Source organism: Megalobrama amblycephala, linkage group LG7, assembly GCF_018812025.1.
Source record: "Megalobrama amblycephala isolate DHTTF-2021 linkage group LG7, ASM1881202v1, whole genome shotgun sequence".
NCBI lineage: Eukaryota > Metazoa > Chordata > Actinopteri > Cypriniformes > Xenocyprididae > Megalobrama > Megalobrama amblycephala.
The window spans coordinates 36683005-36790715 of NC_063050.1; the positions used below are offsets into that span (position 1 = coordinate 36683005).

Here is a 107711-nt window from a genome sequence, read left to right on the forward strand (position 1 = left end):
AATCCTAAACTAAATTCTCTCGCTTATCTTTGTACGAGTCAAAAAAATTTGAAGATCACCATTTCCGCTCTCTAATATGAGAAGAATATTGTGTGATATAGTTTCAAGAGAATAATATTGTGGTTTACTGTTTATCATTTCCGCTCTCTTATGAGATACAGCAAGAATATTGTGTGATATAGTTTACAGAGAATAATATTGTGGCTTGCTGCTCTAGTGACGCACACCAACCGTCTTCAACAATGAGCAAATCTTACACCCTTAAACTCGTGAGACTTCACTGCAGGAGCTGTGATCATGATGGCAGACACATCCAGATAAAGTTTACACCCTGAGGAGACAAAGCTGGCTGATGTGACCTCATCTTAAAAGGGCCAGCTGACAGAAATGGCAGGATCGCCTCCTGTGACTGGCTCGGTGCTTCCTCTTCAAGGTTTTGAAATGGCATGACTTTCTTTACAGAGCACGATAAAGCAAGACACAGTGCTAAATGCAGGTTACAGGTTGTCCTCCTACATCAACAGACCTGATGATGAAGTAACCGTAGGGATGTGCCTGAAGCCGAATACTATGTGTAGAAAGGAAATGACACATTCTTCGGAGCCCCTAAAGGGACATGGTGATGGAAAAAATATAACATTACCAGTAAATTACCAGCATGGTGTGTATGAGCAGGTCTAACCTCATATGAGCACATATGAGTTTAGAGCGCGCTGATGTAAGAAGTCTTTGGGCCATTCATAATTGTAACAATTGTAACATTCCCCTTTACAATTGTTTTAGCACAGCAGGGTGACTACATGAAATTATCCAGCCATTCTTTTTTCACAGGAGTATAAATATGAGGAATCATAAAGGCCAAATTCCCTTAATCATCCATTATAATGAGTAAACCAAAAAATATAGTTCTGATGTGCAGCAAAAGCTTCACAAAATAAAAATATGGCTGAAAAAAAGCAGCTAAAGCATTGGAAAAGTCCCATTTCCACAATCAGGGCAATAATTAAGAAGTTCCAATCAACAGGAAATGTTTCAAATCTGCATGTAAGAGGATGTGTGTCTGTCTTAATGTACCGTGAGGAGGATAGATTGAGTGGCCAAAGACTCTCCAAGGATCAATGAATGAATGCTGAAATGGAGAATCAAACAACGCCTACATGTTGTTTGGGAGGGTTTCAAGAAATATCATCTGTTGTCATCCAAAAGCCAACCAGTATATTCAGTTGTCAGACATGACTCAAACATTAAACGGGACTGGGTTTATGGTCAGGTGAAACTAAAAAAAGAGCTTTTTGGTATGGGATGGGTTTGGTGCACACAGGGATAAAAAAAGAACCCCATGATAGTAAACCTGTTTTTCTGCGGGACCATCTGTGTGATCTGGAGAATCACAGAACGGCCGGTACTCCAGGACGGACGGCGGGCCGGCCCACAACCCGCCACGCACGCAGTCATCACCTGTTTTTTTCCCCCCACTAATCTGTTTCACACTCCAGTACTGTAGGTGGCAGCAATGCACCTTTAAGTTGGATGTCAGCTGCACTGGCCGTGGCCACCAAGTAAGGAGAAGAAGAAGTGGAAGAGTAGGAAGAAACCAACAGCAAAGACGTTAGATAGAAGAAGCATACAAACAAACAAACAAACAATATGCATAACGCGGCCGTGGGTAAAAAACGGAAAGAAAAGGGTGGGGCTGAGAAGGCGAGAGAAAAAAAATGCGGAATTTAGATACTGAAGCCGCTAAATGTTGCAAAATAACTGACCACATGCTGTAGCTAATATTAAGAAATATTGAAGATTTTGAATACAGAAGCTACATTTGTAATGGTGTATTTTCATTTAGATGTGGTATTATTATTTGTACAGTAAGATTAATTACTGCATAAGTTAATTAAGATTATTAAGTAATAAATTCATTTTAAGACAGCATGGAATAGATTGTATAATATGCTGTTATAACAGCATATTATATAATCTATTCCATGCTATCTTGGAATAAAAATTCCCCCAAAAAAATTTAAAATCCATTCCATCATTTGTTTATTCAGGTTGAGCTTCTGTGCGCTGATTGCTTTGGGCCGGGCCTAGTCAAAGTCCAGGGCCGTTTTTTAGTCCCAGTCCGTCCCTGGATACATGGCATCATGGATTCTATCAAATAAACTTGACAGCCTCTGCTAGAAATCTTATAATTGGCCATGGGTGGATGTGGATCCTCCATCATGACAATGATCCAAAACAAACATCAAAATCAACAGAAAAAATGGGTCACCGAGCACAAAATGAAGCTTCTGCCATGGCCGTCCCAGTCCCCTGACCTGAACCCTAAAACTGAAGAGAGTGTATCAACATGTGATGAGATCTGGAGAGATTCTGTATGGAGGAACGGTCTTCAAACTCATCAGGCATTATAGGAGAAGACTTGAGAGTTCTCTTGAGGTTGCAAAAAGTATTGAATAAAAGGGTGCCATTTATTGTGGCCAATGTGTATTAGAAAAAAACATTTATTTCATACACTGAAAAAAAAGGTACAGTGCTTGTCACTGGGGCAGTACCCTAAGGTACAAAAGTGAAAAGGTAATAATATGTACTTTTAAAGTACTAATATGTACCTTTAAGGTAATAATATGTACCATTTAGGGGTAAGAAGGTACAAAGATGTAACTTTTCACTTTTGTGCCCAGTGACAGAGCCATACCTTTTTTCTGAGAACAAATGAAAATCATTAATGAGATTTTCCCCCTATTTTCAATTGTTTTACTTCAATGAAAGGTTAGATTTTTGTGATTCTTTAAATAAAAGGTGAAAAGGAACTATCCCTTTAACAAATAAAAGTTTTTGTCATTTAATACGTCACTTAAATTGACTATATATTTAGATTCACTTTATAATTTTACTGATTATTTATGAAATAATGACATTTTTATGTTTGTAACATTTTTAGAGGTCCTGTGGACACTTTTTGCCCATGGAAGATCTCCAAGTACTCAAAACATTTCACATACTTTCAGCACCTCCATACATGATCCAAATCAAAAGATCAGTAATTATCTAAAAATAGATGAAAAGTTTTTTTTTTCACCTAATCAAAACACTGCTGGATGCCAATTTGATAATTTTTCATCAGATTTTTAAAAAGTGAGAAATGCTGAGATCACACAGCATGCCCCGAGGAATTTTAAAAACTTTAATTAAGAGTTCAGTAATTTTGCTCTAACTTGCAAGCTTTTAATGGTCCCTCAGCTCTTTGTTTTTGTGATAATATTGTCATGTCTTTGAATTATCTTCATTTGTGAGCTTTTCTAAACACACTCATTTAGTTTGAGGTAGCTAAGATTTCTTAATGTTTCTGGAAAACATTCTTATACTTACCAAGGCTGCATGTATTCCATCAAAAATAAAGTAATATTGTGAAATATTACTACAATTTAAAATATTTTCGATTTTAATGTTTTAAAATGTAATGTATTCCTGTGATGGCAAAGCTGAATTTTCAGCATCATTACTCCAGTCTTCAGTGTCAGAAATCATTTTAATATGCTGATTTGCATGCAGCTCAAGAAACTTTTCTTAATGTGTATATATATATATATATATATATATATATATATATATTAGTATGTAATTATCTCATTAGAGTGCAATTATCTCAATGACAGCTTCACAAGATAGAACAGTTTAATCAGTCCAAAGGTAAAATACACTTCAAGAGCTCCTTGAGGCAAAATATTGAGTCGCCACAGCCACAGATCAATATAGAGAACAGTGGAGACACTTCAGCACTCACATCACCATCATCATCAATCATCATCATCATTTGGCTGAGTAAATTGATTGGCTGGATTTACAGATGCAGTCAGACTGCATCATGTGTGCATCGTTTTCAGATACAGCGCTGATGTATAGTGAGATTGGCAGCCTTACAATTAGTTGTGACAGACTTCACAGCTCTGTGGTGTTTATGGTGAGGGATATGGACTCATGGATCACACTTTCTCTCATGCTCTTTCATGGTCTAGACCAGGGATGGGCAACTCCAGTCCTGGAGGGCCAGTGTCCTGCAGAGTTTAGCTCTATCCCTGATCAACTTACTTGCCTATAGACCACTTTGGAGCAGACGTCACAATTACGTCACTTGCAGCTGCGCGCGCATACTGGTTGCAGAAAAATAGCGGTAGCAATTGAAGGAAAATGTGCAAAATCCACAGAATAAGAGAAAAATGTTTTGTTGTGCCTCTGGATGTTGGAATCGGAATGCAAAAAATATAGTCTACATTTTTAAAGAAAATCATCATTTAAAACGTCCTTTGAAGATAAACAGAGACGTTTCAAAGACTGGACTGATGACACCTGCAAGGATTAGTCTACTATTAAAGCAGGAATTTGATGTAAACAGTAAGTCTACATAATTCACATATGCAGCTCAGAGGACATAGATAGCAGTTACACGGCATGAAATAATTATAATTAAAATAATTTAAACCTATAATATTTTACATAGATAACTTTTAAACATAATTTTTATTTCACAATTCTACTTTTTTTTTCTTGCATTTGCGTGTTTATTACTCCCAGTTCGGACTTTATAACTCGCAATTGTGAGTTTATTTCACAATTCTGAGGGGGGAAAAGTCAGAATTGCGGGATAAATTGCAATTCAGAAAAGACAGAATAACGAATATATCTCACAATTCTGTTTTTCTTTGTAAGAAATGTGAGATGTAAACTCAGATTTGCGAGAAATAAAAGTCAGAATTGTGAGATATAAACTCGAAATTAACTTTTTTTATTCTTTTATTTCGTGGCTTCCATAGACTTTTACTGCTCAACTGTCATTTTCTGCAACCAGCTAGGCTCCGCCCACAAAAAACGTCATGCTTGAACTCTCTGATGCTCATGTGTACAAATGGGAACAAATCTCTTCATCCAACATTTTTAGCATCAAACCTTCCCAGAAGAATGGAAGCTGTTAAAGCAGCAAAGGGAGGTCCAATTATGTATTCCACAAAAAACGTCATCGCTGTTTGCAAACACCAAATTGGTCTATAGCTTTCTACTAATCCTAAAGACCTTGATTAGCTGGTTCAGGTGTGTTTGATTAGGGCTGGAGCTAAACTCTGCTGGGCAGTGGCCCTCCAGGACTGAAGTTGTCCATCCCTGGTCTAGACAGACTGACAGAATACAGTACAAGAAGCCTCAAGAGTCTTGAGAATACTTGTTAAAGTAACGAGTGACGTTTGTAACTTGACTTGATTGGAAGCATTATAAACTACCCAATCAAACTTTCTGCTCTTTGGGTATACTGCTGATTTTAATTTGGCTGATTTACATAATATAATCACTGTCTATCTGATACCAGCCTGTGTCTGAAAGTTCAGAGGCAATTTACAACTTTCATTCTCACTCAAGCCTCATGACACCTAAACCTTTAAACCACTGCAGCTTTTTCTCTTGCTGTGAATAAGTCTTCAGAATCTCTATGTTGTGTATTCTCTAACAAATGTGTCTCAGCATATTCAAATGTTTTCTTTTATGTTCATGTATAAACTTAAATACCCATAATAATGTTAAATTAAATATCCACAATATATATCTATAATAAACTCCAACCCAGAACAAACCACCTCTGATTCTGCTAAACATCGTTAAATGTTTAAAATTGTCTAACAATGTATGGACGCTACAATGATTTCTGGACATTTCAAGCCAGCCTATATTATGTTTTTTACCTACATTTAAGTTAACATAATTTAATAATATTATTTAATACTTAGTTTAATTGTATTATAATTTTAAAAGTCTGGAACTAAACAATTTAGAACTACCTAAACACAAATATATTTTTTTAATCAGTTACATTTTTATATGATCTATTTGATCTGTTTCTCATGTTAAATGATTCACTGTTAAGCTGCTTATTTGATAAATAATTGATTTGATTGTTCTAAACAGCTGTGTTTAATTAATATTTAATCTGTTGCCATAATTCTGTTGAGAAGATATTCTGTAACTTGTGCCATATAAACAATGATTTGATTGCACTGGTGAAAAATACATTTTACTCTATGTTGAGCCAATGTAGTTAATTTTTGTTTGAGCTTGTATAGTTAACTACTTCTTTAAAGGTCCCGTTCTTCCTGATCCCATGTTTCAAACTTTAGTTAGTGTGTTTAAATAAAATCTGTAAAATTTTAAAGCTTAAAGTTCAATGCCAAGCGAGATATTTTATTTAACAGAAATAGCCTACAACGAACGGCCTGTTTGGACTACATCCCTCTACTTCCTTCTTTAATGACGTCACTAAAACAGTTTTTTGACTAAAGCTGCGTTCACGTCACCTCGTATTTACTGGTATCTTGAAATGACAACACGTGACGTTATATTCGGAGCTGTTCACGTCCTTTGACTGGGAATTAAGCGTTTCCATGGCACCACTATCAACGCCTAAATGAATCTACAGCGGTCAGGTGGTACAGCGGCAGAAAACTCCCAGCTTACAAGCTGTAATTACGATCTCTACAAGGACGTGAACGCTTTTTACAAGTTAGAATCTCGTAACTACAGGAATTACGAGGCCGCGTGAACTCACCTTAACCTCCGCCCACAGGAATACACAAAAAAGGGGGCGTGGTCTTGTTGCGCTCCCACGGAGAAGAGCAAGAGTTGTGTTTGTAGAGTGTGTTTGTCGCCATGTCGTCGAAACGCTGTTATTTTCATCCCGCAGTCCAATCACCTTTGTTTGGCCTTCCCAGGGACGCTGTACTTAGAGATCAATGGTTACAATTTATGTTTAACTCGGTTCACGAAAATTATAATTGTGGTATCCTTACTGCAATAGTTAATGTTGGACTGCAGTGCACATAATGGCCACAAGAGGGGACTATGTTTATGTATATGGCTGTTTTCCGTATGAGGTACTCTTCTGAGTGAGTGCTAACGTTGTACATTTTCTGTCGCTGCTTGTGGAGATTAAAGAGTTCAGTCTCTCGGGAATTATTGTCTTTTGTGTTCATTCGGCACAACACCACAATAATCCACATGTAAAACTATGTGCAGCACAGGTTATGGTAAGAGGCGTGACCTTTCCGAGCAAGGTGCGCTCTCTATGGCTCTGGGTGCTCTCAGAGCTGTCGAATCACAACACAGGAACCGCTGGCACAATCAGAACTCGTTACGTATTTCTGAAGGAGGGACTTCATAGAACAAGGAAGTCATCAGCCCGTTTTTATGACAGTGGAAACAGCGGTATACAGATAAGTAAATTATGTGAAAAATACTGTGTTTTTTTACACGCGAAACATGAACACATGTTATATTGCACACTATAAACACAATCAAAGCTTCAAAAAAACACGAAAAACGGGACCTTTAAAAGGATAACTTGTATACCTTAATTTATCAGTAGCCTGCGTAGCTTCCCCGACACTGCTGCTCAAACCTCACAGTTACACAACACTGGCAGTTTGATGCTGAGACTGGAAGGCAGAATTAGGACCACAGCAGGTACACTACATATACACACCAACACACACACACAGACCTTGGTAAGTTACATCACATGTGATTTGTCAGAATTAGAGTATGTGCACATATTTGCATACAGTATACATTCCAAAAAATGCATTTATAATAATGCATACTGCCAAATAACTTTGTTAGACAAGAACAAAATCATGTCTGGCCTGCGTAAAGTTCAGATCAGAACCCCACTGAAGACCTTTGGAATGAAATACAAACTGCGAGTCAGTACCAATCACCCAACATCAGTGCTTGAACTCTCTGATGCTCATGTGTACAAATGGGAACAAATCTCTTCATCCAACATTTTTAGCATCAAACCTTCCCAGAAGAATGGAAGCTGTTAAAGCAGCAAAGGGAGGTCCAATTATGTATTAACACAAGTGTTAGTTCACCCCAAAATCAAAATTCTGTCATTAATTACTCACCCTCATGTCTTTCTAAACATGTAAGACTTTCGTTCATCTTCGGAACACAAATGAAGATCTTTTTGATGAACTCTGAGAGGTTGTTGCTCCATTGACTGATTTTGCAACTACCACTTTGACACTTCAAAAAGTTCATAAAGAGATCGGAAAACTAATCCACATGAATTGAGTGGTTTAGTCCAAATTTTCTGAAGAGACTCAATTGCTTTTTATGATGAACAGATTTAATTTAGGCTTTTTTTCACATGTAAACAATGATCAGCGAACATAAGAAGCTCAACTGAACCTGAATGACGCACAAGAACAAACTTCTTCCGGAAGCTCAAACCTGAGAATGAACCTCACTGGTTACGCAGCACATCTGAGCTTTCGGAACAACAAATTTAAGACCTCCTAAAATGAAAATTAAGACTTTAAAGCAGAAATAGAAGACAGTGACTGGTAGAGTTGTCAAAAGTACCTACTATGACAAAAATGTGATGATTTCAGCACTGTTGAGCAGATTCGTAAACACCTCTGATTGGCCACTGTGTTGACGCCTCATCGGATTGGCTTCAATGATCGACGCATGGCAGCATTTGAAAGCACACGGAAGTGTTTGAATTTGAAAGCGGGAGCGTTTGAAAGTAGGAGTCTATCAGCAGACTGGTCCGCAATAGACACCTGCTTTTAACGCTCCCGTGTGTAAGCGCCTTGGTGACGAGCTTCATTGATGATTATTTACAATGTTTTTACAGCATTGATCATTGAAGACAATCACAGACATTTCCGATGAGCCGTGAACACAATGGCCAATCAGAGGTGGCTGCTCAACAGAGCTCAAAGCATCACATTTTTAAAATTTCAGTACCGACTAGGAACCGAAGTCAGTACTTTTGACAACTCTAGAGTATAAAACTTTCAGATGGCACGATCCATGCCTTTGTAAATTACTGAATTTCCCATTCAGCGCAAAGCGGCTCTCTCGCACTGTATGACGTTACAGAAACTAGCTCTCCAGTCCAGGCTTTGCCGAAAATACAATTGTGAGTCCTGAAAATTTACAGGTGTGTTAGTTTGCTTATAGAATGCAGCTGTCACTACTGTAAACTCCCATGTATAAAAATAATTATTTGAAAATTATTGTTTTCGTGCAGCTAGTAGGCCCCTGCGCTTCAGTGCATTAATGCACCCCTGATTAACACCCATGGATTTTAAATTTAAATGGGGATGTAATGCTATTTCATGCATTCTGACTTATTTACACTGTTGAAGAGTTGGATTTCCATGCTAAACATGGCCAAAGCTTCAAAACACGAGTTGGACGTATGATGGAGTATTTCTGTGCCAAATGACTACTTCGGGTTTCGGAGAGTTTTTTTCAAGTATGGCCTGTATGACGTCAAAAGAGAGCAGAATTCCTTGTATAGGCATTCTCCCTGATAAGTGTGCACACACACATCACCCAGAGCAAGAGCAAGAACACGCCCATCAACGTGTTTCGTTCGGGATACGAGAGCCAAGAAATTTTTCAACAATGGCTGTGTCCCAATTCAGAGGCTGCACTCTTTGAAGGCTGCATACATCATCGGTCTCATTTAAGAAAAACACAGTTAGATTGCAACGTAAGAAAGAAATTACAGTATTTTACACCTCACAATGAATATCAGTCAATTTTATTACTGTTACTTTCCTTAAATATGACATCCTTGATGTAGTATTCAGCCTTCACATGCGACCTCAGAAGGACTAAGGCCTCCGAAATGAGAAGCAGCTCCTGTCAACAAAGGAGTGTGTTTTTGGTTGTGAGGGAAAGATTACCTTTTTTCAGTTTCCCAAAAAACCCAGCATTAAGGGAACAGTGGATGAAGTTTGTTTTTCCGGGGCAGCAACGGAGTTGTGCACGTATGTTTGTTTGTTCCCGGGATCTAGGTGATGAATACTTTGTAAACAAGTCCCAGTTCGGCGCTGGATTTGCAGATCGCAGTTGGTGAGTAAAAACTGAATCAGATGTCTGTGTTTTGTTGGCAATCGGCACACAAGTGCATATAACGTAAATAACACAAAAGCTTTTGTTCCCTTTGTATTTATATGATGTTGCAGCTAGCAGCCATCGCAGAAGATGTGCGCGCTTTTTAGCTCTGCCCACGGCACTGACAGCAGATACGCCTCCAGGATCTCGGCTTTTTCCGGAAAGACTCGGTTTAGCGTATCTATCTTTTATAAATATGACAAAACTAAAGACTTTTCGGAGATATGAAGGATGCATTGTTACTCTATATGTACTCAAGATTAACATGAGATTGGCAGAAACTGTGTGATACGCCCCCTTTAAATGTTCTCAAGCACATATGGGTGTAGTGTTTGAGTGTACTGTACAAATACTTTTTGTCATGCAGTGCATTTAGTTATAAATACACACACAACTACTAAAATTACCCACATTTATATCCCTTGGGCAAAATGTCACTATCCATCTACACGGAGACTGTGCTGATGAAGATGAACTCATTAATAATGTATGAGAGAGCCAGGACTGCAGAATTCACACGCAGTCATTATTTTTAAGATGCAATATGTATGTGCATGCTTTATCAAGAAATTTGGGGAAAAAGAAAACTCACTTTACAACTCGTGTTTCACACTTATAGTTCAGTACCCTTTGTTCTTTTGGTCAGGACCAAAAAAAGAAAATGATACATTTAGTCCTATTAGCTTAGCGTTCCCACTGTCGTTATTAACAATGAACTTAAAGACAAAACAGCTTTTATGATGTATTGTGACAAAACTAATCAAACATCCTAATCAATGCTGTCCTGGGCAAAATGCGCAGCTGTATGTCTGTACATATGATGGGATTTTTTTACCAGCTCAGATTTCAAAAAAGAGCTTACAAAATGTGTAAAGGAGTCAAAACAGCGGAAGGAAATCATGTTACACATAAATGAAGATCTGCAGCAGGGAGAGGCGGTTCAGATGCCTGTACCTGTAATGGGCAATGCAGCTCCTGATGAGAAAAAATAGGTATTTTTCATTCTGTCCTTTTTAGGGTTGCATCTTATGACATCATGTCCTGCTTTTGGTTTGTTTGATGTTGCATTCATATTTTAATCAAACCGCACCAGAGTTCATTTGGAAGTGGACCAAGACCCACCTTTCCAGAGTTCGTTTTAATCGAACCAAACCTGCCAAGTGTGAACACACCCTTAGTGCTCTTAGTACTTTAAAATTATATACTTCCTTAGTACTGAGTTAAAACATTTGAAGCTCTGAAAACATTATAATAGGGGTGTCCAAACTTGGTCCTCAAGAGCCACTGGCATACTGTCAACTGTACACCACTTTAGCAGCGGAGATGCAGTTATTTATAGGTTCTTGTAATTACAAAATGTAAGTGTGACAAAAACAGATGCAGAAAAAATCCCTACTGCATTTTCATGGCTGAATGTAGGCTTAAAGCGATGGTCACCAAGTCAATTCCTGGAGGGCCACAGCTCTGCAGAGTTTTGCTCCAACCCTAATCAAACACACCTGATCCAGCTAATCAAGGTCTTCAGGATTACTAGAAACTTCCAAGCAGGTTTGAGTTGGAGCTGGTTGGAGCTAAACTGTGCAGAGCTGTGGCCCTCCAGGAACTGAGTTTGAGACCAGTGGCTTAAAGGGTTAGTTCACACAAAAATTAAAATTCTGTCATTAATTTCTCACCCTCATGTCATTCCAAACCCTGAATAAAGTTATTTTTGTTAGTTTTTTGTGCACAAAAAGTATTCTTGGCCCTTTTATAATATTAAAGTTGAACCACTGTAGTCACATGGTCTATTTGAACAATGTCTTTACTACCTTTCTGATCCTTGAAAGTGATAATAATTTTATCGGAGGCCAGAAAACTCATGGATTTCATCAAAAATATCTTAATTGTGTTCCAAAGATGAACAAAGGTCTTACAGGTTTTGAACGAAATGAGAGTGAGTACTTAAAGGTGCCATCGAACGTTTTTTTACAAGATGTAATATAAGTCTAAGGTGTCCCCTGAATGTGTCTGTGAAGTTTCAGCTCAAAATACCCCATTGATTTTTTTTTTATTAATTTTTTTAACTGCCTATTTTGGGGCATAATTAGAAATGCGCCGATTCAGGGCTGCGGCCCCTTTAAATGCTCACGCTCCCCGCCCACGGAGCTCGCGCTTGCCTTAAACAGTGCATAAACAAAGTTTACACAGCTAATAACCCTCAAAATGGATCTTTACAAAGTGTTTGTCATGCATGCTGCATGCATACATCGGATCATGTGAGTATAGTATTTATTTGGATGTTTACATTTGATTCTGAATGAATTTGAGGCTGTGATCCGTGGCTAACGGCTAATGCTACACTGTTGGAAAGATTTATAAAGACTGAAGTTGTGTTTATGAATTATACAGACTGCAAGTGTTTAATAATGAAAATAACGACGGCTCTTGTCTCCGTGAATACAATAAGAAACAATGGTAACTTTAACCACATTTAACAGTACATTAGCAACATGCTAATGAAACATTTAGAAAGACAGTTTACAAATATCACTAAAAATATCATGTTATCATGGATCATGTCAGTTATTATTGCTCCATCTGCCATTTTTTGCTATTGTTCTTGCTTGCTTACCTAGTCTGTTGATCCAGCTGTGCACAGATCCAGACGTTAATACTGGCTGCCCTTGTGTAATGCCTTGAACATGAGCTGGCATATGCAAATATTGGGGTCACACATATTAATGATCGCGACTGTTACGTCGGTGTCATGTTGAGATTCGCCTGTTCTTCGGAGGTCTTTTAAACAAACCAGATTTATATAAGGAGGAAACAATGGTGTTTGAGACTCACTGTATGTCATTTCCATGTACTGAACTCTTGTTATTTAACTATGCGAAGATACATTCAATTTTTAATTCTAGGGCACGTTTAATTACAGAATTTTCATTTTTGGGTGAACTAACCCTTTAATATCTGGGCCTAAGAAAAAGATTTTTTTCAAAATGATCTAGTCTGTGGGTTACCTGAACTGTTAAGATGTACATTTTAAGGCATGTACATCTCAAGAAGTTGACACAACTTCTTATAAATGCAGTGCTTAAGATGCAAGACGTTCCTCCAGCTAGATACATCTATATGTGTACAGAAGTACAACACAACAGTTTGGTCTCTATGTGATCATGTTATACCCACATTCAATCTTTCAGAATCAATTGTGCACAGGAGCCACTACAAGTCACTTGAAAGCTTCTGGCTGATTAGACGAGAGCATATGAGAAGGTGGCTACAAAGAGCAAGAGCAGTGGGTACTAAATTAAATGTAGCTGTTTATATATATTATATTGACAAATCTGAGGTCATGTCCTCTCTGAGACATAATGCTTTTATGCTATTGATTGCTGAATCATTTAACATATAGACTGCAATGCCAAGATAGTGGAATACACAACACACCTGTCATGTCTATGTTGCAGAAAATATTCACATTTACAGAACTCATGGAAATGTATGTACCTATAAAACAAAATAGGACAGGGAAGTATGATATATAACAGCATACACTATAATCCCATATATATATATATATATATATATATATATATATATATATATATATATATATATATATATATATATATTTAAATCTGTACATATTATGTTTTTTTGTTGTTGTTTTTTTACTAATAGGTCTCTCTTCATCATACCTGTCAAATTTTTTTTCAGTTACTGTAGCTTCTTATGCAACTGCTGATATAATATTTCCAAGTCAATAAAACATTTAGCATTTTCACCAGAGGGCATTCCTGCTCACAGAATATTTTTAAGTATAGTGACAGGCATTAGTGTTGTGCAGGAACATTTAGAGACTCTGATTTTTTTTTTGTATTAATTAGGTTTAAATAAGTCACTGTAATTTCTACATACACTACCTGTAATATATATTTCTAATATATTTTAAAATGTATTTTATTCCTGTGATGGCAAAGCTGAATTTTCAGCATTGTAACTCCAATCTTCAGTATCACATGATCCTTCAGAAATCATTCTAATATGCTGATTTGCTGCTCAAGAAACATTTCTTCTTCTTATTAATGTTGAATACAGTTGTGCTGCTTACCCTCTTTTTAGGATTATTTGATGAATAGATAGTTCAAAAGAAGTAGAAATCTTTTGTGACAGTATAAATGTCTTTTGTCACTTTTGATCAATTTAAGTATTAATTTTTTTTCTACTGACACCAAACTTTTGAATGGTGCAATGTAGTTTAATTTCTGCTCTGAATTCAGTAAGATAACACTAAGAAGAGGGTGATGACTTGAGATGCAGATGGTTTCCACATTTAGTAGTGAAGGCGAGAAGCCGTGAATGTGTTCACAGAAAGACGTTTCCATGTGTTTCTTCACCAGAGATTGTAGGTGTGAAGGCGTATGTATGTCTCAGTTTTACTCAGATGATCATTTTAATTAAGCTGCCCTGCTAGACGTATAGGAGCAGCATTTAATGACGTTTGGTTTATTTTAAGACACTGCTCTAGGCAACACTTAGCAGCATGACTTTATGCATTGAACCACTTTATTCGTTTATGATATGGATTTCTTACATTGACCCTAATAAGTTTCAATGGCAAAATATTTATTACATATTATTAGTATGTTTACAGCAGATCTAAACATGACTAAGAAAGTTACATCTATACAATTAATGTTTGGAGTTTAAAAAGACGCCCAATGCTGACACATGAACTGTCCCATTCCCACTTGAGAATATTCAATGAATGTTTCATCTGAAATTGAAAACTTAGTCATAATTTACTCACCCTCATGTTGTTGACATCGCCAAACCAGTATAACTTTGTTTTTTAATGTGGAACGCAAAATAAGATATTCTGAAAAGTGATTTTTTTTGTCCTTATAATGAAAGTCAATAGGGTCCAATTTTGTATGGACCCCATAGACAAAAACAGTTCAAAATTTCATCTTTGGTGTTCCACAAAAGAAAGAAAGTCAAACCAGTTTGGAACAAAGGGTTTATAAAAGCACAAAACACAAAGCACAACACATCTGAGAGCAAATGTCCATTGCGGTGCACCAGGTCTGTTATGTATCCAGTGCAATCGCTTCAGTCATTCCTAAGTGGTAAGGTAAGCTCATTGACTCACACGTGTGAGATTGAGTCCACCACACTGACAGTTTGAGATTCCCAGCATCCTCCCCGCAAGAGTTGGTTGAGTTGTCAGCGGTGCTCCCTGGAGATTTGTCTTGATTCTGCAGGTTGAATATTTTTGGGAGGGAGGCCAGAGCCAGCGCTGAGGCTGGGGATGGGCCACAGAGGCGCAAACGCAAAGCCTTGGCTGAGCGATGGAGATCCCCAATGAAGCAGTAGCAAAAGGGGTTGAGAGAAGAGTTGGTGAGGCCTAACCATTGTGCAAAGGGCCTGGTCTGAAGGAGCCAGCCTGGTGGATGGCGCAGCTCACGGTCCAGCCAAATATCAGTCACATACATAGGTAACCATGACAGAGCAAAGAGCAGCACCAATGCTGCCACCATACGTGCGATCTGCCTGCGCCCTTGCAACCTTGTTTCATGAAGCGCCTGAGAACGGGGGTCCAGCTCTGTGAATCGACCCTCGGAGCCAGTGCTGCGCAGCCGGCGACACGTGAGGAAGGCTAGGGTGAGGTTAAACGCAACGGGTAGGCAGTAGAGTGCGCTGAACAGCAGGACGTTGTAGGCCTGTCGTAAGCGTGGCTGAGGCCACACCTCTCCACAGACTGGCAGCACGATGGCTAGCCCTTCAATCAAAGCTACTTCATCACGCCTGGTAACTATTGCAACCGGCATGCAGATCACTGAGGAGATCAACCACACGATCGCAACAGAGGCGAGGATGCGTCGACGAGTGAAGTAGGCTCGGGATTGTAGCGGCGAGTGAACAGCATAGTACCGGCTGATGCTGATGACAGTGATGCTCAGGACGCTGGCGGAAACAGAAACCGCTTGCGTGAATGGCACCGCGCGGCACAGGAAGTTCCCGTACACCCATGGCGTGTAGATGCGGTGGCCCAGGGTGACGGGCATGCACACGCAAACCACTGCCAGGTCGCACACCGCTAAGTTTATCAGCAGGCAGCGGGTGGCGCTCGCACCCGACAGACGCGCGCTTCCGCGCTGGCCGAGTAGGACTTTGAGGGACATGACATTTCCAAAGAATCCCACAAGGAAGGAAACAGAGTAAAGGACAGATAATATAATGGTGCCAGGCTCTCGGATGGTGAGGAACAGCTGCCATTCTAAAGCAGCATTATCCTGAAAGAAGAAGGAGCTGTTGAAGAAGCTGGCTGGAGTCGACCTGCTCTTGTTTTGAGGTTCACGTTGAAGGTCCAATGCCCTGGGAAGGTCATAGAACTGGGTTGGGGTCAGATTCATAGTGGTTTTCCCGTGATGTTGAGTGGGTAAACTACGACATAGCTACATCATAACTAAACTACATGGTAACAGTTTTCATTTTTTACTGTACATTTCAGGTACCAAAGTTTCCATTCATGCACATAAAGGCTTGAAAGCCCTGAGGGAAAAAAGCAGATGATCTCAAATCCATTCTTTTCTTTGTCGTTTCAATAACTCAAAGCCAATGCATCTCTTCTTCCATACAGTATTAAATACACATTTCACTTTTACCTCCACAGACAATATGGATGACAACAAAAGCAAATAAAGATCCTCTTCTTTATCTAATAGCCTATGTATACCTCGTCTTTATTCATTTGTTTTCTTCCTTCACATCTTGAGGTCATCTGTATCTTCATGTATGACCTGAAAAAGGACAGAGAGACAGTTACACACATAGATTTACACGGACATACACATTTATTCACTGAAAAGAATGTAGAAAAGCCGCAAACATTAACAAGTAAAAGCTTTTTAAATCCTTTTATTAATTCATACTTTCAGTCTCACGCTGCATTGTGTGCATGTGTGTGTGTGTATAAGAGGAGCTGAGATTCCCACATTAAATTGTGCTCAATTTAAAGGGCTAACAGTACTAAATAAGACAGAAAGGTTTTTACTTTGTATAAATCAATAGCTTTATTTTCACCAATTCACCTGACAAACTGATATGCAGACATGCTGATGTATAGTCATGAATGGTGCTGCAAATGTTGCAATACATTCACAAAAACTCTTGTACCTATTGGTCCCCATTTTAGTTTATGAATATAAAATAACATAAAACAAAATATTTTATAATAATATAGCCCTATGCTGAATTCCAGTGATAAAGATTTACTTCAAAGCAGAAATACAGGAATTCACAAGTAGCTTATAAAAACACTATGCTCACGATTTAAATGTTACTCCTATCAATAATAATTAGCAGACAAAATGAAATTAAGCATATTCAGCTAATTTCATGCACAGTTGAATTTGAAATGGATACTTACTCAAACGATCAAACGCTCTGAGGTATCTTCCAGTAGGTCAAAAGTTAAGATATGTCCTCCAGGTAAAGATCAACGTACATTTTCAAGCAGACTTCCATTAAATCCAGCTCGGCGATGCGTCAGTTACCTGTTCACGACCTCTGGTAAAGGAGATGAGTTATCGGTTGAGGTTCAAGCTTTGTCTTTAACTGTGTTCGATCGGTGCGCGCATGCGCCCCCTCGCGGCAGCATGAAGATACAACCGTCGGTCACCAGCTGTGCTTTCCTCCTCCTGAGTAACCTGTGGCAAGAAGCACGTCCAGATGCTTAAGTTAGCAGAATCATTTAAATATTTAAGTTGTACAGTGATTAAATGTAAATAGAATAAAAATAATAATAGCAGCCCATCCCAGTTCTTTTCTTCTGTACTGTAAAAACCTCACTCCCATTAGCCTATACTGAAATACATACATAAACATATTTAAATATGTTTCTTTTCCTAATTACTCATTTAATAAACTAATATTGTAATGAAAATTATGGCACTTTGCAAAATGTTAAGGGGCCAAAAAATGTATAATTTCTTTATGCGATAATATCATTGAGAGAGAAACCTAGCTCACACTAGACCTGCACCCGTTCATCCGTTAATTAACTCCCACTCTGTTCTGGACGACATGTTACTTTCACCTGTCAGCACATTTCGTTTGAAGTTTCTCCTTTTTCTGAATTCATTAAACTGAAGTGTTTCCATTTTCTGGCACACCATCTGTGCAGAATTTCTGTGCTCCGTCTGTGCCTACTGCAGTTTCTCTGGGGCATTATTCGTCTAACCCCCCCAGTGAAATAGATGCAATTATACACAGCGTTGTTGGACCATATCTTAATTTAAACAACAAGACTTATAAAGTCCTCGGAGCCTACAAACAGACTAACAAAAGTTTAAAACGAGGTCTCCTAACCCTTTTTATATATCAAAATTATAAACATCAAGATATCGATAAATTGTTCAATATTGCAACCCTGTATCACATGAAATACGTTCTGAGGAAACTATTTTGCAAATCGCAATTACGTTACATGCCAACATATAAGCAGTGCTATTACGTTGGTCCTTAACCTAATAAAGCCAATTTATTGCAGTGCTATTACGTTTGTCCTGAACATAATACATCCAAAGCAGGTTTCTTTTCACACGTAGCAGCTAATGCTGTTCATTTTGTTTTAATTATTTACTCCCTTTTTTCTGATCGGGCTACAAAATATTATTTATGCCAGGGGGAGTCAAATGGCGGCACCCAGATAATTTTTATCTGGCCCTCCAACTGGTTTTTGATGTTTAAAACCGCTCGCAATCTGATATCAAAGTCCCCGCAAAGGTTTAGCGTTTTCAGCGGTGAGTTTAACGTTGTTGCAAAGATTTTTCTGATCTCGCCAGAATAATGTGAAACTGCTACGTTTTGGTTGCTATGAACAATATTTTATTTTCTGCATCAAAATAAGGTTTGATTACATTTTAAGCAAAAAATATATATTTTATTTTCATAATATTCATTCAGTGAATGTACATAATCACTCGCTTGCGCGTTGTTGCAAAGATTTATCGGATCTCGCCAGAATAATGTGAAACTGCTACGTTTTGGTTGCTATGAACAATATTTTGAGTTAGTTTCTGCATAAAAATACGGTTTGATTACATTTTTAGCGAGAAATATATATTCTATTTTCATAATATTCACTCAGTGAATGTCAACCCGTTCTCACGCTGAAGAAGTCTCCTTCAGAACACATCGCGATATTTGGCATCAGTTCGCGTGTGCTGGATGTTGGTAAGTAGTCGTAAATACGCTGTTCTAATGTTTGATATAATGTCTTTTCTGTTTGCAGATATTAATCAGATTAACGTTAGCTCCCTCATGTTCAGTCACTGCATTATATCTGTCACCTCCGCTAAGGTTTTGCTTTTCATTGTTTTCTATATTAAATAGTACTAAACTAGGGTGATTAAACACTGTCACGTGACGTGCAATATATTGCACAATATATATAACATATTCATATCAGGTTCAAAGTAGTACAAGTGTAGTTTCAAAATGGTATTTGTTGTAGAAGCACGGTAAAAAAACAACACTTACCATGCTTTTTACCACAGTATTGGTAGTTTTAATTAGATTTTTGTTGTAAATACAGAGTAACCACAACACTTATCATGCTTTTAATGCCTAATAATGTTAAATCCAAAAACTGTAAGGTCAATAAGAACTTCTTTCCTATATATATTTATATATAAACCTATATATTATAAATAATGATATTTTCTTTTCTCTTGTTTTAGCTGAAAAGACAAAAAGGGCCTTTTGGAAATGGATGAAGGAGACAGAAAGCTGCAAAGGCAAATAATTGCAATGGTATGTATGTGTTGCTTTTAACCCTTTATCAAACATTTTATGAAGCATTTGTTAAATAGTCTCACAGTAAATTAAAATTAAAGTCAAATCCTGTACATATTTATCACCTTATTTGTAAATCAGTTGTGCCCCTTCTTGGACAGTTGGACGTCCCACACATAAAAGTTTATATTAATTCCATTGAATTCTTTAAAATGATTACAGATTGGGCCCAAAATGTTCCAATGATACATGATGTCTCTCCGCACCTCATAACTACCTCTGTTTGCAAGAGTGGAAATTATCATTTGACTTGTCACATGACATCAGATATTCAATTATTTTGTCATGATCATTTACACTGCTGATAATGTCCTGCTTGCATGTGAAACATGTTATTTATTTATTTTTATTTTTTATTTTTTAAAATATGAATATAGCTTGCTATACTTTTAATCATGGAAATGCCCACACATCAGTGAACTTATTACATAAATGCATTTAACATTTAATTGTGCAACACTCTTTACAGAAGGAAATCCTACAGTTATGTATGAACTCACAACATCATCATCAAGTGCTGTGCTGGGCACATTGGGTAACAAGTGTCCTCCAACGTATCCAATCTGTGACCACATTCTCCACATCTTCCCATGGGACACCGACATTCTTCAGGCCTTCGTTTCCATGTCTTCCCCTGCATTCTCCTGGTGGTGTCCACTTCATATCTGTCTTTGGGTGTTGTTGTTTGGTCATGCTTAGGGTGTGTCCGGGGAGGTGCACCCTTCACTCTGTCACAGTTTTTAAAAGTCTTCACGTGGACTCCTCCTTATGATCTCCTTGAAACGTGCAGAACCAATATTGAAAATAGTAATTTATCTTTTTCCATATTCTTGCCTTTATCAAAGAAGCACCAGTGCTCATCCGGAGTTTTGGTAAAAGTTCTAGTAATGCTGCGACTATAGTCAAATATGTATTTCTGCATGTGTGTATAGCAGGTGTTTGTCCGAACAATTGAAGTTAGTGAGAGTGTTCAGGAAAACCCTCTGAGAACAATCAATATTTATTTAATTCTGTTTGGTGCTGATATAGAGTATTACAGAAATGACACATTGACATTCTGGACATTATTCTGTGAGTTTGTTACCTCTTCATTTAGATGGACTTGAAAATGTCTTGCATTTTTTTTCATTAAACCGTTTTATTCACAGTGTCACTATAGTAAATGTCCACCTTAACTACATCTATGGTATCATTATATCAGTACCTGGATAATGTAAATGTAACATACCCATGAATGTATTTTATAGAAGCATTTTATTGCTGAAAATATTTAACATTTATAAAATGCATTAACTATTTGAATTTGCCTTTCATTTAGTTACAGTAAAAGTGAACAATAAACACAATATTGTATTGTATTAAAGTTGAGAATGTAAAATGTTATTTTTTTCCCCCTATTCTTTAAAGAAACATATTTTCACATGGAATTTTATCTCATCTCTTGGTTTGTAAAAATAATACTTCATCATATCGATTTGTGTAGTTATATTTCACTATAATAGATTGCCTCTGTAACTGGATATATTTTTTTCTCACAATTAACTGATTTTTATACTGTTGTGCAGTAGTTTGGGGACTACATTTGTCTTTGACACTAAATATTGGAATATGATTACAAAATCGAGTACATTCATTATGCTTTTATTTATATTTATTTTAATTCCAAGAGTTCAAATGGTGAAGAATGGTATAAATAAGTGATTAAATGTATACCTTTAATATACTACATATCTACTGTAAATGTTAGAAGCACTTTAGTAGATGCAATTATATCTCTTTCAAATATATTTATGCATCAGTTTAAAACACAAAGGAGTCTTTCGTTGTAAAATGTGATTTTTATTATATTTAATTAGATTAATTATTAAGGAATCTTTCTCGTCAGCCGGAACCGAAGGAGATCTGTCGTCATTTACCATAAATGGACAAGTAAGCGTGACGCATCTGTTCAGCTGTGTTGTGATTGGCTGTGACTCTATCGCAGAACTCGCTGTGATTGGACTACCTTTCAACCCATATAAAACGGCGCTTTATCTTACAAAGTTTGTTTTAGTGTGAATATTACGTTACTCATACATTAAGTTAACTATAAAGTGTTTCCATGTTGTGAGAAATTACTCCTTTACCGAGATCCCAACCCTAACCCTAGCTTCTCAATGAACTACAGCGCCATGTTTCCCGTTCATTGATAGAATGACAGAGACATATGGGTAATGTAGTTTAAAACGTTTAGTAAAGAAATGATAAATGTTAAAATAATAAGATCTTTAATGGACAACTCGATATCTAAATATGTTTATTGTGCAAACATTTATTACATATATGAGGGACAGGCTGAAATTTAATATTTTACTGTAATCACTATTAAAAAACCTTTATGCCAGCTTTCCATGTATGTCTGAAAACTGTGCCCAACATTATTTAGTAATCATAGCATAAGCAGTTGTCCTGTTGATTTTCTCTTTGATACGCTAACCGGACTTTGAGTTACAACCATTTGAAATGTGCATTTCTTTGCTCTTCCAGGGGCCGGTACTGGCCCCTTGGGGGTGGAAGGGCATTAAAATCTACACAGGTGTGTACTCCTCATCATGGATAACAAACTTTGTTGAATCACATTTAAATATTGCAGTATTTTATCATTTCCTCATTTTCCATTCTAACATCATGCTTGTATAGGTTTTTGATGGGTATTGTGAGACCATCTGATGAAATATGGAAATATTATAACAAAATGTTGTAATACAATAATAATAATAATAATAATAGATTAATTGAATAGTAGTTGATTATTTCTTTGCTTTTTTTTTTGTATGAACACCAATAAATATAATGGATGAACCCACAACAACTTGCCATTATCCAGCTGCCAGTGTTGGCAGTAAACTAAAAACTATTTATATTTACACTTCACTATTACTGTTACACAAGGATAATGCACTATTCAGTAAAATAAGAAACTGTGCCAAAATGTCATTATCACCCCCTCTTCTTGCTCCTCACATGCCTGACATCAGTAATGTCCAGCTGTCATTTTGAATGCAGTAGTAGATGTACCAGAATGATCAACATCGATCTTCTTCAGTTCTGCTTGAAGTGTTTGTATCAGTATAACCCACTGCAGCCTCTCTTTATTCACATTCCCTTTATTTATCTGGAAACTGCCATCCTTGTCACAACATGAAAGTATATGCAACTTTTGGTGCATTGTTGTCCCAAATATCATGAATTAGATCGAAAATATTTATGTAATATATATTTATGTATTAATAAGTAAAACAATCATGGAAATTATATGTCATTTTTTTAAATTATGAAATAAACTTTACTCTACCAAACACCACGTTCACCATAATTTATTACACAACACTTTATTGGAGGATACAGCATAAGGTTGAAATTTGCATAAAGACAAATGAGATTCAAGATAAATAAAAACGTGTCTTCAAAAATACGTTAATGTCATAATAATCCATTCACAGACTTTACTCCTATTGCACAAATGAGCGCCACAGAATCCCATCCAGTCAACTATGATCCAGAAAACAGATTTGATATTGAGTTTAAAATAAAGATTCATTATCACAGCTGAACTGGGTTCTTGCTCTTCCCTGTACACGTCTCTATCATGTTCATGTTCTTCTTCTTCTAAACAGTTTGTTCAGTTGTACTCTACAGTACAACTGATGACCAGAAGATGTGATCACTGATGTGCTGTAGCTTTTTCTCAACCAGAGGAAGAAGTCTTAACATCCCATTGTCAGGCGTTCTTCAGTCCTGGTCTAAAAGTAAAACAAAAAAACACAGACAATTCAAGTTAAGTAGTTTAATGGACAGCCAGGTCAGCTTATGTTCTGCATGATTTAAACAGTGGTGGGCTACTCTGGCCCTCAGCGTCCACGGTCCTGCAGATTTAGCTCCAACCTCAAACCCAACTGCCTATAACTGTCTATAAGTACACCTGAAGACTTTGGTTAAAATTTTCAGGTGTGCTCAATTATGGTTGGAGGTAAACTCTCCACCTCAAAAAGGAGACAGCAAAAGGGCTAGAGTTGCCTGTTCCTGATTTAACTTTACAAAACAGCAGTACATAATATATATATTATAATAAAAATGCAGCACAGACTGTAAGCTAAGTACTGAACAAAAACTGTTTTACCCATATTAACAGCAACCTGTTTTAAAAGATCTTTTAGAAAGGCATGCTCTCTTTTGAGCCTTGATTTCTTTCAGGACAACATACTCTTCTGTTTCTTGTTTCAAGAGCATAATTTGGTCAAAAACCAAGTGATAACCTGTACAATGTAAAATTGTTAAAATACTGCAATAAAAACTTTAAGGCAAGAATTAAGAATAGGCACAGGACTTACCGTACTCATGAAGAAGCCATGGCCATGCATATTTCTGCCTCTTGTGTTCCTCCGTAGCTGCACATCAGTCGTTTTTCCTCTAGGATCTTCTGTTAGTGACTTCACTTGCTATATGTTTTAAAACACAAATACAATGTTTTAGGTCTGTGCAGTATAAGGCCTTATTTCAAGCCAAAAAAAACTAGGTATTACACATAATTTAAAGAACATTTACTATTTAATTCCTATTATACTATATTATATTATATTAACTCATTATCTTCCAAAGCTTCCCTGTCTGCTTTTATCTAAAAACAAACAAACAAACAAACAAACAAACAAAAAAAACAGAAGGAACCGTTTTTAAGAACTTTTTAAGAACTTAATAGTCCTTTGAGAGAACAACATTAAATTCTGTACTACATATTACAGCATTGCCTCAACACAAGACATACCAATGGACTTCTGTCTTCTTTGGGCATGAGATGGTCATGAGATGGTCATGTTCCTTCCTCACCCTAAACAAAGGACTTCGATGAGCTTGTTTTGATATAAGGACTGGTCTTCCTTCTCTGCACAGAAAAACAAGAAAGTCTCTACTTACTCTGTGTGCAATTACTCTTGTTCTTAAAACATACAAATTGAGACAGTTATAAATCAGTTAATTTACCATACCATCCAGGAGAGCATTTGATGAGTAAATACTGATTTAAATATCTAGAAACTTTACCTGGAAAGGGCTGATCACGGCAGGTTTGCAGCGACTCACTAGTAGCTCTTGTGAGGGTCGGCTCTTAAAAGAGCTGTTGAGTTTGATGTTGTAGAGATCCTAAAAAGAAGGACTAAGTAATCTGCAAGTAATCCTGCAAGACAGAAAGGAAGGTAAATTTATTACATCACATTCAAGTTGTCAATTTACACATAACTGTAGGATTTCCTTCTGTAAAGAGTGTTGCATAATTAAATGTTAAATGCATTTATGTAATAAGTTCACTGATATGTGGGCATTTCCATGATTAAACATATGTCTTTAATAGCAAGCTATATTTATATTTAAAAGAATAAATAAAAAAATAACATGTTTCACATGCAAGCAGGACATTATCAGCAGTGTAACTGATTAGATATTGAATAGACATCAGATATTCAATTATTTTGATTATGACAAAATAATTGAATATCTGATGTCATGTGACAAGTCAAATGATAATTTCCACTCTTGCAAACAGAGGTAGTTATGAGGTGCGGAGAGACATCATGTATCATTGGAACATTTTGGGCCCAATCTGTAATCATTTTAAAGAATTCAATGGAATTAATATAAACTTTTATGTGTGGGACGTCCAACTGTCCAAGAAGGGGCACAACTGATTTACAAATAAGGTGATAAATATGTACAGGATTTGACTTTAATTTTAATTTACTGTGAGACTATTTAACAAATGCTTCATAAAATGTTTGATAAAGGGTTAAAAGCAACACATACATACCATTGCAATTATTTGCCTTTGCAGCTTTCTGTCTCCTTCATCCATTTCCAAAAGGCCCTTTTTGTCTTTTCAGCTAAAACAAGAGAAAAGAAAATATCATTATTTATAATATATAGGTTTATATATAAATATATATAGGAAAGAAGTTCTTATTGACCTTACAGTTTTTGGATTTAACATTATTAGGCATTAAAAGCATGATAAGTGTTGTGGTTACTCTGTATTTACAACAAAAATCTAATTAAAACTACCAATACTGTGGTAAAAAGCATGGTAAGTGTTGTTTTTTTACCGTGCTTCTACAACAAATACCATTTTGAAACTACACTTGTACTACTTTGAACCTGATATGAATATGTTATATATATTGTGCAATATATTGCACGTCACGTGACAGTGTTTAATCACCCTAGTTTAGTACTATTTAATATAGAAAACAATGAAAAGCAAAACCTTAGCGGAGGTGACAGATATAATGCAGTGACTGAACATGAGGGAGCTAACGTTAATCTGATTAATATCTGCAAACAGAAAAGACATTATATCAAACATTAGAACAGCGTATTTACGACTACTTACCAACATCCAGCACACGCGAACTGATGCCAAATATCGCGATGTGTTCTGAAGGAGACTTCTTCAGCGTGAGAACGGGTTGACATTCACTGAGTGAATATTATGAAAATAGAATATATATTTCTCGCTAAAAATGTAATCAAACCGTATTTTTATGCAGAAACTAACTCAAAATATTGTTCATAGCAACCAAAACGTAGCAGTTTCACATTATTCTGGCGAGATCCGATAAATCTTTGCAACAACGCGCAAGCGAGTGATTATGTACATTCACTGAATGAATATTATGAAAATAAAATATATATTTTTTGCTTAAAATGTAATCAAACCTTATTTTGATGCAGAAAATAAAATATTGTTCATAGCAACCAAAACGTAGCAGTTTCACATTATTCTGGCGAGATCAGAAAAATCTTTGCAACAACGTTAAACTCACCGCTGAAAACGCTAAACCTTTGCGGGGACTTTGATATCAGATTGCGAGCGGTTTTAAACATCAAAAACCAGTTGGAGGGCCAGATAAAAATTATCTGGGTGCCGCCATTTGACTCCCCCTGGCATAAATAATATTTTGTAGCCCGATCAGAAAAAAGGGAGTAAATAATTAAAACAAAATGAACAGCATTAGCTGCTACGTGTGAAAAGAAACCTGCTTTGGATGTATTATGTTCAGGACAAACGTAATAGCACTGCAATAAATTGGCTTTATTAGGTTAAGGACCAACGTAATAGCACTGCTTATATTAGGTTAAGGACCAACGTAATAGCACTGCTTATATGTTGGCATGTAACGTAATTGCGATTTGCAAAATAGTTTCCTCAGAACGTATTTCATGTGATACAGGGTTGCAACCTTCACTAATGTCAACGAAGGCTGAGGAGTTGTGATACAGACAAACTGCAGTTAAACTGCAGCCAAAGTGCATTATATTTATAATATAAAGGTTATTAATCCAAAGAATTTACTTTTTCTCATTTTCAACGCCACAACTTTGCAAGCACAGAGGACGATAATTATAACGATAACGATAAAGATAGGCCCTAGCTCTAAAAAATCGTTCTAAATAAAGGAATAGCAGAGTCCACACCACAACTATAAAGATAACGGCACAGAACTATATCGTTGTAATCAAGGTGCGTTTGTGCCATGTTGTAACCGCAATTACGTGATTTCATCTTGTAAAAAGAGTTCATGTCCTCCTTGTACAGCTTCTAATTGTACCACGTGACTGCCAGTGTTGCCGAGTCGTGTTTTTCCAGCGGAATTGGGCTACTTTTACACTGTTGCCACAGGTTGTTTTTCATGTCTGCATGTCCGCTTTTGGTAACTTAAAACGAAAGAGATATGAGCTGTGCGTCATCTTAAGGTGTTAGATCCAATCTCCGGCTATTGCGTGTTTAACATGCTGTTGTTGGTTAATGATGTTTGAATGGATACCCTTGTGGTTCAATTGGTCTCTTGTCATGTCAAAAGTGACACTTTTCAGTTTTATGGACGTCGCCATCTTTAATATTATGTTGGTCACTGTCGTTATGGTTACTAGTAAGAGAATACGGGCTTGACTTTCGTTGCACATTCATACAGACGCAAATTGCTGTGTGAACGAGACATTAGGAGACTCACACCTGTAAGTAAATGCGGTTGTCAATCCCAAAAACTGACAGAGTGAACATGGCCTAAGTTAGCCGTTACGTTTTCTCCAATGGTAAGAGATACCCTCTTATCTCCCTATAATAATACGATCACTGTGACAACTTCGAAACTCCTGAAGTGTTTCCAGTTAAGTGTGCCATATCAAAGTCCATTTAAGACAAATCATTTCACTCGGCGGCCATCTTTGAAACGCCTCTCGGGCATCCTGGGCATCCATGCAGCTCCTATCTCTTTGAATGGGGAAACATCAAATTCTCCAAAGCTGTTTGCCAAGCTTTCGATTAAATTTCATATTTGAAATCACCAATGAATTCTGTCTCATAAGTTTTTTTTATCCAAACGCTCGAATCATGACAAAAAAAAACTATTTTTTAAGCTGGATCAAGCTAATGCCCATGCGCAGACCTAAATGCGCGTCTCTTGTGCCTCATTTTGGAGTGCTTGCCCGCTGCAGTGACTTTACCAGTCGGCGATTGGCTCTTATTTTGAAGGCGGGACTTATTCCGCCATATTGCGCTTTACACTTTCTCCTATTCAAAACAATACGAGTGACATGTCTTGTGTTATTCTTTATCTTTGGCCATATGCATCAGACGTTCAGCCAACGGTCCGTGGGTGTGACGTCTGAGGCTGAGACTACCAAGACCAAGTACTATTTATTTGCAAAAACTGCTTGGCCAACTCCCAAATAAATTACATATTTCAAATCAGCAACAAAATCTGACATTAACCGTCCCATAAATGTTGTTTCTTATGCTAAAATAGCATTTAAAAAGCTTATTTTTCAGGCTAGACAAGCTAATGCGCATGTGCACGAGTCTCAGGAACCGGAGCCTCTAACAGCAGCTACAGTGACGCAATGACTTTATCAATCTGCGATTGGCTCTTTTACTTAGAAAGCGGGACAAATTCCGCCATTTTGTGCGTTGCAGTTTCTCCCGTTCATATCTAAATCGTCTTTCAACAGTCTTCGACCCAATTCTCCATTGCGCTAAATGAAAAAGAGCAGCCTGAGCCCTGGAAATTCTGCTATATACATTCTTCAAAAGACATGTGGGTGAATATGAAAAAAGAATTTTAAGTTTTGCTTGAACCATCCCTTTAATACCAAATCAACGTAGCTACATCAATGTTCTTTGTATGTAAAATAATGGCTTTGTATGGATAGCATCCCAGGAACATCACACAAGTTTAGACTACTTTTCTCTACAGCATTTAAACATATAGCAATTTATTAACAGCCCAAATGCATTTTTTTGTTGTTGTACTACATTATGATCTATTTTTAAATGTACACCTGCTCACAGACGTCATGCAGTTTTCAAACAAACAAGTGTACAAATTCTCTTCAAGAACTTTGGCATACGTTCATAGCTTATTTCTTTCCATTTTAAGCATCAAGATTCCAGGGCCAACTTTTTCTTCTTCTTTTTTTTTTTATAGAGCATACCTTGATAAAGTGATTTTCTTTTTCTGTCTTCAGGCACTGATGCTCAACACCCTGGACCAGGTAAGTTCATTTTAATATATTATTAAAACATTGAATCCAGGCTCAGAAAATCAATTTTTCCTGACATGTACAACATCTTAAATCACAAATGAAAAAAACATAAAAAACATGAAAAATCCATAAGAATTGTTATCAAAACATCAATTTATGACGAATCATTATTCACATTTAGAAAGGAGTGAGTAGGCTCATTTGTTATGGTCTATACAATAGAAAGCTAACAATATGCTAGGAAAAAAAAAATGTGTACATTTACAGAAAGAAAGGTTACTCTATGAAAATGTTAAGAAAGGCAGAATATTTCTTCCTCATATTCCTTCAGTCATGCAACTGCATCATATGGTACAGATTGAATCATAGATCCGAACATTTGGATTGTCTCTATATAATGGTTAGTGGTTGAATACATGTAAATACTGTAAAAAGACTTAAGAGCAATTTTACATTTGTGTCTATTGAGTGGTAAGGTGCCTTTTTATCCACTACGTTGCGTGTAAAAACAATGACTTTTTCTGTAATATTCTGTTTAGTGAAACGTCTAGTGTTGCATTGTTGTTTTTTGTGCGTGAGTGTTTTTCTTCGTGGTTGCCTGACACTACATGGTCAAAGCACATCTGTGCATGAGTTTTAAGGTTTGGGATACAAGCCCTTTCCTGTTTGCATCCAAACACAGCATCCACTTTTGTTACACAAAAAGATTATTCAAACAACACTCAACCCCAATCGAATGAGGGTGTCACAAAGTCAGAAAAGATACAGCATTATAGCATTTTCCAGTTCAAAACGACATTTCTACCTGCTAATGTAATTTATGACATTTATTAAAATCAAAAGAATCCATAAACACCTACGTTCAAGAATCGCGATGTCTCGAGAGTGGCATTAGATGCCACATTTTACGCATGATAACATTAGCGGTTGATTGGCGTCATGACAACGTCTAAACACTGTTATGTCAGCGTTATGACACTGGATGCAAGTAAATGAAACCAACAATACTGCACTTGGTAAAGACAGCTAGGTTATCTTACACTACATCCACACAAGTCTTACTTAGTGACTGCATGGTAAGGAGGAACTTTCCTCAGTTTCATTGTCCCATCAGTTTTTTTTTTCCCCCTTTCCAAATTTTTTTGATCTTTATCCTGTGGTGGAAAGGAGGCTAAACCACAAAAGTCCTGTTGGTGGCACACGTCCATTGTCCATATTGCAGATTCATCAACACCACAGAGAAGTGTTTCCCCATTGATGTAAAACAAAAATAAAGAAAAAGGCTGACCATGGTGAAAATCAAATCTGATTCACTACAAAACAAAACACAAAGAAAAATCTCCTGCTAAAGAATGTGAAGCCTGGACAACATGCCTGAACATAAAATAAAAAAGATTTACATGTGGGGCAGTGGGGAGGCATTTCTCTTTTAGTCCAGGTATCCCTTCTTCTCCTATTCCACTCCGAGCAAAATTTCCTCCGTTAGAAATATTCACATTTAAAGTGTGCACATACACACGAGCACCCACAAGTGTATTCACAAATTCAAGTGATATGTCTACAAAACATGTACTATTATTTCATCGACATTTTTTTTTTTACAGATATTCTTCACTGCAGCTTTAAGCCACGGCAAATGTTGCACTGCACTGTTACACAGAAGATTAGTGCACCAAGTTTGTAGTGTTGATCATTTAGACATTTTTTTAAAGTACAAAAACACTTACTATTTACAAAGAGCAAAGCTCGTGAGTTGTGCCGTTTTAAAACACACTCACAAATGCACAAGGCAAACACGCCACGCACGCACACAAACACACCGTTAGTGTGCTGTGCAATTGTTTCCCTTCTAGAATAAGATACTGAATGTGCATAATGGCTCAAAGGCTTGATGGCTGTCAATTCACACTGTGGTACACCATAGATTACACTGTACTGTTAATACAAAGAATGGCCTTCGATGACAGGAACATTTGTTAATCCACAGAGTCACAAGTATGCAGTGAACTTATGAACATTTGTAAACGAGTAAACATCTCCGTTTACGTTAAATTGCTATGATGGATACCTTGGATTGTGGCTGTACTAGTAGAACACTGCCATATTGTCAGGAACTGCAGAGAAAGCGCAAAAGCCGCAACCTTGTTAAACTATATCGACAACAGTGTAATTTTGCAAAATACTTAAAAATAGAACTTTATCATAAAATCAAATGTCATAGTGACATTTCTTGCACAGCACGGCAAGATTATCAAAAATGACAGTGGTATAAACCATCCTGCTGTGGTAATGTGGTCCTGCAGTCCTTGCCAATATGGCTGCCCTGAGAGACTCTCTGTGAGGGTAGTATGGGAGTTACTGTGCAGACAACTGAGAGGAGTCCTCCAGAAGAGGGCAGTGTAGTTGCTGTGATGCATTGTGTGCGATTAGAGGAGTAAAAAATGGCAGTTTCAACAAAAGTTTGGCAGAATGGAGTCTTTAAAAAGCCAGAGTAGATAAGCATGGATGGCTGATTCCAATCGGATAAAGATGTTAGGGTGAATTTCTTTACTGGCAAAGGGCTGAACATCGAGGTGGAGACAAACTTTGTACTGGTGGACTTGACAGGTAGATGACTATTGGTTACGCATTCGTGGATGGTTAATGGATGGCGGAGTGGGGTCGGTGGATGGCTGAATTTGGTCGGCTATTGGGAGCTGAGCGGCTGGTCAGGTCTGGTCGCATGTTGGGCTCCAGACCGTTCTGGGTTTCTGATGGCCTGGACTGGTCTGGACGGCTGGTTGCCAGATATTTGGCTCTCATGCTTAAGGTGTACTGCAAAACAGGGTGAGAAAAACAAGGAAAAGGGGAGGGAAAACACCATCACATCATTCTGAAGACCTTTTTTTTTTTTTTACAATACAATACAAAACAACTTTTTATCAGAATATGGTTCATAAAATTATTTAGTAAAAATAAGGAAAAGTTACATTGTTTACATGGCCACTAGGACAGAGTATAGCCATAGCGTCTTACAAACATGAAGCACATATAAATATGAACCTCATTCTGTCGCTCTCACTAACTCACTCACATGTGTTACAGACAAACTGACAGTCATTTGGACAGCCTGATGGTTTTTTAAAGCCAAAAGTTATTGTGATTATGCACATTAACATTATGCGATAAGATACTTTTCTCCTCAAGATCGGCTTTTGAGTGCAAATTCCATTAAAAAGAGTGCAATTAATGTGAAAAACAATAGAAAAGAAGAAAATCGGACACTTTAACAAATAGGAAAAGAAAACAGCAGTGGATGAGAATGATACATATAGATACAGAAAATGCAGCTATATGTGGGGGAATATTAACAAATGTTTAGGGTTGGGGTTATAATGTGAGACAGTTTACAGACATGCATGAGGTATGTTTTTCAGATGGGTGAGAAAGAGACAAAATTCATGCATATTTTGAATCATAAAATCCAGAGAAGGAGAGACTATTCCTTAATATATCGACTATTCCAATTCCAGCATGAACAGTCACCAAAAAGCAGCATCCTGGACCATGACATTATTGAGTATCAGATCCTTTCAAAGAAACATGGTTTCTTGGGTGGTCTCTCCAGTCTGGAGTTTGAATACGCATGCGTCACGTCCAGGGCCCATGAACACAGAATCAAAAGGAAAAAACACACACCTAGAAAGTAAGACGGAGTGAGAGCGGCGCTTAGAAGTCAGAGTGTTCTAGTTTTCAGAACTCAAACTAATAGGAGGATGAAGGATGCCCTCGCATGCCAAGTCTGGTTAAAAGAGCTGCGCTGTTCCTTCAAAAAGAGTACCATGCTCCCCTATTCAGTGCGCTTGAACCAGGAGAAGCATTCTCTGGTCTCGTCATTGACTATACATGCAATCATGCAAAATCCAGGATTCTGTAGCAAAACCCACTTCCACTCAATGAGGGGCCTTGACTTAAAAATAAGAAGAAAATGAATGCCATCTCAGAATATGCTTTAAAGGAATAGTTTACCCCCCAAAAATGCATAATCTATCACCATTTATTCCAAACCCATACAATGTTCTTCCATAGAACACAAAAGGAGAAATTTCTAAAAAGGTTCATGCAGCCCTTTTTTCATACAATGCATGTGAATGGAAATGGACCACCAAAATGACAAAAAATGCACCATAAAAATACCCTAAAAGTAGACTATAGAAACCATGCATTATATTCCAAGTTTCTGAAATCATACAAAAGCTTTGTGTGAGGAACAGACAGAATCTTCCCTTTTTACATCTAACTAGTGTTATCAAAAATAAAGATTTTTCATTAAAAATGGATTCTGAATATTTGAAATTTTCATTTTTTTCGCAGCACTGATATCTCGCACTGGTACTCGCTCTCTCTTCTCTCAGATTTTTGTAGACATGATTATGGCATTTGATACTTTCACACAGATTTGCAATGAGAAGCATTTGTAAACCATTTACATTTGTGAAGTAAAATAAAGTGTTAGTTCATCCAAAAATGAAATTTCTGTCATTAAGTACTCACCCTCATGTCGTTCCAAACCTGCAAGACCTTCGTTCATCTTCGGAAGACAAATTAAGGTATTTTTGATTTAATCTCCCATAGAAAGCAACGAAATTACCACATTCAAGGTCCAGAGAAGGAGTAAAGACATTGTTAAAATAGTCCACGTGACTGCAGTGGTTCATCCTTAATGTTAGGAAGCGATGAGAATACTTTTTGTGTTCAAAAGCAAAACAAAAATAATGACTTTATTCAACTATTTTTCCTTTTCCCTGTCAGTCTCCTACACAGTTGACATAGTAAGCACAGTGCAAGGCTTCTGTGTTCTACGTCAAAATGCAGACTCAGTATTGGCCGGCTCCTGCGTCAGCATCACACGTATGTGTTGTGGTGCTCACGTGAACAGTGCCGGCCAATACTGAGCCGGCATTCGGACGTAAACACGGAAGTTCTGCACTGCGTACACTGTGTCAACTGCATAGGAGACTCTCGGATTTCATCAAAAATATCTTAATTTATGTTCCGAAGATGAATGAAGGTCTTGCGGGTTTGAAACGACATCAGGGTGAGTACTCAATGACAGAAACTTCATTTTTGGGTGAGCTATCCCTTTAATAAACTTAATATGTAAGTGATTTTTTTTTTTACAGTGCAGTTGTATTACAATAGTAATCTATTTCTTTCTTAAAGGGTTAGTTCACCCAAAAATGAAAACTCTGTAATTTATTACTTACCCTCATGCCGTTCCACACCCGTAAGACCTTCGTTCATCTTCAGAACACAAATTAAGATATTTTAGTTGAAATCCGATGGCTCCGTGAGGCCTCCATAGGGAGCAATGGACACTTCCTTTCTCAAGATCCATAAAGGTACTAAAAACATATTTAAATCGGTTCATGTGAGTACAGTGGTTCAATATTAATATTATAAAGCGACGAGAATATTTTTGGAGTGCAAAAAAACAAAATAACGACTTATTTAGTGATGGCCGATTTCAAAACAATGCTTCATGAAGCATCGGAGCACAAATGAATCAGTGTATCGAATCATGATTCAGATCGCGTGTCAAACTGCCAACGGCTGAAATCACGTGACTTTGGCACTCCGAACAGCAAATTCGACACACTGATTCATCTGTGCTGCGATGCTTCATGAAGCAGTGTTTTGAAATCGGCCATCACTAAATAAGTCCTTATTTTGTTTTTTTTGGCGCTCCAAAAATATTCTCGTCGCTTTATAATATTAATATTGAACCACTGTACTCACATGAACTGATTTAAATATGTTTTTAGTACCTTTATGGATCTTGAGAGAGGAAGTGTCCATTGCTCCCTATGGAGGCCTCACGGAGCTATCAGATTTCATCTAAAATATCTTAATTTGTGTTCTGAAGACGAACGAAGGTCTTACGGGTGTGGAACGGCATGAGGGTGAGTAATAAATGACAGAATTTTCATTTTTGGGTGAACTAACCCTTTAATAGTAATAATAATTATTATTTCCCCATGGTATTGAAAGTGGTATTGAATGTCAATATTTTTCAAGGTACTGTATCAAAGATTGAAACTCCAGTATTGTGACAACACAACATCTAACAATTACAATTTAGGTCTGTTCCTCACATAAAGCTATCGTAAGACTTCACTGGTTGTATAAATAGCTTTTACAGTGCTTTTTTGTCAGGTTTGGGCTATGTCATTCCCATTGGCATTTACATTTATTGTATGGAAAAGAGAACCTTTCATTTCAAGTTCAAAGGAAGAAAATATGCAAATGATGACAGAAATTTGGCTCGTGCCATCTCACCTTGTTGTTTGTGAGGACTTTTTTGTGGCGGTCATACAAAGACGACTTGTCATTAGTGTCGCATACAGGCTGCCAAAATGACCTTCCAGACTCTTTATGTGTGTGTTGACAGTGTTCATGAATATACTATAACTATGCTAAAATCGAAATTTGACAGTTGTCAAAGCTGGTATTTATATGAACTCATCAGTAAGAGATAAGCATAAATACTACCTCTGTAACATCCTGTTTTCTGGATTATCTAAACAATTTAGGGCAACTACAAATCAGTTACGTCAATCATGGGGCAGGGTTGGAGGAAGATCCATGCCATCTAATAAAAGAGTAACTGAATGTGTGACATTGCGCTAAATAACGACTGTACATCTACAGACATGTGTGTTTGTGTAAATGTGCTTGTGCACTTACTGACGGTGGGGGGGATTCTCTGCCAATGAGTGGCGTGTTCTCGCACCGAGGGGTCTGAAAGTTAGCATTCTGGCTCCTGCGTCACAAACGAGACACCAGTTACTCTGACTCCCTCTTCACGGGAGGGATTTCCACACCGCGATCTTTACAAATCTGACATAAAGCTTTGAACTGCAGGGTAGGATTAATGCGCAAAGCCATTGAGTGATAGCACTATGCACTATATTGAGTCATATCCGGTATATATGTAGAGGTACATGATAGATGTCACTTGGGATGTGTGAAACATCATCTATCACAGTAAAACTCATTGCACAAGCTGAATTATCTACTTTAGGGCTGCACGATATATCGTTTTAGCATTGATATCGCAATGTAAGCATCTGCAAGAGTCACATTGCAGGATGTGCGATATCGAGTAAAGGGATCGTAGTTGATCTGTATGGACCAGGCACCACGGTTCAAAACGCACGTGATTCTCAGATTAATTGCACTTTAACCATCATAGAACGAAAGTTAATTATTTGCACGTTTTAGGTCCTGTTAGTTTAAACATTCAAGCGCAAGAAGACATGGAAAAGAACTCAATTAGGAACTCGCGTGCTGTTTTCTATACGCACCCACAGAGCCATGCAGGCAGAACACGAACACCGAATTCTGTTCTCTTTCATGTCTATTTGTGCTTGAACGGACACATATACGCAAAATTATGTCAAAATGGCCTTCTCTGCAAGTATCCTCGTAAACACAGTCGCTTATGGCTTACATTAACAAACAACTAAAACCCTGTTTATATGCATTGCATTAAGATGTGTTTTAGTAGATCGGATCACAAGTAGACAAGTGAGACGCATTCCTTTTTACACCTGGTGTTTTACACCCGGTCTCTTTTGTCCACTTTCAACCACTTCTGTCCTGATTTCTTCGAGAGGAGAAATGCCAGTGGCCAACGCCTGAAATCTCAAATTCGACACACTGATTCATCTGTGCTCCGATGCTTCCTGAAGCATTGTTTTGAAATCGGCCAAAAATACCACTTCTGTCCTGATTTCTTCGAGATCAGAAGAAATCAGGACAGATCTTTCGATCTAATAGACAAAATAAGGTTGCGCAATTTACATATGAACACGCTCGTAGACGATGGAAAAACATACGGAGAGCATTTCTGCTCTGACAGCCGCAAGACCACGCCGAACGCAGTGAGTGCGTATTTGAAACATTGTGCTTGGTATGTTTTTCATCTACAAACCAAACTTGAGTCTCCAGCTGACAAAGTTTAAATCTCTCTGGCTAGTGCGCTTCCCATAATGTTTACACATTAGGTCAGTAGGTGAAGAGTAGGCTGTCTTTTGTGGTTGTTCGAACGCATTCAACCACATGAGCATCTAGACTATGAAAGCAATCCGGTCGAATGCGCTTTCAACTACCTCTGGAAGTGGTTGTAAGTGGACAAGCTCAAAACGTTTTAGACCCTGTTTACACCTGTATTTAGCGTGGTCCACTTGTGATCCAATCGACCAAAACGCATCTTAATACCAGCTGTAAACAGGGCCTGAGAAAGAAAACGGATGCGTATCATTATATTGGATCTGTGCGTTCGGTCTTAAAGTGACAGTAGCCTAATTTGGAGCTTTAACAAAGATCAATTATATTTAATTTAAAAGTGAAGACTATGCAGTGTTATTTTACATTTAATTATTCAATTTCTGTACCCGAGTTCTGTTAGACTTACCTGAAAAACATAAAGCATTGTTTATGTCATTTCTTTCTTTGTTCTATTGTATTTATCTATGCTTGTAATTTGTTTGTTTTCTATGCAGATTCACTTCCCTACAAAATCATGATCAATTCTTTCCAAATCGAGCTATTCGAGTCATCTGGTGAAATTGTTCCTCATATCGCACAATATAAACTGCGGAAAAACTAAATATCGCAACGGCAGTTTTTTCCAATATCGTGCAGCCCTAATGTACTCATACTTCCCATGCCATAATATGTTTGTTTCTATGCGGCGTTTACGGGCTCTATATTTATAATAACTCTAATCAAGAAGTAAAACCCATGCAGTATTAACAACTGAAATCTGAAAACCTACAGTAAATACAGCAAAGCCCATGCAGTAATCTATGCTTGCGAACCTATACTACAGGACCTGTAATACCGGTACGGTCCTTCAAATCCAGCCCATGCATTAGGATGAGTTTAGCGTGGCTACACTCACATGTACTCAGTGACTGGTGCGTTGCTGACAGTGTGTGCCGCAGCGGGGAGACTAGCCTCGCTGCCGTAGGTGCTGCTGCCACAGCTGTACAGGCTAGGCATGTGCACGCGGTACAGGTTATCGTGCGGCGCTCGCGGGCCGAGTGTGGCCGAAGTCTCATCGCCATCCTCCTCCTCAGACCTTCAGACAAATTAGCACAGGTCAAACACGTGCCCCTGGGTCGGAGGGGAGGGCAGGGCAAAAGTCTCTCCTCTCACTAGACCACTTTAAAACCAGTTTTCATGCCATCTTTATATTGACTCCACAGCATACTGATGAGTACTGGCAAACTGACGTTTAATGCTTTCGTTTTCCCAGTTTCATCTCTGTCAGTTTACATGACAAAAGGGAAAGTGCTACTGAGAGTGAATTTTCATGACTATGAGGGAATATATAGGCCTGTTTTTTAGAAATAAAAAGCTAAAATCTTTGCATGCTTTATATGAATAACATGCATTCAGATTAAATTTGATCTCATTCAATTCCACACTTACAGTGAGTAGAACAAATTAATTCTTTAAATAAATAAATTCTCTACACCTTTTAGCCAACCAATGTGCTTTTGGAGATATATTGCATGATATTTTAGAAATGGCTGTAAAAAAAAAAATTTAATTAAATTAAAATACATTTTAAACTTTCAAAATATTCAAATAGAAAACAGTTATTTTAAATTTTAATATTTCACAATATTACTGTTTTTACCTTTTTTTATATAAAAAAAAGAATGGTAGTGTACATTATTATATTTTTTATATTATATATTAAAATAAATGTTGAATTAAAAAAAATTGTTTGTTGTTAACTAGGAAATGTAATGTACATGAAATCTTGATTTTAAGATTTAAAATCTCTTGATTTTAAAAGCCTCTTTTAATATTCATGATTTTTAATGGCTTACTGAATGTTGTGTTTGAACTAATTAGGAAACAGTTTATCTGCCAACTGATGGAAAAACTAGGCTCATTACACCCGTTTCAAACCAATCATTTTTAGAATCTGTGTAAACTTGGCAGTCAGGATGCTAAAACAAACAACCGACAAAAAAACCAATAAAACTTGTGGTAATTTTGGAATGGGGCAGAATCTTCATTTAATTTTTTTGTATGTATTTGCTTTAATACATGTGCATAGTCATTGTAAAAAAATAAGTAAATAAATAAAAGTCAAAACAATCCTACAGCCATAGTGGAAGTGAAAGTACTAAAATGATGCTAGTCATAATCAATTCAAGGAAACTTAAAAAATAAAAAAAACATCACAAAAACTACTCTGGATGTCCATTGCATGTCCAATGGATTGTCCTCAGTAACCATTGAACGTTCTCTCAGTGATCTGAGTCATGCATTAAATCAACAAACACCCACTATGAATCGGATTTGAAACGTAAAAAAGGAGGGGGGAAGGGACGCATTTAAAAGAAAAGGAATAAAATAAGGAAAAGAAAAAGTGGATCTGTGAAGGTGTAGATTTGGATGCCACTTTGATCAAGATATCTTTTGTTCATGTAACTCTTAGCAGACCTTTTCCAAAACACCTTTTCAAGTGTGTAATCTAGGCAAATGAACAGTTTCACATCACCAACATAGTTTCAATGATGATGATACTCTTCACAAAATGCACATCAGCCTTGCTTGCAGTTTCAAGATAGTCCAAAGGGAGGCAGCATCTTCCACAGAAATATCAGTCTGCCTTTGCACAGAATTTGGAATAGGGTCTCTTTGTTCTGTCCCTTTGCATAGAAAGCACTGACGCAGACAGATGCTACACCGTGAGTCAAATAGCAAGTACCTCCATCGCCTTGATTCAAATGACTCCTTTCAAAATATACTATTTTTCTTTCATATGCAAGCTATGTTTAGGTTACCCATTGTGCACTACAAAAGCAAGTGTGTTGCTCACACATACTACAGGGCAGTGGGTTTTCCAAATCTATGACACAAAGAGGAATGAACGACAAGACAACAGAAACTACACAGTCATGAGAAGATGATTAATATGTGAAAACAGAAGGAGCAGTTGTGAAAAAAAGCATTAAACATACGTGACTGGCAGTCAATTCTATGTCCATGAAATTAAGTCCTTGTCTATCTACTGGAGCTGCGTTTAAGGTACTTTGCCCTCCTGCACCCACCCCCCTCTCTTTTGACCCTTGCCCTCTCACCTCTTGCTCTGCCAGGTGTGAGGCACACTGCAAACGATGGAGCTAAACATTAGCGCAGTGACGAATGAGAACAGGACCAGATAAATCAGCCCCTCGACTCCGTCGTAACACAGTCCAGTCAGAGCCTGGACATAGTCCTGTGAGACATAAAGAAAAGGATGAAAACAGTCTGCTCTTGTTGTATAAGTCTTTGCACACTGTAAAGGAAGTGGCATGCATGTAAATTCATTTGCACAGGAAGTACAAACACAATCATGGGAAGCAATATATTGGTGTTCCTTCAACTTTGGACATGTCCCTTGTGTCCCAGGGTTTGATTTTTATTGAAGGGTTAGTTCACCTAATAATGACAATTCTGTTATCATTTACTCACCCCTCATGTTGTTCCTAACCCACAAAAGTCTTTTGTTCACCTTCCAAACACAAATTAAGATATTTTTTAAAAATCTGAGCAATTTCTGTCCCTCCATTGACAGCTATGGTACTACGGCTTTGACTTCAAAAAGTTCAGAAAGACTTTGACACTTCAAAAAGTTCATAAAAGAAATTAATCGAGCCGTTTAGTCCAAATTTTCTGAAGAGACTCGATCACTTTATATACTGAACAGGCTGAATTTAGGCTTTTATTCACATATAAACACAGATCAGTGAACATAAACAGAAGCTCAACCGAACCTGCTTGACGCACGAGAACAAACCTCACTGTTTCTTGCGGAAGCTCAAACGTGCTGCGTAACACACGAATATGAATCTCATTGGTTCTCACATGCTTGAGCTTCCATTTACCACAACTGATGTGTGCGTTGATGAATATTTATAAGTGAATAAAAGCCTAAATTCAATCTGTTCAGCATATAAAGCGATCGATTCTCTTCAGAAAATTTGGACTAAACCACTCGATTCATGTGGATTAGTTTTACGATCTCTTTATGAACTTTTTGAAGTGTCAAAGTGGTAGTTGTGTATACTGTCAATGGTGAGACTCAAATTTTATTAAAAATATCTTAATTTGTGTTCCGAAGATGAACAAAAGTCTTACAGGTTTGGATCGACAGGAGGGTGGGTATATGATGATAGAATAGTTCATTTTTGGGTGAACCATCCCTTTAAAAATAACAGACACACTTTCTTTTTCTTATACACTACCGTTTGTAGGCAAGTTTTTTAAATGGTTTTGAAAAAGGTCTCTTAAGCTCACAAAAGCATTTATTTGATCAAAAATGCTGTAAAAAAAAAACTGTAATATTGTGAAATATTACCATTTAAAATAACTATTTTCTATTTGAATATATTTATAAATGGCAAAGTTGAACTTTCAATAGTCATTAATCCAGTCTTCAGCATCACATGATCCTTCAGAAACCATTCTAATATTCTTTGATGAATAGAAAGTTAATAAAATATAAAATAACAGCATTTATTTTCAAGAAAAAAAAAAACTTTTGAACCAATGAATGTGTCCTTGCTGAATAAAAGTATTAATTCTCTCTCTCTCTCTCTCTCTCTCTCTCTCTCTCTCTCTCTCTCTCTCAAAAAAAAGAAGTCTTACTGACCCCAAACTTTGGAATATGTCTTAAACTTTTTAACATCATTAATTTTTGCTATTTTTCAAAAAGCATTTTATATACTGGCTTTGATTTACCTTTGTCCCAGACCCATATTTTCAAGTTAATACTATTTAAATCCATCATAAAAGTCACGTTTACAATAACTATGATAATCTAAACCAAAGATAATAATAGTGAAACAAAATATTAAAAGGTAAAATAAATATAAAAAATATATATATAAAATTGTGCTTCTTAAAGTTTTTTGTAAGACAGAGGTCAGAGGCAACATATTTTAACATTAACAATCATATCATTTTGTCACAATACAGAATTAACTTTGCAGTGTAAAGACATCTAAAGCGAAGTAAACAAAAATATTTTTGTATATTTTCCATCTTAACTGAGATGAGCCATAAAAAAGCTCTAAACAAAACACACACATACCATGTGCAGGCTCCGGCAGTCAACCAGGGCAGTGAGGTGGTGGAGGCTGACTTCAGTGGAGTTTAACACCGCCTGCATCTCCTCCAGGTTACTCTGTTAACCAACCCAGAGAGAGAGACAAAGTACATAAACATATAAACATCCAGATACTGAGTAAAGCCACACTCAGTTTTACTCTTAAAGACATCCGCAATCACACACCTTTGTCTTGGGGAATTCTCTGATAGCTGAACGCAAGAGCTCAGAAACATCATCCTGCATCTCCACAAGAGCTTTATGGCTCCCAGAGAGTTTCTGCAAATCAGAAGAATAATTTATAAGTCATGAAAGAGAACAAGAGGGATAATGCGAAAGAGAACAGAGAGAGAGAGTAATTAAGTACCTGCTGAAATGGGTTGGTCTGTCCCATGCTGCACTTCAGATAATACTGCAGGATATCTAACACACATATAGAATAAATTATAATAAATACATATGTAATCCAACAAATATGATCATTGTTTTACTCGTCATCGCAAAACGACAGGTTTCCGCAACATTCCTCTCGTCTTCCGTAGGTCAACAAACAGATCATTCTTATTAGATAACTAAATTATTGCTGAAATGACTCTGCGAAGAAAACAGCTGATGCAAACTAACAAACTGTAGCAGTAAATCTGTTGGAAGCAGTACATCTCATACTCGAGCAGTACTCTCATGAGTCACTGTGACCTGCTAGTTCATTATTTACCAAGCCAGCTGGTTGAGATTACTGACAATGCCAACTAGCTTCATTTGTTATGATATCAAGTTTGTTTTCTGTGTATGTGTGATGTGTATGTGAAAGAGATGACTGTAAAGATGCTGGATTGATCTGAACCTTATTACTGCATGTTTGTGTGCTAGAAAAATGAGAGAATGAGAGGAGCAGCAGTGGAATGACCTCAGGCAGAGGTTTAATGATTAATTAACCTCAAGATTTAAATCATCACACTCTTAGTAGATGCAGATGTAAAAATAGAAAATAAATCATGAAACGTCACTGTAAGAAATCCCATGTACTGGCCAATATAATAACATAATTTTCACTTTAAAATAAGTTTGAGTGAATTTTAATAAATAATGTGTAAACTAATTTTAATTTCAGTAACTCTGCATATTTATCATTTACTATTATTACATGATATCTTATATTATCATATACTACCATTCAAAAGTTTGGGGTTGGTAAGTGTTTTTTGTTTTAATGTTTTAAAAAAGAAGAATCTTATGTTCACCAAAGCTGCATTTATTTAATCAAAAATACAGTAAAACAGCAATAAATATTCATATAATATTATTTAAAATAACTGTCCTATGATGGCAAAACTGAATTTTCAGCATCATTACTCCCGTCTTCAGTGTCACATGATCCTTCAGAAATCATTCTAATATGATGATTTGGTGCTCAAGAAACATTTCTTATTATTATCAATGTTGAAAACAGTTTTTGCTGCTTGATATTTTTGTGCAAACTATGATACACATTTTTTCATAATTCTTTTATGAATGTAAAGTTTAAAAAATATTACAAATAATTTTACTGTCACTCTTGATACATTTTAACACATCCTTGCTGAATAAAAGTATTAATTTCTTTAAAACACACAAATATGCAGGAGGAAGTAAATACACAACAGAACAATTATTTAGAGGATTTATTGGCCCACAGACACGCCTCGTGAAACAGCGAAGAGCGAATGCTTCCAGCAATGAAGCATAAGTGTGTATGCAAGTGGGAATGAGTGCGGATTGTGAATGTGTAGTGCAGAGGCTGAGAGGGTCATGAATCGTATCCACTGTGGGAACTAATTAGCAATGTCCAGGGAAGCCAAGGTCTGAGAGCAGGATACAAAACCTGCTTTGTATATATACACCATTTAAGAAAGCCTCCTCTGCATAGCAATGCTTCAGAACATTTGAAGCAATGAATGAATGAGAGCGATTGTGAGCGTACACATTTACTGTGGGGAGTATTGAGTTCAAGACTTCATACACATCGATAAGCATTGAATTTTCAGTGTATGATCTAATTAATAAAATGCAAATCAGGGGGAAAATACATTGAAATGAATGGTATCAACGTGTGGTGAATCTGAGTTCAGCATTTAGTACTATATTTACTATATACTAGATTTGTAAACTTATGTATCTGTCTGCATATAATTGTCTACACTGTCTTTTTTGTGATCTGAGCCTTGTCACAAGCATTTCAATACCCACTGAACCCTGTGTAAACTGTGCAAAAGAGTAAATATAAACTGGACTTGACTTGGGAGTACATACCTTGGTTGATAACGGCGTTCTCACGTGTCACTTTGGTGATGTAAGAGTCAGGGGCAACACAAAAATCACTGGCAGTCTGGGGAAGAGAACAAGACATGAAGCACGGCTACACACCCTCAAACACAAAACACAAACACTCAAATACACGCACAAAGACACAAACATTCAAATGGTTATGCACATTTAAATGACTAACGTCACATATTTGTTTAATTATCTATAATTCTCATTTCAAACATACACTACGATTCAAAAGTTTGGGGTCGGTATGATTTTTTTTTAAGCAATTAATACTTTTATTTAGCAAGAAGGCATTAAATTGATCAAAACTGACAATTAAGACATTTCCATTTTTAAAAAAGCAGCAAAAACTGTTTTCAACATTATTATTATTAATAAGAAATGTTTCTAGAGCACCAAATCATCAAATCGTGTGACACTGAAGACTGGAGTAATGATGCTGAAAATCATTACAGAAATAAAATGCATTTAAAAAATATATTAAAATAGAAAACAGTTATTTTAAATTGTAATAATATTACAATATTACTGTTTGTACTGTACTGTATTTTTTTTTTTTTTTGATCAAATAAATGCAGCCTTGGTGAACATAATAGACTACTATCAGAAACATTAAAAATCTTACTGAACCCACACTTTTTTATATACTTATTTTATTATATATAATTCCAATATTTTCCTGAATAATATAAATCACATAATTTGGCTCTACTTAGTGAGTTTATGATTCAAACTCTCTTTAGACCTCAATAGAGCCAAACAGAAATATCAGCATAAAGGTGAAGAGAATTAAAGATGTTTCTGCTCATTTACGCACCACAGCAACAGAAAACTCCAGCCCAAGTGAAGCCCAGCTGATCACCAGTGTCAGCACACCTAGCAAACAAACACTGAAGGAGAGAAATAGAGTAAGATTATTACCGCAGAAAATAATTTGCACTCATCCGAGCATGAAAACCTATTCTAGTAGACCCCAAAAACAAACTCAAGAGCATAATATGGCCTCTTTAACTGCACAAAACTGTACAAAAATGGGTGTTATTTGAGTTTTCTTTTGATGGTGGGACCAGGCGGATGAGTGTCCAGTTATTACAGTGAACAAAGCCTAAATGTTTCTGTGTTGTTTATAGATATTTTCTGCTTGGTTTCTTTTTAAACTTGTTTAGGCTCATGGTGAGTAACCCAGTTAGTAAACATCTCTAGGGATTCAAACAACCTCCCTCCCACTGACCAAATGTGCTTCTAGATACACATGCACCCTCAAACACTAATAGAAACACAACATGTACACAACACACGGCAGAAGAGGTGTCTAATTGCAGCAGAAGGAGTGAGAAAGTGAGTCAGAGTGAATCAAGGGGAGATCTTCACCCTCCCTTGTATACTAAATAGATTTAGTTTTGCCTGAATCCATCTCTCCGCTGACAACTCCTCTCTGATTCGTGCTCTCTCTCTCTCTCCATTTCTAAAGGCTTTCACAGAATGGATCTCAATTTTGCATAGTTACAGGCTAAAAATAGGCATTTTCACACAACGATTTTCAACCTGGAAATTTCCAAACTGAAAATGTAAAGTCAGGTAGTGGATTTTAACCTGAGGCACCTCTTGTAATGCACCAGGAAAACAAGAAATTGTTTATGATTTATACAGAAATATCATGTGATCTTGCATTGTAACATTGACGTTCATTTTTCTTTTTTCTTATACTTTAGTATTTCTTTGTTGTGAGTCAAAGTCAGTTACATTTATTTAAGTTCTACTGGCACAAGTTCAATTCCAGGTCATTTTACAATCTCATTTTGCTCTTCACACTACATTGTCATGTCACATCTCAAACTGCCCTGCTAAATTTAATTAATCCATTAACAAAATTAAATGTTATTTTAGTAGCATTTATATGCTATTAGAGTATTTATTAATACTTTTAATTAGCTTTCAACTTTTTTAAGTTTCTGTTTCTATTCAGCTTTCATTTTTTTAAAGTTTTTAAAATAATTTTAGTACTTAAACTAATTTCAGTTCAGTATTTCAGTTCTAATTTTTATTTTAATATTTATATTTTATTTTTTTCAATTAATGAAAATTTTATACAGTGAAACTGTAAAAATAAATATTAAATACATATAACACAAATATTGGGTTAAATAGTATATTTTCATTTTCAGATTTAAAAAAAAAAAAAATTTTGGTACTAAATGAAATTTTATAATGATAAAAGGAATGCTATATTTTGTCCAAAAGTAATAAGTCACTTTTTAAAGGTACAGAAAAGGTTCATTAGGCAATCTTTTGTGATCGATCACATGGGTGGCTATTGTGTGTGATATTAACTAATAACATGTGTTAATCATTTTTTTGCACTTACCTGATCAAGATGCTCCTAGAGTTGCGTATGAGACCAACCAAAACGAGCAGGCAGATAACAACATCAAAGAGCAGCAGGCCCAGATAACCCAACCACCTACAAAACACACATACACTTGAATCATGATCACTTACAGGTGGCTGGAAATATCCTTATAACTATGCAAAAGTAGGAACAGGTCTGGACTTATTGAAAAACTCTTGTGTGTACTTTGTAACATCTTTGGACATTTAAGTCATACTTAGGCCTGAAAGTCACTGAATTAGATCAAAAAATATGAAAGTATGTGTCATCTGCAAACAAATCACGCTAGACTACATATTTGTAAAAAAAAAAAACAACAACAAAAAAACAACAACAGGACTTTAGAAACCACCACTGGGGTAAGACCTTTGAAACAAATTTAGAAATCACAGAGCAAGATGACTTGACTGGACTTTATAATTACCTGTACCAGTCAAATTGCTCAGTGATGGATGCCAGGTGATCCAAAGAGAGATCCGTACTGCTCCAGAAAGGCACATCCACCATGAACTTGATCAGCTCGTCCAGCTGACCCTGCAGTTTCTGGACGATGGACAGGTAGTCTGTCTGCTTGGAGTACACAGTCTCCAGCTGCACCAAACCCTCCTGCAGGGTTTCATTCAGACTGCTGGTGCTCTCCGATACCTAAAATACAAACACACACGCACACACACACACACACACACACAAAGGAAATATGTTAGGCTCAATACGTCAGATCCATATTTTATTTTCTGTCCCCTGAATCAAACAGGAAGATTACAATGATATAATTAGTGATAGACCAAAATGATGAATTCTGGAGAATTTCCTGCCTGGCTGATTACTGTGTGATTAATGTTAAAAGATTCTGAGCCACAGCCACGTGCGCAAGTGCTCTGACATATGGTGCGGCTGCACTTCGCCAACCCGAGTTTAAATCCCGGCTTGAGGTCCTTTCCTGGTCCAATTCCCCTCTCTCATCTCCCATGATTTCCTGTCTGTCCACCTACTGTCCTATCTAAACAAAAGGCAAAAAAGCCAAAGAATAGCTATTTTCGGAGGGACCGAAATCCCATATACATACAGAGATGTTTAATTTGCACTTTTCGATGACATGTTTTGGCTGTGTCAGTGTCATTTCGTGCACACAATGTGGTTAACGTGTAAATGTGTCAGCACTGTGGGCACTAGGGCTAGGTTGACAATATCGATATCAATGTTTTTAATACAGCTTCATTTTGATGAACTTAGGGCATTTTCACACCTGGCTTGTTTGGAGCAATTGTTTTGGAACCTGGTGCATTTTCTCCCCTAGTTTGGTTCGTTTAGGCATATATGAACATGGCAATCACGCTTGGATCCGCACCAAAACAATCGCTCCGAGATATATATAATTAATCAGTTAGAGCGGGAATCATGGCTACATTTATATAAGTGTTTGCGTGTGTCTCAACACCTACAGATAAAGCCACATTAAGCTTGTGGAACGAACTTGTCAAATCACCTTGATGGATGAAGCAGAGGAAACTGACCAATAAGAGGACAGTTTTACTCATGTGCATGTGATTTGCATAAACACATTTTAGGATGCTTTGAAATGATGCCTTGTGAAAGCTAACCGAACCAAGAAGAAAATGCAACATTGTAACAAATTAAGTCCCTGTTTCAGAACAAAGCAGGCCTGAAAATGCTCTTAGTCTATGCTGTTTTCAGTTGATGCATAAATAAACGTCTCATGTTAATCACATGTTTCAACCACAGAAAAACAAAAAAATAAAATAATAAAAATAGCTTGTAAACGATGTCACATCATGTTACATTTACCTCAGGAAAGCCATTCAATGTCCATAGCTCATTAGTCAGCAAGAAAAAAATTACTTTAGAGAGGAGAATTTTGCTAAATATATGCAGTATATTTACATATTCATTATATTTTTTACTTAACCTATTGCCTTTATTATTTATTGTATGTTTGAATAAATCTGTCATGAAAACAGTTATTACAACCACAGTTTAAATATTTATGTCTCAACAACAAAATGTAGTACAAACATATCATTATAAAGTTGATATAAAAATGCATTGTGAGCAATTTAAATGCTTATGTACAACTAATTATTAATTGATATTAAATAAACTATTTTTGGTTTGTGGCTAAATGGAAACTTTAATTTCGGTTTCAGTGTTTTTTGGCAAAAATTTAATGTAGTTGTAATGTAGGTCTCAATGATCTCTCTGCCCAGAGCATACTTTGTCCTCTGATGTACTACTGTCCGTGTGACGTAATTTTCGTCATCAGGAGGGTCCACAAACATCCGCGCACATTGACCACGTGCAACCCAGCTATTCTGTCCACGAGGATTGTGCACGTACAACAGTACATCTGCGAGTGACTTGAGCTCTTGAAAATGAACAATGAACTCTCTAGAAACAGCAGTGGTACATTTTTGGTACAACAGTACTTTAGTATCGGTATGCCATGCAACTCTACTAGTTAGGGCTGTAAAATAAAATATGAAAATAAAATACAAAAAGGGTGGTAAAGTGTTTAGCACTGGCAACAGAAGGGCAGTTAAGTGCAGTTTGAATGCTTGGATACAGAAAATTGTCCACAGCTCAGAACAAACAAAATCGTGAATGACTCACCAGTTTGTCGATGCCTGCCACTGTTTGGTTTGCATGGCGCAAGGAATATGTCAGTCGTGTCACGCCATCGCACGTTTCGCCATTTCCATAGAAACCGACTGCAATGCCAGCACTGTGGGAAAGTCATCAAATTAGGAATTAGCTCATGTGACTGTGACAGACTCTTTTATATAGAATGTAACACAAGACTCTCACACAAGCAATGTCCTTATTCTGGAATCCTAAGACTACAAAAACCTCTTGAAGACCCTGAAAATGACCAGGTTAGCAGATCTGTACTTGACTGAATCAACTTCGTGGTTTTTGCTTTTACAAAGACAATAAAACACAGAACCCAGGGCTTTCCCTATAATTATCAGCTTGCATCAGTAAAGTTTAACACTGTTTAACACTGGATTTTATCATGCTGGACAACTACTACAGCCACTTTATTTCACCTGCACAAATAAAATACAATTATTTCATTGACTGCCATCTATTATAATAAGAAAATTATATATAGGTATGTGTGTGTGTGTGTGTGTGTATATATATATATATATATATATATATATATATATATATATATATATATACACACACACACACTGACACACAAAATATAAATACAAATACATATACACTACTGGCAAAAACTTTGTAGTCAGTAAAATTTTAATTCGATTCTTACTATGCAATGCCACATTAAACTGATCAAAAGTGACAATGAAGACTTTTACATTGTTAAAATACCATGCAATGTAAATAGTTTTTACATTTTTCAAATAAATTCTGTTCTTTTAAACTTTCTATTACACTTACACTTTAAAACATATTAGAACACATAATATTTTGCAATATTACTGCTTTTGCTGTTATTTTTGATCAAACAAATGCAGCCTTGGTGAGCATGAGACTAATGCCGTTTGTAATTATAGTAATACTTTTTGTATATGAGACAAATTAAAAAGGGTCATGAACTGCATTTTTTTTTTTTTTTTTCAAAAATGGTCATAATTTAGAAATAAATCTCCCCTGATTTTAGCCCTCTGATTTCAACGCTCTGTTTGAAGGGGCGTGTCTGCTGTGAGACTTCAGTGTAAAGGCCCACTGCTATGATTGGCCAACATCTTTGCACATGAAATAAGAATTACATGTGGAACTCTCCCGACAACAAATATTTTTTACTATTTTTACTATTGCAGCTGTCGAGATTAACTAATCGTGAAAAGTGTTGATTATAGCATTATATTTAGATCTACTCACGTCGCATGAAAGGTTGTAGCCAATGACAGACTGTCTGTTGAGCACATGAATGCAGTGATCCCATCATTCCAACTCGATGTCTACACTCTCACGAATGCTTTCATCACAACTAACAGTGCAAACACGATGTAAATGGAGATTCATTGTGCAGTGTAGGCAGCGTCATTGATTATAATGGGAGTTTTGGCAAGAGTCCAGAACTCAGTCACTGATAAAGTACAGAGTTGAAAATAAAAAAAAACACTTTCCTAGCATTAGAATCCTTTGGAAGGTAATGAATGTTATTTTTAGTCCAGTGATCCTGTTTTTTCTCCTCTTCTCATCTTAACAAAGCACCAGTGGGCTAAAACTTATGTTTTTAGGATGTTTTTATATTACAATGATCTCTTACATGTCAAAAGAAGGAAAATTTTATCCCTCAATTCATGACCTCTTTAACACAAAGGAATTAATGTGAGATAATGAAACATTTATTTCAGATCCATTATTCTCAGGACGGTTTTATTGTGTATGCGTAATAGTTTTATCTGATGCCACGTGCACATTTTCCTGCATGTGTTACTCTTTGTCTCTGTCACTCAAATACAAGAGGATTTAGGCAGGAGAGCTCTTATAGGCTTAAGAGTGTGTGAGACCAAGAGATATCGAGAGAGAGGTCAAGCTGTCATTCTTTGTTAAGGTCAGGAGTCACGTGGCTCAACTAGGCTTTCCCTCTCTTACCCAGAAACCCTCACCCTAATACCAATGACCACAATCACACGCTTGTGTGTTTATCTGTTAGACCGTATGAGTGGGCATATGTTAATAGTTCTGTTTGGAGAATAATAATAACTGTTACCAAAACTAATTGTTAAAGTATAATGAGTATGAAAATATTTGATTCGCAAGTGCTACAGTGTTGGTTTAAAACGCTAATGCGATAATATTGAAAACAAAGCATCAAAAAGAGCAAAGGTACTAGCATTTTTTTAAAGTACCATATAAAAATACAATGGTACATGAAATTCAGTACAGAATTTTGTGATTTTTTTTTTTTTTTTACGTGCGTTCTTTCAGAGATGCGGTTGGCACAGACATATATAGGTCACTTTCAAACATAAATGTGAAGAGTCAGGACAATCAGCTTTAGACTTTCAAACTTAACAAGATCAACTCAGGTAAATGTCATTGTGGTGGAAAATAAGCCATTACCTTTTTTTGAGTCCTGGCTGCTTTAAATAGAATCGATTCTGGCTTGATGGGTCAATTACTGAGCCAAAATGTTATACATAAACCCAAGACAAAATTACTTAAAATAATTAAACAGTGGACACAAATACTTAAAGATACAACCAGGCACATCTTTGTGAGAATCTGGCATTGTTAGATAAGATATATTGAATAACGACTCTATGCGGCTATGGCTCACACACATACACATACACACACACACACACACACACACACACTGGCAGAGAGACCTGCAGTGCATTATTCATCTCACAGCTTCAATGTTCAAAATCTGATTCTGTTGCTATGGCAACATCTCCAAGGCACCGAGAGGGCAGCGTCAGGGAGAGAGGGGGAAAAAACTGATGTAAGGCCGACAGAGGGAAAAAGAGAGAACATAATGCAGAGAGGAAGGAAATATTTTTAGCTGAAATGAGTCTCTTTAGCCCAGGACAAACCCATACACACACACACTGCTAAAAACCCTATTCTTATCATCAGTAGTTTTGTCTTATTTTTTTCCAGTAAACATGTCAAAACATCAGCATCATAAACTAAAATTTATCTGTGAAGCAATACTGCATAAGATAAGACTTGTTTTCACGAGTTGTTTTTGAATATTTCTTAAATATATTTTTCATTTGTTTGAAGCATAAACCTCAATTAATGTATTGTTTTATTTCTTATTTTCCAACAGACATTTTTGCGGTGTACAACAATATATCAATCATTACCATGCTGTAAAAATAGAATAACCTATTACAGAGTGTCTATTTACACTAAGTGCAAATAGCATCCCTTGTTGGCAAATGCTATTTACACTAGCTCCACCCACCAATGTCTGGTTGGGCCACTCAAGTATTAAAAAAGATGCATGGAATTCAATGTCTTCAGTGGTGCAGCAGTACTGAGTAAAGCCCGCAGACCTGGCTTTTAACGCTACCGACGCGGATTCGGATCCTCCTTTTTCAATAAAAATAAAAATAATGTTCTAAAAGTGGAAATAAACTGAATGTTTAATAGTATTAAATGTACTTATTGGGTAGGGTTAGGGGAAGGTGTAGGGAGGGTTTTTATTCTCCTAATAAAGAAGCATCCATTTAATAATTTTAATAAATATTTAGTAATTTACACTATGATATTATTGCATCCTTTTAATGTACAAAAATACTGAGGTGCAAATAGTTTCTGCCAATATAAAGTATAGATAGCATCTAATTACTATTTACTCTTATTGCAAAGAACTGATACTTTTACATGGTGTAAATAGAATCTATCGCTATTTTACACTAAGTGTAAATAGTATAACGCTATGAAAATATGCTATTTGCACTTATAAATATTTGCACTTATATTAGCACAAAATATTAGCAAAAAATATATATCAAAATTAAGGGTACATTTACACAACAACGATGTACTAAAAACGGAAAGGTTTTTCCTTTGCGTTTTTCGCGTACAGACAACAACAACGTCAAAATGGTCGCTGTTCACACAGATTCGCCAAAACGACTAAAAACGCTGTATTATTCATGCCAGGCCAGTAGTTGGCGATGTCACTTTGTAAAGAAACACTACACGCCTATAGACTGAACACATAATATGCATGTGCATGACGTCACTGTTTCAAAAATTCTAGACGATAACAGTCTCGTTTTGAAATACCTTCACTTTAAACCCCGTTTTCAAAAGTTTGCATTTTCAGGCCCCCAAAACGCCACTGTTGTGTAAATGAATGGTCAAAACGCATAAAAAGTTTTCTGTTTTTACTTGAAAATGGTGTCATGTAAACAGCCCCTAAATCTGAATCATAGAAAACAACTAAGTGAAGCATTTTTGTATTTTTCTGACCTGAATCGTTTCAAATTGGGTAAATTAGCAACTCTTAAAGATTCCAATAACGGTTCTTTTAGTATTTTTGGGGAAAGTCAATAAAAAGGGGCGAGTCAAAATTATTTTTGTGGTGATCAACATTACCCCTAACTGTTGTTAAAGCTTAACTTCTTGTACTGAACACGGAATATTCCTTTAGTGGAAGTGAGTGTCATGAAAATCATTTGCTTGCTGTAACCTGTCAATCTTTCTGATTGAGAACACATTCATCGAGCTTCTAAAGCTCAAAGACACAAAACACAAGGGAGATTACGTTTTTAGGAGAGCACTACAGTGTTTTAGGTCACCCCATGAGCTTCTGCACATGTGTGCACTAGTGCATGTGTGCACTATTTGATGTGCTTAATGATGCATGAGGCACAATGTGTTTCATCTGTGCCATCATATCAGCATGACATCTCTCATCTCTGCCATGGACCCATCAACTCAACTCACTCTCTTTACTCTATTAAGCTTTTTCTGCATCTCGCTCAATCAATCAGATGTCATTGTCCTTTTCTCCGGTTCTTCTGCATCCATCTCTCTCTAAGGGAAATAATATCTACTTTGTCTGTCAATCACAGCATGAACGGCAGAGCATAAAGTGAGATATAGGACAGACATGCTGATGGGGGAGAGGAGGGAAGGAAGGCAGAAGGGGTGGAAGAGAGGGGAGGAGATTGTCTGATGACCCTTGTGGGGGGATAAATGGGAGGAGAGCCCAGAAAAAAAATCAGAACAGAGGACAAAGGAAGGAACCCAAAAGCAATTAGAACAATAACAAGTAACAGTTAATGAAAACAAAACTATGTAAAATTCGCTAACACTTTAGTTTATAGTTCAATTTTCATTACGAACTAGCTGCTTATTGTTAGCTTGCATATTACTAGGATATTGGTTGTTTATTAGTACTTATAAAGTACATATTAATGCCTTATTCTGCATGACCATATTCTACATCCCTCAATCCTACCCAATACCTAAACTTAACAACTACCTTACTAATTATTAATAAGCAGTAATTAGGAGTTTATTGAGGCAAAAGTTGTAGATACAAGCGAAATCTGCATGGGGGACTTTTTCACCCTCATGAGGAACCCCCGATCCAATGAATTCCTATTGACATTCCTGAATTACACCAGCTTAATTTCACAGAGCAATGGTAAGTCAGGCAGTTATTTCCAGATACTCTTTTACTGACCAAGTGTGTATAACTACAGCAAAGTCTCTCATTTAAAAATCACAGTATTTCACTGAAGCTTTTATCTCAAAACCAATCCACTCTATTTCTACATCACAACCACTGAAAATAGCAGCTGGTATTATTAAACAGGGTCATTGCAGGACAATTCTGCTGACATAATTTTAACCCCCAACTAATTCAAACACTTGATTAAACTACTTAACCTCTGTGTTCAGGGTTCAGCGTGCAATGGCTGCCAGCCTGATTTGGCCTCTCAACTCTCTCTATATTTAAAGAGTTCTGACAGGAGTAATTAGGGACATTTTAACCAGAGACCAAATGCACACAAGATAAACTGCACATAAACACCTCAATATTTACTGGACTGAACAAATTCAAAAGAAAGATGAAATTCAGTACCATGTCAAGCTAAAGAAATGGTTTAAAATGTTGAGGTTAATTGTCATGGTCAATTAGTGTAATTGATTTATCAAAACTGACAAAGAAAAACAAGGCGGAAGTATGTTTATCTAACTATCAAAAAAATGTCCCAACAATGTCCTAACTATCCTAAGCAAGAATGGGTTAATGTACCCAAATGTGTGTGCAGGATGCTGTCAGTCATACATTGAGATACAGACATGGATTATTAATAACAATACAGACGAGTTACCATCCATTCCACACCGCGCAAGGAGAAACACACACCTACTATTTCATATGAATCATGGCCAGCAGCGCTCATCAGCGTGGGTTAGGTGTTTAATAAGCTGCCATATGTGTTACATGATGAATTATGTGTCATACAGCTATTACTCGAGAGCTCTTTCCCCGCAAGCGTTTTTTAAAAAAAGTTGCCAGTCACCACCAGCATTTCTGATTGTTTTCAGAAAACTTTCATGGCCCCCAGAATATTTTATTGAATATTATGAATATCTGAACATGCAATATATCAAAAGAAATAACAGAGCCACTTCTTTAAAAAAAGTTTTATTCTAGCCTCATGCATTCTTTTTTTAATCAATATCTGAATGTGGGTAAGTTTCATAAAAAAAGCAACATTTTGAACAAAAAGCTGGGAAAATAGTTTTGTTTTTTAAAGACTACAACGTGCACAAACAATGCTTTTATCGCTTGTTTCTGCTTCTTCGCCTGTGTTTTGATCCGGAGATTCTATACTCTTTTAGACGTTGTGCAATAGCGCCCCCTACTGTGTAACAGTGAAAACACTGAAAGCTAGAAAATTCCGTCAATGGCGGAGAAGTGTTGTCTCATAAATGACGGAAAATTAGGGAAAGTAGGGAAAGAGTTAACAAATAAATTTCCTCATGTCATTACAAACCTATATGACTTTCTTTCAATTTTCATTTTGAGTGAACTAACCCTTTGAGAGTGTGTGCACCAGAGATGGGCACTCGAGTTAGAGACTCGGACTCGAGTCGCATTTTAACAGACTTCAGACTCGGACTCGGACTCAACCTGAAATGACTTCAGACTTGACTCGACTCGGCACAAAAGACTCGGAATATTTTTAAAACGACTCAAGTCTTTTACCCTTAACTACTGATATAATAAAGAATTTGTGTTGTGTTTAAATGATTTTATAATATCTGCGTCACATATATTTCCTTACGTGTCGTGGTAGATCGGACTTTTGTCATAGAATTTGATTACGTATGTCCGTGTGCGTAAACTCCAAAATGTCATAATAAGAGTTCCATGAAACATGACTAGAGCCACCGTGCCATATGTTCTTTCGTTTGGGTTTATTATCACGTCAGATCAGTTAGACGCACAGAATGTGGGAAAACAATTAAAGACACCGGAACAACGTCATCAAATTTTATGAGACATCCACAAAGGTTAGTCACATAAACTCACACAGCTAGCTATTATACTGTGGTGTAGCTGTATGGCTCTTTTGAATTGCCAGCCTGATAAAATATGAACAAAAAAAAAAAACCCTAGACTTTAAACCAGGCACTACGTTTTATCAATCTTCGTATTATTTGCAGCTTTTCTATTTCTTAATGTGTGTCCAGAGAGAGATAGAAAGAGATGTTAATCCATTTATTACTTAAAGCTCATATTTTAACATATCACAATAAGCATGTGTAGAGTTTTCAACTGACATTCTTAAACATTCCAAAGTATATTTTCTGATAATATCTGTCGTCAATAACAACGAAGCTGTATAACAAACCGTGACTCACTGGCGCTATCTTGTGTCTGTTTAGCGACTGTATTGAAAATGATTACTCGTGTTGCCAGGACGACTGTTTTGTACATTGTAATGGATTATAAAGTAACAAACTGGATGTACATTATCCCTTACATCATAGGACCTTAATTTCAAATAAAACAGATTACAGAAAGATCATATAATTTTGTCTATATAATACAACTAGAATAAAAAATAGGATTTGATTATGAGATTTTTATTTATTTAGTTTTTTTTTAATGACTCGAGACTCGACTCGGACTCGTGATAAAAGACTCGAGACTTGACTCGGACTCCAGCTTAAAGACTTCAGACTTGACTCGGACTCCAGATAAAAGACTCGTGAACATCTCTGGTGTGCACACTTGTAGTTCAGTTTTCTTGGTTCTGTGTGATACATTTTGTCATCTTTCATGATGTATATTTTGCAATGGAATTACTTAATATTACTCAATGGAACATCCAAAACAATGCTGTGTGCTGGGCTAAATGCACTCGTTGTATGTATGTACATATGATGGGATTTTACCAGCTGAGAACTCACAAAAAGCTTATAAAATATGTAAAGGAGTCAAAATAGCACTAGGAATTCCTCCATTGCACACAAACAAAGATTTGCTGCAAGGAGACGAGTTTTCCAAACCTGCACCAAACTGTAATAAGCAACCCAATTTCTATGTTTAGAAAAAACAGGTATGCTTAGCATCATGTCCTTTTTTCCCGCTTGTTTGTTGCGCACCAGGGTTCAGATGGCAGCATTCACACTTATTGAAATAAACCGCACTAACAGAGCGACTGCACCAGAGTTCGTTTTAATCGAACCAAACCTACCAATTGTAAAAAAGTATTCTCGTCACTTCATAACATTACGGTTGAACCACTGTAGTCACTTTGACTATTTTAACAATGTTTTTACTACTTTTCTGGACATTGAATATGGTAATTTCATTGCTTTCAATGGAAGATAAAACCTCTAGGATTCCATCAAAATATCGTAATTTGTGTTCCGAAGATGAACAAAGGTCTTACGGGTGTGAAACTACATGAGGGTAAGTAATTAATGACAGAAATTTCATTTTGGGGTGAACTAACCCTTTAACTGGAATTTATGACATGTATTGCCAAATTTTGAGTGTTTTGTGTTGAAGTGTATGAGAGAGCAAATCACAGACCTGCACACGAGCGTGGCGATGATCACACACCAAGCGGTGCAGCAGCAGTCCGCATTGGGAGAGTCCTGGTTCTTCCTACGACGGCAACACAGCCAAAAGGAGTAGAAAAGGAGGAACAGGAGGTCCAGTGCCAAACACACCAATGCTGTTGCACCTAGCAACAACACAGCCTGCAGAGAGAGAGAAAGAATCATTTAGACCTCATTGTTTTTAGTGAAGCAGGAAATGAACCAAGAACAATTAAGAACACAGTGAGGCCATTGAGGGTCTTCCGATCACAATCTTTTGTTATTGTACAGTATCACGTTTTCTTTTATTGGAATCTGGAGTAACACATTGTTTTAGACTATTATATTTCTTTATGTGTGAGATTCCCCTTTTCAGAAGGAGTCCTACATGTTTAATCCAGATCTACATCCACAGGCTCTTCCACTATACCAGAAGCATCATGAATTATCTAAATGTTTTTTGTTTTTTTTTAATCCAATGCTACTGTGTACCATGAAAATCTCCATACAGCAAATGTAGGTCAGGCTGAACATGGGAGACTTCTTTTGGTCTCAGAGCTGTGACGTCAGAGCTCAAAGGTTCCACTGTATACAAGTCTTCATAACCGCACACACATCCAACATGGTGCCATGTTCTAGGACATGATACTGAATCAACATCTCTTGTTAGTCCTGGAACAACTCTCCTGTCAAAATCACAGTCCAAAAGGTATTCCCAACCATAATTTAAAAATCACAGGGAAATGATCTTCTGAATGTTCATCCAGCACTAACAAGGATGCTGATCCAGAAGCATGCTCTATTTCGGTAAATCATATTTAAAAAAAATATTTGTCATATTTGTCTTCAGACTTTTTCTTTGGGTTTTCCAACATACGAATATAAGGGAATAGTTAGTTTCCACTGGAATGCCATAGGCAGGATAGTTTGATATATATATAATAGTTCTGTTAATGTTATATTATATCCACCATATTCCTGACAAGCCTGCGGCGTTTTGAATTATGGATGGCACTTCTGGTTTGGGGATCTTCCAATCAAAAAGAATTAAACGAATCATTTCAAATCATAAGGTTGGCCTACAAATAAAGCTGACTGAATGAGCTGTCAATTTTCCTTAATGTTTTATTTTCAGACATCATGAGAATAATGTAATGTTTGGTGTTTTAACATAACATGATATAACAAGAATATCTATGGCAAGAGCTCTTTTTCAATCACTGCATTCTTTTCCTCATGATTATTTTCTTTTTTCGCCTTTGCATTCCGCTGTAATAGTATGAAAAAGGACAACATACATTTGTGGTCTGTTCTCCCAATTTAATTTACAATATATCCCATTCACTGGAATGCACAAAGAATCACTTGTTTTTCTCCTCAAATCCTCAATCTCATTCCAGGTTTGTTTTCACAGGTAAATACAATTTATTATCTGTCAAAACGACAGAAATCACTTTGAAATAGTATCACACAATGCTGAAGTTAATGAACATTTTTGATTAAGGTAGCGTATGTTACATAATAATACAGACATATGATATTTAACCTGTCCATTATTGCTGTAGAAAGAATCGTGCTTTTGTCTGTTGAAACGTACCTTGTTGATGCTTTTACACTTTTAAATGTCCTTTTAATGTTCGATGGTTGAAGGGTGAGTAGAATAATGTCATCTCATTGTACCCAGTTTAAAAAAAAACATATTATTGGGTTCATAGAGCGAGCCATTCACTGATTGTTTACAGCTTAAAGGAAGTTACACCCATAATTTGCGCAAATTGTCATGGCATAAGGTGGATAGGGGGCCTTCTAATATTGTGTTGGACAGTCAGGCGCCTTCGAGTCAAAAAGGTTGATAACCTCTGTTCTAAAAACCTTACTGAAAGACAGTTCAATGAATAAATGGAAATGCAGTATCTCCAAATCAGTTGATAATCACAAGCTCAGGTTTGCTAAATAGAGCAAGATCACTAATTTGTCCTCAAATGCCCAGAGTGACCTAGTCAGATACGCGTCCAGCCCAGTGCAGACGCTCATCGTGGCAGGATCACCAGTTTCACTGAAACAGTGTAGACACAATGCTGTTATTTCCACCTTTAAAGATAAACCTAGATGCTTTATTGTTAGAGTTACGATTTAAAGCTGTCATGAGATTTTTACAACATTAATATTCATTCCTGGTCATCTGTGAGATTGAGGGACCTGTGAGTAAGTTGATGTCAGCTTCTGTCTGTTGATGTGTCAAAGCTCATTTGAGTCAGTCACCACTGACAGCATCCGTTAAGAGATTAGAGAGGATTAATTATCAGCTCTCCCTCACACACACACGCAAACTTACTTTGCTAATCTAAATGAGGATATATCATAGACTTTTATTGTTTTTATATAAAGCTAATTATAGCTTAACACTAACTCAAACCCAAGTTTATGAAGCTGAGATTTGATACAATTTAGGCAACAGATTTAAATGTGATCACAAAACCAGACTAATCAGTGATCAAGACTAAAGAGAAGAGACTATCCAGGAGAAGATGAGAGTGGGGGAGGGAGTCTAAAACTCTCAAATGTAATTATCTTATTACCAGCCCTCAGAGACACACAGGGAGGGAGAGACTGAACTTTAGTTTGTATTGGGTGACTCGGTAGTAATAAAGAGCAGGATGGCAGGAAGTTGGCACTATCTAATTACAGGAATGCCTTAAAACCAAACCCCAATAGTTCATGAGTGTGCATGCAGGAATCCAATACGTTTTTAAAGTCAAATTTGTTCTATAATCCTTATGAAGCACCAGAATTGGTAAATATAAGCAGATATGCAATATTAACAGTCACAATAACACTATCATGGAATATAGTACTTTATGCATTTGTTCCTTTAGCTTATTCTTTTTTTTACCTAGGAGACTAATAAACAGTGCACCAATATGCCTACACCTCAAATCTGGACAAATGTATAATAAAATATTTCTGTTTTCTATTTACAAAATAAGAACAATTTATTTTTTGTATTATTTGCTTTCATTTTTGTTCACAATATTTAATTAAAAGTGAATTTTAAGTGTATGCTGTGTAAAATAAGAAATAAATTGTTTAATGTTTTACAACATAACTCAAAAGTTATTTTTAAGTATATATTTTGTAAACGAATAGCATAAGAGTATTTGTGTATACAGTATATAAAATACTTTTTTCAACAATCAAATTTAAAGTGAATTTCAAGTATATATTTTGTAAAAATTAAAAATATATATTTTATGTATATTACATCAATATTGTATTACATATCAGCATTATTTGACCACTACTAAACTATACTATACTATACTATATTCAAATGTGCTTTCTAGAGCTGCACAATTCTGGATAAATTATGAATCTTTTTTTTTTTTAGAATTGATATCGTGATTCTCCATGATTCTGAATAGACAAACAAAATATTTATTTATATTTAAATTCATTTTTTATCGGTTTGAATGCATGATGATTCAATGACTCACTAATAAAGACTCACTTGATTCTTTACTGGAGGAATCAGCATTTGTAAATGAATCTCTTGAATTAATGATTCAATGAATCACTCATAAATATTTAACTTGCTTCATTACTGGATGAATCGGTGTTATTGAACAAAACTTTTGAATGAATGATTCAATGGCAAACAGGCTATATTTTTTAACAGTCATTTGTCACCACTTACTGGTGTAACAATGTAAATCGATACAATATTTATTTGAAGTTTTATTTGTCAGGTTACTTAAAAATGGTGATTTACTCTATTTTAAATGCTACCATAGTTTATATCCAATCTATAAACATTGATCCCAGTATTTCTGTGATAATTTTAATTATTGTAACAAGAATAATGATAATGTGTGGTTGAAAGACTGTTTGTGAAGCTGTTTCATATCTGTACATGACAACTGCTCTCTCTGGGTCAGCGGTAGCACAAATGCAGTTTTAATGTTCCGCTGTGATCGTACTTTTCAAAGGTTTAATAGACATAGCCGAATCGCTGTCATTTTCGAATAAGATTGCAAGGATGTTTGAATTGAGAACGATTAATTGTGCAGCTCTAGTGCTTTCAATTGAACCAAAAAGTAAACCCAGACAATTTAATACATGTGCATGTAAATTACTGAACAGATCTTTAGGATCTGGTCTATGACAGCACAATTTTACACAGTAATAAGCTATAGCACATTGACAAAACCACAAAACATGTAAAACACCATATTACCTCCATTTGTGCTAAGAGAATAATGGTTAAGATAAAACAGTAATCAAAGTTATTAAAGAGCAATGACATTTACCTCACAGCTCAATGTTTATGTGTCATTAGTACGTGTGTTTTTGTGTGTACAGCTCAGTCTTCTGGTGTAAATCGTTTCATCGCCACTACTCGTGACTTCCTGCCAGCTGGGCCCCTTTCCTGCCCAATATGCTTTTAATTATTCCAGCATTCCCTGCTGAGAAAAAACCCTAGTGCTTTTTCCACATGTCAAACTAGAACAGCAACACAGCTGTAGGAGCCCTCTTCAGCAAACCGAAATCTTCTCAAACTATTGCAAATTCAGAAAGAGTCATAAATTCCTCTCATTTTGGACACAGAACAGATAAAAGTTGCGCCGAGACCTTTATTACAGTAACTCTGAGAAAACAGAAGCCTGATATCAACCAAAACATATGTACAGCATCTGCTAATCACATTTCCCAAATACAGGAAGTAGACATCTAATCCAAGGTGGACAAAGGGAGCTTTTTTAGGACACAAATAATGGTAACATACAGGAAAACTTAAAAGACTGAAAGATTATCAAGGTCACTTAAAGTGATAGTTCAAACCAAAAGGATTTTTTGTCATCATTCACTCACTCTCATGTTCTTCCAAACATGTATTATCTTCTGTGAAACACAAAATATTTTGAAAAATGCATTAAAATATTAAATTAAAAAAAAAAAAAAGTAAATAAAATCACTGTTTTAAGGTATTTCAGAGCCTGCACATAAATGCTGAGATGCTTGTATGTCATCAAATAAATATATATATCAAATACATAAATAAATACATAATTTATATAACTATGACTTTGTTTTGTTTGTTTTTTTGTAAATACAATGAAAATCAGTGAGGAATGGATCAGTGTTGTTTTTGACCCCATTGATTCTCAACATATGGACAAAAACAGTTCTTCAAAAATATCTTTACAGAAGATAGAAAGTCATGCAAGTTTGGGATGACATGAGAGTGAGTACATTTTGCATTTGGGGTGATTAATCCCTTTAAAGGGGTCCTGAATTAAGAAATACATTTTTTCTTGATCTTTTGACATGTAAGAGGTTATTGCAATATTATAATATACAAACATCCTGTACGTTTCAGAACGCAAAACATCCTTATTTCCTGTTTTTATTGAAACCAAGCTCCGAAAATGACTTCGTTTTGGATTTTGCCACATTATGACATAATAGTGTGACGAAAGACTGCCTCTGCAGAATCAGATTAACGCCTACTTCTACATCCTTCTATCTTTGGCCCCATCCACTGTCATAAAGATACAGGATAAATGGACTAAAAATAATATTACATTCCAAAGGATTCTAATGCTAGGAAATTGGTTATTTATTTTCAACTATGTGAATTTCTCAGTGGAGCATTATTTGTTCGGTACATTTGTGGATTCTTTGGTAAATCAGTTGCAATTTCAATGCAGACTTTGCAAACAGACTTTTACGGTAAGATATGGACCCAGATTACAAAAAAAGTTGTGTTATTTATTGTACTAACATGTCAGCCATTTCAATTTAACTCCCTACAAAGTCAATTGCAGGCGCTTTGTGAATCGATTTCACCAAATCATTAAAAAGAACTGATTCAAAAGAATGATTCACTAACGAATTGGACAATCACTATTATCTTTTCAAAAGAAAGATATATGAACACCCAGATCCAAACTATTGTGCTGAGTGCCCTGAGATCCAAGTGAACCCTCTGCCGCACAGATGGTTTCAATCCAAAAGTGCATATATATGTATTCTTCTCGGTGCCAGGATGTAAGCACGATTTTAAAGGTGGTTGAAGGGAGGCCTTGGGGGCTGAATAATGATGAAACGGCACTGGTTATGTGTGTGCCCGAGTTCATATGCATGCATGTGTGCCATCTTTGTCCCATTTAAAAGGAAGTTGAGTCTGTTTTGAAAGGTGTCTGTTTAAAAAGATGCTGTATTCCACCTAAAACTATAACTATTTTAAATATCATTTTAAAAATTATTGTATAATCGTTTTACATTGAGTTTTTATGACCTCATATTAATAACTAGGGATGTCAAAATTTCCGCTACTTTGGTACAAAGTCGGTACTGAAATTTTAAAAATGTGACAATACCAGCATTTCCCCCTAGCATTTTGAGTGCTGTTGAGTGGATTCTGACTAAGTTAAACACCTCTGATTGGCCATTGTGTTCACACGCTCAACAGATATGTCTTTGATTGGTTACAATGATCAACGCTTCAAAAACATGTTGTAAATAGACATCTCTGATGCACTTCACCAAGCGCTTACACAGATACACACAGGAGTTTCTGAAGATAGACGCCTGCTTTCAAATGCTCCTGTGTGTATCTCGGTGAAGAGCGTCAAAGATGTCAAACAGAAGACCGAACCTGCTTGACGCGCAAGAACAAACCTCAGGTTCTTGCTGAAGCTCAAAAGTGCTGCGTAACACACAAGGATGAACCAATTCATTGGTTCTCACGCGTCAAGCGAACATGCTTGAGCTTCCGTTTACCATAACTGATGTGAGATGATGAATATTTATGCAAATAAAAGCTTAAATTCAATCTGTTCATCATATAAAATGATCGTGTCTCTTTAGAAAATTTGGACTAAACCGCTCAATTCGATTTTTGAAGCCTCAAAGTGATATTGGTGTAGACTGTCAATGGAGGGACAGATTTTATTAAAAATATCTTTGTTTGTTTTAAAGATGAACGAAAGTCTTACGGGTTTGGAACAACAGGAGGGTGGGTAAATGATGACAGAATTTTCATTTTTGGATGAAACCAAATAACTATTTTACAATATAACTAATTTCACTGTATTTTTGATCAAGTACTGTAAGTGCAGCTTTGTTGAACATAAGAGATTACTTTAAAAAATAATATATATAGTTTATTATATATGTATTTTATTCAATTTTATTCTAGTATTATTTTATAATATTTTATTATATTAAAATTATGAGTTAATTTTATGTATCAACGACCATAATAGATATTTACAAGCTATATGTTGCATTTAGAACTGTTGTACTAGCATGTGATCAAGTAGTTTGCTTGCTCTCCCTATGTGTCGGTGTGAACGAGTGCAGACCCCCATATGTCCCAGCATGCATGTGTGAGAGTGTGAGAATGAGAGCGAGGGGGTACTGGCATAAAGACTATGTGTCCATTTGACAAAAGGATGCCTGCAAAGCACTCTGGGATACATTAAGGATTAAACCCCATTTTCACAGAAGCCCACAGAAAGGGGTGCATTCATCTTTTATCAAAAAGAGAATAACAACACCCAACCCCCCTCCTCTTCCTCTCCTTACCCTCCCTCACTCACTCTCTTCCCTTCTGCTCTGCCAGACCAGACAGACCCAAGGGCTCGTCATGACCTCATCTCACACAGATTTACCCCCACATACCCCGTGGCTTTCCTGTGACCTCGGATCTAACAAGCCAACCAACTAGGCCAATCTCATCTCCAAGCATCCCAGGAAAACCAGGCCTTATTGATGTTTTCCACCATGTTAGTACAAGCACATCGGTTTCACTCGCCTTTCTGCACTGAGTTGAATGTAATCACTTATAATATATCTTGACCTTGGAAAATTATTCACAGCAAAAATAAAGTTGCATTTGAATTCAACTGAACTTGCTGTGATTAATGTGCCCATATCTCTTAAACAAACTTTACAAGTCGATGGAGCATGGCAGTATTGTATTGCATTCATCTGATCTCTCCAAACAGCGTTTGACCCTGAGAGATCAATTTCTATTACTGCAGCCCTGAATATCTTTTTAAAGGGTTAGTTCACCAAAAAAAAAAAGAAAATCTGTCATTAATTTCTCACCCTCATGTGGTTCCAAACCCATAAGACTTTCGTTCATCTTCGGAACACAAATGAAGATATTTTTGATGAAATCTGAGAGATTTCTGTCCTTCCTTAGACAGCTATGCAACTGACACTTTGATGCTTCAAAAAGTTCATAAAGAGATCGTAAACTAATCCATATGAATTGAGTGGTTTAGTCCACATTTTCTGAAGAGACTCGATTGCTTTACATGATGAACTGATTTAATTTAGACTTTTATTCTCATATAAACATTAATTAGCTAACATAAACGGAAGCTCAACAGAAGATGATTGACACGCCAGAACAAACCTCTGCAGAAGCCCAAACGTGCTGCGTAACACACGAGAACGAATCTCATTGGTTCTCGCACGCGTCAAGCAATCATGCTTCAGCTTCTGTTTACCACAACTGATGTGTGAGTTATGATTATATGTGAATAAAAGCCTAAATTCAATCTGATCATCATATAAATCGATCGTGTCTCTTCAGAAAATTCGCACTAATACGCTCAATTTATATGGGTTAGTTTTACGATCTCTTTATGAACTTTTTGAAGCATCAAAACTGTCTATGGAGGGACAGAAGGCTCTCAGATATTTTCTTCATTCGTGTTCCAAATATGAACAAAAGTCTTACGGGTTTGGAACGACATGAGATTGAGTAATTAATGACAGAATTTTCATTTTTGGGGGAACTATCCCTTTAATTGCAGATTTCTTTTTGGAAACAAGTGACCGTTGTTGGCCATTTTACCATGCAGCATTGGAGTGCTCTGAATGTAGTCATTGACAGCTATAGCTAGGGAGCAAAGGCAACCATGGCTGCAATTTCACGCAGCTGGATGCTATTTCCTACTGGTCCTATGGAGAATGGCTGCTTTCACAAAATAGCCTCATTTTATGAAGTGGACAGTAAACAAACCTTCTTGACATCTGAACTTGAAAAGTGTCTCTGTGACCTTCATCTTTGTCTGAAAGAAGTCTGAAACTCAAAACAGTAAAAACAACAAAAAAGCACTGTGGTAGCACCATAGTATACTAATGGTGTCAGACAGTTATACCATGGTATCCAATATGGCTGGACTATTTTGCTAAAGACTCCCTGTGGTGAAAATCAAATTTTTAATGTTGTTTTATATGTCTATGTGGTGTTTTTAATATGCTTTAAGACAAGCCATGTGCAAATTCATAAGTCAACACCATTGCTGAGTATTTTCTCTTTAAAACTGATCTAAAGACAAAAACACAGTTTGAAATTGCTGGTGTTTGTGACGTCACAAACTACCTTGTAACCAATCACGTCAATGTGCCAGCAGGCTTTAGCATATCATTAACTATGACCACTCCGAAGCAAGGGAGTCTCGAGAAGCCAGGTTATCCCAGTATATTTTTATGTTATGAAAAATCGGGTAGATTTAGCAATATAGCAGGTATATGATGTATATTACGATGTTATGATGAACTATATGCCTACTCCACCGACGTTCTGAGTTGTTTAAAGCGTTTGAGACTGAGATGGCGAACGGGAACATGGTTTGTGTAACATTAGTAACTCATTATTAGCTGTTGTAAAGCAAAAGGCTAATCATGATTACCGTTATGTGTTCGACATGGTAAAAAGCGATACCATTGTGCAGCGTTTACCTCAGTAAGTTGACCGAGTGGATCTCTAAGCTCGTGCGAGTGAGTGGAGGCGGGGCTAATAAGCATATTCATAGATCCGTGTATACTAAATGAAGCAAGGGTGTAGATTTACATTCAAGCTATTTTAAAGGTGATAGAGAGGATTTTTTCGTCGACTGAGAATCCAAAGACTGTTACTAAGTTTTTGAAATGAATTTCAAAGGAACGCCTCCCAAAACTTGTGCACGATTATTGGAACACGAGTGTTTACCACCGGCATTCTCTGTGTCGTGTTAGTGGATTCATTATGTCGGACTCACCGCAGGTAACTCATAACCTGCAGTTGTTACTCCTGTCTCCTGACAAAAACATTGCATGCAGCGCCTGTGGAGTGTGGAAAGTTACTGGAGCGCGCAGCCGCGCTCGTCTCTCACAAGGAACGTCATGGCAGTGATTGACAAGCCATCCGTGCACGTCTCTCACAAGGAGCGTCACGGCAGTGATTGACAAGCCAGAGGGCCAATCGTTTACGCGATGATAGTGTAAACAATTGGCTGATGTTTTTAGGGCCCTACCTCGTGCACAGATGATGTATATTAATATTATTACTTTCAGTGCACCTAATAAATAGTCTTTTATCAGTTAGTAAAGACAGTTTCAAGTAATATTGCAAAAATGTATAAAACAAAACATCCTCTTTAGCACCTTTAAGGCACGAAGAATTTTTTTCACAGGAAAAAATTAAATATGTCATTTTGGTGATCAAAGATGAGTTTTAAGGGATAAAATTATTGACTACAGGGGGACTTTAAAGTATGACATGAAAAATCACCCTATCTATTTTTGAAGTGAAAGTTAATGATCTTATAGCAAGCAATTCATCAATGTATGTGTTTTATTTTTTTAGGTTTTGTTTGACCTTTGAAAAATTTCACAACATAAATTCATATACAACACAAAAGCACAGAGCAAATCTGCTTAGACTATGAGAAAACATCAGTTGCACTTTATTTTACAGTACATGCACTTAAATGTACTTACCTAAGAAAGTACTGGTAATATAAGGTAACAACATGGGTTAAGGTTAGGTTTAGGGGTAGGTTCATAGTTAATACCTAGTTATTGCCAAGTTATTGCAATTACTATAATAAGTACATAGTATGTACATGGGGAACAGGACTGTAAAATAAAGTGCTACCAAAACATCTATTGGATGTTTACACCAAGAACCATACTGACAGACAGGTTGCCTTTTCATTTTTTGGCTGCATTCCCTTAATATTGCTGTGACTGAGATACAACAGTAATCCTAGATGCCTCTACATTATACATTTGACCAAATGTTGCATGCATGTAGAAATGCATTATATATACACAGGCTCATAATGTCTCCTACTGGGTGTTGATATGCATTTCCGTGGGTGGGTAAATAACAAACGCTGACTATCTCCACACAGCTCCTAAGCATAACATCATTTCTGGACAGTAACTGCTCAGTGATTGGACAGTCTGTTCTCATGTGCAACGTGAGGAGCTCAGTAAGATGGTGAAGTCATTAAAACTGATTACAAGTCAATACCACTCTTTAGGCGTAAAAAGACGTCCCAGCTTGACCAGAATTAATTTTCATCGAGTTTAAACTGGTTAGTGCCGTTCAAGCTACCTCATCAGCAAAGCCATGCTACTAACCAGAAAAAATGACCGGCTGACCAAATATGTGGAGCCTGTTGGGGCAAGACCAGTCTTTTCAGCAAGTGTGCTTTATATAAGCATTTGTGCCGTTTTAAATAGACAAGTTTTGTCTTACTGCATTTATCATTGTCTATTCTGATACAACTCTCTTATGTTTTACCAAAATTCTGCTCATTTTGTGTTTATTATTCATAACTATCCCTTTTAGCTGACTCTGAATTGCACAACTAGTACCTCAAAGCCTAACTAGTTACCACACTGCAGTAAAAGCCTTCAGAGGGTGACGTCATGCTTGAGAACATCCTTTGATGTTGCCGCTGCGCACGCACACATCGATCTTGATGTTGTCTCGTATTTCCAAATCATGTAGCAATTGAACTCGACCTACCTTTTGATATTCCGAGTCCTCCGGGCGGAAATCGCTGCTGGTCAGCTGAAACTGTAGGTTGAAGTGTGGAAGGCGATGGAAAAGGTTAACCCACCACGGCGGAGAATAATTCACCACTGCAGCCATAGTGTTCATGCAGATCTGTGACTGTAAAAGACAATGCATTCAGACTGTTTCATCACGTCGCATTGCATCAAATGCATTTAAAGTGTCTCTTTACACGCTGCCTGCAGTTAAGCAGGGGTTAAAATCTGCACCAAAGACCCCCAAGCAAACAAATGGCTAGTTTTCCCCTAGAATTGTGTGCCCAACACTCATCTGTTATTCTTAATTAGATCATACAGATTTGTTCTTAAATTTAACAATTAACATACATATTTTATATACTAGGATTTAAACCGCAATATGCTCGGACAGTCTTTTGTTATGGGGAATCCATTCTTACCCGCTGTCAGCCTAAACCATAGTTCCAGCAAAAACCTGCGATGATCTCAACAACAGACAAAAGGCTCCTGTCCGTCGATGTTTTGGTCGAAAAGCAGCAACAGCAGGTTTATGAGCGCTCAGCAGTCAGCATGCACCGAGTATCTTGTCCAACAACGCCGCCCCTGCGTCACTGCCGTCTGCATGTTATCCAGAGATACACTCACTGGAGCTGAAGCGAGTGCTTTAAACGCCTTTGATGTCCATTGCGCTTTAGTCCCGCAACGCTTTCTGGCAGTAGACGCGCGTGATCAGCGCTTGTGCATTTCTGTCGCGTTAAAATTGATATACGCGATGATATCACATAGGATGAACTTGTGATTTGTGTGAAAGACTACATACGGGCGTGATTGTCAATCATCCACGTCCATATATTTCAATACACAAATGGATTAGTGTGTTTACAGACCTCTGGTGGCCAAACGACGCTAATTCAAATCACTTCACTTAGCAATAATACCTTATTACAAGTCTTCTTTTTATTGTTCTTATCTACAATTTTCTGAAATTTTACTGCTTTTTAGTGATTCAATTTTCTTACCTCAAGGGTGTGCTTAATTCATGCTACATAAGTGTATTATAAACGTTATACACATACGTTAAATATTTACGTTATAAAATTACGTTACAAAAAAATGTAACGTCCACAGATCAGTGGTAGCTAACGTCTGAAAATTCCCCCGACAATGATGACGCGATTCTAAATTTGCATAATGAACTGATCCAATTGGTCGTCTTTCTAGCTATTATTTGCATACTGAATTGTGATTGGTCTTTTTTAAATATATTTAATGGCTTGTACAACTTCCAAATAGCATGATGTATTATTTTTATTTTTCAACAAATGGTCAACAAATATGTTGAGGTCAAACAAAAATATTACATGATATGTTTTATTTCTATGTTTTTTTGCAACCCTGTTAACTTTTAACCTTTGGCTACTTTGCCTCTAAATGCAGTTTAATACCCTGATTGATGTGATTTCGATTTTTAAACACGTCAAATAATAATCAGAAAAAAGACAAAATTTGTACAATTAAAAACTATTTAAAGTAAACATTTCTCACAATTCTTATTTTTTTTATGTAGGCTTATATTGAAGTATTTTTTATTCATGTGCCCTCCTATGTAGCTTTGGGCCCTCTAGCGGTTAAAAACAAAACAAAACAAAACTTTTTTACAACATTTTGAATAACTCGACTCTTTTTTTTGCCAGCAGACTCTCCTCTGTTTCGCGTTTGTTGTTGTTGTTGTTTTTAGAAAATAGGATTCCCGGAGGTTCGAGATCTAGCTGCTCCATGTTAACCATTCTCACTCGTGACAATACACTATAAAAATACAGAGTGTCTATTTACACTAAGTGCAAATAGCATCCCTTGTTGGCAAACGCTATTTACACTAGCTCCGCCCACCAATGTCTGGTTCGGCCACTCAAATTTTAAAACAGATGCGTAGAAAATTCTATTTTTTCAGTGGTGCAGCAGTAATGTGGAGATATTGCAATTTTGGCTTTTAAAACAATCAATACGGGTTCGAATCCACCTTTTGCAGAGCTTGCATTTATTTTTGTAAAAATAATGTTCTAAAAGTGGAAATTGTTTAATAACATTAAAAGTGTTTATTGGGTAGGGGAAGGTGTAGGGAGGCGTTTTATTCTCCCAATAAGGCAGCATCCATTTAATAATTTTAATAAATATAATAATATGATCTATGATATTATTGCATCCTGTTAATGTGCAAAAATACTGAGGTGCAAATGGAACCTGCCAATACAAAGTACAGATAGCATCTAATTACTCTTATTGCAAAGAACTGATACTTTTACGTGGTGCAAATGGAATCTATCGCTATTTACACCTAGTAAGAAAATGCTATTTTCCTATTTAAATAGGAAAGGCCAGCAGCCATATCACCCTATAGCCCAAGACTGGTTGCCCACTGAAGCTAAGCAGAGCTGAGCCTGGTTAGTACCTGGATGTTAGTGAGGCCAGCAGGGGGTGCTCACCCTGTGGTCTGTGTGGGTCCTATCGTCCCATTATAGTGATGGGGACACTATACTGTCAAAAAGCACCGTCCTTCAGATGAGACGTTAAAAGGTTAGTTCACCCAAAAATGAAAATTCTGTCATTTATTACTTACCCTCATGCTGTTCTACACCCGTAAAACCTTTGTTAATCTTCGGAACACAAATTAAGATATTTTAGTTGAAATCCGATGGCTCCGTGAGGCCTCCATAGGGAGCAATGACACATCCTCTCTCAAGATTCATGAAGGTACTAAAAACATATTTAAATCGGTTCATTTGAGTACAGTGGTTCAATATTAATATTATAAAGCGACGAGAATATTTTTGGTGCGCCAAAAAAAAAACAAAATAACAAATTATTTAGTGATGGCCGATTTCAAAACACTGCTTTAGGAAGATTCGGAGCATAAATGAATCAGTGTATCGAATCATGATTCAGATCGCGTGTCAAACTGCCAACGGCTGAAATCATGTGACTTTGGCGCTCCAAACAGCAGATTCGACACACTTCCTGAACCAGTGTTTTGATATCGGCCATCACTAAATAAGTCGTTATTTTGTTTTTTTTGGCGCACAAAAAATATTCTTGTCGCTTTATAATATTAATATTGAACCACTGTACTCACATGTAAAGCTACGGAAGAGGATTAGGGCCAAGCAATAATAAAAAAATAAAACCATCTCGAGATTAAACTCGTTAAATTTCGAGAAAAAAGTCGTAATAAAATGTTGAGAATAAACTCATTAAATTACGAGAAAAAACTTGTTAAATTTCGAGAAAAAAGTCGAGATAAAATGTTGAGAATAAAGTCATTAAATTACGAGAAAAAAATCGTTAAATTACGAGAACAAATTTGTTAAATTATGAGAAAAAACTCGTTAAATTTCGAGAAAAAAGTCGAGATAAAATGTTGAGAATAAAGTCATAATTTAATGAGTTTATTCTCAACATTTTATCTCGACTTTTTTCCTCGAAATTTAATGAGTTTTTTTCTCATAATTTAACGAGTTTATTCTCAACATTTTATCTTGATTTTTTTCTCGAAATTTAACATTTTTCTCATAATTTAACGAATTTGTTCTTATAATTTAACAACTTTTTTCTCGTAGTTTAACGAGTTTATTCTCAACATTTTATTTAGACTTTTTTCTCGAAATTTAACAACTTTAATCTCGAGATGGTTTCATTTTTTTATTATTGCTTGGCCCTAATCCTCTTCCGTATAAAGCGCTTTGAGTGCCCAGAAAAGCGCTATATAAATGTAAGGAATTATTAGTATTATTATTTTATGCCAAGCTCTAAAATATTTTATCTGGTAGAATCTTTGAATACATTAAAGAAAAAAAAAAAATTTAAAAATTGGAATCCTTGAGGAACATTCAGCTCTTAAATCTTCAGGAGTCCTGAAATTGAATTCAAAGAATCTAGGTATGTCAGACATTCAAATATTGTTGGGGAAAGAGGGGAGCCTTGGAGTCAAAAAAGATGAAATCACTGATATAACATATGATATAGGCTACTGATGGTTGTGCATCCAATGCATAAAAAATAGATCACCTAATTGTACTGTATTTATGCTAATTTTTTTAATTAATACATTTCTATATAGGAAGTTAGACTAAACGAGGAAATGGTATTTTCACACTCTTAGCAAAAAGGACAAAAATCCAGAGAAAACAAATCTTTAATAAAGAAAAATGTAACACAAATTCAAACAAACTGGCACAAAAATAATGTGCTCTTAGAGCAAAATCAATTTTAATAAGACATTGAAACAAGAAAACAGCAACACATTTTTTCAGTGCTATAATTGGTTCAATACAGATTCATCTATAACATGAAACACATGGACAACATTTAACTGCATTAACAGCATTTACTGTCATTTTTCCCCAATCTGAACTTGAAGTTCTCTTATCCAGCAATATGTTTGTGTAGATTCACAGTACTTTTGTATCAATCAGAGGTGTACTTTAAAATGCACACAATGGCTTAAATATACTTTATAAGATATTCTGCTTAGTGTAATGTGTATATTCATCTACAATGAGAAGTAAATGAAGAATATTAAATCCCTGATCCTCATTTAAAGATGATCTTCCTACGCAAGGCACTTTGGAGTGTGAAGACACAACTTCTGAAATTTATACCTAATTTGAAGGTTCAGTTCCTAGAAGTCAAAAGAATGTGACCGTAGCAGAAAAATAAAGTGTGAAATCACAAAACCATAACGATCTATCATCCATGATCTATGTTCAGTCATTATTGCCCAAATAAATGTCACTTTGTTTCAGTTCCCTTTTAAGTTGCTCAGGTAATAACGTGTGTTCCAAGTTAAGAGAAAAAAAGCATTATTTCTGAATCCTTTGAGGTCCAAATAGAAAAAACAACAACAAAGAGCTAAATCAAATCATTAGCATTGAAGGGACTAAAGCATTTCTCTCTTTTTCTCAGTGGCCTTGAAGGAGACACAATGATGTCATCAGAGTCATCTGAATCAACGGTCTTTGGAGTTTCAGTGGCTGGTTGCTGTTGATGGATCTTCAGCTGTCCTTAATACCAGCAAAACAAAGTCATTACATTAAATAGATGCATGATTATACTGTATGCATAATGGTAGTTTATCAGAGTTTTTTCAAGGATATACTGGTGTTCTCAGACATACACAGCATTCAAAAGTTTGGGGTCAGTAAGGGTTTACTCACACTAGGCACGGTTGCCTTGAACCGAGCCCGAGCGCGACTGTCCCCCCGCCCCAATCCCCCACTGACCTGTACTCACACTGCACTTAACGTTCAACGCTTACGTTATATACGATGCAACTTTTTGTATGGAAGAAAACAGGAAGAAATGCACTTTTGCTAAGATATTGCCTAATAGATTTATCATTTATGCCGCACAGCGATTTTCACTTGCATGTATCAGAGGATTATTACGAACTTCGAAGGCAGCTGAAATTAATGGAGGATTTTGCAGTTTTATTCGCAAACTACAATTCCTGTTCATCAATAAGGTGAGAAGACCTGTTATTAGCCTGAATACACTTAAATTAAGTACATGAATTGAAAAGTGTACTATCAAAGTACAGCTGAGCTCAAAAGTTTACATTTGCAGAATCTGCAAAAATCTTAATCATTTTAACAAAATAAGAAGGATCATGATTGCATGTTATTTTTTATTTAGTACTGTCCTTAATAAACTATTTCACATAACAGTTGTTTACATAAAGTCCACAAGAGAAAAAAATAGCAGAATTCATAAAAATGACCCCGTTCAAAGGTTTACATACCCTTGATTCTTAATACTTGTGTGGTTACCTGGATGATCCACGACTATTTTTTTTTGTTTGTTTTGTGATGGTTGTTCATGAGTCTCTTGTTTGTTCTGAGCAGTTAAACTGAGCTCTGCTCTTCAGAAAAATCCTTCAGGTCCTGCAGATTCTTCAGATTTCCAGCATCTTTTGCATATTTGAACCCTTTCCATCTGTAACTTGTATGATTTTGAGATCCATCTTTTCACACTGAGGACAACTGAGGGACTCAAACACAACTATTACAAAAGCTGCAAACATTCACTGATGCTCCAGAAGGAAACACGACACATTGAGAGTCAGGGGTGATAACTTTTGAACAAGAAGTTGATATGCAAGTTTTTTTTATTTTGTTTAAAGAACATATTTTTTCATTTAGTTCTGCCCTTTGGAAGCTACAAAAGATACTTGCATGTTTCCAAGAAGACAAAAAAAGTACAATTTATTCTGTTCATCCAATTCAAAAAGTTTACATCCCCTGACTCTTAATGCATCATGTTTCCTTCTGGAGCATCAGAGAATGTTTGAACCTTTTTTAATAGTTGTGTTTGAGTCCCTCAGTTGTCCTCAGTGTGAAAAGATGGATCTCAAAATCATACAGTCACTGCTGGAAAGGGTTCAAATATGCAAAAGACGCTGGAAAACTGAAGAATGTGATGGCAAAGCTGAATGGCTCCAGTCTTTAGTGTCACATGATCCTTCAGAAATCATTCTAATATGATGATCTGGTGCTCAAGAAACATATCTTATTATCTCTTATTATTTAAGTTCAAAAGAACAGCATTTATGTGAAATAGAAATCTTTTGTAACATTATAAATGCTTTTACTGTAAGGTTTGATCAATTTAATGCATCCTTGCTGAATAAAAGTATTACTTTCTTTAAAAAAAAAAAAAAATCTTACTAATCCATATTTTTGAACGGTAGAGTAATAGGAATGAGTTATATTGTAACCTGGTATTGATCTCTTGTCACGCAGCTCATCATTATAAGCAGGATTTAGTTTCTCTGCAGTCTCCTCGCTATTGTTATGAGTTACACCTAGAAAAATATAATGAAAAACATCAGATACAATTTACAGTGGTTTTAAAGAGAGGTCAGTACGAGAGATTATAAGGATGGTCAGGTTTGTATTATTGTTTACAAAGTGTATTTTTGGTTCATCAAACGGTTCTAACCCTGAAAACCAACAAAGTTTTATTGATCCTAGAGTAACAAACAAGAATCGATTTCTTCAGTGAGAACAAAGCACATTATTAAAGATGAATGATCACCTGAGGTTTGCGTTTTGTTCGTAAACATGGCATGTGGGGACCCTGTGGGCAACAGTGGAGGGGTGGAGAGATACTGCTTTTTCAGATGAATTAAAGATTTAGACTGCGTCACTGTAGATGCTCTGCAAAGTCAAGTCAACATGTCTGTCAGGAGACCACCTGGCCATGCATGCAACCATATTCATTCAAACCAACTGTTGTGACTGCAATTTTTGCATTCTCTAACCAGAACAATCATCTGTGCAAGGTTTATTTTTTTAATGGAATTGATATAATATAAATACGCACATATGCATACATAAGGAAATATGCAAAAACTGTGTAGTGCATGTAGTATTTCACTGTAGTGATGTAGTAATTTAGTGTATACACTATGTATCTAAATCACCTGTCCATCCTTTTGAGATGAGCCCTAAAGACAGCCTGCAGCAGAGTCACTTCCTCTTCCTGTACAGCCTGAGTGTTCATACCTGATTGGCTCTGAAATATATGGTCAAGGAGTTTAAAAGGAATATTTTGACAGAAAATATGTCAAACATGTCTTGACCAGGAGGTTTATGCCCATAAAGTAGCAAGAAATACCAAGGTTTACCATGGTTTTTGGACATGTACCATAATAATTCCACGTACCATCATATTAAAAGTGTAAAAATACACACACTACAGTGCAAAAGTTTGGGGTAGTTAGGATTATTTTAATGTTTGAAAAAAAGTCTCATGCTCACCAAGGTTGAATTTATTTAATGAAAAATACAGTAAAAACAGTAATATTGTGAAATATTATTAACATTTAAAATATGTTTTTTTTATTTTAATATATTTCATTTATTTCTGTGATAGCAAAGCTGAATTTTGAGCATCATTACTCCAGTCACTTCAGAAATCATTCTAATATGCTGATTTGGTGCTCAAGAAACATTTATTACCATTATCTCATTTAAAAACAGTTGTGCTGCTTAATATTTTTCTGGAAACCGTGATAGATTTATAGAAATTTCAAAACAGCATTATAAATAACGTTATAAATGTCTCAATGGTTACTTTTCATCAATTGAATATATATATCCTTGCTGAATAAAAATATTAATTTATTTAAAAGTGCCCTCGAATGAAAAATTGAATTTATCTTGGCATAGTTAAATAACAAGAGTTCAGTACATGGAAATGACATACAGTGAGTCTCAAACTCCATTGTTTCCTCCTTCTTATATAAATCTCATTTGTTTAAAAGACCTCCGAAGAACAGGCGAATCTCAACATAACACCGACTGTTACGTAACAGTCGGGGTGTACGCCCCCAATATTTGCATATGCCAGCCCACGTTTCCAACATTATGAAAGGCATTAGACAAGGGCAGAACGCCTGGATCTGTGCACAACCAAATCATCAGACTAGGTAAGCAAGCAAGAACAATAGCGAAAAATGGCAGATGGAGCAATAATAACTGACATGATCCATGATAACATGATATTTTTAGTGATATTTGTAAACTGTCTTTCTAAATGTTTCGTTAGCATGTTGCTAATGTACTGTTAAATGTGGTTAAAGTTACCATTGGTTATTACTGTATTCACGGAGACAAGAGAGCCGTCGCTATTTTCATTTTTAAACACTTGCAGTCTGTATAATTCATAAACACAACTTCATTCTTTATAAATCTCTCCAACAGTGTAGCATTACCTGTTAGCCACGGAGCATAGCCTCAAACTCATTCAAAATCAGAAGTAAAAAATATAACAGTATAAAATACTCACATAATCCGACGCATGCATGCCGCATGCATGACGAACACTTTGTAAAGATCCATTTTGAGGGTTATATTAGCTGTGTAAACTTTAAGGCACTGTTTAAGGCAAGCGCGAGCTCTGTGGGCGGAGAGCACGGGATTTAAAGGGGCCGCAGCATAAAATCGGCTCGTTTATAATGATGCCCCAAAATAGGCAGTTAAAAAATTAATTAAAAAAACTCTATGGGGTATTTTGAGCTGAAACTTCACAGACACATTCAGGGGACACCTTAGACTTATATTACATCTTTTAAAAACATAATCTAGGGCACCTTTAAAAAAAAAAATACTGACACCAAATTTTGGAATGTATACATTTCAATCATGATGACTGACAACTCTCGGAATAGTTTTGCATGTTAGTTAATGTAAAGAGCATGTTTCTGATTATGGAAATGCTTATGTATTTGGTCTGCTACGCTGCTGTTGATTATTGCTGCTGCTGCTGCTGCAGAGCAAGTATGGATTTGCTATTGCTAATAGATACACAAACATGCTGCTGTAAGCATGTTAGATATGCTGCTGCTGCATGAATAGACATACATAAATCCTGTAGCAGATCTAGGCAGGTGGAGCTGGGGAGGTGGAGGGTTTCAGAGGAACTCTGATAGTGTGCTGCAGGATTAGCTTACAAAAAACACTAAACCAGAATATTTAAATGTTGAACAAGCAGTCCCATTTGTTGCAGGATCAGCAGAGGCCAATCAGCTTGTACCATGCAGTAATGATGTGATTGCTTGTAGATTGCATGTTAAGGATCTATCAGCCCTTTAGAGTTTCATGACTGAACTATATATATCTGTAAACAAACTGTGTATAGTAAAACATCCGACCAAAATGTTAAAAATACTCACCATTGCAACAGGGACGGTTGCTTGCCTCTGTCCATCTAACTGCCTCTGCCTGATTAGATGCCCTCTGAGACAGGATTGCAAGAGAACTAGATCCTAAGCACAGGAGCAGAAGAATAAAGGAGGACATGAATAATCTACACTCACTGTGGGAGTACAGTACATGTCGGTGTGTTGTACCAACCCGTGTTCGGTGTGAGAGCCAGTGTGTCTGAATGGTCTTAGCCGCTTTGTTCTTCTCTATTGACGCAACCGCTGATGACGGCAATGGTTCTGTGAGTGTTAATGATAAAGAACCATCCTGAACCTGTGGGATGACAAAATATATGACAGTTTCATATTTATGAGTTGCCATCTTCACTGTCTTAAAGTGAACTGTTCGTATTTTGAAAGTTATTACCTGACTTGGATCTTGTACTATTCTGAGTTTTCTCTCCTCCTCTAGTTTCTCTTTTAAACAATTGATTTCTACGGTCAGCGCACCCATCTCCTGCCTGTAAATAAAACATGAAATCTAAACTGACTTTACATTCTACAGAAAAAAAATTAGTTTTCAAAATCTTTCATCGAAATGTATTAACTTCCTATACCTTTTTTCTTTCTGCACACGAAACTGAGGTTTTTTACTCAGAAAAATGTCACAGAAGTAAAAGAATTTTTAGTTTTCGATATAAATTAAACAATAACCAGCATCTCTAAAGGAACACAACTGATTTCAATATAGAAAGAACTATTTAGAAGCATTGGAAATATAAATCAGTGTTTAATAAGCTTGTCTCACATAACGGTAACATCACATATGGATTCAATCTTGTGAGAACTCAGCGTCTTCCAAAACAAGCAAAACATCATCACAATATAGTTTTAATTCCCGATTCCTTCATTATAATTTCATGACAAACCTGTGTGTTTGCATCAGTCTCTCATGCTCTCTAATTTGTTCCTTCAGCACATTTTCTACCTCTTTCAGACCTTCATCCTTCTCAGCAGACAACCGCTTTATCTCTTCACTGATAAGACAAGACAAATATTTTCAATCAGATTTACTCTCAAATATGTTAAACATTTCAGAAATATAATAAATGGGACATTTTTTTCAATGTTTTAACACTGATAATAATATAAAATATTACTTGATCACCAAATCAGCATATTAGAATAATTTCTGAAGGATCATGTGACACCGAAGACTGAAGTAATGTCTTTTTTTTTCCTTTTTTCTTTTTTATTTATTCAAATTTAATTTATTATTTCTTTCAAAATTTTGAAGTGTATGTGCTGTGAGTACACTCACTCTCTCTGGGTTAGTTTTTTCTGTAGTGCCTTTTTCTCTTCTGTAAGTTTCTTTATTGCTCCCCTCAAATGCGCATCATTCTCTGTAACCACAGACGGCTCCATCTCTGTGTTGACAGAATCACTCTGATTGGCTGATTCTGACTCCGTGCCTTTCTCCTCTGAGCTCTTCTGTGAGTCTGATGCTTTAGTTATATGAAGATTCTTCATCTGCTCGACTCTCTGAAAAAATGAGACACATAAATTACATTCACATGATGAACATGATCATTACTTTCTACAAGTAATGTTTAATACACACACACACAGACACACACACACCTTTTCAAGTTCTAGGATTCGTCGCACAAGTCTCTGTTTACTCCAATCCATATAACCTGTAAATATAAAAATATGATACATCATATGACTGAATTCAGCCCTGGCTGCAGGAACAATTTTAAATACTAAATATTTAGTTTAGACCTTTTTTTCCTTCACATTTCTGCTTGTCATGCTAGGTGACCAGCTAGCCAGTCAACTACACCAGTTGAACACCAAATTGGCCAGGCTTAGACCATCTTAAGCTGGTTTAAGCCAGTCTTTTCAGTATGGTTGTTCATAGAAAACAATGTTTGGTAAAATAGTGTTTCCAGTTCTACTATGAACCTAAGATATGCCTGTGTAAATGTAAATACCCTTGGCGCGGCACACAGGGCTGTCCATCATGCTCATCTCTTCCTGTGTCAATTCTTTTTTGAGTTCTTGGTTCTCGTCCTCCAGTTGTTGAACGGTCTTTGTGAGTTTCAGAACCGTGGCACTAAGGGTCTTGTTCTGCCGCCTGATGTCTTTGCACTCCGCCTTATTACTGAAGAGAGAAAAAAAGAGTGAGAGAAAGACTGATTCAAATCACATGGAATCACCATCAAACTATGAGTAAAATTAACAATGTTTGTACCTTCTCTCAGCTGACTCTAACAGTGCTCGCAATCTTTGAACCTAAGCATGAAAAATAAAGAATGTATTACTAAAAAAGTAATACAGTAAAAAGTTATTATTTAGTTAAATACATTTAGTTCTATATAAATTAATATAAGCTACCTCCTCAAAGTAGGTTTCTACAGTGATCTTCATTTCCTGCATGTTTGTAGTTTTGAAGTCACTCTGAAGCTGACTGTAATGGCAAATACACAATTTATCAGTTTAGGTACAACTTACATTGGGGTCCAATACACTAGAGTTTCTAGTTTATATCAACACAAAATTTTAAATATTAAGTGAAAATTTCAATACAGAATTCAAGAGTTTCAGAACATCTTTATGTCTACTGCCTTATTGTCTTATTATTAACATCAAGGGGGTGTTTACACAACATTATTGTGTAAACACAGAAAACTTTTATGCGTTTTGGACATTCATCTACACGACAACTGTGTTTTAGGGGTCTGAAAACGTGAATTTTTTGAAAACGAGTATCAAAGTGCAAATTTTTGAAAACCGTTATCTCTGTGTAAACTACAAAAATGCAAATTTGTGAAAACAGTGTGAATGGGGATTTTGTATGTAAAACTTTTCAAAAATGCAAAGTCTTTTCCATTTTTAGTACATTGTTGTTGTGTAAACGTACCCTTATAAGTCTTATTAGTATGTCCCCTTTTACTTTAAAGACAGCAGCACTCAAGCTGCATTAACTCCACAAGTTTGTGTAAGACCTGATGATCATGTTCTCCAGCATGTTAATTATCCAAACTTCAATGTTAGCAAGAATATCTCAAAGTCCGAACAAAGGAGTTCACAAATGTATTTATTTCATAAGTGAACTAGAAATAGTGCTAAAAAAACTTTTTGACATTTTTGATAGAAAAATTTAAAAATCGTAAAAATTTCCTTGAAACTTTATTTTCAGGTTGATTATTTTTTGTAATGTCGACTGAGATTTGTTAAAGTTCTGTTAAAGGTGCCGTAGAACGTCTTTTTTAAAGATGTAATATAAGTCTAAGGTGTCCCCTGAATGTATCTGTGAAGTTTCAGCTCAAAATACCCCATCATTTTTTTTTTTATTCATTTTTTTAACTGCCTATTTTGGGGCATCATTAAATATGCGCCGATTTAGGCTGCGGCCCCTTTAATTCCTCACGCTCCCCGCCCACGGAGCTCGCGCTTGCCTTAAACAGCATAAACAAAGTTCACACAGCTAATATAAAAATGGATCTTTACAAAGTGTTCATCATGCATGCTGCATGCATACATCGGATCATGTGAGTATAGTATTTATTTGGATGTTTACATTTGATTCTGAATGAGTTTGATAGTATGCTCCGTGGCTAAAGCTAACATTACACACTGTTAGAGAGATTTATAAAGAATGAAGTTGTGTTTATGAATTATACAGACTGCAAGTGTTTAAAAAATGAAAATAACGACAGTCTTGTCTCCGTGAATACAGTAAGAAACGATGGTAACTTTAACCAAATTTAACAGTACATTAGCAACATGCTAACGAAACATTTAGAAAGACAATTTACAAATATCACTAAAAATATCATGATATCATGGATCATGTCAGTTATTATTGCTCCATCTGCCATTTTTCGCTATTGTCCTTGCTTGGTCTTTTAAACAAATGAGATTTATATAAGGAGCAAACAACGGTGTTTGAGACTCACTGTATGTCATTTCCATGTACTGAACTCTTGTTATTTAACTATGCCAAGATAAATTCAATTTTTAATTCTAGGGCACCTTTAAGTTCATTCATACTGTATTGATTCCTCAGAACCTGATTAACTGTATGAATGTATAATATAAATGAAGTTGGCATCAGACCTCAAGGCATTCTCTTTTTCTTTGCACTGCTGCTCCAATCGTAGAATCCTCTGTTTCAGTCCATTAATGATCTGGTGTGTTTAAAAAGTCTGTGTGTTTATATTATATCATTCATCAAATTAAGAATCAATGATCTGAAGAAACATGATTGTTTTTATGATGGCATACTCACCGATCTAGGATCTGTCTTTCTGTCCACTAAACCCCTTGCATAATCTGGGTCCTATGTGATCAATGCAAAAAATAATTATTTAAACATTATTATGAATAAGCTCTGAGAAAACACTTTTATTTTACCCTATTGTCCAAAAGTTAGAGGTCAGTAAGTAATTTTTACTGTAATTTTTTAAATGTTTTTGAAAGAAGTCTCTTATGCTCACCAAGGCTGCATTTATTTATAAATACAATAAAGCAGTAATATTGTAAAATATTATTACAGTTTAAATAACTGTTTTCTACATTAATTTAAAAATATTAATATAAAAAAAATTCAGCTTTTTCAGTCTTCAGTGTGTCACATGATCCTTCAGAAATCAGTCTAATATGCTGATTTGCTGCCCAAGAAACATTTATTATTATTACAGCTGAAAATATCCGGATTCTTTGATGAACAGAAATTTCAATCAATGCAATGCATTTTTGCTGAATAAAGTATTAATTTCTGAAAAATAAAACAATTTCATAAAAGTATTTTAAAAAATCTGACCCCAAACTTTTGAATGGTAGTGTACTGTATGTCTGACATTAATCCACCTTGTAAATAATGTTTTTTTAGATTTCATGAAAATCAAATACTCAATATAATAGAAATAATATTCTTTTCAGTTTGAACAGTGTACGAATAATGGCAGCCTGCAGTTGCAGTTACACTGCTTATGCATGTGGTGTGAAACAGGCCACACACTAAGCTACTTGTAATAACTCATATAAACTATTCAGGCTCATCTCTGCTGCTGGATTTGCTGACAACTGCTCATCACCTTCACTGGATCCAGCAGCTGTTCAATTTGCCTGTCTTTCTTAGTGTTGTCTTCTTCAAGACGGCGCAGCTTGGCTTTCATCTTGTCAGATTCAGCCTTTTGGGATTGGATGGCCTGAGAAAAAGGAGAGGAAATATGTGGGTACATGCAATTTCTGTGTGCATACTTCTAGTTAAAAAAAAACTACATTCTAGGTTGGTGATAGGAAATCAAACAAAATTACTTAATACTGTAATAAATCTCAAAAACCATTTCCTCCACTTGCACTGTACAAGGAACTGTGGGTACTATTAACCCAAAAACCTTGCACCGGTATTTATTAAAAATCCAGTAGAGATAATACACTATCCAGGAACATTTGGCTTACTATTTTTAACAAACTATGATTTGGAACACACTAATCCTAACCACTAATCCCTGGTATACATATAGTACTGATAGTATTGAGAATTTATATAAAGCCCAATTCGTTGAAAACATGCCATCTGATGTAATCAAAATTCTAAAAACACATCCTCAAAAACACTTTCAGTACACGTCAGCGAGTGAGTGTACGAGAGGTGAGCTTCACCTTTTTTAGATCCATTATTTCATCATACATTTCTTCCTTTTCTTTGTAGACTGGGGTCCCTGCAACATAACCTGATAGAATTGTAAAAACAACAAAATTTAAAAAATAACACCTGTTATATGGACAATTCAGGTCGATATATTTAGTTTTATCTCACCGTTAGATGCAGAGCAGGAATATTTTGGCTTTTTCATTCCTAAGGCCTCCTTCAAATATTCAGGTGTGCTGGTCATGGAGATGCCTGTCTGTGTGACACTGTAATCTGCTCCTTTTGGAGACTTTGACAACGCCCCTGAAATAAACAAAATTTAACCCTGTAAAGCCTAACATATGAAATAATAATCAGAAAAATTTATTTTTACTGAGACTGACAGGTTAGAGAAGAAATTGTTGAATAAAGTTATTTTTGTTTTGTTTTTGTGCACAAAAAAGTATTCTCGTCGGCTCATAATATTAAGGTTAAACCACTGTAGTCATGTTGACTATTTTAATGATGTCTTTACTACTTTTCTGGACCTTGAATGTGGTAATTTTATTGCTTTCTATGGGAGATTAAAAAAAAACCACTCGGATTTCATCAAAAATTATCTTAATAGACCCTTTTCACAGACTGTGATGATGCATTCATCAATATCGGTCATGAACGGCCATCAATATCGTAAATCCTGCAAAGCTTTTTATATTTTCATTAAAAAAAAAAAAAAATGTAAGTACATTTATAACACTTTACTTAGTATTATATTATTTTTGCATCAAATTACAAAAAACTAGTTAACGCTGCTGTGAGGGTGTTTCTAATAGACCAATTTGGTGTTTGCAAACAGCGATGACGTTTTTTTGTGGGCGGAGCCTAGCTGGTTGCAGAAAATGACAGTTGAGCAGTAGAAGTCTATGGAAGCCACGAAATAAAAGAATAAAAAAAGTTAATTTCGAGTTTATATCTCACAATTCTGACTTTTATTTCTCGCAAATCTGAGTTTACAAATCTGAGTTTACATCTCACATTTCTTACAAAGAAAAACAGAATTGTCAGATATACTCGTTATTCTTTTATCTTTTCTGAATTGCAATTCCGCAATTGCAAATCCCGCAATTCTGACTTTTTCCCCCTCAGAATTGTGAAATAAACTCATAATTGCGAGTTATAAAGTCCGAACTGGGAGCAATAAAAACGCAAATGCAAGAAAAAAAAAGTCAGAATTGTGAAATAAAAATTATTATGTTTAAAAGTTATCTATGTAAAATACTATAGGTTTAAATTATTTTAATTATAATTATTTCATGATGTAACTGCTATGTATGTATGTCCTCTGAACTGCATATGTGAATATTATGTACACTTACTGTTTACATCAAATTCCTGCTTTAATAGTAGACTAATCCTTACAGATGTCATCAGTCCAGTCTGTGAAACGTCTCTGTTTATCTTCAAAGGACGTTTTTAACGATGGTTTTCTTTAAAAATGAAGACTATATTTTTTGCATTCCGATTCCAACATCCAGAGGCAACAACAAAACATTTTTCTCTTTTTCTGTGGATTTTGCACATTTTCCTTCAATTGCTACCACTATTATTCTGCAACCAGTATGCGCGCGCAGCTGCAAGTGACGTAATTGTGACGTCTGCTCCAAAGTGGTCTATACAGTGGAAGTGACGGTAAAAAATGACATCTTTCTCTCTTCTGACTGCCGTTATCAGTCGCTTAAAAGTTATGAAAACACTATTGTGGAAACACAAAAAATATATTTAATGTATTCATTCACCGCTATAGAATCTTGCCTAACTATGACGACTTCCGCTTCTGAGAATTCTGGAAATGTGAGGGGTCTATTTGTGTTCTGAAGCTGAACAAAGGTCTCATGTGTAGAACGACATGAGGGTGAGTAATTAATGACAGAAACTAACCCTTTAAATTACATTTGCATGTCTTTCAAATGCATAGCTATACATTTTGATGGAGCACAAAGGTTTGCTTTGAATGTGATTTCTGTGGTAATTATTTTCTCTAGTTTTCCATATAATGTTTAAACATCTTCAATACAAGTTACATTAGAAGCAGAAATGCATTTTAATCTTGGTTGGGTCTTAGAATGTAAACATATATGGAAAATCTTTTTTGGTAGAAGATAGACTACATAATTAAAAATGGTAAAAATGCAGAGTAAAGTTTAGCCATGTTATTAAAAAAAAAAAGAGGAACAGACCATGTCCATCATTCTGTAAGTGCAGCCAGACGTCCCTGGGTGTACCAGCCGGAGGGGTTTTACAGTTTTGGAGCTGTGTCCCCTTCACCGTCCTCCATGATGATACTGGAGTTTTCTTCAGATGCAAGTTTGCACTGTTCAGGTATGGTGACTCTATTTAAATAAAAATATGTTATTATTTTAAAGGCATATTTGCAGTGTATATAGTTTTTTTCCCCCATTTGTTTGGCAAGCATGAAAACTCAATAGAAGTCTTTAGCTTACTAGGAGAAGGAGGTGGTCTGCCTAAAGCTTTCTTTTTTCTTGACTTCTGAAAAAAAATCCAACAATCAAACAATTAAATGAAATAACATATTGGCACAAAGATTCAAAGATCCAAGAATGAAAGAGCAACAACTGTTGGAACTAAGGAACTCGATTAGCCTAGAATCTTAAAGTCACCATAAACTCAAAATGGCCAATTCTTGTATTTGTATGTAATATTGCTGTATTTATTATTTTTTTAAATTCATGTGCCCTCATAATCTTTAAAATATCTTCCCCTCTCTCTTACAGTGACATCTGTTTTCTTCCCTGATGACGTGTTTACTGGCGCAAGGGCGGGACAACCTGTCAATCACATGAGATCGACCAATAGCAAACCACAACGATCCAATCAATTTCTGATGGACAAAATTGTCCCATCCTACATTCTTTCTTGTTCGAGAAGCCGTTTCACTCAGACATACGTTACAATAAGAAAAGACTATCACAACTTCGGCTTTAAAGACGGTCAATCTCACCTTTTCAGTGTCAGACACATAGCTGCTACAGAGACTGTCCTCTGCCTTCAAAACAAACATTAATAAAAATACACATTAATGAATATATTTATATGCAACATTAATATAAATATAAAGTACTATTGATACACTACCATGAAATATTCATATGACCTAGTACCTGTATTTAGATAACTTTCTATAATCCCAATGTATTATTACCATAGTACATCTCCAAAACACATGGTACTTTTTGCTAGTGTTACAGTCCAGGAGATCTACGAATTATGAACAGTTAAAGGACTTACCAGATCCTCCACCTCTTCTTCAGTGACAAGTTCTCCAGCTACTACAGACATCATAGCCTATGTAATGGCCTGTGTTTATTTTATCATCACCTTTTACAAACAACAGGACCATAATATTTTCACATACAGTATGATATATGGAGCTACGACCTGTAGTGTCCGCGTTTTATGATGCAGCAGAAAATCCTATTTTTCTCATTTCAAAGATGTGTGTAAATCCTAATATAAAACAGCATAAACGAGCACTGAAATGGGTAGGGGGTGTTAAGAAGAAGTTCCCAAGATGCAGCTGTTTCCTGATGTCGCCGTTAAGAAAAGCAACAAATCCTACGTTGATATTGTGTGTGAAAGCTGCAGAGTTAACGCAATAATATTGCACAGCGTCGTTTCGCGTCTCTCTTCGCCGCACGGATGTAATGTGCATTATTGTCGTCTAGCAACTGAAAATGTTTAACATGACAATAAACAGCAAATCAAACGTGTTCATGTGCGTCAGCACTGCGCAACACTTGCGCACACTGTGATCATTAATCGGTCCCCTGCTTCAAATACAGCTCCATTCCTTTAGTAAAATCAGAAAATATGTGATTTATTAAAGCACCATTTTGTTATTCATTTTGTTATTCATTTTAGGACTACGTATGTATGTATGTATAGGGCCGAATTCAGGTTTATTGGGACACTTTTTCCCAGTCATCTCAATGGCAAAAGTGTCCCAATCAACCTGAATGCACCCTAAATGTCTATGTAGGGTTAGGGTTGTATGTATGTATGTATTTATTTATTTATTTAATGTTGGTTTAGATCTTTAGATATGTATTAGTTTTAGGTTTTTTTTTTTTTTTTTGGGTTATAAAAAACCTATTCATCTTTTTTAAAATTAAAATACTTCATATATATATATATATATATATATATCTTATACAAAAATTGTTTATCAAATTGAAAGTGAGATGCTTGAAGATGGCAGTGATAGTCATTAAAATAATGTTACAAAAACAGGAAACAGTGAACAGCTGCAGCGCTACAGGGGACATAATCCTGCTTCGCTGCTATCATTTGATATTTAATGGTAACTGTGGGGAAAAAACAGTGACTATGACCTTGCATTTGTCATTTAGTACTTTCACATCACATTACCCACACGTGATAATAGACATCTCATAGATGGATATGGTTTGAGGATTACATGAGTGTATTAAAAGCAACCTGTTACTATCTCTCCAATAATTGATCTAAATCTATGATTTTTTACAAACTCGATTCCAAAAAAGTTGGGACACTGTACAAATTGTGAATAAAAAAGGAATGCAATAATTTACAAATCTCATAAACTTATTATTTTATTCACAATAGAATATAGATAACATATTAAATGTTTGAAAGTGAGACATTTTGAAATGTCATGCCAAATATTGGCTCATTTTGGATTTCATAAGAGCTACACATTCCAAAAAGGTTGGGACAGGTAGCAATAAGAGGCCGAAAAAGTTAAATGTACATATAAGGAACAGCTGGAGGACCAATTTGCAACTTATTAGGTCAACTGGCAACATGACTGGGTATAAAATGAGCCTCTCAGAGTGGCAGTGTCTCTCAGAAGTCAAAATGGGCAGAGGATCATCAATTCCCCCAATGCTGCTGCAAAAAAAATAGTGGAGCAATATCAAAAAGGAGTTTCTCAGAGAAAAATTGCAAAGGGTTTGAAATTATCATCCTCTACAGTGCATAATATCATGCAAAGATTCAGAGAATCTGGAACAATCTCTGTGCGTAAGGGTCAAGGCCGGAAAACCAAACTAGATGCCCGTGATCTTCTGGCCCTTAGACGGCACTGCATCACATACAGGAATGCTACTGTAATGGAAATCACAACATGGGCTCAGGAATACTTCCAGAAAACATTGTCGGTGAACACAATCCACCGTTCCATTCGCCGTTGCCGGCTAAAACTCTATAGGTCAAAAAAGAAGCCATATCTAAACATGATCCAGAAGCGCAGGCGTTTTCTCTGGGCCAAGGCTCATTTAAAATGGACTGTGGCAAAGTGGAAAACTGTTCTGTGGTCAGACGAATCAAAATTTGAAGTTCTTTTTGGAAAACTGGGATGCCATGTCATCCGGACTAAAGAGGACAAGGACAACCCAAGTTGTTATCAGCGCTCAGTTCAGAAGCCTGCATCTCTGATGGTATGGGGTTGCATGAGTGTGTGTGGCATGGGCAGCTTACATCTGGTAAAGGCACCATCAATGCTGAAAGGTATATCCAAGTTCTAGAACAACATATGCTCCCATCCAGACGTCATCTCTTTCAGGGAAGACCTTGCATTTTCCAACATGACAATGCCAGACCACATACTGCATCAATTACAACATCATGGCTGCGTAGAAGGATCCGGGTACTGAAATGGCCAGCCTGCAGTCAAGATCTTTCACCCATAGAAAACATTTGGCGCATCATAAAGAGGAAGATGTGACAAAGAAGACCTAAGACAGTTGAGCAACTAGAAGCCTGTATTAGACAAGAATGGGACAACATTCCTATTCCTAAACTTGAGCAACTTGTCTCCTCAGTCCCCAGACGTTTGCAGACTGTTATAAAAAGAAGAGGGGATGCCACACAGTGGTAAACATGGCCTTGTCCCAACTTTTTTGAGATGTGTTGATGCCATGAAATTTAAAATCAACTTATTTTTCCCTTAAAATGATACATTTTCTCAGTTTAAACATTTGATTTGTCATCTATGTTGTATTCTGAATAAAATATTGAAATTTGAAACTTCCACATCATTGCATTCTGTTTTTATTCACAATTTGTATAGTGTCCCAACTTTTTTGGAATCGGGTTTGTATTAAAATATGAGGTTATTCTCTCAATGAAATGGTAACAGAGGTGTATGAATGTGTGGGTGACTTGAGACAGCCTCTCTGCTTGTCTCTAGTTATCAAGCAGCTCTGTTGCAAAGCTTTTAAAGTCTGTATAAAAACCCTAAATCTTTTGCCTGGCCACTCTCATTATTATAACCCAGTTACATAAGCTTTAATTCCAGCTTGCCGTCCAAGAGGCTGTGATGTTTTTTTTAAAGAGGTCCTATCCTCTTAAGATGATTAATGGTAATATGTGTGTGTTGAGGGATGCAAAGAGTAGGGGAGGGAGGGAGGGAGAGAAGAGGCGGTTATCTGATCTGTTGGTGTTGTCAGTCTGTACAGCCACAGTCGTAAAGCGTGAAGAGGGCAGTCAAGGTGCGAACGAAAGTCTCCTGGGGATTGCAAAGCGAAGCCAACTTCATACACATCAGCAATCTGGTAAGTAATGAGGAAATATTTTAAAACCATTACACTGAAAAAAAAAAAAAAAAACCATAACATTTTCATGTGAGCTTGTGCATTTGATGAAGAATACTGTTTTACATGTGCATTCATGTCAACAAAAAAATACTAAAGATAAAGTATTAGAAATGTATTTTAAATGATATTGCTTCTTAAAATTGTTTCATTGGTAGACACTTTTTGAAATCAACAGTGTAAAGAACTGTTTATATTTAAAGGTATATGATTTCATTGCTGTGAATGTTTTTTTTTTGTATTATTGTACTTTTTTTTTTGTAAGACCTTTTTGTATTATATGACAGTGTTTAAAACAATGTTAATGTGCTTTGTCACAGCTATACGTGAATTATAATAGCACGTTTTCGTCTTTATTTCGCTGGTCAGTGCATTGCTCTTGAGGATTGCCTGAAATCACCCATTGCCCCAGTGACAAGGTAACAAATCCAATTTTCGCAAAGAGCTTACAGACCCTAAGAACACACCAAGACGTGAGAGACGGACAGACAGCATAAAGATTGTATTTACATTTAAGATGCCTATGTAGAATAAACACATAATCATTCGTAATTAAAATAGAAAATAAATCATTTTAATAGATGCTGAATGGCAAAACACAACTCATGCATTTACATGTTCCTAGCAAGCCTTATGCACAATGAATATAAACCATCCCATTGTTATTTACACGAAAAATAGTCATGGACACTCGTTTGAAGCATAGCTGGTGTTATCTGATGTGAAATAGGTCACTTTGTTCTACAGAAGATTAAAACGCTTCACTTAAATCATATTGGGGATGATTCTAAATCCATCACAATATTCCCTGTATGTACTTTTTTTTTTTTTTTTTTTAGTAATTTGCATGAGTATTATATAATACAAAATGGATATTGAATTTCCAGTTAATCAACCACAATTATTTCAAAAGCAAAATCATCCTCTCATCTACAGAGTAAAAACTGACTATAGTAAATAAATAACAAACATGAAACATACAGTAAAAACAATAATTTTGTGACATATTGTTACCATTAACTGAAATTTCTGTTTTAATATATTTTAATGTTATTTATTGATGGCAAAGCTGAATTCAGAAAAGCAGTCTTCAGTGTCACATGATCCGTCAGAAATCATTCTATAATATGCTGATTTGGTGCCACATTTTTTATTATTGCTGCGTAATATTTTTGTGGAAACTGTGAAACATTTGATTTCAGGATTCTTTAATGAATAAAGTTCAAAAGCATTTATAAGGTCTCATTTGTTAACATTAAGTTAATGCATTAACTAACATGAATTACCGCATTTATTAACCTTTGTTAATGTTAGTTAATAAAAATGTTTGTGTTCATGTTGGCTCACAGTGCATCAACTAATGTTAACAGATTCAAGTTTTGATCTTAAAATGTATTAGTAAATGTTGAAATTAACATTAACTAAGATTAATAACAACATTATGAACATTATAGATTTTGAATGTTATAATAAAACAATGCAAACACATAAAAACAAAAAACATTAGTGTAAAGTTGATGTCAGGCTATTAAAATTTTGTGCCATTAAAATTTTCTGTAGAGCGTTTCAACAATTCTGTTAACTGGACCTTTTGTGTGTTTCTTGTCAGAAAATGCATCTGGGTCAACAAAGCCCCATGGTGGATGGGCTATCGCTAAAAGAGCTGGGGGACAGTGTGCTGGTGGAGATAGAGCCCCGAAGGAAAGGACTGGCCTTCCTCAAACATGTGGAGTACCGTATTGTTAGCAAGGTAAACTAAATATGTATTTATAATACTTTAAGCATTAAAGTACATTATTGATATACTTACATACACACACACTAGTGCTAATTGATTCTGGATAAATTGAGAATCATGATTAGTTTTTGTTGTTTAAAACAAAGTCCCTTTAAGACAAGTTATTTTACTCAGAGGCCATCTTTGAAACGCGGCCATCTTTGAAGTGCAGCTCCTATCTCTTTGAATGGGGAAACATCAAATTCACCAAAGCTGTTTGCCAAGCTTTTGATTAAAGGTGCAATATGTAAGAATTTTGCAGTAAAATATCCAAAAAACACTAGGCCAGTGTTATAAATTTTGTTCACTTGAGTACTTACAATATCCCAAATGTTTCCAACTATTTGTAATTTTAACCAAGGCCTGTCAATGGCGTCATACCCGCATTATCCTCGGTTTCCGGTTTTATTTGGTAGAAACCATGGAAACACCAAAGACGCTTTAATATATTACATGTTTTAATAGACAAGGGAACAACTGCTTTGATATATTTATGGACAGAAAACTAATTATTGTTATATAGCTCAACACGTTTAGTTTAAATCTAATTTTCTTGATTTTTCAAGCAGAGAAAATGCCTCAGAGAAAAACACTATTTTGTCAAATAGCTTACATAGCATTATCAGATGCAGCTTTATTTTTAGTAACAGTAATACCGAATTTTCTCCATCATACAATACATTTTAAAATTAATTGCATGCCATTTATCAACACAAGCCATCCAGCATTTAATATATTCTAAAATCGATCTAACTTACTGCAGTGTGCAACAGTGAGTCACAGCAGCTGCCAAGCAAACGCACAGAGTAACATTATAACATCATTTTCAACACACTCAAATGTATCTAATATGATAAACAGATCTGCGTTACCTCATTTTCATGACCGGAGAAGCGGCGCCGGCGACTATGTCATAATAAAAGTCCCGCTGCTCGTGAGGCGTGTGTTGCGCAATCGCTCCAGCGGCCTCGTTCAGCTCCCACAACACTCGGTCCTGCTCTGCTTCATACTACAGTAACATTAATAACCGCATCCATGAACATGATTTCTTCCCGAGTCCTATCCCGATTATTTCCATGTGATTATTTTATGTGAAGACCACATGTCCTAAGATTCCGTGCTCAAACTTGGTGTCATCAAGCTACGCCTTTGTTTTGAATAGGCCTCTAGCGACCTCTAGCGGACAGAAAATATTACATATTGCACCTTTAAAGGGTTAGTTCACCCAAAAATGAAAATTCTGTCATTTATTACTCACCCTCATGCCGTTCCACACGTAAGACCTTCGTTAATCTTCAGAACACAAATTAAGATATTTTAGTTGAAATCCGATAGCTCCGTGAGGCCTCCATAGGGAGCAATGGACACTTCCTCTCTCAAGATCCATAAAGGTACTAAAAACATATTTAAATCGGTTCATGTGAGTACAGTGGTTCAATATTAATATTATAAAGCAACGAGAATATTTTTGGAGCGCCAAAAAAACAAAATAACGACTTATTTAGTGATGGCCGATTTCAAAACACTGCTTCAGGAAGCATCGGAGCACAAATGATTCAGTGTATCGAATCATGATTCAGATCGCGTGTCAAACTGCCAACGGCTGAAATCACGTGACTTTGGTGCTCCGAATAGCAGATTCGACACACTGATTCATCTGTGCTCCGATGCTTCCTGAAGCAGTGTTTTGAAATCGCTAAATAAGTCGTTATTTTTTTTTTTTTTGGCGCTCCAAAAATATTCTCGTCACTTTATAATATTGATATTGAACCACTGTACTCACAATCAATGAAATCTGACAACAACTGTCTCAAAAATGTTGTTTCTAAACGCTCAAATCAGGCAAAAAAAAAATCTGTCATATTGTGCATTGCACTTTCTCCTATTCAAAACAATACGAGTGATGCATCTTGCATTAAAATAGATCACGATTCTCCCACAATTCTGAATAGACAACTAAACAAATAACATGTAATTTACTAGAACTTCTGAGAAAAATTTTAATTGCTGCAGTCTATTTAAAAAATATTTAATTAATTTGAATGAATTATTTAAAAAAAAAATTGAATGAATGATTCAATGACTCACTCATAAATACTAGATGAATCAGTGTTTTTGAATGAATCTCCTTAATGATTCAATGACAAATAGGCTTACATTTTTTTTAACAGCCACTTGTCGCCACTGACTGGCGTAACAATGTTACAATACTGTGTGTTTGAAAAGATGGTTTGTGAAGCTGTTTCATACCTAAACATGACAGATGCTCTCTCTAGCTCAGCGGCAGCACCAACGCAGACTTGAATGTTCGCTGTGATCTTACTTTGTCAAAGGTTTAATAGACATAGCCGAATTGCTGTCACTTTGGAATAAGATCTCAAGGGTGTTTTAACAATTTATAGTGTAGCTCTAACACATACATATCCCTAGAAATATTAAACTATTCCATCTCTTTTAAATAGTGTTTCCAGATCCCGGTTCAGCGCAAATACAGTGATTTTGAGGTGTTCCACGGTCTGCTGCTGCAAAAGTTCATCTACAGGATGGTCCCGCCTCTGCCCCCTAAACGCATCCTTAAAGGGGGTAAGATTTGAACTGTCCTCAAATGAACTTGCTTCTGAAGCCTCATTATTAGTATTATACCACTAAAACTCTCTATTTTTTCTAACTCTCCCATGAACTCTCAGTTTTGAACTCAGTATCAGACCGAGAGTTTAACGACAGTCGCCGCCGTGGTCTACAAAGGTTCATGACCTTGGTGATCAGACATCCAGTCCTAGCAGGAGATGAGTTGGTCAACATCTTTCTGTCAGCAAGCAGCGCAGTAAGTCCTGCATACCAGCAGATGGCAGTAAACTAATTATACTTTTGGAGTAATACATTGACGTTTCGTCCTTTTTCATGTTACAGGATGTTCAAAACAAGATGCGTGATGCATATAAAAAGACAGGTGATGAGTTTCTGACCTCCCAAATAGCGTTGCATGGCAAGGTGGGTAAAAATAACATAGAAATTAAATAAAAAATGACATTCCGCGTAAATATCTTGGTTTTGGTTTACAGAGTTGGGTAACCCTGTTGAAAAAACCAACATATGCTGGTTTGGTATGTTTTGAAGCATGGCATCTGGTTTAAGCTGGTCAAGTGCCGGTCCTAAACTAGTCCTAAGCAACTAGCTCCAGCTCAGGACCATCTTAAACCAGCTCATGACCAACTAAGAACCAGCTCAAACCAGCTCCATACATCAAAACATACCTAATCAGCATATGCTGTTTTTTTCAACAGGGAAATTACTCTAAAAAAGTAATTAATCATTACTAGCTACGAATTACATCTTCAACAGTCTAATTAGATTACTGTACTAATTACTCTTCAATCCCCCCTCTCCATTTCAGCCTCAACCAGTTGAACAATAGTACAAGGACAGACATGAAACTGCTCTTTTAATTATTTCAAATAAATAATATAAAATTTCATAAATTATTCTTGAACTGACCAAAATATTTAAAGGGTTAGTTCACCCAAAAATGAAAATTCTGTCATTTATTACTTACCCTCATACACCCGTAAGACCTTCGTTCATCTTCAGAACACAAATTACGATTTTTTAGTTGAAATCCGATAGCTCCGTGAGGCCTCCATAGGGAGCAATGGACACTTCCTCTCTCAAGATCCATAAAGGTACTAAAAACATATTTAAATCGGTTCATGTAAGTACAGTGGTTCAATATTAATATTATAAAGCGACGAGAATATTTTTGGAGCGCCAACAAAATAAAATAACGACTTATTTAGTGATGGCCGATTTTAAAACAATGCTTCATGAAGATTCGGAGCACAAATGATTCAGTGTATCGAATCATGATTCAGATCGCGTGTCAAACTGCCAACGGCTGAAATCACGTGACTTTGGCGCTCCGAACAGCAGATTCGATACACTGATTCATATGTGTTCCGATGCTTCCTGAAGCATTGTTTTGAAATCGGCCATCACTAAATAAGTCGTTATTTAGTTTTTTTTGGCGCTCCAAAAATATTCTCGTCGCTTTATAATATTAATATTGAACCACTGTACTCACATGAACCGATTTAAATATGTTTTTAGTACCTTTATGGATCTTGAGAGAGGAAATGTCATTGCTTGTTATGCAGGCCTCACGGAGCTATCAGATTTCAACTAAAATATCTTAATTTGTGTTCTGAAGATTATTGAAGGTCTTACGGGTGTGGAACGACATGAGGATAAGTAATAAATAACAGAATTTTCAATTTTGGGTGAACTAACCCTTTAAAGGGAGAAGGTTACATTAAAAACATAGATTTTAACATTAGACATTTTGATCTTAAATCCACTAGTGTTTTATATACAATTGTTCTATAGTCAGATACAGTATTTAATGCAATTGCATCAGAAGTAACTGTGATCCCTTACTTTACTTTTCAAGGGAAAAGTAATTGAATTACAGTAATTTATTACTTAGTAACGAGTAACGGCCAAAACTGTTGGTATATATCAAAGAACCAAAGGGAAATTGAAAGGGAAATTAATACACAAAATGAATATTGTCATTTTTAAGGTGAACCTACCTGAGGAAATGCGGAGCCAGGCTGCTGCTAATCGAGAGGTCATTGCAAGTATCCACAGCAGTTTCAATAAACTCAGAGATGTAGCTGAGCGGATGGCTCAGCGCTCACGAGAAAACTCAACGGATCTGCTCATGTTTGGAAAAGACCTGAGGTGAACTATACTGAAGACTTAAGAAATCGTCATTAATTCTCTCTCTCTCTCTCTCTCTCTCTCTCTCTCTATATATATAATAGAAATATTTAAATAAAAAGTATAATAATCAAAATAGTAAATGTAGTGATACATAAAATATCAAATGTATGTGGCTAATTTGTACAATGTACAAAAGCTGCACAAACATGATCTCTTAATATGATCTCTTAATATGAATATTATTGATAACATTAAATTATTAATTTAATATTTATAATTAAACATCTATTAGAAACTTTTAAAAGAAGTGTCTATTTTTCTATCAATGTATAGATCATTTTTAATTTTTGTGGAAGTGCATGGTATGGTTTCTAACACATCATAGAATGATACATATTCAATGATGGTGTTATTTTATATAGTTATATATTATGTAGTATCATTAATATAATATTCTAGTATAATATTATATTTAATATTATTGAATTATTTTTATTATAACATTTTATATTTTCTGTTTTCATTTTAATTTAAGTTAAAGTTTTAGTAATTTTGTAAGTAATTTTTAGTATTTTTTAAGTAAGTTTTTAGTAATAAAAATGTTTATATAGTTTTTATCCATTTTTATTTTAGTTATTTTAGTACTTCAAGTTAAATTAAATTAAAATGAGTCATTTTTTCTTGGGAACTAGCTGAAATTGAAAAATGTTTAAAATTTAAAATGTTTATAGTTTATTTTATTTCAATTAACAGTTCTTTTATTTCAAGTAACGTAAATGTTATTAATGGTTTTAGTTTTAGTTAACGATAATAACCCTGATATGTTATATGGAAAATATGAAAGTCTGTGTGTGGACGAGTCAGAGGTTATTAGTTGATTCTTCAACAGTGAACTGGGCTCGGACACACCAGACCTGCCACTGAACGCTACGATGAGCAAAGCATGGAAAACACAGAGGAAGTCGCTTGGAGAGCTGTCAGGAGAATTCGGTCTTCTCGCAGACAAAGCTGCACACCAGGTACTAAAACAGATCTTTATTAGTCTAATCACAAACACCACTACAAAAGTAACTAAAATGATGCAGATAAATGATCTGCATTGATTTGGTTGAACAGAAATTAAACTGAATATTTCCAAACCCTTTTTATACTCCAGGGCAGCAGAGAGGAGGATGAGGTGGTGGAGAAACTGAACCTTCTCCTCGAACAGCTGCAGTCGTATAAAGTGAGTACAGTCCGTAGAAAACTTTTCATATTAATTTGTGCCACAAAATAGTATTTAACAGATGTTAAAGGGGCATATGGAGCTGGTATAAGATGGAATAATTTAAGGAGTTTTGTCTTTTTTAATGTATTATTAAACCAATATCTGTGAAAGGATGGTCATTTTACACTTTAACAATTCAACTGTAATGGCATTCCCATGTTAATATATTTGCATGTGCGTGTCTGTGTAGGACTTGTGTGATCGACATGACAGCGGTGTGTTACTAGAGCATCAGAGAACGTTTGAAAAGCGCAGCGGGCCTGTGGCTACACACTTAAAATACCAGAGCAGCATTGAGCAGCCAGAGTCTCGACTCACACAGGTAACACATACAGTATAGCACCACCAACAGACAAACTACACTTAACCAAACTTTTTTTTTTTTTTTTTTTGGTGTGTGAGATTGACCTGTTTTGTTGTTGCCGGAGCACGAGTTCTTGAATCTCTGCCCTCTTCTGGAGGGGGTTCTGGGAGCAACAGCTCATTTGCATTTAAAGGGACACACTCAAAATGATTCACACACATTTTTTCTCATTCGAGAAGCCATTTTACTCGAAAACACATCACAATAGGAAGCTCTGGGTAGTAACTAATTATGTGTCATCTGGATTACGTGCAGATTCCAAAAATTAAGTTCCAAAGATTCCAAAAATGAAAATACTCATAATACCAGAATACAGTTACTTTTTTATTGATTACATGATTACTTACAAAATGGCAGGAAATTATTTAGAAGTCATTGATTCTTCCTAATCCTTTCTTATTATAATTTAACTGATATTGTGATAATGCTTTTATACAATAGTTTAAAAGTATAAAAATATATTAACATGACGTTAATATTGAGTAACTTACATTTTAGACACAATTCTTCCAATTACTTTGTCCAGTTTTGCTCTGCCAATGGAAAAAGATAAAACAAAGCCAAAGCAAAATCAACTGCTGAGCATCGAGCAACGAGCACACACAGTAGTGAATCATCGTTTGAATGAATCGTTTGAGTGAATGATTCAAAGGTGGCTACTTTGATGGTCACTTTGTTGCCACCTGCTGGCATAACAATGTAACCAGCAGAAAAAATCCACACCTCTTACAGGTGAACTAAATACTATAATTCTGTCTTCCTACAGCAGGAAAACACGATTATCACCATGGAAATGAGGAGCTATTTCTCCCTTTTGTGTCTGCATCAAGAAACCCAGATGGTCTTCACCCATTTGCCCCTTGTAACTTCAATACTGGGGACATTTGTCCACTCACAAATACAAGGGCACAAAGAGGTACCAATTTTCAATAACAACTCTATTACTGATTATTTAGCAGTTCAACACTATTTGTATTTACACTGTGTGAACTGAGTATTTTCATTCCTCAGATGGGTGATGTCTGGGGTGAACTTCATCCAAAACTGAAGGATCTGTTTGAGAACACTAATGAAGCCTCATCTCGCCCCTCTTCTCAAACACACACCTTCAGAGGACAGAAGACCTGTGCTGTCATTGGTCCTGCATAACCAGTCCAAGACAGCAAATATGAGGGAAATTCCCAGCCTTTTCTCAACTCCCTAAGAACTCAGTATACTGCTTCATGCCATGTGTTTTCCTTCTCTTGAGTGTACATACTTTAACACTTTTCTTTATTACTTTTCCAAATGTGTAAATACAGAGAACACAGTGGCCCTAAAACATATCTGAACACTTAAGGTCACCTAAAAATTTAATTAGAGACAAAATATCAAACTGTCTGCTAACCAAATGTGCAATCAAAACTAACTTCATTTTTGTTAATGTTAACTGTAAAAAGGTCATGGCAACATATGGTTTTACATTACTTAAGCTCATAAAAATAAGCCATTTCAATACGAGATTCAACTATTTTTTAAGTAAATATAATTTAAGTTGAAATGAATTTTTTTTTCATACTTGAAAATTTAAGGACAGCATCTAAACTTAAGTTTTTAAGTTGAAATAAATGAATTTATTTGATATTTTGCTATCTAAAAGAAAGACATTCAGACCTGTTTTATTGTGCCTCAAGTATTCAAATACGTTTTGAGGCCACTGTATATTCAGAAAATATAGAATATATTTATTTAAAAAACATTTAGTAGAAAAACACCCTTTGAAACTAACATGTCTTCATTTTTGACTTTTTCATTGAATTCCCATTTTTTCCCTTTTTCTTTTAATACCTGAACCACATATGTTTTGATGCAGTACATGGTTACATATTCAAATAAATAATTCCAGATCTTCCAAAACCTGCTCATCTCATATTTTTTTCAGGTAACCCAAAATAATATTTAATTTTAGCAGGAACTTGCATAATATTCAAAGATTACATGTGTTGTCCACAATTTGAGTATGGATGAAAAGGTTAATCTGAAATGACCCTTTGTAGAAATTCAAAGAAAGACAAACGTTACTCTGGAAAAATATTTTTTAAGCAAGACCAGCTGATTTAATGTTGAGAAAGCACCTGTCCTCGAAAACCACCCACAGCCATCTCCAGTGTTGAGGGTAATGCATTACAAGTAACTTGAGTTATGTAATCAGATTACTTTTTTTAAAGTAACAAGTAACATATTACTTCTAAATTTACAACAAAACATTACTTTTTCAAATAAGTAATGCAAGCTACTTTTTCCGCATTTATTGACCTCTATTGTACAGGCATGAATTTGCATTTCCTTTAGCCTGAGGCTTATTCATTTCATGTTTGGTGTGAAAGGGCCTTTACAGGGCCAAAAATAGATTTTTTTTTTTTTTTTTTAAATTAAAGAGACAAACAAGCCCAGCTCAGGTGAGAAAAAGTAACACAAAAGTAATGTAATGCATTACTTTCCATAAAAAGTAACTAAGTATTGCAATATAGTTACTTTAAATATAGTTACTTTATTAGGAAGTAACGCAATATTGTAATTGATTACTTTTAAAAGTAACTTTCCCCAACACTATAGCCATCACACATACAAAGGACAAGACCGATAAGTTTTATACAAATGGCAGAGTATCATTTAATAATTCCAGATGTCAGGTATGGTACAGCACAGGAGTTCTGTTAGTGTCATTGTTTTGCACCGGTTAGCATGCAAATTAAGCTTGCAGCTAGTTGATGCATTTATGCTAAATGCTTTATCAGTGAATACAATTATTTTTAAAAAATGATTTCAAATATAAGTGTGCAGTCAATTGCACTTGATTACTCTCAGCTGAAAAGAGAGAAACAACAAAAAATGTAAGAGAATTTAAAAAAAATAATAATGAGAAGGAACAGCAGAGAAAGTCTAAGATAAAATCATGTAATTTTCATCATTTTTACCAGTGGTGTTAATCTGAACAGTCTATACAGTTATGTTTGTTTGTGTACATTAGATTCAGTCTTTATATTTTGAACATCCTGTCTAAAATTAAACTCTTTAGCCACACATTATAGTCTCCAAACGAGTGCCAAACACATCAAATACACAGAAATGGGCCTGTTTTGGTGTTTGGTTGAGCCGCAAAATGTCAAAAGTAAGTTTAATTTCATATTGAATTATTTTTCAATGTTATTATTTTTATTATTATATATAATATTTGAAAGATGTGACCACATGAGGGGAAACAGGGAAAAGGCAGTGTAATCTTCACAAGTTAAAACAAACTTCTTTGTTTTTATAATGTTTTTACAAGAGAATGAAAAGTACATTTTAATGGCCATATGTCAACTCATAATTTTATTGTCAACTAAAGTGAGTGCTCTTCCTCTTGTAAAACCATGAATACAGTAGAACATGCACACATATGGGAATAACAGAAGTTTAAGAGTTTAAGTTCACAGCTTTGCAAAAGGGACCATAAAGATCCTTATAAATAAACAAATATGGGCGATGGAGCAGTCAAAAGTAAAACAATGTTTCCTGTTTGAGCTTCACTATCAGTGCTGAATAATGTCTTAGCCCCGCCCCAGACTCACGCTATTGGTTCAGAGCAGTGTTTTGATCATGCCAGAGAGACGAAATCAATGTACGGATGATTCATTTTGTCTCTGCATATTAAGCAATGTCAAAAGTATTTTAAAGATTTAAAAAAAGACACAAAATACAATGTCGTATATAAAGAGAATTCGGGGGGAAATAGGAAGAATAAAGGCTTTGCCATTTTTCTACATATTTAAGTATGATAAATTTGTGACTAATACCCATCTCTAAATTGTGATAATGCCATATGCATACCAAAAGTTAAACTAAATAATAAACAAAGAGCAACAAAAACAAGTGCACGTGTATAATAAACAAATCGCACGGGTTTGACATGGTGCACAGTCATCAGTTACATTATATGATTATCATTAACAAATCAATCAATACTCCTTTTGGAATATTAACTGAACATATGACACTTAAGGCAAAATCAACAGCTCATTTAAGAACCGTCATTTGAGCAAATTTAAAGATGAAGCTTATTTAGGTAATTTACACTGGCTTGGTTAGAACCACTGTAAAGATACCTAATGGCACTAAAGGTAACAATGTGAGCGGAGGCAGGAAGCTGAACTGAATGGATATTAGCAAACAGTCAACAAAATTGATTAATCAGTCAATATTTGGCTAATTTTGAGATTATCAGTACCGGCCACTTATTACATCAGTTATTATTAACATTCCCTTATTTCGGGTCCAAATTCTGACAACAGCTTTTTAAAACGATAATAAACATTTTCTATTTTCAGTCATATGTGTATTTTGAGTAAATATAGTGTAATATGCCATCATTAAGTCATTTATGTATATACCCACATTACATCAGCCACCCTGCTCTCCAGATATCGGCACCAATTATCTGCCACTGAAAAACCCATTTCAGATGAACATTGCTCAACAAGCCCAACTGTTTCCCTCTCGTCTTAAAGCTATGTGGAGGTCATAGTATTTAACACACAGAGCAGTTTAGAAATAAGAACATTTGTGAAATTAGAAATGTGTCTGCGTCTTGTTTATGCACATGACCGAAACAGGATTAATCACCTGATGCACAGAGATTCAAGATGATCGTGATTGTTTCATGCATTTTATAACATTTGCATGAATTCAATGAAAGGCATAGGGGAATTATCATGACTAGTGATTGACTGATATTTCTATCGATCAGGCTAATTAATCGTCTGATATTTGGTCATTTTGAGGCTATTGGCACAAGCTATTGGCACACCCATTATCATTAACATAAGTGTTAATGATTCCTTGTGTCAGTATAAAAAAACATTTAAAAAAAAAAACACCAACAGCTTTGGGTTTTAAAAATCTACATATATAATGGGGTTCATAAGTCTGAAGACACACTGAAATTCTGGGATTCTACGTGTAATTTAAACTTGGAAATAAACAGAATGCTTTAGTCAAAGTTATGACTTAAAATGAATATTAATGGCCTAGATTTAGGCCACTAATCAAATAAGCAAAATTTTTAAAGACTTTACTTTAAAAAATGCTGGGTTAAAATCAACCCATGTTGGGTTGGAAATGGACAAACCCAGCGGTTGGGTTGGAAATGGACAAACCCAGCAATTGGGTTGTTTTAACCCAGCGGTTGGGTTGGAAATGGACAAATCCAGCAATTGGGTTGTTTTAACCCAGCGGTTGGGTTGGATATGGACAAACCCAGCAATTGGGTTGTTTTAACCCAGCAGTTGGGTTGGATATGGACAAACCCAGCAATTGGGTTGTTTTAACCAAGCGGTTGGGATGGAAATGGACAAACCCAGCAATTGGGTTGTTTTAACCCAGCGGTTTGGTTGGATATGGACAAACCCAGCAATTGGGTTGTTTTAACCAAGCGGTTGGGTTGGAAATGGACAAATCCAGCAATTGGGTTGTTTTAACTAAGTGGTTGGGTTGGATATGGACAAATCCAGCAATTGGGTTGTTTAAACAATGCGGTTGGGTTGGAAATGGACAAACCCAGCAATTGGGTTCTTTTAACCCAGCGGTTGGGTTGGAAATGGACAAACCCAGCAATTGGGTTCTTTTAACCCAGCAATTGGGTTCTTTTAACCCAGCAATTGGGTTCTTTTAACCCAGCAATTGGGTTCTTTTAACCCAGCAATTGGGTTGTTTTAACCCAGCGGTTGGGTTGGATATGGACAAACCCAGCAATTGGGTTGTTTTAACCAAGCGGTTGGGATGGAAATGGACAAACCCAGCAATTGGGTTGTTTTAAACCAGCTATTGGGTTGTTTTAACCCAGCGGTTTGGTTGGATATGGACAAGCCCAGCAATTGGGTTCTTTTAGCCCAGCAATTGGGTTCTTTTAACCCAGCGGTTGGGTTGGAAATGGACAAACCCAGCAATTGGGTTGTTTTAACCCAGCGGCTGGGTTGGAAATGGCCAAACCCAGCAGTTGGGTTGTTTTAACCAAGCGGTTGGGTTGGATATGGACAAACCCAGCAATTGGGTTGTTTTAACCAAGCGGTTGGGTTGGAAATGGACAAATCCAGCAATTGGGTTGTTTTAACTAAGCGGTTGGGTTGGATATGGACAAATCCAGAAATTGGGTTGTTTAAACAAAGCGGTTGGGTTGGAAATGGACAAACCCAGCAATTGGGTTGTTTTAACCCAGCGGTTGGGTTGGAAATGGACAAACCCAGCAATTGGGTTGTTTTAACCCAGCAATTGGGTTGTTTTAACCCAGCGGTTGGGTTGGATATGGACAAACCCAGCAATTGGGTTGTTTTAACCAAGCGGTTGGGATGGAAATGGACAAACCCAGCAATTGGGTTGTTTTAAACCAGCTATTGGGTTGTTTTAACCCAGCGGTTTGGTTGGATATGGACAAGCCCAGCAATTGGGTTGTTTTAACCCAGCGGCTGGGTTGGAAATGGACAAACCCAGCAATTGGGTTGTTTTAACCCAGCGGCTGGGTTGGAAATGGACAAACCCAGCAATTGGGTTGTTTTAACCAAGCGGTTGGGTTGGATATGGACAAACCCAGCAATTGGGTTGTTTTAACCAAGCGGTTGGGTTGGAAATGGACAAACCCAGAAGTTTATTAAACTCAACTATTGTGTAAAAGTTACTGTATTGCTAGCTTAAAATGAACCCAAAGTATGTTGGAAATTAACATGTATTAATACGTTTAATAAACGTACATTTATTAATAAGTTTAATGAGTAATATTTAAACAATAAACATTTATTAAATAGCTTATTGTTGCCTCTAGTAATTATGTGTCTGATTGTTAATTTCCAACCTATTTTGGGTTCATTTTAAGCCAGACATATAGTATTTTTTAAACAGTAGTTGGGTTAAATAAAACTGCCCCCAAATAAAACATTGGGCAAACATTTAACCCAACTGTGGGAAAAAAAAAACAATTTTGGGGG

General features: G+C 36.0%; 4 protein-coding genes and 3 long non-coding RNA genes across 16 annotated transcripts; 3 read left to right on the forward strand and 4 right to left on the reverse strand.

Moving 5' to 3' along the window:
* Positions 1-14945: 14945 nt before the first annotated feature.
* zmp:0000001069 (neuropeptide FF receptor 1) lies at positions 14946-17507 on the reverse strand. The gene is made up of 2 exons (XM_048197272.1): positions 17372-17507; positions 14946-16742 (listed from the first exon to the last, which is right to left on the reverse strand). Exon 2 carries the CDS (start codon positions 16353-16355, stop codon positions 15030-15032), a length of 1326 nt encoding a protein of 441 aa, XP_048053229.1. The 5' UTR covers positions 16356-16742; positions 17372-17507; the 3' UTR covers positions 14946-15029.
* A 1101-nt stretch (positions 17508-18608) lies between these two features.
* Positions 18609-20916, forward strand: LOC125272452. Of its 3 annotated transcripts, XR_007185841.1 has the most exons (4): positions 18609-18746; positions 19094-19179; positions 19686-19758; positions 20270-20916. It is a non-coding gene; the product is annotated as an uncharacterized LOC125272452 (long non-coding RNA). The 3 variants fall into 3 exon arrangements; XR_007185842.1 differs by having other exon boundaries at positions 19094-19758; XR_007185843.1 differs by lacking the exon at positions 20270-20916 and adding an exon at positions 19963-20263 and having other exon boundaries at positions 19094-19758.
* Positions 20917-23141: 2225 nt separating this feature from the next.
* On the reverse strand, positions 23142-26789 carry LOC125272453. 2 transcript variants are annotated; one of them, XR_007185845.1, is made up of 7 exons: positions 26652-26789; positions 26219-26304; positions 25640-25712; positions 24880-25012; positions 24605-24721; positions 24171-24278; positions 23142-23582 (listed from the first exon to the last, which is right to left on the reverse strand). It is a non-coding gene; the product is annotated as an uncharacterized LOC125272453 (long non-coding RNA). The 2 variants fall into 2 exon arrangements; XR_007185844.1 differs by having other exon boundaries at positions 25640-26304.
* Positions 26790-28529: 1740 nt separating this feature from the next.
* Positions 28530-66860, forward strand: LOC125272456. Its single transcript, XR_007185846.1, has 3 exons — positions 28530-28922; positions 29353-29379; positions 66394-66860. It is a non-coding gene; the product is annotated as an uncharacterized LOC125272456 (long non-coding RNA).
* On the reverse strand, positions 29376-71459 carry ttyh3b (tweety family member 3b). Of its 2 annotated transcripts, XM_048197274.1 has the most exons (15): positions 71033-71459; positions 70588-70734; positions 58759-58928; positions 49857-49968; positions 47653-47873; positions 47205-47300; positions 45657-45729; positions 44819-44894; positions 42897-42952; positions 42716-42808; positions 42515-42607; positions 40521-40657; positions 38318-38497; positions 36097-36172; positions 29376-32184 (listed from the first exon to the last, which is right to left on the reverse strand). In XM_048197274.1, the coding sequence occupies exons 2-15, from the start codon at positions 70720-70722 to the stop codon at positions 32011-32013; spliced, it is 1692 nt and encodes a 563-aa protein (XP_048053231.1). In that variant the 5' UTR covers positions 70723-70734; positions 71033-71459; the 3' UTR covers positions 29376-32010. The 2 variants fall into 2 exon arrangements, with proteins under 2 accessions (XP_048053231.1, XP_048053232.1); XM_048197275.1 differs by lacking the exon at positions 38318-38497 and having other exon boundaries at positions 71033-71457.
* Positions 71460-74765: 3306 nt separating this feature from the next.
* Positions 74766-89906, reverse strand: iqce (IQ motif containing E). 5 transcript variants are annotated; one of them, XM_048197278.1, is made up of 22 exons: positions 89243-89897; positions 88956-89000; positions 88438-88483; positions 88174-88326; positions 86126-86260; positions 85969-86027; positions 85398-85511; positions 84590-84640; positions 84418-84488; positions 82693-82765; positions 82550-82590; positions 82290-82459; positions 81934-81989; positions 81614-81834; positions 81222-81329; positions 80720-80813; positions 80504-80626; positions 80323-80415; positions 78070-78161; positions 77682-77803; positions 77362-77448; positions 74766-75649 (listed from the first exon to the last, which is right to left on the reverse strand). In XM_048197278.1, exons 1-22 carry the CDS (start codon positions 89294-89296, stop codon positions 75498-75500), a joined length of 2160 nt encoding a protein of 719 aa, XP_048053235.1. In that variant the 5' UTR covers positions 89297-89897; the 3' UTR covers positions 74766-75497. The 5 variants fall into 5 exon arrangements, with proteins under 5 accessions (XP_048053235.1, XP_048053234.1, XP_048053233.1 ...); XM_048197277.1 differs by having other exon boundaries at positions 85969-86039; positions 88438-88480; positions 89243-89896; XM_048197276.1 differs by having other exon boundaries at positions 85969-86039; positions 89243-89890.
* Positions 89907-92403: 2497 nt separating this feature from the next.
* snx8b (sorting nexin 8b) lies at positions 92404-102648 on the forward strand. 2 transcript variants are annotated; one of them, XM_048197281.1, is made up of 12 exons: positions 92404-92547; positions 92956-93005; positions 94196-94336; positions 96826-96946; positions 97051-97187; positions 97274-97354; positions 98940-99100; positions 99972-100101; positions 100239-100307; positions 100540-100671; positions 101480-101629; positions 101725-102648. In XM_048197281.1, the coding sequence occupies exons 3-12, from the start codon at positions 94199-94201 to the stop codon at positions 101860-101862; spliced, it is 1257 nt and encodes a 418-aa protein (XP_048053238.1). In that variant the 5' UTR covers positions 92404-92547; positions 92956-93005; positions 94196-94198; the 3' UTR covers positions 101863-102648. The 2 variants fall into 2 exon arrangements, with proteins under 2 accessions (XP_048053238.1, XP_048053239.1); XM_048197282.1 differs by lacking the exon at positions 92404-92547 and having other exon boundaries at positions 92909-93005.
* The last annotated feature ends 5063 nt before the right edge of the window (positions 102649-107711 follow it).

What these genes read in the sequence shown, in the direction of transcription:
- zmp:0000001069 (XM_048197272.1), bottom strand. Translation starts at nt 16,355, where the DNA reads ATGAATCTGACCCCAACCCAGTTCTATGACCTTCCCAGGGCATTGGAC.
- iqce (XM_048197276.1), bottom strand. Translation starts at nt 89,296, where the DNA reads ATGATGTCTGTAGTAGCTGGAGAACTTGTCACTGAAGAAGAGGTGGAG. An exon ending in AGCTGCTGGATCCAGTGAAG is followed by an intron (nt 84,641 to 85,397) that starts GTGATGAGCAGT and finishes TTGATCACATAG; the next exon opens with GACCCAGATTATGCAAGGGG. An exon ending in CCCTGTGTGCCGCGCCAAGG is followed by an intron (nt 81,990 to 82,289) that starts GTATTTACATTT and finishes TTATATTTACAG; the next exon opens with GTTATATGGATTGGAGTAAA.
- ttyh3b (XM_048197274.1), bottom strand. Translation starts at nt 70,722, where the DNA reads ATGAACACTATGGCTGCAGTGGTGAATTATTCTCCGCCGTGGTGGGTT. An exon ending in AGGACTCGGAATATCAAAAG is followed by an intron (nt 58,929 to 70,587) that starts GTAGGTCGAGTT and finishes CTCTCTCTGCAG; the next exon opens with GCTGTGTTGTTGCTAGGTGC. An exon ending in TGGAGTTTTCTGTTGCTGTG is followed by an intron (nt 44,895 to 45,656) that starts GTGCGTAAATGA and finishes TCTCTTCCCCAG; the next exon opens with ACTGCCAGTGATTTTTGTGT.
- snx8b (XM_048197281.1), top strand. Translation starts at nt 94,199, where the DNA reads ATGCATCTGGGTCAACAAAGCCCCATGGTGGATGGGCTATCGCTAAAA. An exon ending in TTCTGTCAGCAAGCAGCGCA is followed by an intron (nt 97,188 to 97,273) that starts GTAAGTCCTGCA and finishes TTCATGTTACAG; the next exon opens with GATGTTCAAAACAAGATGCG. An exon ending in AAATAGCGTTGCATGGCAAG is followed by an intron (nt 97,355 to 98,939) that starts GTGGGTAAAAAT and finishes GTCATTTTTAAG; the next exon opens with GTGAACCTACCTGAGGAAAT.